The sequence below is a fragment of the Schistocerca gregaria genome, chromosome 1 (assembly GCF_023897955.1).
Source record: "Schistocerca gregaria isolate iqSchGreg1 chromosome 1, iqSchGreg1.2, whole genome shotgun sequence".
Lineage (NCBI taxonomy): Eukaryota > Metazoa > Arthropoda > Insecta > Orthoptera > Acrididae > Schistocerca > Schistocerca gregaria.
Window position 1 is genome coordinate 864,113,294 of NC_064920.1, and position 121,896 is coordinate 864,235,189.

The 121,896-nt window shown below is 39.9% G+C and overlaps 1 protein-coding gene across 3 annotated transcripts; it reads right to left on the reverse strand.

Moving 5' to 3' along the window:
- Window positions 1–13,645: 13,645 nt before the first annotated feature.
- LOC126307472 (WD repeat-containing protein 73-like) lies at window positions 13,646–120,689 on the reverse strand. 3 transcript variants are annotated; one of them, XM_049992072.1, is made up of 5 exons: window positions 120,466–120,689; window positions 56,531–56,753; window positions 50,553–50,643; window positions 49,121–49,414; window positions 13,646–14,188 (listed from the first exon to the last, which is right to left on the reverse strand). In XM_049992072.1, exons 1-5 carry the CDS (start codon window positions 120,552–120,554, stop codon window positions 13,746–13,748), a joined length of 1,140 nt encoding a protein of 379 aa, XP_049848029.1. In that variant the 5' UTR covers window positions 120,555–120,689; the 3' UTR covers window positions 13,646–13,745. The 3 variants fall into 3 exon arrangements, with proteins under 3 accessions (XP_049848029.1, XP_049848040.1, XP_049848031.1); XM_049992083.1 differs by lacking the exon at window positions 120,466–120,689 and adding an exon at window positions 73,527–73,655; XM_049992074.1 differs by lacking the exon at window positions 120,466–120,689 and adding an exon at window positions 63,503–63,695.
- Between the last annotated feature and the right edge of the window lie 1,207 nt (window positions 120,690–121,896).

Below are 121,896 nucleotides of genomic sequence, written 5' to 3' on the forward strand. Positions count from 1 at the left end.
GATGGTGTGTTAAGGGATCCTGCTGAATACGTCTTCGAATATTATGATAAGCATTTTTGGAATGAAGTTGCAGAACTGACAAATCTATATCATGTGCAAAGTAATAGTAAGAATTTGAAAACAAATGTAAATGAAATTCTTTCCTTTGTTGGGATCGAAATTCTAATGGGTACGCTCAAGCTACCACAAGTCAAGATGTATTGGAGTAGGCTACTTGATCTGCCTCTCATCAGTGATACTCTCACTCGGGACAGATACTTCAAGTTACGCAATCATTTACATTTTGTGAATAATTTACATGACCAAGATAGGAGTGACAAACTTTGGAAAGTGAGGCCAGTGATTAATGTTTTCAGGAATAAGTGTCTCGCTTTGCCACAATCTAAGCACCTATCAACTGATGAGCAGATGATTCCATGTGCAATGAAACCTTATGTTCCATCAAAACCCAATCCTCTTGGGTTGAAAAACTTTATTTTGGCATCTTCAGATGGTTTAGTTCTTGACTTCATAATATATACTGGCAAAGGAACATTGCCCGACACTGAATTAAAAGAAATAGGTTTACTGCAAGTGTAATTAAGCTGTTGACTGTGACAGTTCCAAACAATGGGCAGCATGTGATATATAGTGACAGATTTTTTACAGGCATTAAGTCAATTAAGCTTTTCTTAAGCAACAACATATATCAAAGAGGTACTGTAATGAAAAACAGAATTTCTGATGTGGCTTCAAAATTCAAAACTGATTGTGATTTAAACAGAGGTGAATGGGCTGAATATGTGAGGGAAGACAAAAAGGTGTGTGCACTTAAATGGGAAGATAACAAGGCTGTCATTTTGGTATCATCTTTTGTTGGGAGTGAGCCGCAAATTACTTGTAAGCAATGGTCAAAGGCACAGAACAGAAGTATTAATGTACCACAACCAACTACTGTGAAGAGCTACAATTTTAACGTGGGTGGTATTGACCTATGTGACAGATTCATGGTCTACTACAGGTCAAATACCAGAACAAGAAAATGGACAATCAGGCTATTTAACCATTTTATTGATTTAGCTATTATTAATTATGTACAAAAGAACCTGTGCGAAAGAAGTAGTACCAAAGTGTAACAGACTGTCCCTAATAAACTTCAGACTGAATGTGGCCAATGCACTGATAAAGGGTTCTTATGTCAGAGGGTCGTCACAACTCTCCAAAGAAATAACCTTTGATGAACAGGAGATCACTGACAGCTCACGAGAAGGTGAAGACAATAAACCCAAAAGAAGAAAAGTTGTTTCCATGCCAAGGAAGCCAACTCGATATGACCGGATTGATCATCTTCCCCAATACGTAGAGGCAAAGAATGCTTCTAAATGTCGTTTTGAAGATTGCAAATCCCGCACAAGAACCTTGTGCAAGAAGTACAATGTTTATTCATGTGTGACTAAAAACAATTGTTTTGTAAAATTCCATCAACAAAAACTTTAATCTGTTTTTCTATGTATTATTTATTTACCAGTTAAGACCTGAAGTCCACATATGTGTACCTAAAATATTTTGGACTGTACAAAAAATAAAAGTACAAATAATGTAATCCTTAATGTAATTATGTGTAAGACTAATAAAAATAACACTGAAAACAATTTTCCTCACTTATTTTATCTTCGGGACTCAAGAGATTATATTAGATGTATATGATCATGTGAACAATTTTACTTTTTTTGAAAATGCAAAATGTTTTCTGTAAATATCATTGTTCATGGGTGCTACAAAATAAATACTATAATGTTGTTCCTGTAGCTGAAAAAATTGTTGCATTTTACAGTATTTCATGTGAAATGTTGTAAAACAATTAATTTTTGCTACAAAGCATGGAACAATTCCACATTTTACAGTCAAATCCTCTGAAGGCAATGCTTGTATCTTCCCTTTTGATTCACACTCTGGTCAGTGACCAAAACGGTTATAGTGTAGTACATCATTCACTGGGACATTTGTGTAATAACTCACCTTCAAGACCTTCTCTTTCCTTTTGTAAGGCATTTTCATTGTACAAAAAAGCCATGTTGCTTGCAAGCACCATTACCATTCCAAGGATGATACTTGCAACATGTTGCAGAAAATAGTTCACAATTTTAACGCCGCTCAAGAGCGACATTGCCAGATAAAGAGTTAAGGATGAGATACCCTAGAACTTTATACCATATGACATTATTGAATGAAAATATGCAATATATATCAACTTACTCATTTGTCTCTCCCCAAAATTCACGACGACTTGAAGTACAAGTATGGACGAATTAAGTTGTTTTAGGAGTTCCAAAGTTGCTTTTTTTCTGTTTAAATTCTCATCAATATGGATACCTAAAATTTTGAAGTTTCACCCTACTCATTATTTCCACCCCAGGTGTCACACTTATTGGTAGTGTAGTCCCTCTGTATGTATAGAAATGACTTTTTTGTGTCTTTTAGAAATTAAGAGTGAGATTATTCACAGAGCACTACTTGATAACACTCTTAAAAATAATTACCATTTCCTCTATTGTTATATGATTGATTACAAAACTAATATCATCCACAAAAAGGATTAATATGTCTTCTTGTTGTATGTCAGACTGAAAATCGTTGATATATATATGAGAAACTGTAGGAGACCTGAGATTAACCATTGTGAAACTCTAAAAGTGATTTCTCATGTCAGAAGAATCTCCCCTGCTGCTTGCATTGTTAAGTACAACTTTCTGCATTCTTTTGGTTAGAAATGACATTATCCATTGGTTGCCTATACCTTCATTTCCACAAAGCCTCAGTTTATCTAAGAGAATATTTTGATTTGTACAGTCAGATACCTTAGATATGCCACAGAAAATACCAACTGGAAGTATTTTATTATGTAGTGCTTGTAACATTTTGTGACTGGACATGTAATGGCATTCACTGTTGTGAACAACTCTTCTGAATTTCAAACAGTGATTCACTGAAGGTATTATTGTTGCTTGGGTGTGATACTGTTCTAGAATAAATGACCTAAAATTTTTGGAATATAATATCAGCAGTGAAACAAGTCAATATCTATTGAGATTTCTCCTATCCTTTTCCTTATAGAGGGATTTAACAATGGAATATTTCAGTATTTTTGGAAAACTGTGGTGAGTTAGTGATGCATTATATATTTCACAAAAACAGATGTGCCGTGATCATCAGGTACTTCTATCTGCCAACCCCCTACATGCTATTGCCTCACTGTTGAGGTGCAGAGTCATGTGACGATGGGAAGAAGAATGGCTGGAAGTGACAGACAATAAGCTGTGTTTACTAAAGTTCACAACAAGGTGGTGTACCTCCTTCCAGCAGTGTATGTGGGATGAGGTCCTCCTTACTCTGCTTTGCATCGGCCACAGCCCTATGATGCATGACTTCCTGCACTGGGATGAGGACCCTCCAATGGGTGGTGCTTGTGGTGTACACATCATAGTGTGCCACATTTTACTAGACTGTTTTATTTTCCAACCAAAGGAGAATATCTCATCTGCTGACAGAACTGCCTTCTATTTTAACTGGCAATCAAACAAATGTGATATGACTTTAAAAATTTTGCAAACTGTTCAATTTTAGGGCAATGTTTTTAATATATGATCAGGATGGTTTGCTCAGCCATGTTTTTAAAGTGACCAGCCAGCCACATATTTCTGTGCACCTGTTTTAGGTTTCCCTTGTCCTACTTACATTTATTTAACAGTTTGACAACATCTGAACAATTTTAGTGCTGTCTTCCATTATGTGAGCTATTGTGACTGCACATGTGATCATGGGTGAGTTCGGGGGGAGGGGGGAGGCAAGTGGATGCAATTCCCCCTCCCCCCCCCCCCCCCTCTCCCAAGATTGCTTCCCATCTCTTTTCTCACATTTTCCCCACATTATTCATTTCTACTAATTTTGTATGGGTGCTGACAAACTTGTCACTGGGTGCTCCTAACCCACAAACATACACAGAAGCAATACTTATTATAAGGGAACATGTCTTTAGTCCTCAGTTGGAAACACTGTCAAATCCTGATAAGCTTTTATTTTTGAGAGAATATATAATTTTCTTAATTTGATGGGAAACGTAGGTGTGACATCCACATGTTTGAATTTTATGAAGGCTGCTTGTTCAACATAATCCTCTGATTTTTGTCCTGAACTGTTCATTTCTACGTTTTCTACTACATTTAAGAAATGATTTTTAAATACATTAGCTAGCTGGGACTGGTCATTTATATCCCATCGATTTAAATCAATGGTGATGTTATTCTGTTCTGTGGCCTGTTGTCCAGTCTCTTATTTTACTACATTCCGTATAGCCTTACATATGTTGTTATAGGTACTAATTTTTTATATAGTGTGCATGTTCCTCGACTTACTTTTCTTAGTGAGTTTGAGTAGTTTTTGTAGTATACATATACTGTATGATCTTTACTTGATCTTGTCAACAGATACATTTCCCTTTCCAGCAACAAGGCATTTTAAACCCTCTAATGATCCAAACATGGCTGTTTGATGTCCTTTCAGATTACATTATGCAGAAAGCTATTTTCAAATAATGATATGAATTTATCAAGGAACAATTAAATTTTATGGTAGCAATTGGTTTCTTATAAATTTCATCCCACATTATTTCTTGTAATCTATTCTTGAAAAGTTTGTCATGGAATCATGAATTATTCTAACCAGTTTCCTTGAGTACCTACACTGTAAGGCACTATATTATTTATCGTAACTAACTGTACATCATGATCAGGGAGATCATTTTTTACTGGGTGCCCAGTTATTTTCTTGCTTTGTGCTTCATCAAAAAGAGCATTAGCAATTGGTTTCCTCCTGTTTTTATCCACTCACGCTGAAAAGTTAATTACTGAGATCAAACCATAGCATCCAAATAAGGGTTCTAGACCATTTTTCACATCAGGATCCTTTAGAAAATCAATATTAAATTGCAGACTATTAACTGCTTGCTGCTGTTTGACAGTTAATATAGTAACAACAAAAATAATCAATACTGACAATATAATGTAAATGGATAGATAAGAAGTCTACCCATCAAGCAGTGACATGGGAACATACACACAAAAAGGTCACCTTTTACAAGCTTTTGGTACCAGTGGCTCCTCCTTCTGGCAGAAGAGTTGAAGGGGGAGGAAGAGAGTGAAGGAAAAGGACTGGAGAGGTTTAGAAAAAGGGGTGCAGTTCAGAAAAGTCACCCAGAACCCTGGGCTCGGGGAGAGTTTCCAGACAGGATGAGGAGCATAGACTTTCCTTCTCATCCCATCCGGTAAGTCTCCCTTGGCAGGTTTTGGGTAACTTTTCTGAATAGTACCCCTTTCCCTAAACCTCTCCTGTCTTTTTCCTTCAGCCTTCTTCCTTCCCCTTCAACTCTTCTGCCAGGAGGAGAAGCCACTAGCTTTGAAAGCTTGTTAAAGTTAACCTTTTTGGTTCATAAACTGTTAAGAATACCCCAGTTGCGATCTGTATGTAGTTACAATTAAATGTGAACTATTTTTAATTATCAATGCATAAGCATACTTCTATATCTTGAGCAATACAGAATCTATTTGTTTAATGGTTTCGAAATTTTGTTTGGTAATAATGTATGTAACAACTCCTTTTCCGATATTAGTTCTACACACATAAGTCACTAACTTCATCTTTTATACTTAACTTCTCTAGCCCTGTGGTTATATGGTGCTCAGATAGACCCAGGATGCCTATTTTTTCAGAGCACTCTAAATTTTTGAAACAGATACGAAGCTCATAATGCAGGAGTAATGCAGGGGTAATGCAGGAGTAGGTTTAATAATGAATAGGAAAATAGGAATGCGGGTAAGCTACTACAAACAGCATAGTGAACACATTATCGTGGCCAACGAAGCCCACACCTACTACAGTAATACAAGTTTATATGCCAACTAGCTCTGCAGATGACGAAGAAATTGAAGAAATGTATGATCAAATAAAAGAAATTATTCAGATAGTGAAAGGAGACGAAAATTTAATAGTCATGGGTGACTGGAATTTGGTAGTAGGAAAAGGGAGAGAAGGAAACGTAGTAGGTGAGTATGGACTGGGGCAAAGAAATGAAAGAGGAAGTCGCCTGGTAGAATTTTGCACAGAGCACAACTTAATCATAGGTAACATTTGGTTTTAGAATCATGAAAGAAGGTTGTATACATGGAAGAATCCTGGAGATACTAAAAGGTATCAGATAGATTATATAATGGTAAGACAGAGATTTAGGAACCTTGTTTTAAATTGTAAGACATTTCCAAGGGCAGATGTGGACTCTGACCACAATCTATTGGTTATGACCTGTAGATTAAAACTGAAGAAACTGCAAAAAGGTGGGAATTTAAGGAGATGGGACCTGGATAAACTGAAAGAACCAGAGGTTGCACAGAGTTTCAGGGAGAGCATAAGGCAGCAATTGACAGGAATGGGGGAAAGAAATACAGTAGAAGAAGAATGGGTGGCTTTGAGGGATGAAGTAGTGAAGGCAGCTGAGGATCAAGTAGGTAAAAAGACGAGGGCTAGTAGAAATCCTTGGGTGACAGAAGAAATATTGAATTTAATTGATGAAAGGAGAAAATATAAAAATGCAGTAAATGAAGCAGGCAAAAAGGAATACAGATGTCTCAAAAATGAGGTCGAGAGGAAGTGCAAAATGTAAGGATGTAGAGGCTTATCTCACTAGGGGTAAGATAGATACTGCCTACAGGAAAATTCAAGAGACCTTTGGAGATAAGAGAACCACTTGTATGAACATCAAGAGCTCAGATGCAAACCCAGTTCTAAGCAAAGAAGGGAAAGCAGAAAGGTGGAAGGAGTATATAGAGGGTCTAAACAAGGGCGATGTACTTGAGGACAATATTATGGAAATGGAAGAGGATGTAGATGAAGATGAAGTGGGAGATACGATACTGCGTGAAGAGTTTGACAGAGCACTGAAAGACCTGAGTCGAAACAAGGCCCCCGGAGTAGACAACATTCCATTGGAACTACTGACAGCCTTGGGAGAGCCAGTCCTGACAAAACTACCATCTGGTGAGCAAGATGTATGAGACAGGCGAAATACAGTTTAATAAGTCACAGCTGCAAAATACTAATGAGAATTCTTTACAGACGCATGGAAAAACTAGTAGAATCTTACCTCGGGGAAGATCAGTTTGGATTCCGTAGAAATGTTGGAACACGTGAGGCAATACTGACCCCACAACTTATCTTAGAAGATAGATTAAGGAAGGGCAAACGTACATTTCTAGCATTTGTGGACTTAGAGAAAGCTTTTGAAAATGTTGACTGGAATACTCTCTTTCAAATTCTGAAGGTAGCAGGGGTAAAATACAGGGAGTGAAAGGCTATTTACAATTTGTACAGAAACCAGATGGCAGTTATAAGAGTCGAGGGACATGAAAGGGAAGCAGTGGTTGGGAAGGGAGTGAGACAGGGTTGTAGCCTCTCCCCGATGTTATTCAATCTGTATATTGGGCAAACTGTAAAGGAAACAAAAGAAAAATTTGGAGTAGGAATTAAAATGCATGGAGAAGAAATAAAAACTTTCAGGTTTTCTGATGACATTGTAATTCTGTCAGAGACAGCAAAGGACTTGGAAGAGCAGTTGAACGGAATGGATAGTGTCTTGAAAAGAGGATATAAGATGAACATCAACAAAAGAAAAACGAGGATAATGGAACGTAGTCGAATTAAGTCGGGTGATGCTGAGGGAATTAGATTAGGAAATGAGCCACTTAAAGTAGTAAAGGAGTTTTGCTATTTGGGGAGCAAAATAACTGATGATGGTCGAAGTAGAGAGGATATAATATGTAGACTGGCAATGGCAAGGAAAGCGTTTCTGAAGAAGAGAAATTTGTTAACATCAAGTATAGATTTAAGTGTCAGGAAGATATTTCTGAAAGTGTTTTATGGACTGTAGACATGTATGGAAGTGAAACATGGACGATAAATAGTTTGGACAAGAAGAGAACAGAATCTTTCGAAATGTGGTGCTACAGAAGAATGCTGAAGATTAGTTGGGTAGATCACGTAACTAATGAGGAAGTATTGAATAGGATTTGGGAGAAGAGAAGTTTGTGGCACAACTTCACCAGAAGAAGGGATCGGTTGGTAGGACATGTTCTGAGGCATCAAGGGATCACCAATTTAGTATTGGGGGGCAGCGTGGAGGGTAAAAATCGTAGAGGTAGACCAAGAAATGACTACACTACGCAGGTTCAGAAGGATGTAGGTTGCAGTGGGTACTGGGAGATGAAGAGGCTTGCACAGGATAGAGTAGCATGGAGAGCTGCATCAAACCAGTCTCAGGACTGAAGACCACAACAACAACAACAATGAAGCTCATCTAGATTATTACTCAGTCCTTCTAATTTCTGATGAAATAAGCTTTTTCTGTGCATTCTTAAGCATTTTGTGAACATTTTCTTTTGTTGTGACTTGCCTCACAGGATGCCTCAATCTTAATCCTAAACTAAAAAGGGGCCCCTTTGACACCATTAACAGCAGAAATCTTGCTTTGTGTGACAATAGCCCGCATATATTTTCTAAAACAAGCTCACCCAACCTGTCTTCCCCATTTTATTAGCAAGCCATATGATCCAAGCATCAAGTGAGAACCATTGGTATTCATATTGTGGGGAACACAAGTATAATCACAAAACCTGATGCCTTGTTTTCTTAACATTAAGAGTGATATAACATTTGCAGAAAACCAATCAATAGTCACTATAAACAGATTATTTACAATATCCTCTGTTCTTTCTCATTTTCTCAGTGTGACTGATTAATAATGTGCTCCCACATGTTCTGCTGAGTGCATAAACTGTAACTTGATGGACCACCCAGAAGCACACCATTAACATACATTCTGTTGCTATTTTTCTTTTGTAATTTATTATAATACTTGTGTCATCTGCAGAAAAGACATAATTCTGCTTGATGCGTGTCAGATGGAAGACTATTAACATGTATGGGGGGAAAAGAAGACTCAATATTGGAACTTGTAGAATTACATTAATGATTTCCTTCCAATCAGAAAAAATATCCTGTCTGCAGTAGTTGAATTAAGACATGCAGCTTTATACATTCTTCTTGTTAAGTCTGATGTAAGTCATGTCTTAGTAACATCATTACCTGCATGAAAACTTAATTTTTGTAAAAAAAAAATTACACAGTCAAATGTCTTCAATAAATCACAAAAAATACCAGCTGATTGCTGCAGAATCTAATGAGCACCACAAGTTTCACAGCCATTCTGGAATCCAAATTTTGATTTACTAAGCATATTATTACTAAGATGGGTTATCATTCAGAACACACCACTTTCCAAATACTAGAAACACATATTGGCAGTGGAACAGGCTAATAGTTACTGATCTCACTCTTATCACTGAGAAGCACTGCCCAAATAACCTACTCCACAAGCCCTACTACACTGCTAATACTCCATCCCACATCCACCAACAAAGCCCAAAAGGAGTAAATGCTTCACCCTCCCAAACATACCAGCCATGGACATTAATAACTGAATCATAGCAAACCCGTGGTGGATCTCTTTCTTTGTTCTATGAAATCAGAAACAGCCCTCATACGGCCCAACAGAAGTTCTTGATTACATAGGGGATACCTAATAGGAGTAGCTTTAATAATGAATAGTAAAATAGGAATGCGGGTAAGCTACTACAAACAGCATAGTGAACGCATTATCGTGGCCAAGATAGATACGAAGCCTACACCTACTACAGTAGTATAAGTTTATATGCCAACTAGCTATGCAGATGACGAAGAAATTGAAGAAATGTATGAACAAATAAAAGAAATTATTCAGATAGTGAAGGGAGATGAAAATTTAATAGTCATGGGTGACTGGAATTCGGTAGTAGGGAAAGGGAGAGAAGGAAACGTAGTAGGTGAGTATGGACTGGGGGAAAGAAATGAAAGAGGAAGCCGCCTGGTAGAATTTTGCACAGAGCACAACTTAATTATAGGTAACACTTGGTTCAAGAATCATAAAAGAAGGCTGTATACATGGAAGAACCCTGGAGATACTAAAAGGTATCAGATAGATTATATAATGGTAAGACAGAGAGTTAGGAACCTTGTTTTAAATTGTAAGACATTTCCAGGGGCAGATGTGGACTCTGACCACAATCTATTGGTTTTGACCTGTAGATTAAAACTGAAGAAACTGCAAAAAGGTGGGAATTTAAGGAGATAGGAAATGGATAAACTGAAAGAACCAGAGGTTGTACAGTGTTTCAGGGAGAGCATAAGGGAGCAATTGACAGGAATGGGGGAATGGGTAGCTTTGAGGGATGAAGTAGTGAAGGCAGCAGAGGATCAAGTAGGTAAAAAGACGAGGGCTAGTAGAAATCCTTGGGTGACAGAAGAAATATTGAATTTAATTGATGAAAGGAGAAAATATAAAAATGCAGTAAATGAAGCAGGCAAATAGGAATACAGACGTCTCAAAAATGAGATCGACAGGGAGTGCAAAATGTCTAAGCAGGGATGGCTAGAGGACAAATGTAAGGATGTAGAGGCTTATCTCACTACGGGTAAGATAGATACTGCCTACAGGAAAATTCAAGAGACCTTTGGAGATAAGAGAACCACTTGTATGAACATCAAGAGCTCAGATGGAAACCCAGTTCTAAGCAAAGAAGATAAGGCAGAAAGGTGGAAGGAGTATATAGAGGGTCTATACAAGGGCGATGTACTTGAGGACAATATTATGGAATTGGAACAGGATGTAGATGAAGATGAAATGGGAGATACAATGCTGCGTGTAGAGTTTGACGGAGCACTGAAAGACCTGAGTTGAAACAAGGCCCCCGGAGTAGACAACATTCCATTGGAACTACGGACAGCCTTGGGAGAGCCAGTCCTTACAAAACTCTACCATCAAGATGTATGAGACAGGCGAAATACCCTCAGACTTTAAGAAGAATATAATAATTCCAATTCCAAAGAAAGCAGGTGATGACAGATGTGAAAATTACCGAACTATCAGTTTAATAAGTCACAGCTGCAAAATACTAACACAAATTCTTTACAGACGAATAGAAAAACTAGTAGAAGCCGACCTCGGGGAAGATCAGTTTGGCTTCCGTAGAAATGTTGGAACACGTGAGGCAATACTGACCCTACGACTTATCTTAGAAGAAAGATTAAGGAAAGGCAAACCTTCGTTTCTAGCATTTGTAGACTTAGAGAAAGCTTTTGACAATGTTGACTGGAATACTATCCTTCAAATTCTGAAGGTGGCAGGGGTAAAATACAGGGAGCGAAAGGCTATTTACAATTTGTACAGAAACCAGATGGCAGTTATAAGAGTCGAGGGGCATGAAAGGGAAGCAGTGGTTGGGAAGGGAGTGAGACAGGGTTGTAGTCTCTCCCCGATGTTATTCAATCTGTATATTGAGCAAACAGTAAAGGAAACAAAAGAAAAATTTGGAGTAGGTATTAAAATCCATGGAGAAGAAATGAAATCTTTGAGGTTCGCCGATGACATCGTTAATTCTGTCAGAGACGGCAAAGGACTTGGAAGAGCAGTTGAACGGAATGGATAGTGTCTTGAAAAGAGGATATAAGATGAACATCAACAAAAGAAAAACGAGGATAATGGAATGTAGTCGAATTAAGTCGGGTGATGTTGAGGGTATTAGATTAGGAAATGAGACACTTAAAGCAGTAAAGGATTTTTGCTATTTGGGGAGCAAAAAACTGATGATGGTCGAAGTAGAGAGGATATAAAATGTAGACTGGCAATGGCAAGGAAAGCATTTCTGAAAAAGAGAACTTTGTTAACATCGAGTATAGATTTAAGTGTCAGGAGGTCATTTCTGAAAGTGTTTGTATGGAGTGTAGCCATGTATGGAAGTGAAACATGGACGATAAATAGTTTGGACAAGAAGAGAATAGAAGCTTTCGAAATGTGGTGCTATAGAAGAATGCTAAAGATTAAATGGGTAGATCACATAACTAATGAGGAAGTATTGAATAGGATTGGGGAGAAGAGAAGTTTGTGGCACAACTTGACCAGAAGAAGGGATCAGTTGGTAGGACATGTTCTGAGGCATCAAGGGATCACCAATTTAGTATTGGAGGGCAGCGTGGAGGGTAAAAATCGTAGAGGGAGACCAAGAGATGACTACAGTAAGGAGATTCAGAAGGACGTAGGTTGCAGTAGGTACTGGGAGATGTGAAGCTTGCACAGGATAGAGTAGCATGGAGAGCTGCATCAAACCAGTCTCAGGACTGAAAACCACAACAACAACCTAATAGGAGCAGTATGTGCAGTGACAGAAATATACATATGTAATTTATTAATAAAAAATAGCTCTAGGATTTTTATCATCTGCAGAAACATGCACATTGGGATCTGCAGATGCACAGTATTGTGGATGAGATGTTTAACAATTTCTATGTAATTACAAATTCTGTTATGACAGATGGCAATTGAAACACTTGGATTACTCAGGGTATAAGAAAATCATCTCCAACAATCAAGAATGCTGAATAGGCTATCAAGGGAAAATATTCAGTTAAAATCATATGCTAACTGTACAACAAAGTTATAAGAACAGCAAAAAATATTATGCAGTGATATGTATATTGTGAGAAGTATTAACAAAACATCTGAAAAGCAATAATTAGTGAAAATATATTAAAAACAAAGATTCCAAGACTTACCAAGCGGGAAAGTGCCGGTAGACAGGCACAATAAAACAACACACAAACACACACGCACAAAATTTCGAGCTTTCGCAACCGGCGGCTGCTTCGTCAGGAAAGAGGGAAGGAAAGGGAAAGATGAAAGGATGTGGGTTTTAAGGGAGAGGGTAAGGAGTCATTCCAATCCCGGGAGCGGAAAGACTTACCTTAGGGGGAAAAAAGGATAGGTATATACACGCGCGCACACACACACACACACACACACACACACACACACACTAAGGTAAGTCTTTCCGCTCCCGGGATTGGAATGACTCCTTACCCTCTCCCTTAAAACTCGCATCCTTTCATCTTTCCTTTTCCTTCCCTCCTGCCTGACGAAGCAGCCACCGGTTGCGAAAGCTCGAAATTTTGTGTGTGTGTTTGTGTGTTGTTTTATTGTGCCTGTCTACCGGTGCTTTCCTGCTTGGTAAGTCTTGGAATCTTTGTTTTTAATATATTTTTCCCATGTGGAAGTTTCTTTCTATTTTATTTACAGCAATAATTTGTGATATTGACAATGACATAGTAATTTACAACTGCAAGGAAATTTCTTGAGAATGCACAGCAGATTGTTAAATATTTTATGAACACTGTAAAAGTGTAGCACAAAACTTTATTAAAAGCAACAGTAATTCATACTCTGATGTAACAGATCCTATAAATTAAAAAACTATGCTCTTGTATCAGAAGTAAAAAGATACAAGTTGCAAGCTGAAAAACAAAATGTCACATCACACTGATGGTATGCATAACAAAGCAATCAGTGCTGTTGTAATAACTTGAAGAAATAAAAATTCAGTTAAAGATTTACTTGTATATTTCTAAATTGCTTGGTTTATTCTTTAAACAAAGGGTGATGGATTTGTGGGTAACAATGATGGATAAAATAACAAAATAACTGAAGTAAGACTATTAACTTTGAATAACTCTTATTTATTAAAACAAGTTGTATAAAAATGTTCAAGAACATAAAAGCTACTTTCATGAAGTAGTCACGAGAACTGCCAACAATGTAAAGATTTGTCTTCTGAAGCAGATAAAATGATTTTCCCATACCACAGATGATCTGTGGTGTTGTAGCGTTTTCTAACACTAGTCTTCCTGTGCCCATCATGCATAAAGCGAAGACTGAGTCCACCTGTCTTTAGCAGTTCATATACATAAATATTATCATCAAAGCCTGACACAGATATGCTATTCACACTTATAGTTGAAAAACGCAAATGAATTTGCGAATTGCAAACACTTGTCCTAATTTTTCTATTGTTAAAAACATTGTCATTGCACAAAGCTGCTCTATTATTGCGAATATCAAAAATAGTTATATTTCCAGTATTCGAAAGTAGTCCAACATATTCTTGATTTTCACTTTCACTGCCTCTTTCACAGTTGTAATTTGAGGATAACACCCACTGGTCACCAGCTGTTTTATGATCTGCAACAAAAATTATTTGATAATAAAATTATATTAACAACAGAACCACCAAAACTCCATTTTATCTCTCACACTGCTAATGATATTGATACAGAAATAACTAATATTTATTATTTGACTGTTCTGTTACTTCAGAGGAATATTCAAATTATCTCGTAATTCTTGCTGGTTAATTTGCATGATACTGGATCATTGGCTGTGTCAAGCATATTCCACAAACATGGATGCTGTTGGTTCCTTTTTTTCTAAAAGAAGGCAGTTAGACTCAACTTTGTCATTACATAATCTGAAAAATATTCCCTGGCACCAATATGTGGGGGTCATCAAAATGTTTCGTGACTCACTCTGTAACACACCAAGAGATGACAGTGCAAAGGAGTACCAATGACTTTGGAATGGAGAGCAAGTTAGAACAACAGTGAACATTAAGTTCTTTGTGAAACAGGGAAAAGCCACTATAGAGATGCTTGACATGATTTGGCAAGTATATGGCCATGTTGCAATGAGTTGTGCAAGGTGTGTGGAGAGGCATGTGTGAGTCAAGAGAGAGGACATCACTGGAAGACAGTGAGAGATCAGGATTACGTCCCTCGAGTAAAATGCCTGTAAGTGTTGAAAACACTTGGGCATGAGGATCACTGAAGAATAATCCACAACATTGCTGCCATTGTCAGTGTGTTGTACGGAACAGTGCAGGAAATCCTCACTGGAGGAAAAAAATGAGCATTAGTAACCAGTATTAAAGCTGTCGACACTCAGAAACAAGTTCAGTACACAGCAACTAATGTTTTTGATCACTGCCAGTAACAAAAAAACGTCTCAAAGGTAGTAAAGCAAGTTTTAAGTCTAACTTACATTGTTTTTATGGAAAACTGCTCTGATTCTGTGGACAAATTTTTATTTCAAAACTGGCAGCCTCTGTTTAGGAAAAGTAGTTTTCAGTTAAATGTAGTTGGACTAGTCCGACAAAAAATATGCTCATTAATGTTAACACTAATCATCTATAAATGTTCCACAAACTAATTTGTTCCACATCATTTCGATAAAAGAGCCATTCAAATGATGTATAGAACATGTACCTAACATGATTTCAAAATGCAGCATGTTGCTGACAAGTTTGTTCCCAAGGTCCCAGGTTGCTGATCCAGGAGCAGAAGGAACCCCATGCCGAGTCTGATAAGAACTCGGAAGGTGTGCTGTGGATGACCTGTCCACGTCTAGCATCATTACGAAATGTGGCTTATGGGTAAGACCGTGAGATAAACCAATAGTCTTTAAAGTGGAACTGCCCATCATCTACATGATAGAAAAACGTGAGGAACATCTGTATTGCGAAATTGTACATCATGAATTTTGTATTGCATTGGTATTTTCAAGGCATTAGTGTGTAAATGGACATATGCAAATAAAGTACTTTCTTGCAAAGAGATCTAGCCTTGAATTTGTTTTATACCCTCATGTATCCTAAGTAATAATTTCCACAGTGTGTCGTGAAACACCCTCAACACATGAGCAAAAGCAGAGTGCCTTTAGTCATCTGAGAATCTTATAGGTGAAAGGACAATTACAAATAATGGTTGGAAATGAGTTCGGCATAGACTATTCTCTGTGCCTTTTTCTCTTTCTCTTTGGGTTCCATAAAACCATGTAAGCCAAAGGAACTCAGTCATGAATGAGTCAGGTATGACATCACAGCAAAAGGCTCAATAAAATTTCAAGAAATCCCTGTACAAAATAAAAGGAGTGTGCTGTAGTAAGACTTTCAACTTATGTTTCAAAAATTTCAGGCCCATAACATGTTTTTCAGTTTTGCTATTAATATACTGAAAACTTAGCCTGCAGAATAGTCCACAACTTTCTATATAATGGTTTAGGGTGTTATCCAAGTGTAACTAAATTTTTCATCCAGATAGCACACAGTGAACTGTGTAGTTTCTTTTCAAGGAGTCTACATAATTGAACAACAGACATCATAAACAATGTAGGTACAGGTATGACAGAAGTTATATTCTCATATACTTCAATTATGATATGCACAAGATTTTCTCAGACCAACACCATTCTGAATGCCCTTTCCAAGGCCAAGAATATGTATGTATGTATTGTAGCCATAGATAAAATACACAGTATCAGGTAAAATTGAATTACATGCACTGATAACTACATTGCTTAAAGGATGGAAGGAAGATTAGTGTTTAACGACCAGTCAGCAGTGAGGTCATTAGAGATGGAGCACAAGCTCTGATTGGGGCAATGATGGGGGAGGAAATTGGCCATGCCCTTTCACAGGAACCAATCTGGAATTTGCCTGGAGCAAAACCTAAGTTTTCAGACATGGATTCGGATCATATTCCTTCAGTATACACTGTTTACGACGTGACATTTAGTAAATTATAATTCTGTGCAATGGCATTTTAGGTGTATTTCATTTCAAATTATGAGTCCGTCTACATCATTTATGCTATATTTACTTGGATATGTAAGTTAAATATCTTTTTGTTACAGTAATTGCATTACAACTGTCGAACTGTAATGCACATAAAATAATTTATACTATTGTAATGGTTTTCTACTGAAAAAAGTTTTGAGGGAGTCAAAAATATTTATGTTTCTCTCTCTTAAGTCTGAAGGGAGTTTAACAGGGCTGCATGTGACAACTGTTTTTTATTTCATGTGTACAGGCTTATTGAAGTTCTGCTTCCTTGCATCATGATAGTGCTGTCTCTTGTTATCTTGAGTACTGGGAGAATATCCGAGTTTTGATCAGCATACGAGTTCATATAGATATATGCTGGATCATGTTAGTATCTTAAGAGCTTTACTGCTGGCCTACAATCTTTTCTCTGTTTAAGGTTTGCTATGTGTTGCTCTTTGCTATTCTTCTTGCTCTTTTTTTGTAATTTGCTATGCACTCATCTATTCAAATGTAGATACCTTGACACTGTTTTCGTTTTCTAGTTTAAAATTTATGCAAAATATTTTAGTAACATAGGCAAATTTAATAAGTGAATCTTTGGATAGCACATTATTTACTTCTACACTGTATTTTATTTCTAGATTATGTGCGTCTATCCTTGAACAGTAGAATTGTATCAGCTGCATAAGTAATTACATTACAATAATAATTAATGTTTGTGATGTAATTTGTGCATGAAATAAAAAGCAACGGGCAAGGATGTATTCCTTGAACAGTAGAATTGTATCAGCTGCATAAGTAATTACATTACAATAATAATTAATGTTTGTGATGTAATTTGTGCATGAAATAAAAAGCAACGGGCAAGGATGTATTCCTGTGGGACTAACGTGAGTAGAATGCTCAATTCAGACCTCACTTCTTCATTGTTTTTGAAATTTCTGCATACTGAATCCTATTTGTCAGGTATGAAAGGATCCAGTCCCCTGTGTTTCCTCTTACACCATATACTACCAATATTTCTACTAAAGTTTTGTGGCCTACATTATCAAATGTCTTTGTTAGAGTTCTCATTTCCTTGTGGCTGTGACAATGGGATTTAATTTTATAATTGAGATTACATATGATTCTGAATGAGATGCTTCCAAGAACACATTTCACTCAACTGCATCCTTATATTGTAAAGTGCCAAACTTCATTGATTATCCTGTGCTAATAAAATTACACTTTTAAGAGAATTCCAAGTAAGGAACTGTAAGTGCTGTGTGGTATATTATTTAATTAAATGTAATCCATGAGATGATGTTACCCACTACCCACTGTGAAAATCATTTACATTCCATTGTATTCCGTGTCTTTCAAAACAGCACTTCTCATCTACAAAAATAATTCTTATAATCAACTTTTATATTACTGATAGACTGTTGATATATGTAAATGCAATGAATTTAGAACATGACTTTGTGGCACCTCCCCCCAAATTTACTGTACCACACTCAGATATCAATGTTTACACTCAAGAATACCATCTGCTTCCTGTTTTTTAATTAGAAAAGGAATCATTGGTGAGCTGTATTTTCTAATTCCATAATGCTTTAACTTATGCTAAAGTATAGCATGGACCGCACAATCGAAGGAATTCAACAAAGAATCTCATATTTCTGACAGACCTTGTGGCGGCAACTTCCAGCACTGCTCCACATTACACATTAACAGCATTTGTGTAGTGACTTGCTGTGTTTGTGTGTTGAGTGAAAGCCGATGGCCAATTTGGAAATACCATAGGGGCAATTTTCAATGGGCTATAGGAATGTAGTGCACATACATGCAATCAAGGCAATAAAAAAAACTTCATTGTATTGTATTGTATTGTATTTATTGGTTCTGTTGTCGACAAAGGAACTTACGCATAAGACTTTGGACAAGCAAAGTCATAAGTATACAGCTGAAAGTCATATCTAAGCGTACTTACAGGGGGTAGATAAAGTCCGGGAACACTTTCAATTATTTATTGCACAAGAACCAAACATCGTGCAGATATCATACATATGTCATTTTGAAGAGAAAATACGAAAAGTCCCCCCCCCCCCCCCCCCCCCACTACTAATACCACAGCTTTGGTAATTTGCCAATAGTCAGCACTAGTCGCAAACATGGCGAGTTCAGGTGCGGAGCGAGCTTTTTGTGTATTGGAGTTTGACAAAAACAAGTGCGCTACAGCAGTTCAACAGATGTTTAGAACCAAGTATGGTAAGAAACCACCAACAAGGAAGGCTATCTACTGCTGGCACAACAAATTCTTTACAACAAGTTGCTTGTGCCCGGCAAACAGAAGCGGACATCCCAGTGTGGATGAGGTGAAAGTGGAGCACGTAGAAAGAGACATTCATAAGGAATCCAAAGAAATTGGTGCATTGTGCATCTCGATAACTCAAAATTGCTCAACTGCCACTATGGAAAGTCCTGTAACAGAAGCTGTCTATGAAACCATTCAAATTGGAGCTAGTGCAGAAACTCAATGATGATGACAAACACAAGCACTTTGAGTTTTGTTTGCACTTGCAACAACTGAATAAGGATGGGGATGGCATTGTTGATCTCTTAATTTTTAGCAATGAAGCGAACTGTCGAATCTGGGGTGCAAAGCATCCACACAAACGCATTGAATTTGAGCGTGATTCCCCAACAGTAAATGTTTTGTGCCTTGTCATGTTGAAAACTATATGGGCCATTTTTCTTCGCCGAGAGTATTGTCACTGGATATTCCTACTTGGACATGTTGCAGCAATAGGTGATGCCCCAGATGCAATTGGACTCTCCATTTACCTTTCAGCAGGATGGTGCTCCACCCCATTTTCATTCTTAAGTTCCCGGGTATCTGAACACGGAGCTGTCACATCAATAGATTGGCCGTGCTACAGAAGGGGACAGTTGTTCCATGAATTGGCCTCCCTGATCACCAGATCTCACTCCATGTGACTCTTTTTGTGGGGACACATTAAAGATCTGGCGTATGTACCACCTCTACCACATGATGTAGCAGAGCTCCAGGAGAGAATACAGGAAGCAACTGCCACAACTGACGATGCCATGCTGGGACAGGTATGGCAAGAATTCGATTTCCGTATTGACGTCAGCCGGGTCACTCATGGTTCGCATATCGAATGTTTGTAAAAAAAAAAAAAACTTTCAGAGTTTCTCTTCAAAATGCAATATTTATGACATCTGTACAATGTTTAGTTCATGTGCAGTGAATAATTGACAGTGTTCCCCGGTTTTATGTACACTCTGTATTTAAGGTTGCAATAATACACTTCATGCATAGGTGTTTACATAACACACTTCACAAATTTAAATATTCCTCAATGGAGTAAAAGCAGTGATGCAGTAAATATGATTTTAGAGATTTTTCCAGAGGTATTGACCTCAGTATATCCTCTCTTCTTGATATCCGCCAGGCCTCAACCTCCGCTAATTTCAAGTTGCCGCCGCTCATACCTCACCTCACCTGTCTTTCAACAACTTCTTTACCTCTGTACTTCCGCCTCGACTGACATCTCTGCCCGAACTCTTTGCCTTTACAAACGTCTGCTTGTGTGTGTGTGTGTGTGTGTGTGTGTATACATCTGTCCTTTTTCCCCCCTAAGGGAAGTCTTTCCGCTCCCGGGATTGGAATGACTCCTTACCCTCTCCCTTAAAACCCACATCCTTTCGTCTTTCCCTCTCCTTCCCTCTTTCCTGAAGAAGCAACCGTCGGTTGCGAAAGCTAGAAATTCTGTGTGTGTGTTTTATTTATTGTGCCTGTCTACCGGCGCTTTCCCGCTTGGTAAGTCTTGAAATCTTTGTTTTTAATATATTTTTCCCATGTGGAAGTTTCTTTCTATATATATGGTTTTCAGAGAATCTTTGATGCAGCACCCCTCTAATATTCTCATTAAGTAGCATGTAGTGCTTAATTTCTTACAAACTTTTTCAACATGCAACCCCCATTTAAGATTATCTTGGAGCCATACTCCTAAGAAATTAGTGTTGTCTACATTCTGAAGGTCTGTCAGACATCTGAATTTGAACAGTTTGCTCACCTTTTTCCACACTGTCGAAATTTAGTGCCACTGTCTTATTTGCATTTAGTACCAATTCGTTGTGACTAAACGAGTTTTCAATATTATTCAGTGTCTCTGTTGTAGACTTCTGAAGCATTTCCATTTCTTTCCCACTCACTAGCACACTAGTGTTCTCAGCAAACTGGATGTCGTTCCCGCAGAATTTGTTTAGGTCATTCACATGTAACAAATATAAGAGGTCCCAGAACTGAACCTTGCGACACTCCATATTTAATGGTTTCATAGTTTTGAAGTGTGTTGAGCAATTTTGACGTTTCACTTTAACCACTTGTTTTTGACTGCTTAGGTGAGTCTTTAACCAGTTGTTATGTGTTCCTCTAATCCCCATGTTGTCAAGCTTAGGCAATAGTTTTGTGTGATCTATGATATCAGAAGCCTTAGAGAGATCCAGACATATTCCAGTGACATTTTCACCATTATATGGTCTCTGAAGTATTTCACTTAATAGTTCAAAAATTTCTGCATTAATTATCAGCCTTTCCTGAAACCATGTTGTGGTGTGGATAGTATTTTGTGCTCTTCCAGAAAATCTACTACCCTTCTTTGAATTTTTTTTTCTATGATTTTTGAGAATACAGATAGTAGAGCAATGGACTTGTAGTTAGCCACTTCATCCTCTTTACCTTTTTTGAATAGTGGTTTGAGCTTAGCTGTTTTTAGGCATGATGGGAAAATTCTGGTTTGAAAGGGAGCTATTATAAAGGTGAGCTAATGAGATCTCCACATTTTTAATAAGGCTGTCTGGGGTGCCATTTATTCCAGATTCATGATTCACTTTTAAAGTTCTGATAACTGACAGGACTTCTTTCTAGGTTGTTGGAAAGAGAAACGGTGAAGTAGGATTTATGTTGGTATTTACAGATGATACTGGGCAGTTTATATTTCAAGGTTTGATTTCAGCAATTAACTGCTCACTTATATTGCTAAAGTAAGTATTGAATGCATTTTCTATTTCTTTAGGATCATTAATTTCTTTGCCATTACAATTCAATTTAATATTGGAATTTCGAGGAGAAACATGGTCAGCTTGCTGTTTCACTATACTCTACAAAGCTTTCATTTTGTTATTGGCATTATTTATATAGCAGTCATTTGCCATTACTTTAGCTTCTTTGATCACTTTTTTAAGTATCATTATATAATTCTTGATATACGCAAGGTATTCATTGGATACTATGGAGGACTTGGAGATCTCATATAACCTTCATTTTTCAGCACATGACTTTTTTATACCTGTTGTCAACCAGCAATTTTTTCTGTTAAGCCTACAACACTTAATTTTCTGATTTTTAGCTGGAAATGACATGTTAAAATAATGTGTAAATATATCTATAAATATGTTGAACTTCTCATATGTGTTTTCGTATTGGTACATTTCAGTCCATGTTTCCTTCTTTAATAAATTCCTAAAGTATTCAATATTTTGATGGCTGAAGGTTCTTCCTATTTTTATTGTTTAATTAAATTCAGCATTGAAGATATTTCAAGAAGTTATGCATAGTGGTCACTGAAGCCTGTGTTGAAGTTTCTAGCTACATATTCATGGCTATCCTTGTTTATCAATAGTGGTGCTGGATACACTTTTAACTCTGACAGGGGAATGTATAATTGGGAGCAGGTTGTATGTTGCACAAATAGCCATAAGATCATCTCTATCTTTTGAAACTTTGTTGAAGTCAATGTTAAAATCTCCACATATTATAACTGTTTTATTTAGGTGCCTGATACTGTCAAGACTACACTAAAGTTGGTTAAAGAATATTTTTATGTTTGTGTTTGGACTTCTGTACAGGCAAATGATGATCATTTTTATTGAGGTTAGTTCTACAGCAGAGATTTCAAAATCACCTTGTTTTCCTAAATTTTCGAGAGATTTTAGGCAGCAATATCTGATACTGTCTTTCAGAAATATACTTGTTCCTACATGTGTAAATATTTTTCAACGGAAACGAGATGTCATAACATAAACCTGTACACTTGTGACTGCTGGCATCTCATCATCAGTCAGCTAATGTTCACTAAAATACATTGCAGATACTTCTTTTAATTGATCTGACAGTAATACCTCTAGCTCATTAATTTTGTTTCACAATGACTGCACATTTTGATGGATAATTATAAACTGTGTTTATGTATTATTCTGTGCTTTTAGTGACTGTGACAAATGAAGAAATGGCGTTAGACTTTCAAGTAATTCATGTATTGGACTTGCCAGAAGCAAGACATGGTCACAAATTATGTGGTCGTTAAACCAACACTATTGTAAATGTGTTTTTATCGAGTCTAATGCAAGACAAATCAGTCGACTTGCAAACATTCAAATATTTATGCGAGGATATTCTGTGAGTATCCACTTATTTCATGAGGGGGAGAGGGAGGGAGGGAGGGGAGACATATATATATATATATATATATATATATATATATATATATATATATATATTCTGTCAATTGGACGTCGACGTCACCGGCAATCCAGAGAAGCAGCTTGGCAGTGCTTACCAAGTAACTCAACTGATGTGAGAGAGTTGTGAATTTTGCAATCCAACTTCAGATCGATTCTTGTCATCTAAAGTGTTAAAAAGTTTTGTTCCCTGTTTCAGGATTCAGCTTCTGAGCTTTGTTGTTGAGTCACCATAAGCTTGTGTAGTTGTATAGCTACATCTGTGCCGACAGTGGCCGTTTGTGGAATTGTCATGCCTCGTGCAGACACGAAAGTGTCAACATAGGACATACTTATGCATGTGAAACCGCCCTCCTGCCCCATCCACCATAATAGCATTCAATTGTGGAAACCATGTGCCCACCAGTTTTGCAATGCCAGCAGAAGCCATTGCATCTCTAGGAGCAGCAACAAAAGCTGTAGCAGGAGTAAATTATGGAACTACTCAAACAGGTGTGGAACTGCACCGTACTCACTCTGTGCTGATAGAGAGCCATGAGCTGAGAAGGATCTTTACCCCCCCCAAACGCCAACTTCAAAGAGTCTGGGGAAATGTGAGGAACTTACCTGCGACAGTTCTTGCTGCACTGCTAGGTAAAGTGTATTATTGAGCCAGGTGGTAAGGCTGTCTTGTTATTGTCCATCAGTGTGGGATTTTATGATATCATGCACAATTTGATGCCGTCTACTGACCATGAGATACTTATCTTTGATGAACTTTGTCATTTGATCACAAAGTATTTTGGGCATCAAACCCATGTTACAGGAGCATCGTTACTGTTTAATTGGCAGCACAAGGGCCGTGGGTAGTTGTATGCACCATGGATTGTTGACCTGCAAGGTTTCTCATGCAAGTGTTAGTTTGAGTGTCCCCAAACGTGCTGTCTCATATGCAGACTCCCTCATTAGTCACCTGATTGTTGAGTTAAAATACCTGATCCGGAAGTCAAGACAAGGAAATTGGCTGTGCCTGGCCTTTCTTTAGTCGAAGTTGTTAATACTGCAGGATCACATGAACGTATGGTAGTGGCAAAGGATGTACTTGTGATAACTTACAGATCATAAATTTACATGTGCACGGGAAATGGTCCCGTGGCTGATAGCCAGATAGCTGAGCCAGATGATAATGTCATCTACTGAGCTGTTCTGTGTTAATGCCATTTATGTTTCGAGTGTAGTGACATCATGGCACTGTCCATTGTTAGCCACATCTGTCTTGGTAGTGTATGTCAATTTTAGCATTACAATCACCACTCGTGATGTTTTTCAATTTCTCTATGCAGCTCGCCTTCCGTGTCTGTTTCCAGTTGAGGGGCAAGATGGTAATCCTGCCTCTATTGTCATTTGGTACATGTTCAACTGGACTGCCGCATGTGGAGGCCTTGTGTGAGGTATGCTGCAAGATAGACCATTTGCCAATAGTTTGTGACAATTGGAAATCTGTGGGATGGTCGTCAGGAGCCCCAGTGTTCTCTCTGGACTCAGAGATTGTCTCCAATGCCCCATAAGCATTGCTCCAGCGTTTTCTGCTAACAGTTTCTTGTAGACATGGGACAGAAGGTCAGTCTAATTAAGTTAGATAGGTATTGCTTCTTGGACTGCTCTGCACTGCAGTGGCCACTATACCAAGTTGTCTTGTAGTAAGCAGTGAGTTCCTCAGAGGAGAGACAATTCTCCAGTTTTGTGCATCATAAAAATGTGGAATGGCTACTTACATTTTTAGTGGTAAATTTACTGTTGGAGCAAAATATTTTGGATTTAGACACCTCTGTTGTAGGTCGCCACACAAGTATGTTTAGTGTCTCAGTCAGTCTCTTTTCAAGATTTGGGAGTCCTTACTGAGGTCATCCAAACAGGTGTTTTAGAATATCTTGGCTCGGGCATAAAATTTCAAGGGATACATCCCCCTTAAGACATTGGCAATACCTAAATTTTGTCATTCCCACCCTATTCCTTTCCCCATGCATGGCAAGGTCAAGGCTGAGCTATGTTTGCGGGACCTTGGTGTTGTTCCTCCTATTTTGTTTTGTCATTGGGCCACCCATTTCGTAGTGATTCAGAAACCAGATGACACCAAGCACCTTTAAGGCAATTACTAACAGACACTAAACGTGCAGTGTGTCATGGATAGTATCTGATTCCATAGCTGGAGGAGTAGTTGACATTGTCATCTGTGAGACAGTATTTTTCACACATGGATTTTCAAATCCATGTCTGCAGTTGCTGTTGGATGCAGCTTCTTGGAATTTCTTTGTGTTCAACACCCCTTTCAGGCCTTACTGGTTTAATCTTCTCCCCTTTTTGAGTTTTGTCTACACCAGGAATTTATCAACAATATTTGGAATAGTAGTGTCAAGACATTCTCTGTTGCATATGCTGACTCAATGACATCTGGGTAATGAGCTCTACATGAGAGGAGATTTTGTGACATCTGTAATCAGTCTTCCAACATTTTCTGGAGACTGGCATTTGTTACAAAGTGGAAAATGCTGTGTTTTTCTCCCCAAAGGTGCACTGTTTGGGGCATCGGTTTAGCAAACGTGGCATCATCCCTACAGACAAGAATGCCTATGCCACTGGTCCTTTCTAGCATGCAGCATACAAATACAGAGCACTATTGCAGTTGCTCACCGGCTCCAATCTGTAGTTCAAGTGACAGGAGGCTCTAGTTTTGGACAATGCCTCAGAGAAAACATTGCAGGATTTTCCTTTGACAGTAGGGGACACTGTGCCTGCCACGGCTGTAGACCCACTTCTCCAGAACTTCGTTTCAGCAATACAGAGGGATGACTCGATAATGCCCCTTTGGGAGCAGCTTCAGGGTGTCATATGGTCTTTTTAGTTTTTGCTGTGGGATTGGCTCAACATTATCCAGGAAGGTCCTCATGCTTGTCACACAAGAGCAAAGCTGTCAAATGGTCATTCCTCTGGGGTTGTGTCTGTGAATACTTCAGTTGTTGCATGCATGCACGTTCTGCATGAAGGCTTTGGTGCAGTGTCACATCTACTAGCCGGCAGTTGATCATGATATTCAACACTTTGTGACGGCTTGGGTGGTCTGCACACAGAATTAGGTTGCACTGCCCCAGATCAGTTTTCCCTTGGCCAGTTTCCGAGCAATCTTGATACAATGTGCATATCGACTTTGTGGGCTCCTTTTTGCATATCATGTGACTGTGGGTGGTCAATGTGCAGCTAGATTTTCCATATGTTGCCAAATGTCAACAGCCACTATCAGCACAATGTCAGTAATTTGTCTATCGAGGGCTCTCCTCGGATCCTTGTCTCTGACAACGGTTGACAATTTCTGCCACGGGAGTTTTCATATTTCTGCATCCACACTGGTACCCAGCATCTTCTTACCACATCTTACCCAGCTTCTAACTCAGAGATGTCGTGGTTCCTGTGAATAAAAGTGATCAAATGAAAAAGGTTGTGTCTGCATTTTCCCATGACAATACACTGTCTAGTTTTCTTGCCATATACCAGGTGACATCGGTTAATGGGTGCTGTCCCGCATCTACATGGGCACCAGCCAAGGAGGTATTTTAGATCTGTTGTACTCTGTGTCCCATGCTTCAGACCGTCATGGCCCACCCTGTTTCTCGAACTGGACTGGTGTTTGGGTCCAACCTTTTTGCCAACAGCAAGGGTTGCTGCCGTGTGTAGAGGCAAGTCAAAGAGGTGAGCATTTGTTTGCAGTGAATGTTAGCTGGAACAGCCAACCTACCATTTTAGTCACTTGCGCCCAGGACCTATGGGACCCCACACCACCATCTCCAAGTTGGTCGGGTGACAGGGTTATTCACAGCATTGTTCCTGTGAGTGGGCTCCCAATTATGGCAGCACACACACCGCCAGCCATTCCTTCTGGCATCCTACCTTCAATTGCAGATTTGGGTGCCCATAGGGATAGTTACCACAACTGCCGATTAGAGTCCGTGGAATTTGTCCTGGCGCCATGCTCTCCTCATCCATAGATGACTGAGATCTTTACCCCAACCCTCGGAATCTTCTGTCCCACAGGTAGAGATAGCTTTATCAGCATTGTCTTCTTTTTATGCAGGAGGGATTTAGTATCCCCGCCAGTGGACACAGAGACTTGTGCGGATGAGCAAGCATGGATATTGCATTGGAACAGTACAGAATACTGTCATGGAGCGCACACTCAAAGCATTGCGTCAGCAGAGCCACTGACTCATGTGTTCACTTTTCAACTGTGACAGGCTTGGCCCAGCAGTTCTTACACTGATTTCAACTACCTTGGAAATAGCCTTCACCTCACGGCATGCCGTGAGCCAAGCTCTGTTTGCACGTACTTGTATCAGTTGTTTGCGCTGATCATGATAGTATTTACCTCTGTGCTGATTTGCATGCTGTGGTCAGACACTCTACTCTCCAGTAGATTGACAGGCATGATGAATTTAATTCTCTGTCCCAGATTTCAGCTCAATGGCTTTGTTACTGAGCCACTGTTGGCTCGTATAGTTACATTTGCACCAATAGTAATGGTTTGCGACACTGTCATGCCTTGTGTAGATATAAAACAGATAATGTGTACTCATTTTCATTTAACTCCATGTGTGCTGAAGAAAATATCTGCTTTGGGTAGGAAAGTGCAAAGTAACACTTTAGGGGAAGCTTTCTTAGAAACCAAATAAAATCATAATGTAAGTTAAATGTTTTACAAACTAGGTAGAAATGAAGGGACTGAAAATTAAACATTGCTTTGTTTTGTGTTTTCATGCCACAAAAAACAACTTTTGTTGTGTGCTCTTGAGAAAGAGACACTTAACCACAGATAATGTGAGTGCCATAATGTAGCTGTAAGTGATAAAAACTTGAAAAGAATCAGTGGCAGTTCTAACTATGTGGCATTATGACATTATTCAAAAAACTGCAATGTTCTTTGATTTAGATTATAGCAATGTTAACTTTTTATTTTATGTGCTTTTTCTTAGAGGGTGTGTGTGTGTGTGTGGAGGGGGAGGGGTGGGGAGGAGAGAGAGAGAGAGAGAGAGAGAGAGAGAGAGAGAGAGAGAGAGAGAGATAAATTGTGGATAGGTACTGATAAAAAGTTTTGAGATAGTACAAAGGGTATTGTAAATTGTTCTAGACCCCAATATAGGTTGTAATTCAAAGGAGTTTTTTTTTTTTTTATTATCGACATAGTAGCCTGCTACCTTTTGCAAATAATTTCAGTTGCAGCTGTTAAGGATAAAATAATTTCTGGAGTTAGCAATCGATAAAATGATTTCTGAAGTTAGCAATCGATAAAATGATTTCTGAAGTTAGCTGCCACTGTGACAGCACAGTAAGTAATTTTGAATTGGGAGAATCACATTGCACTTAGGTGGGCCAATGCCAACCTTCTTCACAGAAAGCAGTGTTGCTTGTCGTCATCTCTTTACGTAATTTAAGATGAAATAAACTTCAGAAGATTTGATTGTATACTAACTACTATTGTGGCAGTGGTGGTATAGTATTCTTATGGAACTGAGCAAGCAGCAAAGGAAACAAAAGAAAGTTCAGAGTAGGTATTAAAATCCATGGAGAAGAAATAAAAACTGTGAGGTTTGCCGATGACATTGTAATTCTGTAGAGACAGCAAAGGACTTGGAATAGCTTTTGACCAGAATGGACAGTGTCTTGAAAGGAGGATATAAGATGAACATCAACAAAAGCAAAACAAAGATAATGGAATGTGGTCCAGTAAAGTCGGGTGATGCTGAGGGTATTATATTAGGAAATGAGACACTTAAAGTAGTAAAGGGGTTTTGCTATTTGGGGAGCAAAATAACTGATGATGGTCGAAGTAGAGAGGATATAAAATGTAGACTGGCAATGGCAAGGAAAGCATTTCTGAAGAAGAGAAATTTGTTAACATCGAGTATTGATTTAAGTGTCAGGAAGTCGTTTCTGAAAGTATTTGTATGGAGTGTAGCCATGTATGGAAGTGAAACATGGACGATAAATAGTTTGGACAAGAAGAGAACAGAAGCTTTCAAAATGTGGTGCTACAGAAGAATGCTGAAGATTAGATGGATATATCACATATCTAATGAGGAGTTGTTGAATATAATTGGGGAGAAGAGGAGTTCGTGGGACAACTTGACAAGACGAAGGGACCGGTTGGTAGGACATGTTCTGAGGCATCAGGGGATCACAAATTTAGCATTGGAGGACCATGTGGAGGGTAAAAATCATAGGGGGAGACCAAGAGATGAATACAGTAAGCAGATTCAGAAGGATGTAGGTTGCAGTAAGTACTGGGAGATGAAGAAGCTTGTACAGCATAGAGTAGCATGGAGAGCTGCATCATATCAGTCTCAGGACTGAAGACACAACAACAACAACAACAACAACAACATGGAATTGTTGAACTGATACTCTTATGTATATGGTAATGATTGCTTTGTAGTATGTGATGTGCGAGATGCAATAACATTTTAAAACTTGGATACATATTTCTCTCCTCTCCTCCCCCCCCCCTTCCCCCCCCCCCCCCCCTCTCTCTCTCTCTCTCTCTCTCAATTTGTTGAATGCTGATTGTTGTTGCTCTCTAAAGCCGCTTCCTGAATATTAGAAAAATAAAAGATATTTTGCAAGAAATGCTGCCAACTGTAAAATATGCCAGCTTCACTGATTGTTAACTCTCTAACAGGAAACACGTCTTATCTTTGCATACAGATCTATTGGCCTTTAATATCCTGCTCCCTAAATTTTTCCACATAGTTTACTTAAAATGTGCTTTGTTTGCTTGAGTGATTTAAACTGATACCACTGTACTGTTACTACTTGCAGATGTAGTTGCCCTTTACAAGCAAATTACCGAATGGGAAAAGAATGAGAAACCAAGAACAGAGTAACATCCTGTTTTAAATGTGATAGGGAAATCACAAAACCCGAAAAGATAAGTGCAAATGCTCAAAATAGATGTAGTAGTGGTCTTTGGAGTGATAAGATTTAAAGATACAAAGTGATCAAGAAATATAGGATAATAAACAATAAAATCAGTGACTGACTATGAAATATTCAGAACTGAAACCAAAAAAATAAAGGGTAAAGTTACAGAAAAATATGGGTTTTGCAATAGGAATTGGCAAGGAGAAAGATTCCATGAGTTCTATAATAACATCTTTGCAAACTACCTTACAGTGTGAGGCACAGGATACTTCGTGTACTGTCACTTCCCGCTTTCCTTTTCCATTTGTGAATGGTTTGCAGGAAGTACGATTGCTGGTAAGCCTCTGGGTGAGATCAAACCTCTCTAATTTTACATTCATGGTCTTTTTGCAATTTATTTAGTGGAACCTCCAACAGCGAGCATAATTTATTCCCGAATCTTATTCATCGTGCAAAACACTCATTAAGCGAAACAATTTACCCCATATAAATTAATGTTAAATACGATAATGCATTCCATGCAGAAAACATACTGAAAGTTTTATCTTATTCATGCCAGTTATTCAAAGAAAGTTATACATACAGTATTACATACTTTATTATTCATGATACAATAGTAATTCTTTTTTTTACTAGAAAGCTAGCTATTGCCACCTGTTTCTGCCAATGCTCAACACTTGGCAAAAATGCAACACAGCAATTGTCAAATAAATTTGTAGCATGCATAGCCACTGCTTTATCGGGGTGATGATTTTCATTATATGATGCAACAAATTCCCCTGCTTTCAGCAATTCTCTTACTGTACAAAAAGATCTCCGCTTTGCTGTTACAGCCTTCTCCTCCTCCCTTGAAGAACTCCACACCACAACTTCCTGCTGTGAAACACACTGCAACTCCGCAAGCTCTTTGATGGTCATTTCGTGGCTGTGACCTTCCACAAGCTCATCGATATCACTGTTATCCACTTATAGTCGCTTGCTCTTGGCCAAAGACACAATCTCATTGACTACAGGCTGCATAGGTACTGACTGGAATGCCTCAAAGTCAATTTTGACAACGCACTCTGGCCAAAGGTTCTTCCAAGCAGAAGCAAGAGTTCTTTTGATAACCCCTTACCATGCCTTTTCGATCATCTTGATGCAAGCAATGGTGCTGAAGTGATATTTATGAAACTCTCTGAGAGTAAGATTGATAACTTCAGTCAACTCAAAGCAGTGCTCAAAAAGTACTTTAGTTTAGAGCTTCTTAAAGTTAGAAATAATCTGCTGGTCCACAGGCTGGAGTAATGGAGTGGTGTTGGGAGGCAGAAATTGGATCTTGATGAACTGAAATTCTTCAAGAAGGTGGTCTTGTAGACCTAGAGAACAAGCACAAGCTTGTCCATAACAAGCAAGACTTGGAGTAGCAGATTCATTTCCAGGAAATATTTTTTTCATCAGAAGACCAGACACTTCATTGATCCAATCACGAAAAAGATCACATGTTACCCAAGCCTTGTTGTTGGACCTCCACATCACATTTAACCTGCTCTCCTGGACTTTTATACTTCTTGAAGGCTCATGGAGTTTCTGAATGGTTATCAAGCAGCTGTTTAATTTTCAAATCACCGCTTGCATTGGCACAGAATAGCAGTGTGAGATGGTCTTTCACTGGCTTCTGACCAGGCAATGCATTCCCCTCTGCTGTTATAAAGGTATGCTTCGGCATCTCTTTCCAGAAATAGACCTGTCTCATTATAAACTGTTGCAACAGATAACCCTCATAATCTACAAGCATCTTGAACTTGCTGATGAGGTCCTCTGCTGCCTCTGCATCAGAGTTGGCTGTTTCTCCATGCCTCACAATGCAGTGGATGCCGGTTCTTCTCTTAAACTTCTCAAACCAGCCACAGCTTCCCTTAAACACTTCTTTGGTTGCTGAAGATCCTGGCGCTTTCTTAATGATGTCAGTTAAAATCATTCTCCACTTCTCACAAATGACATTCTCATTAATAGTGTTGGCTTGCAATTGCTTTCCATTTATCCATATAAGAAGCGACCTTTTGACATTGTCCAAAATACGAAACAATTGTTTAGATACTGTGGTCATTCCCCTTGAAGCATCTGTCTCCTTAATCTTGTCCTTGTTCTTGAGGATGGTGCCAACAGCTGATGTACACCGATTGTACATGCACGGTAAATTAGCAACGGTCACAACAGGATCATGTTCCAAGATTTTACATTTCATTTCTAAGGTCATTCTCTTTCTCTTACGGTTGTCGTCTTGCAACTTTATCTTTGAGGACATTCCTATGAAGGTTATTAAAATTTTCACAAAAAGAGAAACTATGTCAACAAAAGTTTAGAAAAATGTGTGATCACAAGCTGCACTAAGATGGAAGCACAAAGAGAGCTAAATGCAGACTGCAGTACATACTAGAGACATTGTTCATATGCCGCTGCCGACAATGAAAGGTGTTCATACTGTTAAACATCATCCCGCTGTATGTGAATGGATGGTGACCTCACAATAAATTACTGGCAATCATTGTGTGAAACATTGATTGTCAAGTGAGTTTTTTTTTTCTAATTCGTTTCGCTCGTTACACAAATTACGTGTCGTGGAAGGTGCTCCTTAAGTGGGGTTCAATTGTACATAGGAGGAAGCAATACACTGGTTGACTTCTGCAGGAATGTGTACACTCAGAATTTTAACAGTAAACCATACTGTGAGGCAGTATGCCTCTATTGCAGTGTGCCACTGGAGTTGGCTGACATTTCTATACTTACCAAACGAACTTATAATGAAACACCCTAACCTTCTTTTGGTCTTCTCTATTTCCTGTATCAATCCTCTATGGTACAGATACCAAACTGATAAGCAATATTCAGTTATTGTTGGACCATGGTTTTGTAAGTTGCCTCCTTTATGGATGGACTACACTTCCTAAGGATTGTTCTAGTGACTCTCAGTTTGGGATCAGCCTCTCCTGTTATTAGTTTTATAGGGTCCTTCCACTGTAAATCACCCTCAATATTAAATGGATGTGACTGCTTCCAGTGATTGTTCTTCTATTGTGTAATTAAACAATAATGTATATTTCTCTCTATATACATGCAATACATTACATCTGTTTATGTTGAGTGTCAAATACCAATCCCTACACCAAGCATTGATCCTCTGCTAGTCTCCCTGCATTTCAGTATAATTTGTGACTTCTGTGTGTACAAGAGAATCATCTTCAAAAAGTCTCATGGAACTTCTGACATTATCCACTATGTTGTTTATATAAATATGGTTAAAAGTCATGGGCTTATTACACTTCCTTGGGGTACACCAAAGTTACTTTCATGTCTGAAAATTGATCATTGATGAGAAGGACATGCTGTGTACCGTTTGTTAGAAATTCTTCAATGCAATAGCACAGGTTGGCTCATATCAGTCCAGAAGTCAAGGAACACAACAATCACTGGCTGTGTGTGTGTGTGTGTGTGTGTGTGTGTGTGTGTGAGAGAGAGAGAGAGAGAGAGAGAGAGAGAGAGAGAGAGAGAGAGAGAGCTGGGTTCCACACAATCACTGTTATCAGAACCCAAGTTTAGTCCTGCAGAGAAGATTTCTGGTTTCCAGAAATGTCATAATATGTGAGCATGAAACATGTTTCAAAACTCAACAACAGACTGACATCACAGTATAGGCTCATAAATTTGTGCATTTGTTCAATGGGACTTTTAAATGGGAATTGTCTGTGCTTTTTTCCAATCACTACGACAACTTCGCTCCTCCAGCACACTCTTGTACACTGCTGCTAGAAGCAGAGCAAGTTTGCATACACTACATAGTATCTCACTGGTATCCCTGCAGTTCCAGTGCCCTTTTCTCTATTGAGTAATATCAACTGCTTTTCTATCTCATAACCACTTATTTTGATATCTGTCATCTTGTTGTTTGTACAATGATTTCAAGGAAAAATCACAGTACCATCTTCCTCAGTGAAATAGTTTCGGAAAAAGGGATCACTGATGGTCACAGATTGTCGAGACTGATGGTTTCAAGCTGTTTACTGATTTAACATAAGATCAATACCTCTTAGGATAATGTGTCAAGTCAGTAGGTAGAAACTTAATTTCAAATTTGTGGAACACTCCATGCATGGCTATCCTTATGCTAGCTAGGTTTTTTCTTTTTTTTTTTTTTTTTTTAAAAAAAAGGTATTAGCTACATTCAAATTTGCAGTGAAGCTCTCTCTCCTGTGTTGCACCAGGTTTCTAACACATTTGTCAAATCATGGTAGGTCTTTTCCATCCCTCACAACTTTGCTTGGCGCATACCTGTCCAAGGCATCAAGGCATACACTACAATACTTGAATTTTGTCTGTTGGCGCTCAACATTTTTGGTCCTTGAGACGATATCTGACCACTCATGTAATCTGATTATTTTTTTTTTTTTTTTTTTGCTCTTGATAAGTATACATATCTTCTTATCCTTTTTTACACACCATTTACAGCTATACTTTTCAGTGATGATGTAACTGCCTTATTATCACAGATTCCTTGTTCTACACTAACAGAATCAAAAAGTTTAAACCTATTGATTATGTCCATGAGTTGATTCTCTGATCAGCTGCTGAAGGTAACTTTTTGGATAAGGCATTCAAAACTATATCATATGATTCTCTATCCCGGTTAATAATCTTAAACACCAGAATCTCTCAGTCAATAGCTGGTAAGTGGAAAACTCAAGCTAACACTAGAACATGACCAGGAAATTCTCAAATGTTCTGCCACTATTGCTGCTGAGGCAGTTGGTTCATACAAGTGTCTAACCCCCCCCCCCCCCCCCCCCCCCGAGTCTGATGCACCTCTAAAACTTATCTTCATCGAAATTATTTTGCATTTTCAATCCGTACTAACCTCACTAGACATTACTGTACTTTTTTACAACAATTACCTGCCTTGCCACTGATGCTCAACCTGGCTTTGTGATATACATTTAAGTTTGAGTTTAGAATTTCATTGAGTTTAACATATGGTTTCAGTCAGCTTTCTATCCATAGTATTATGTGGGTATTTTTATCATTTGTAAGCAAGACTAGTTCAAGGGGCTTTCTGTAGATGGTCCCCTGAAGGTAATATTATACGAACATTTTCTGTTTTCAAATGCCACAAAATATGATCCACTCTTTAATTAATGGGGTTAGTATTCTTCCCCGTCTGAAATCAGAATGTAATCTTATTGGGCCTATGAAGGGATGTGCATACCACCACCTCTAATCCACTAATGAAGTAGGCACTTCCTGCATGTACTCCATGACTGATCTATTAAAGAGGGGCCAGAAATTCTCCACTAGATAGTGGAGGTTGAGAAATTTGCATCCAAGATTGTCACAGAATCATCTGAGTCTCAAGGCCTACTACGAGGCTAGCAATTGGTTCTGGTAATGGATATACTATTCAAAAACCACAAGAGGAAGAGGTATATATGCACTTGGCCACGAGAACAAAGTATAAATTCTGAAAACATTGTTCACGCAAAGCCCAAGGATCAAGACAGTCTAGTAGATGCAGACTTCCTGATTTCCAAAAAGCATTTAACTCAGAACCAAGCCAAAACTTATTAACAAATGTGCAATCACATAGGATATACAATGAAATTTTTGACCTTACTGATAATTATTGAAATGATGGATGCAGCACGTTATCTTGGATGTTCAGTTACCACTGGACGTAGAATTTAATGCATTCCCTATAGAATGCCTCTTGCTGTTGATCTTGCATATTAGGGACCTGGCACACACTATCAATAGTAACCTCATCCTTTTAGAAGATGATCCAGTTATCATTAATGAAGTACTTTTTCAAAAAGCTGTACAAATATTCAGTCAGATCATGATAAAATTTCAAATGGTGCAAAGACATGACACTTGCTTAAAATATACAGAAATGTAAAACTGTGGATTTCACAAAACACAAAAATATAGTATTCCATAACTACAACATCAATAAATCACAACTGGAATTGCTCAACTTATACAAATACCTAGGTGTAACAATTTGTACATACATGAAATGTCAGTCACAGGTAAAGCACTTCGGTTAGTTGACAGGATTGTAGGAAAATGCAATTAATCTACGAAGGAGACTGCTTATGAAATACTTGTATGACTCAAGGTACAATGTTTTTCAAGTGTGTGGGACACATGCCAAATATTGGAGATATTGAATGTATACACAGAAGGGCAGTAGGTTTGTCAGAGCAATGGGAGAGTGTCACAGACATGATGAAAAACCTGAATTAGCAGGCAATTCAAGACAGACACCAACTACTCTGCGAAATACTTACAAAAGTTCCAAACACCAATATCAGTTAAGGAATCTATGAATACAGTACAGTCTGCTATACAGGGTGAGTCACTAACTATTCGCACCTCGAATAACTCCGAAAGTATGACAGGAGCTGAAAAGTTTGTGGGACAAAAGTTGCATGGGACAATGGGAGCCATAATATGACATTGCATGTTTTGTTGCTAGGTGGGGTCACATCAGAGATATGAAGGTGAACTTTGCTTTTTTTAAATGGGATGCTATAGTTTGGTACTTATTTTCTGATAGTGGATATCAAGACGAATCCAATGTTGTGTAATAGTAAGGTCTTTGAAGGTCAAAAAGGTGGCATGAATGTCCATTTACAGAAGGTGTTCGAAGTGATGACCATTGGTATCAGTGCACTGCTGCAATATCCTCATCATGGGTTGAGTGGTATTCCTTATCACTTCGGCACTTATCTAAGCACAGCCTCTGACAATTCTCTCTTGTATATCATGCAAATAATAAATATTCATCAAATACGGCATATCCATCTGATTTGCCATTGACATGTAAACACCATTCAATGGTTTCACAATACAACACTAATAGGAACGGTAGGACTAGTATTGTCCAATCACGCGAATGTGAATGATGTTAGCCTCTGAAGAACAAGTCAATATGTTTCTCATTTATGGAGGATGCCAACAAAATTCAGTGAGAGCTAGAGTCTTATATGCTCAAAGATATCCAACAACGCACTCACCCTACACGTCGTACACTTAAATATGTGTATGATAAATTGAGAACAAATGGATCTTTAATGCATCAAAAACATATCCGGCAAAAGAAAGTTACTGACGAGGAAACGGAAATTGGTACTCTTGCCACTATGGTTCGAGACCCTTGTGTTAGTTCGCATCAAATGGCAAGGGAATCTGGCATGAGCCAGAGTAGTGTTGTTTGTGTTCTGCATCGCCATGGATATCATCCTCACCATATCAGTCTCTACTAAGAATTAACTGGTACGGATTATGTGTCGCATTTAATTCTGCCGATGGACTCAAATTCAGATTCAGAAGGATTACACATTTATTTATTTGATTTTATTTACTGACGAGGAACTATGGAAATGTTAATTTGCATAACACGCATTATTGGGCAACTGAAAATCCATGTTGGCTGCGGCAAGTTGCACACCAAAAACCATAGTCTGTGAATATATGGTGTGGGATTCTGGAAGACAAAATTATAGGGCCCTATTTCATCAAAGGAAATCTTAATGGTAGGAAATACACCACATTCCTGCAAGTAACATTAGATCTGTTATTGGAAGAAATAACATCAAGAACAAGGAATAGAATGTGGTATTAACATGATGGGCACCCGACGCATTTTTCGCTGTTGGCTAGAAATGAGTCGCCGGAGAATTCCCAAATTGTTGGATTGGATATGGAGGAGAGGTGTTGTGGTCGACTCGTTCACCAGACTTGATGCCTCTGGACTACTACTTGTAAAAGACATTGTTTATGAAGATGTTCAAACTACACCTGAAGATATGCAAGACAGAATTGTCAGAGCATGTGCTTTGGTAAGTGCTGATGTAATAAGGAACAGCACTCAACCCATGATAAGAAAGTTGCAGCACTGCATTGATACCAACGGTCATCACTTTGAACACCTTCTGTACATGGACGTACATGCCACCTTTGTGACCTTCACTTACCTTCAAAGACCTTACTGTTACACGTCATTGGATTCATCTTGATAGTCGCTATCAGAAAATAAGTACCAAACTATGGCATCCCATTAAAAAAGTTGACTTTCATATCTCTGAAGCAACCCCACCTAGCAACAAAAAACCAATGTCATATTATGGTCCCCGTTGTGCTATGCGATTTTTTTCCAGCGAACTTTTCAGCTCCTATCATACTTTTGGAGTAATTCTACGTGGCAACAGTTAGTGACTCAAACTGTACACTGCAAGAGCAAAACTTGATTAATTATAGTGTGGGAAGAGACTCTTCCTGTGCTTCATAGGTGACTAGAATGGGAAGAAACACAATATGTGGTGTACAGGGAAGTAGCCTCTACAAAGCACATCATCGCAGTCTGAGAGTGTATATGTATGGAAGTAATAGCAGTTTACATCATTTTGAGACAGAAATTTCTAAATCAGAAATTATACTTTAAGTCAGACCCAGGAGCAGATATAGAGTTGGATCATACTTTAGTAATGATAAAGTATGAGCTGAAGTTAGAGAGAATCATCAGGAAAAAATCAGTGTTCAAATAAGTCAGATTGGGGTACAGTGAAAAGATGATGTAGGTTTGAAGTTCTCCAAGGCTGAAGATAGGGCAATAATAAAAAATAATGCAGTTAGAAGTTCAGTTGAGGAGGTATACGATAGGTAACTGTAGATAAATTGTGGTTAACAGGAGAAATATTTCAATGGATCAATGAGGGAAAGAATCATAAAGTTCATAAGAAGAAAGCAACAGAAGAAGGAAGGATAATTAGGGTTTAACATTCCATCAACGACAAGGTCTTCATAGATAAAGCACAACCCCAGACTAGGGAAGCCAGGCCATGTCCTATCAAAGGAGTCATTCTGGCATTCACCTTAAAGGGTCCTTCCGGATGCCATGAAGGTTACAGGGTGCACCCATCTGCAGGTGGTCGCTCATGTCGGCACCAATGATGTGTGTCGCTATGGATCAGAGGAAATCCTCTCTGGCTTCCGGCGGCTATCTGATTTGGTGAAGACTGCCAGTCTCGCTAGCGGGATGAAAGCAGAGCTCACCACCTGCAGCATCGTCAACAGGACTGACTGCGGACCTTTGGTACAGAGCCAAGTGGAGAGTCTGAATCAGAGGCTGAGACGGTTCTGCGACTGTGTGGCCTGTAGATTCCTCGACTTGTACCATAGGGTGGTGGGATTTTGGGTTCCGCTGGATAGATCAGGAGTCCACTACACGCAGCAAGTGGCTACACGGGTAGCAGGGGTTGTGTGGCGTGGACTGGGCGGTTTTTTAGGTTAGATGGCCTTGGGCAAGTAAAGAAAGGGTAACAGCCTCAAAGGGTGCAGGGCCAAGTCAGGACACGCGGGGGCCAAGCAGCAATCGGTATTGTAATTGTAAACTGTCAAAGCTGCATTGGTAAAGTACCGGAACTTCAAGCACTAATAGAAAGCACCGAAGCTGAAATCGTTATAGGTACAGAAAGCTGGCTCAAGCCAGAGGTAAAATCAGCCGAAATTTTTACAAAGGTACAAACGGTGTTTAGAAAGGATCGATTGCATGCAACCGGTGGTGGCGTGTTTGTCGCTGTTAGTAGAGAAGTTGCAGCATTAGAAAATTGTAGCTAAATGCAGGAAGATCTGCAGCGGATAGGCACTTGGTGCAAGGAGTGGCAAATGACCCTTAACATAAACAAATGTAATGTATTGTGAATACGTAGAAAGAAGGATCCTTTATTGTATGATTATATGATAGCAGAACAAACACTGGTAGCAGTTAATTCTGTAAAATATCTGGGAGTATGCTTGCGGAACGATTTGAAGTGGAATGATCATATAAAATTAATTGTTGGTAAGGCGGGTACCAGGTTGAGATTCATTGGGATGTAGTCCATCAACAAAGGAGGTGGCTTGCAAAACACTCGTTCGACCTATACTTGAGTATTGCTCATCAGTGTGGGATCTGTACCAGATCGGGTTGACAGAGGAGATAGAGAAGATCCAAAGAAGAGCGGCGCGTTTCGTCACAGGGTTATTTGGTAACTGTGATAGCGTTACGGAGATGTTTAGCAAACTCAAGTGGCAGACTCTGCAAGAGAGGCGCTCTGCATCGCGGTGTAGCTTGCTTGCCAGGTTTCGAGAGAGTGCGTTTCTGGATGAGGTATCGAATATACTGCTTCCTCCTACAAATGTAAAATTAGAGAGATTCGAGTGCGCACGGAGGCTTTCAGACAGTCGTTCTTCCCATGAACCATATGCAACAGGCACAGAAGAGGGAGGTAATGACAGTGGCACATAAAGTGCCCTCCGCCACACACCGTTGGGTGGCTTGCGGAGTATAAATGTAAATGTAGATGTAGAATTGATTTATGGAAATCGGGGAAAATCGGAACCTACATGGCTGGATGAGATTTGAACTACCACCCCCTGAATATGAATCCAGCACCTTATCACTGCATCAACTCACAAAATGAAAGGAAAGGAATACAATAATATGAATCACTTAGAAATTAAATCAGTAGGAAGTAATAGGAAATTGAAGCAAAACAGCTGCAAGAAAAATGGAGAAAAACTGTAAAAGAAATTGTCTGACCGGCACACTTGGCATACAGGAAAGTAAAAATACCTTTTGGAGAAGTTAAAGATCAAGGCCTCAACACAGAATGTGAAAGGAATTCCACTGTTAAATACAGAGGAGATATATGGAAAGAGTACATTAAGGGCCTCTACAACGGGGGAGGAACTATCTGCTTACATGATAGAAGAAGAAATTAATTTCAATCAAGAAGACGTAGGGGATCCTGTATTAGAGTAAGGAGTTTGACAGAGAATCTTAAGACTTGTGATCAAACAAATCAAAAGGGGTAAATAACATTTTTTTTAGAATTTTTGAAATCAATGGTGAAAGTGGCAACCCCATGTTATTCAAGTTTATATGAAGAATGTATAAGACTGGAGATATACCATCTAACTTTTCAAAAAACATTATCCATACAACCCCAAAGACAGTAAGGGCAGATAAGTGTGAGGATTATAATACAATCACCTTGACAGCTCATGTTCCTAAATTACTGAGCAGTATAACTTGCTTAAGACTGGAAAAGAAAACTGAGAACCTGTTAGAACACAGATTAGGTTGGCTACAAGAAAGGTAAAGGCATCGGAGGGGTGGTTTTGATGTTACACTTGATAATGAAATCAGAACTTAGGGAACAAGGTACATTCAGTGGATTTGATGAAGTAGAATAAGTGTGGGACTATATTGTGCAATGTATTTGAAACCCATAGAAAAATAGGTATATGCTATAGGGAAAGATGAATAATACACAATATGTACAGGAAATGAAGAGGTAACAACAACAATGGGTTACCACAACAGAAGGGCTCAGGTTACATAGGGAAAGCATTGAAGGAAATAAAATAATGGTTTAAAAGGGGTATTAAAATTCAGAGTGAATGCCTACCAATGATGAGGTTCTCTGATGATACTGCTACCCCCTATTGCTACAGTAAAGTGAAGAAGAATGGAATGAGCTGCTGAATGGAATAAACACTCAGCTGAGAACATAATATGGATTGAGAGCAAACCAAGGAAAGACAAAACTGTTAACAAGCAGTAGAAAAGAAATTATTGTCAGACTGTAAGTACATCAACACTGGGGAAAATGTAATAGACAAAGTGAAGGAACTCTGCTATCTAAGAAAGCAAAAGAACATGTGACAGACAATGCAATAATTACATAATAAAAGCAAGGAAGGGAGATTAGAGTTTCATTTCCCTTCAACATTGAAGTCATTACAGAGGGAGCACAAGCTCTGATTGTTTCAAGAATGGGGAAGGAAATTGGCTACACCCTTTCAGAGGAACCATTGTGGCATTTGGCGGCAGAGATTTAGGGAAATCTCAGAAAATCCAAATCAGGATTGTCGGACACAGACTTGAACAGTTGTCCTCCCAAATGTGAGACAGTGTGCTAACTAGACATAAAAAGACTAGCAGCGGCAAAGAGAGCATTCTTGTCGAAAGATGTCTGCTACTATCAAACATAATTCTTAATCTGAGAAAAACTTCTGAGAATGTATGCCTGGAATGCAGCATTGTTTAGAAGTGAATCACTGACTGTGGAAAAACTAGAAAAGATGAGAATAAAAGCATTTGATATGTGGTTTTACAGAAGAATGCTTGAAATGCAACAAATAATGTGTTAAGTGAATATTTCACTTTGTTCTAAAGAGGAAATTGTGGTTAGCCATATGAAACCTGTCAGAAAACAGATTTATTTAATTTTTTTGTTTTGGTGTGGCAGTGCGGGCAGATATTTTAGGCATCTGGGGCTACATTATGACATGAAACTTAACTATTGCATAAAATGAATAAGATTATCTGACACATCAAAACTAACACTGAAATTGATCTTTAGCATTTTTCTAAAATCTGTTTGGCATCCAAATGGTATGCATGAAAAGCAGTGTAATATTATGTGTTTCTGGTTTAACACAAAAGCACATTCTTGGTAAAGGGTATGACATGCATTAGAGTAATGATATTCATCTGGTTATTTTTTTTTTCATCAGCTAAGTATACAGGAATAAAGTGCCACAGCCAATAATTTGTGCTAGTAAATTGGCGCACTACACAGGAATAGCCAGTCAGAATATTGGTGCTGGTAGAAATTGCTGAGTAACGAGGCCAAACCTGTGTTATTTCATAGAATGAAGACATTTGAAGCTACTGCTGATGGTCTGTCCAGAAGATGGAGGCTTAAAATTCAGAATCTTCCTTTATTCTATTCAGGGTAGTGTGAGGGAACAAATATTCACCCTCCCTGTGCCTCCTCCACCACCTCTATACATTCATGTCACAGTCAGCTGTCCAAAATAGTTATGTTAATTCACAACATCCACAGCCCATAAAAGGAAGGTGGGCAATGAGATGTACGCAACAAAAACCTTTTGATGGTTAAATACCCGGTGGACTTCAAAATCTGTACTGTGTGATTTTACTTTCATAGACATTTATTCTAAAATATGACTTAATTCTGAGCTGGTGGCCAACAAAGTCTAAGGATCTATATTGTCATGTCATAATTACACTCGGGTCCATTCCAAAACACATGGTTCTTAATGAAGTACAACACATAGCACTGCAAGTACACTTATTACAGAAACCAATGTATAGACAGAACAGAACGAACTCCTGGATGAAGAGTGCTGCTATTTAGACAAACATAAAATACTAACTCCACTTTGAGATGTTACCTACAGTTAAACAGTTATACAGAAATGCCAGGGAATGTATTACTCCAATCTTCTATTAGTCCACATCCTCCTCCCCCTTCTCTCTGTCCACCTCCTCAACCCCATCTCTCTGCCTCCTCCTCCCCTCCACCCAGCCCTCTCTCTGTTGATCTCTTCCTCCCGCCTCTTCCTGTCCATCTCCTCCTCCCTCCTCACTCTGTCCATCTCTTCCTCTTTCCTTTCCATGCCCACCTCTTCCTTCCCCCCTTCTCTCACCACATTATCACTACCATTCCAAAGAGAGCCTGCTGGTTCTTTCCAGATCACACCTGATGTGTCCACCGCCTTTGGTTTTGGGAGTTTAGGATTATCTTTCTACCTGTGGCTTTGACCAAGTACCCATATTTCAAATATATTTCATATATATGTAACATATTTCACATATATTTGTACACAGATATCAACTGTATATCTAGCGAATTTTGCCTTATAGTTCCATTTTCACAAAGCTCAATGTTTATGACATTAGACTTCATTGGCCACCAGCTCAGAATTAAGTCGTATGTTAGAATACATGTCTATAAAAGTAGAAACACAGTACAAATTGTGAAGACCACTAGGTATTTACCCATCAAAGGTTTTTTTGCGTACATCTCATTGCCCACCTTCGTTTTATGGGCTGTGAAGAAGTTTACCTACTTTGCACAGGTGACTGACGTGCATGTATTTCCCTCACGCTCCCCTGAATAGAACAGTCATATAGTGATATAATTTTGCAGGTACATCCAGTAGTATATGTGGCTACTGTTTGTAGAATGTGCTGTGAATAGGATTAGTAGCAAAAATTAATACATTGTAGTGTCATGCATAACATGGCAGTTTTTCACACAACTTCTTATTTGATTCCATATCTCCTTAACTGAGTGCCATACAATGCTATATTTTTGAAGGTACATTCAGTGACATATATAGACATCATGTGCAAAATGTGTTGCAAATAGCAAGGAAGTAATAAATTTAAATGACACACATGATGCATCAGTTTTTTATGCATCTCAATGTTTATGATGTCATGTCTCCTGAACTCCGTGTCATACAATAACATGTATCAAGTCTCCGGGCTGTATCTCAATTCCTGCTGGAACATTCAGTGGTATATGTGAACAATGTCTGCAAAATGTGTCACGAATACACTTTATGATAACGAAGTGCCCTCATTCTCAAATAGTTGATGAAAGAAGTAAGGGTGCTCACATGTCATGAGCTAGTATATGTAATGTAGCCTATGTTTTAATTCATGGTATAAGCCATCTCTGTTCCAAAATTCATCCAAATCAGTCCACCTGTTTCACCTTGAAGGAGTAACAAATATTCTCTCTCTCTCTCTCTCTCTCTCTCTCTCTCTCTCTCTCTCTCTCTCTCTCTCAAAGAAAAAAAAGACACATTGTTTTACACGTTCTCATACGAGCTGACTACAGCACTCTGGATCTACATCTTGTCAGGGGTCCCAGGTATGGCAACATTGGAGGATCCTGTCCTATGTATGGTAGCACTGGAGACACCTCATGTTACAGTCATGTTGTTACATACTCATCATTAATAAGAACATTGAAGGAAGCCTCACCTATCCAAATTTTGCAGTTATCAGCAATCTTCAGTTTCCTTCAACAGAAAGCCCCCATTAGCAATGTGCACATCAAGACTGTAGTACAGCTTCATATGGAGGACAAGGACAACATCTACGCTTATGTCTTCTTTATGATAGGTCATAACCCTAAACTTTGCATGTGGCGTCTAACAAATGAAGAGGGATATGGTACAGCTCAAGGTGGCACTTTAGAAACTTTTCCGATAGTTCACTTTTCACAGTGGTGTAAAAATAGATACCAAGTTTCCAGCGCTGTACCTCACTGCCTGGCACTTGGCATTACAGTGCTCTCGGTGCTTCTCCTTGATATTCAGGGTCCATATGCGAGCCAGCTGTCCTGTTTCTTCAGTCCTAGTGGTAAGCTGTTTCACATGGTCGTCCTGAGTATTGTCTACTTGAAAAGGAAAAATGTATCATTGTTGCTAAGATCTCGTGACCATGGAGCAGAAAGAATAATGTGAGCCAGTATTCTCTTGCTTCACTGTGTTGTATGCAAATGTAATGACAGGCAATATTGTACCCCAATCTCTATGTCCAACATCAGCACACATCAAGAGCATATTTGCCTAAAGCATTCTGTCACACAAGTCATCTGTGGGTGGTGCCAGCTGCCATCTTGGTGGTAATGCTGCCACGTGAAATTACCTCTGGTACTGCCCTCGACTGGAAAAGTTTCCCAACAATTAGATCATCACAAGGGATGCTCTGTGCTTCAAAATGTCTTCTACAATGAACCTTGCAGTTTCTGGAAATTCAGCAGTTGTCTTCGTTTTGGAGACAGTGCAGCAGGTAAGATAGTCCATACTGACTATAATTCATTGATTCCCATTTTTCAATTTCAGTAATCTCCCCCAAGTGGTTAATTCCAATCTTGTGGAATAGTATTGTTGCAGGTGGAATTGCTACTAGAGGTGCTGGAAGCCAGTGTGGCAATACTTCCATTGCTGGCATGCCTTATAGCAGCTCACTTAGTGCCTAATGGGTTGACAGAGATCTGGCCAGTGATACCCGCATCTGATTCTGTCTACAGTCTTCACAAATCCTACGTGACTGGATGTTGGTGTGTCATTGAAGCATCTCAAGATAGCTAGTCATAGATGAGCTGGGATGACAAGCAAACATTTCTGCTCCAGTGGATCATAATTCCTATTATCCAATGTTCTCTTCTGCTTAGTTCCTCCTCCTTCATGGCATCTACAGTTTTCAGCAATGTTAGATCAGAAAAGTCATTTAATGGAGTGATGACTGAGACTTCATCCACTGTGTTCTGCCAAAGGATTCTTTGAATGGACGTCAGTATCCTTGTGTATGTGTGTGTTTTTGTATACCATTGTAACATTCTGCTCTGCAAGTCTCAGTACCCATCTTGCCAGCTGACCTGACAGATCCTACAAGCTACTCAGCCTATGTATACAATGGTGGCCCATCTCAATGCCTAATGGTCTGTGAAATAAATATGGCCAGAATCAGTTGATGGTCCAACAAGTGTGAAGCACTCATTTTATGAATTTGTAGTAGAACTGTGCCTAGCCCATACCCAGCAGCATCAGTGTGAAATTCTGTCTCAACATCCTCTTCAGACAAAGCTAGGACTGGAAAAGATTTTAGCATCTCTTAAGGGTAAGCAAAGCTCTTCCTTGCACCTTGTTCCAAGAAAATTTTCTGCATCCCTACAGTAGTTATTGTAAGGGATGCGCTTTGATACAGAAGTCCTTTATTAATCGCTAGTAGTATAACACATTTCAAAGAAACTTCGCGCATCACAAATGTGATTAGTCAGAAAATTGGTGAGATATCTTTATTTTCACTGGATAGGGACAGACCCCATTGCCATTAACTAGGTGCCTCCAGATTTTCATTTGTTGAACAGCAAAGAGGCACTTTTCTGGATTCAGGTGGAGGCCTTCCATCTGAACATGCTTCAACAGGATTGGTAGGCAGGTCATCCAGATAGCAAAGACAGGTCATCCACTTAAGGTGTCAAAGCAGTGTTCATCACATGCTTGAAGGTGGCTGGAACATTACACAGGCCACATGGAATAACTTTGAACTCATAGAGGCTGTCAGGAATTATGAAGGCAGTCTTCTTGGTCAGCCTTGTCATGTCACAATTTGTCTCTAGCCTGTCTGGATCTCCATAGCTGAGAAATGCTTAGCTGCTTTCAAACCGTTTAGTGTGTCATCAATATGCAGTAATGAGTACACATTTTTTTCTGTGATTTTATTAAGCCATTTGTAGTCAAGGAAGAAATGGCATCATCTTCTTCAAAGGAATCACTGAAGGTTCTATGATATCATCCTGGAGGACCTTCTCCACTTCCTCTTGAATTACATCTCAGTAAGGCAGCAACACAATATACAAAAGCTGACTGGTACATGATCTCCCATATTGATGTGGTGTTTTACCATGGTTTGCTTGGTTTGTCTTATCCAGTTCGATAGTAGGTTCCTCCATTGTGTTGTCCATACTGGTGGCAGAGCATAATTCTTTCTTGATGGCAATGAGAGCTGTCCATCCTGACTGGTTCAGCTGTTCCTACGCACATACCTTCTGGGATGATTCCCAGAATGAGATTTACACTCTGCAGCGGAGTGTGCGCTGATATGAAACTTCCTGGCAGATTAAAACTGTGTGCCCGACCGAGACTCGAACTCGGGACCTTTGCTTTTTGCGGGCAAGTGCTCTACCAGTGCTTCGGTAGCTCAGATGGTAGAGCACTTGCCCGGAAAACGCAAAGGTCCCGAGTTCGAGTCTCGGTCGAGCACACAGTTTTAATCTGCCAGGAAGCTTCTGGGATGAGTTGTGGCTGCTTGTGACAATTAATGACCCAAAATTCTCCTTCATCTCCTATAATATTTATGATCATTGCTGGCATACAGATTTATTTTGTGAGCCTGAGTAGCTTTCTGCAATTGACAAAAGCTTCACAGTTTAAATGAGCATCTACATTGATGACTTGAACTCATTTAGTTGATGACAGAAGGAGAACAGTGTGTTCAGTGGCAAACAGCTGCCCAGAGCAATCCTTGTTATGTGTGCTTGTTGGAGTAGTTTTGTTAATCTGGAGCTCTAATCGACTACAGTCTATGACTACCTGTGATACCTTTCATGAGCCCCATCCAAAAATAACATCATGACTACGTTCTTCTAAAATGACAAGGTCAAAAGGCTGTGTTCTGTCCTTGATAGATATTCTTGCAACAGATGAACATATTTTCCACAAGCAAACTTCAGCACAACTGCTTTGGTATCACGGAACATAGTCTTTGTTACCTTGTGACAATAAGCATTAAATGTCACCCAAAAAGGAAGTGCCTGAGATGACTAGCACCTGGGCAGGTTATCCATCAATGAGATTTCCTGATATTATAGTAACTGTCCATGGAGGATTTTCATGTGTGGTTGCCTCACCTACATAGATATTCACCTTGCTTACTTTTCCAACAATTTGGTAGCAGGCGAGCAGCTGGTATCACTCAAAGGTGAGGTTATCAGCACCCCTACCACAATGGGGAGTGACCTCTTCCATGGTATGGCAGTAGACTTTGTCCCACAGATCAACTACGTGTATTTTCCTAAATATGCTTAAATTGTTCTACCATAAGGGGACTCTTCAGCATGGTATTTGTATCAGCCATTGAGCTGCTTTTCATTGTTCTCTTATCACTGCTGGGCTACCCTGTCCAAGTAAAAGCACACATCTGAAAAATACATTAGGTCATTCCACCAATGCTAACTGCTGTTCCACATTTGCACCACAGCTCATAACAGTTTGCATATAGCTAAATAGTATCATCATAATGTGAAACTTGTGTTTCTCCCAGCATATAAAATATTCAAGAAACTTATGGGAATTCATCCTGGTGATGCATTCAAAAGTCACTGGCATTTCGAAAGGTGAACACATCAATTCAAGGTAACAAACCCATTAATGCCTTGAAAATTACAGGCTGTTCACCTGTCAAAATATTGGCAGTTATTGAAGATGACATTCAGCTGCATTCGTGTAAATTGCAATCTCAGCTGCTCCATCATCAGTGTTCATTGTGTTACAGATTTTTGTTATATGAGATTCTTATTTGATTACTATAATTAATAATAACAAGGAAAAACATCATAGAAAGTTTCACTCACCACAAGTTAGGTGACCATCTGTGGAACCAGTTCGTGTGTCATACAGACTTGCTGAACCTTCATTTTCTGAACAAACTGCAATTATGTTTCGTGACACAAATTCTGCTTTCACTGCACTTTCTTCTCCAGTGCATGGACTTAAACCTGTTGTACCAACTGATTTTCCCACAGTTAGATCGATCCAAGTTATACCTTTTCTGTTTGTTGTAACTAGGGCAAGTTTATCTTCATTATTTATTGCCATAAAAGGTTCGAACTGACTGCATTTAATTGTCTGCAGTATTGAAATGTAATCTGTGTAAAAAATAATGATAAAAATTTTTAACACTGTATGTATTATTTGTATTTTTAATTACATATCTAACAGTAGCCTTAAATTTCCATGTTTTCATTCACTTCTTTCCTGCAATGAAACAATCAATATGTATCACGTTACAACTGATTTCAGTTATTCAAACAGTTCAAAAATGGAAAAAAAGCTACAGGCAAAGTATGATGATTTTTCAACTACCGGGTCAAACTAAACAATCAGAAAGTATTAGATATAAGTAGACAACTTAATAGGCCAAAAAACATAGACAAGTATGAGTAAATATAAATGACTCAGCCAGTAAAAAGAATCCCATTATCGTTCAGGGACTTCACAATCTCTCAAAACTATGTTTGTGTATAGTTTAGGATTTCTGAACTTAGAACTGATGTTAGTTTATACACATTAAGAACAGTTATAATTTACATTATGAATGCAGGGAACAACAAACCATGGATCATCTCCTCATCTGCAAACTGCACTTAACTACAGGCTCCCCAAAAGAACTGATGGCAGCTAATCATGAACCCTATGATGTGGCTAAATATTGATTACACAGTATTTCAAATATTTGTTTGTAGAAAGTTGGTAATGTTTACAGTACCAGAATGAAATTATGTATGTACTGTTTTGGCTACACAATGTATGTTTTCTGACATGATTAAAAAAATAAAACGAACTAAGTTCATTTTGGAATATTCAGATTTACGGAATCTATTGTACTTTTACACTAATATTTTTTGTGCAGCTTGTTTGAATTTGCTTGGAACTCTTCAAGCTTCAAAGAAAAGTTACGCGAAGCATTGCACAATGAGGATATAAAAAGCTTATCAGGAAAAAGGTGGAGAGAAAATAAAGAGGCTGCAGCGAATAGTGTTTCAACTTAGAAAAAAATAGGAAATATATGAAACTGAGATGGGCAAGTACTAAGGAAACTGGTACAATGAAGACAGAAGTGCATATCAAGAAAGTGAAGTTTAGTTTGATTTGAGACAATGGAGAAAGAATAAATTAAAGTAAGGAAGATCCAATGTGCAGTTCTTAGGTGATCAGTGACAAGAAACGTCTTTTAAACTCTGCCATTGTGCTACAAAATATGCAAACAAAATAATGAGCAATTACCAGATTTTTCAGAGCCCATTTGGTACATGACTATCCCATTTAGAGCTTTTTGGGAGGCAACAAACTTTTTCTTTCCATACAGAACTCTCATCTGGAAACAAAAAATGAAATAAGCTACAAATTCTTCCCTAGATATTTATTTAAAAGGAATACATAACTAAAATGGTGTGCCAAATATTTCGATAATACAAAGTTACAATGGATATATAAAGGTAAAGACAAAAGATTAAGACAAAAATTGAAGACAAAAACTGAAGACAAAAGATTAAGAAAACAGTTACCTGAGGAGAAATCATATTAAACAGCAGGAATGGAAAACACTTCCCAGAGGTATCATATCCTATTAAAAATATGCCTACAGCAATAGCATTCATCATTTCCCTTTGCTATGTTTATAAGTTGTTAATGACTTTTCACAATTTACTGTTTCTTCTTCAACACACTTGTCATGGTCAAACTGACATTTTGTCACCTTGTAAATATGTCACGATTAAACTGGAATTTACTACAGAATTATAGTCTATCTTGATCAGATAAAATGATATGTGATAAAAAAGACACTATTATACTATAATAAGTGTTGCCAGTTTTAAAAATTACTACACTTAAATTAATTAATAAACTTTCAATATTTTTTGAAATGCCTTATAATCTCATATAAAATGCAAAAAATGGAATCTACCAACAGCAAATCAGATCATTGTTTCTATGGAACATAATTTTTTATTTCTGATTATTAAGTTTGTGTACATCCTAAACCTGCCTTTATCAGATATATCAAGAAATCTAAAACAACATCCAAAAATTAAAATGCACAAATATTTTTTGCATTAATTTATGTTTTTGCTGTTACTTGTGCTTCAGTGCATGACACTGCAGACATTAGTGCCATATATTGAACTGAAACTGAAATTTGTGTTTGATCACAATCAACTAACAGAGGCAGTAAACAAGTGTGACATGAAATTCCTATGTACTAATTTCACATGTTATTTACAAACTCCATATGGGGAAAAAACCTACCAGTGTGCAAGCTCCATGTGATTCTTATTTGCGAGATTCTAGAAAAGCTCATCAAAAAAGAACAAAATCAGAAGACTCCTGCCTGGGAGAGGATGCCCCCATGCAACAATGAGGATGTTTTTCTAGCAATTTTGAATTGTTTCAGAAAGAGAGTTGTTGTGTGATAAGGTGCATTGTCCATAGCAAGAAAAACAAGCTGAAGCCATCATGGCACTATTTTAAACAAGGTATGTGAAAGTATGTATTATTTCTTGTTTTGAACTGTACTAGCCCAAAAGAACTGAGGAAAAGTAACATTTTCCTTCACTGTAATGTTTTTGTAATGTCAATACACAAACAAACAGACAGACAAACCAGCATGATAATTTTACTTCATGCACACTGTGCTGCGAGACAGAAATTGGCAGCACAGCCACTACTGGCAAGAGATGTGATACACTGCACAGAGCAGGCATGTAGTTGGTGCACACAGAGCACCAAGATGGTTGATGTGATACTGAAAAGTCATGGATGGAATATAAATAATGCACGGAGTAAAGGTAATCTCTCACCATACAGTTTAGATGTTGAGCAGTTGACACGCACATACACAAAATTGAAAACATAGTAAAACATAGCGGAGTTTCCAACCAATGCCCTTCCTAGGAGCCAACAGGTACAAAACACACATACATTATCCCAAGCACTGCAGCTCAAGTGAGGTTTGAGCTTCGGATGAGAAACATGGTGCGAAAGGGAAGGATGTGATGGAGAGAAGGGCAGCTATGGCTAGGATGGAAATGTCCCAAGGAAGTGGGACATATCATGGCACAGTGGTTCAACCTTGCGAATGCAGGCGGAATTTTATGTGGTTCATGACTGAGCAAATGACTGGATTGAAAAAAGAGGCATGGAGGGTGATTGGTGGGAGAAGGATGACAGGACAGAGGAAGAGGGTGACTGAAGAGAGGAAAGTGTAGCTGCATGATGAAGAGGGAGGCAGAGGAATAGAGGGGAAGATAAGTGTGTGATGAGGGTTAGCAGGAAGTGCAGCCTTGAATATTGTAGGATCGAAGGATGTTTTGCAGCAACAGATCCCAGCTATGTAACTTACAAAAGTTGGTATTGGAATATGGGTGGCAGAGGGTAGGAGAGGATCCTGATCACTTGGGTTGTGAAGTAGCCACTGAAGTCAAGGACATTGTTCTCAGCAGCAGGTTCTGCACTGTACAGTCAAATTTGCTCTTGGCTGCAGTTTAGTTACAGCCATTCATTACGAGAACAGTTGGTTGGTGGCCATTTCCACATAAAAGGCTGTGCAAAAATTATAGCAGAGCTGGTATATGACATGTCTGCTTTCACATGTGGTCCAGTCTCTGCTAGTGCAGGAAATGCCACTGATGGAACTGGAATGGGATGTGCTGGGTAGGTGCATAGGGCAGGTCTTCAACAGGAATCTGACTTGTGTGGCATGGGACTGGAAACAGGTTCATTAACTAGTGTTAGAATCTGTTGCTGAGTACAACATGCTTGACTTCATTGCTTCATCTATAGACTGAGTGCTCACTTTTATTCCTTTCTTTGTTCTGACTGCATTGGGCTCAAGGTGAAAGCATGAAAATAAGTCAGCACCACCATATACAAGTTAAAACAATGTATGAGGTGCGTTCAAAAAGTATGGTGACTTTATATTTTTATGAAAAAATATTTATTTATTCATCAATATTCATGTTGTCCCCTTCGAAGTAATCCCCCTAGGGTACAATGCATTTGGGCCAATGCTTCTTCCAATACTCGAAGCACTTCTCATAAGCATTTTTTTGGTACAGCCTTGAGTACTTCCAGTGATGCAGTTTTCATTTCCTCAATTGTTGAAAATCTGTGTCATTTCATAGGTCTCTTCAGTTTTGGGAACAGGAAAAAATCACAGGGACCAAATCCATTTAACATGGTGGCTGAGGCATGATTGCCATGTTGTTTGTGGCCAAAAAAAATCTCACAAGCAACAATGAATGAGCAGGTGCACTGCCATGACCCAAAAGTCATGAATTGTTCTTCCACAATTCGGGACTTTTCTGCATTGCTTCTCGCAAATGGCACATAATGTCAAGGTAATATTCATTATTGACTGCACGACCTTGAGGCAAAAATTCATGATGCAGTACACCACTGTAATTGGGAAAAAAAAGTGAGCAAAACTTTCAAATTTGATCAAACTTGATGAGCTTCTTTCGGTCTTGGCTCTCCGGGATGCTCCCATTGGGAAAACTGGGTTTTGGTTTCTACGTCATAATCACAAACCCATGTTTTGGCACCAGTTATGACCCTTTTGAGCAAATCAGCATCATCATTGATGTCATTCAAGAGCTCCTGAGCAATGCTCATGTGATGGTTCTTCTGACCAATTGAGAAGTTTTGGAACAAACTTCGCTGACAAGTCTCTTGCCCAAAACAAACAAAAAAAATTGCATGACACGAGCCAACTGATATGCCAACATCCTCACCAACTTCTCTTATGGTAATTTGACAATTTTACAAAACAATTTTCTTCACAGCTTTGGCATTATCATCTGTTGTTGTTGTACTGGGGGTCCAGAGTGAGACTCGTCACTGGCATCTTCTTGGAAGAGCTTGTACCACTTGTAAACATTTGAAAATAGCCAATAACATTAAAACATGTCTAACCTTTCCAACTCTCAAAACCATATTAAGTATGCTGTACACTTGAAACTGTGAACATATGCTCGGGACATATCTACCAACACAAAAAAGATCAATAATTAAATTTACGTTGCCCACCCAATTTGAAAAGTCACCTTACTTTTTGAACAGCCCTCGTAAGATCCTTCTAACTTCTAAACACAACAAACTGAACTTGAATTGGTTGTATATGTAGTGACTCCAATTCAGTTTTTTATGCAGCTGGAGCCCAAGAAATATTACAGTCTCACTTAGATTGTACAATTTATTTCTGGTATCAGCAGATTACTTTTATTTGTTTGAAATTGTAACATATGAGTCTTAGTAAGGCAGAGTATGATATAGATAAATGCTAGGCCTGTTCATTCATTATCTAGGGTGTGCCTGATAATGGTTAGTTTGGGACTTGGCTGTAAAAAGATGTCAATTTTCAAATAAACCTTCTTGTCGTTTTACTGTGAAAAATTTGCTCTAACAAGCAATTTATGTTTCATTATTATTGTTTGCAGACACTTTTTAGCAAATTCGACAGATGGATTCATTATTCGACAACTCTTCTGTAGTAGTTGGTTCTCTTCACAAGTAAACTCATCTTGTTTCGAGTTAAAGCAGATGAGTTTCATGGTTCCACCTTCAGCCCAAACAATTATGTGAATAAACATCAATATGTACACAAGCCTATAACCAGGGTGTTGCAGGTCTCCCAAATGTCAGCTCCTAATGACTGTCTCATCACAACAATCACTCCACTAGAATGTACCTGAGTTTGTGATTATGCCTGTTTCCTACTTATTCATTTATTTTCACGAAAGATTTATTGCTTCCTTTAATCTAGACATTTAAGAAAAGACATACCATGCTCTACCATCATATCTATTAGGTGGCTGTTGACGCACATGTGGAGTTTGTGGTACTACACACCCAAGGCTGACCAAGTTCCCCTGTTTTCCGAGTTCTAAAAACCTAACCGAATAACGACATGTGAAAATATTTATTGAAAGTTACAGAAAATGAAGAAATGCCATTATTGTGTTTAAGAAAGTAAAATTACATCAATTATCTTTTTTAAAAGTTTTTATACTATGTACAAACACCAACATGCAAACTAATGACAAGACATGCATTCCCAAGAAGCATAATGCATTCATAAACACCTCCAAAAACATGTTTAAACATAGGTGTTAAAACTATTAAAATATAAAACTGTATGGAAAGTCCAGTAGTCCGCTGTAGCTGTATTTATTTCAGTCAATTAGAGACCCACACAACCAGTTTTGCAACTATTAAGTTGCATCTTCTGGTGTATATCTGTACTGATTTTTTTTTTAATTAATGCTTTAACAGTAGTGGAGAATTGAAGTTATTTGAGATATCTTAAAGTACTGAATGAATAGAATTAAACATGCTAGAAAATATTGTGCATCTAGTTAGGAAAATAGGTGTGGATCACACACACCCCACAAAGAACAGGTCTATGTGTCTCTAATAAATAATATTTGTAATTTCATATCAAAAGAAGGTTATTTACAAATAAAGTGTCTTATGGTGCAGCAAGTAGTCACAGAATGTCAAAGAATAATGGTTGGCATGGCTAGGCAAAGTTACAGCCCTTCTCAATTGATAACATCATCATCAACGATGAATGTCATTTCTAAAAAATGAAAGAATAGAATTAGGCATCAGAAACTGATCCTTGACTTAAAAACAGTAAATTAGTAACTCAAATGAAAAAGAGTTGGGGACCGTCCCAATGCAATATAGAAGAACAGCCAAAAACAGGACTGACTTGTGTTAAAATCATGAACTGTTGGCAATTTATCAATTAAAATATGTTCCTGGTGGTCTCTGTCAAGCAATAGACAATGCTCCTCATAAATGTTGTCAAGAACAGTCCTGTAGTCATCAAAGAATGAAATAAAGTTAGTGATGAAAATTAATGAAACTAATGTATTGAAATCTACTGGAGATGTTATTTTAGCAGCTTTGAGGGCTATCAAATGTCAATCAGTAATGTATAACTATTTTAGCTGTGGTTGCCCCAGTTTTAAAACTGCCCGCAAAAAAAAGGAGGAGAGAGAGAGAATATTAAATAATATGAATGCAATTTACAATCTCAGAATCTTTATCTTCATAAAATCACACAGAAACTTAGGAAATGAGATCCATAAATAATAAACCAACACAGAATCTGCCTTATACAACATATTACAATATGGTTCGACAAGCTGTAAAACAAGCACAAATTTCAATATTCCATTTAACAAAAGAAAACTTACATCTACTAATGGTGCAGAAGTAAAACCACCACTTATTTGTTTCAAATCATTTTTCTCTAATCTTGCCTGATCAGGCAATTCAGTCAGTGACTTTGGCAGCATTAGCTCCATGACTTCATCATTTCCTCTTCTATCTTTTCCAAATACACATATGCTTTTTTCACCAGATAAAAACAGACGATATTTGGGCGTTTCAAATTTGAACATCTGAAGCACACTGTACCTGTAAAATAGAAAATTTGGAAAATTATACACCATATACACTGCAACTAAGTCTTCTTACAAAGTGTTGCAATGTTGTGTGTATCAAAGACTATCTATGAAGTAAGAAACATCTTCTGTAGACTCCTACATACTTTCAAGAATTTAGAGTTGATCACCTTTAACCATGCCCTCAACAAATGTTGATTATTTAGGGTAAAAATCAAAATTTTACATGAGTTACTTTTGCTCTCAAATGTTATTTGTTTTTTCTTTCCATAGATTGCTTTGTTTACATGGTCCTCTATTGTCAACTTCAACTTATTGCTGTAATCCTACATTACTTTGCATCTGACTGTTTATTCTGTAACTGTAAGCAAAAACTGCAGTGAATTAAATTAAAATGTGCAATCTGTAGGTCACTTTGAATAAATGAACTCCCCCACCAGTTTTACTGAGAGCCTAGAAGTTAACATTGAACCTGAGCTTATTTTTTCATTACCTGGTGTTGCTGCTTCATTCACACAATGAAGTATCACATTCCTGTGCAATGGTTTGGACCATTGAGTATTAATAGTTATTTTTCTGGTCAGAGTTACACAAATTGGAATGTGTAGTAGTAAAATGCAAAGAAGGAGAGAAAAATAAAATAAAATGATATACAATAAAGGCTGTAATTGTACTCCTTTCAAAACACGTAAGTATGGGGAAAAAACTGCTTACATAATAAGATTTTTAGGCAATTTTTACACCCGGTAATCAGAAACACAATGGAAGAAAGTTAATGAAAATATCTACAGGATTTTCTGCAATGAGGGGACAGACTTTCAGAAGAAGAATAAACATACAAAACTGAGTCTGTGAACTTCAGGCTGGATACACTACAATTGAAAGCTACAACACAATGTAGCTGGTATCACAACTAAACATGAAACACCTTCAGAACTTATTGCATGATTCACTGTCTGCAGGATGCCTCATCACCATAGGCGGTCCAATCATTAGATACGTCATACAGAGCCATTTGCCTATTAGATTTACAAATAACCCCCACCTTCATTTCTTTAAGGAATCAAACTCTTACATATAAAACACCTTCAAACATTCAATTACTTTACAAATGCATTAATGACTTAAATACTGGATGTTAAGCATGTAAACCCTTCATCACCAAAGACACAAAACCCTAATTATGTTGCTTTTATTAGCTTTACATAATTCACTTTTAGACTAATGAAAAAGTAAAAATAAAAAATGGGTAAACTGTATAAGCAATATTCCCTTTATATGTACAGGTATTCTGTGGAGGTTGTCAATGAGAAAAAGTTTTCAAAAATTTGTTGTTGCGGTCTTCAGTCCAGAAACTAGTTTGATGCAGTTCTCCACGCTACTCTATTCTGTGCAAGCCTCTTCATCTCCGAATAACTACTCCAAGCTGCATCCTTCTTGATCTGCTTAGTGTATTCATCTCTTGGTATCCCTCTACGATTTTTACCCTCCGTGATTCCTTCCAATACTAAACTGGTGATCCCTTGACGCCTCTGCATGTGCCCTACCAACCGATACCTTCTTCTAGTCAGGTTGTGCCACAAATTTCTCTTCTCCCCAATTCTATTCAGTACCTCCTCATTAGTTACATGATCTACCCATCTGATCTTCATTCTTCTTTAGCACCACTTTTTGAAAGCTTATATTCTCTTCTGAAATAACCTATTTATCATCCACGTTTCATTTCTGTACACGGTTACACTCCATACAAATCAATGCTAACAAATTTCCCTTCTTCAGAAATGCTTTTCTTGCCATTGCCAGTCTACATTTTATATCCTCTCTACTTTGACTATCATCACTTATATTGCTCCCCAAATAGCAAAACTCATCTACTACTTTAAGTGTCTCATTTCATAACCTAGCTCCCTCAGCATCACATGATTTAATTTGACTACATTCCATTATCCTTTATTTTCCTTTTGTTGATGTTCATCTCGTATCCTTCTTTCAAGACATGGTCCATTCCATTCTACAACCCTGTCTCACTCCCTTCTCAACCACTGCTTCCCTTTCGTGCCCCTCAATTCTTACAATTACCATCTGGTTCCTGTAGAAACTGTAAATAGCCTTTTGCTCCCTGTATTTTATCCCTACCACCTTCAGAACTGTAAAGAGCATAGCCCAGTCAACACTGCCAAAAGCTCTTTCTGAGTACACAAATGCTAGAACCCATCTTCTAAGATAAGTCATAGGGATAGTGTTGGTCGCGCGTTCCAACATTTCTACGAAATTCAAACTGATCTTCACTGAGGTCAGCTTCTACAAGTTTTTCTATTTGTCAGTAAAGGATTTGTGTTACTATATTAAAACTGAGACTTATTAAACTGATAGTTCGCTAATTTTTACACCTGTCAACATCTGCTTTCTTTGGGATTGGAATTGTCATAAAGTGTGAGGGTATGTTGTCTGTCTCATACATCTTGCTCGCCAGATGGAAGAGTTTTGTCATGGTTGGCTCTAACGCAATGTTGTCTACACCCAGGGCCTTGTTTCGACTTAAGTCTTTCAGTGTTTTGTCAAATTCTTCACACAGTATAATATCTCCCATTTCATCTACATCTACGTCCTCTTCCATTTCCATAATGTTGTTGTTGTCTTCAGTCCAGGGACTGGTTTGATGCAGCTCTCCATACTACTCTACCCTGTGCAAGCTGCTTCATCTCCCAGTACCTACTGCAACCTACATCCTTCTGAATCTGTTTAGTGTATTCATCCCTTGGTCACCCTCTATGATTTTTACCCTCCGTGGTGCACTCCAATACTAAATGTGTGATCCCTTTATGCCTCAGAATATGTCCTACCTAATTTTCCATAATATTGCCCTCAAGTACATCGCCCTTGTATAGACCCTCTATATTCCCCTTCCACATTTCTGCTTTCCCTTTTTTTGGTTAGAGCTGGTTTCCTTCTGTGCTCTTGATATTCATACAGGTGTTTCTCTTTCTCCAAAAATCTCTCTACTTTTCCTGTAGGCAGTATCTATCCTACCCCTAGTGATATAGGCTTCTACATCCTTACATTTGTCCTCTAGCCATCCCTGCTTAGCCATTTTGCACTTCCTGATGCCTTTTTGCCTGCTTCATGTACTGCATTTTTATATTTTCTTTTTTCATCCGTTAAATTCAATACCTCTTCTGTTACCCAAGGATTTCTACTAGCCCTCGTCCTTATCTATTTGATCCTGCCTTCACTGTTTCATCTCTCAAAGCTACCCATTCTTGTTCTACTGTATTTCTTTCCCCTTTCTTGCCAACCATTTCCTAATGCTCTCTCTGAAACACTCTAGAACTCTGGTTCTTTCAGCCAAGACCCATCGCCTTAAATTCCTACCTTCTTGCACTTCCTTCAGTTTTGACCTACAGTTCATAACCAATAACTTGTGGTGACAGTCCACATCTGCCACTGGAAATATCTTACTATTTAGAACCTGGCTCTAAATCTCTGCCTTACCATTATATAATATATCTGAAACCTTCCAGTGTCTCCAGACTTCTTCCACATATAAAACCTTCTTTAACGATTCTTGAACCAAGTGTTAGCACTGTGCAAAGTTCTACCAGGTGGCTTCCTCTTTCATTCCTTACTCCCAGTCCATATTCACCTGCTACTTTTCCTACCAACAAATTCCAGTCCCCCATGACAATTAAATTTTCATCTCCCTTAAGTATCTGAAAAATTTCTCTTTCTGCATCATACATTTCTCCAATCTATTCATCATATGTGGAGCTAGTTGGCATATAAACTTATACTACTATTGTAGGTGTAAGCTTCATGTTTATCTTGGCTACAATAATGTGTTCACTATGCAGTTTATAGCAGCTTATCCACATTACTATTTTTTGTTAATTATTAAGCCTATTCTTACATTGCATTTGAGTTTGTGTTTATAACTCTATATTCAACTGAACAGAAGTCTTGTTCCTCCTGCCACTGAACTTCACTAATTCCCACTATATCTAACTTTAACCTATCCATTTCCCTTTTTAAATTTTCTAACGTACCTGCCAGATTAAGTGACCTGACATTCCACACTCTGATTCGTAGAACGACAGTTTTGTTTCTCCTGATAACAACGTCCTCCTGAGTAGTCCCCACCTGAAGATCTGAAGGGGGTCTATTTTACCTCCAGAATATTTTAGCTAAGAGGATGTCATCTTCATTGATCCATACAGTAGAGCTGCATGCACTTGAGAAAAATTACGGCTGTAGTTTCCCCTTGCTTTTGACAGTTTGCAGTACCAGCACAGCAAGGCTGCTTTGCTTGATGTTACAAGGGCAGATCAATCAATCATCCAGACTGTTGCCACTGCAACTACTGAAGAGGCTGCTTCCCCTCTTCACGAACCAAACATTTTCTGGCCTCTCAACAGACACCCCTCCATTGTGGTTGCACCTACGGTACAGCTATCTGTATCACTGAGGCACACAAGCCTCCCCACCAACAGCAAGGACCATGGTTCATTGGGGAGGGTGGGGGGTCTCCATTCATATATTATCCTAATCTACGCTCTATTAACTAATGACCTTACCAATGACAGGATTTTAAGTGGCTAAGCACAATACAGTCTTTTTCAGGTTTAGAAAATGGTTATTATGCTGAATATTTACTTATTTAAGCTACGTCCAATGTTCAAAAATGCAATTGTACCAACTTACTGGAGAAGGAGAGAAAGAGAGAGTGTTTACTGGACTACTCCATCCAAAGGATGTATCTGATTACTCTGAGGAGTATTTAAACTAGTTCTCTGAAACGAGTTTATTTCTGCCCTGTACAGCATATGTAACAGTTAATAAAAAGTAGTGTGCGTGCAAAACAAAAACTGCCAAAGAGACCTTTTGAACTTTCTTGAGTATGTTTCCCACATATTAATGAGGAACACTAAAACTAAGTGCTCAACTACAGCAGGCAGGTGTTCTACCTGCCATCGTTTGTCCAACTCAATGAAGCCAGATACAACTGAGTCATACATTCACCAGTTTCACTAGTATTTTGTGGTGCTGAAGGCTACAAATCCCACTGGCAATGGGCTTTCTTTTGTCCTCTATAGATTTACAAATATTCCATTTGCTTTAGAAATTGTTGCCACTTGCGAACTGGTTAACATTATCATTCATAAGATCTGTAATTTCCTGGAAAGGCAGGAATGTCATTTAGCTCTAGCAACATTGAAAATTACAAACCGTGTCTAGCCTGCCACAGATGGCTTCTCTTTGCGGCCCTATAAAAAATAGAATGAGTCTTTTTGCAAGCTACATATGAGAGACTTGTTTGTGTGAATGGTTACAAGCTGGCTATTTGGTTGGTCGATTTTGGGGGGAGGGGGGGGGGGGGGGGGGAGGTGACCAAACAGCAAGCTCATCAATCCCATCTGATTACAGAAGGATGGGGAAGGAAGTCAGCTGTGCCCTTTCAAAGGAACCATCCCGGCATTTGCCTTTTGTAATTTTAGGGAAATCACAGAAAACCTGAATCAGGATGGCTGGACCTGGATTTGAATCATCGCCCCGTGAATGTGAGCTCGCTATTTACATATTACTGTCACAGTGACTTACATTTTATGAAAATAAACATATTTGGCATTATGCATATTAATAGTGACAGATTTAATTTAATGAATGGGGCAAATATTTTTGTCTTCTATATCACACATACTACTAGTTTTTAACTAAATTTGTCTACTAAACAGAAGGAGTCGCCCAAAAGAAAGGACCTTAGATTGAATTTAAAGAAGGACCTAAGATTAAATTTAATGTTCACTTTGTTACCTTTCAGAGGATTTCTGTTATTGAGTATATGAGCAAAGATTTTTGTGGCTATGTACTAAACATATTTCTGAGTAATGGAGCTAATATTTTTCTATGATGATGTAACTGAGCATTACTTATCCTCTCAAATGGTGTTGCATTATTACTGACAGATTTAATTAACAATGATGCATTCATTGTATAAGTGCAGTTCAAACGAAAAATTCCTTGAATATACAAGTGCAAGATGACAGTGAAGATCACACATTTTTGTGAAAGCTTGCTTCTGTAGAGTCAATACTTTCTCCAGAAATGGTAAATTGCCACATAAAAGTATGCCATAAGACAGTCATGAGTGTAAAATATATTACGCCCTTAATTAATTTATTTCAGAAACCAGTAATTATCCAACAAGAAAAAAATACTGAACTTAAGATTGAGAAGTTGAAGTATACATTTCTTTCGATTAAAATTTTTGGTCAATAATGTACTTCAATATAAGTACTCTAACTCATTCACTGAATCATTTTCATGTGCTGCATTAACTGTTGGCAGTATTCTGTTTATTGTACTGAGCTAAATATGCCTTTTTTTTTAGACAGATTTCATTTGCAGAATACCACTATACAAAACTCCAAAGTGGCACCTGTATTTTCTTGTCACGATCTCTCTAACAGAATAAATATAGCACTCACTTCATCTGAAAAAAGCACAAACTTTTTTTAAGCAAGAACTTAGTGTGCAAGTAATTCCTGCAGATTCCTACATTCAAGACATAAAAATGAGGTTCACCACCAACAAGGAGACTTACAAGGAAACATTAAGGCTCTTTGGCTAAATTGGAGGTGTTCTTGCAACAGTTCAAGATTTAAAAACAACACAATCAGCACTCCTATAACTGCTGTCAATCCTTGGTAGTCTCATATTTAGATATCATCATAGTATTGGTTATGATCACCAGAGGCATGTACTTACCTTGACTGTGCATTATCAGCTCTTGAAATTGCTCAGTCTTGCAGTGTTATGTGACATGTTTCCAAAAGCATGATAAATCTGACAGTCTCTAAGAAGTTTGGCTTGTCACATTCGGGCTGATTATAGAAAAATTCTACTGCCACTAATGTTCATATCACATAAAGTTTGTGAAAACATGGGTAAGAGACATTGTGGCTCTTACAGAGGCATATAGACAGTTCTTTTTCCCTCATTCCATTGCAAGTAGAATGGTACAGCATATTCCACCCATGCACTCTATGATGACCTGCAGAGTATGTATACAGATGTAGATTAAATGTAGATTCCTCATCATGTCAAGAGCAAAGCAAACAGGGTCAATCCATTTCAAATCTCCCAGGTGATGTTGCTCAACATTTTTGATTTTCTTGATTTTTTTATCATGACACTTCCCTATAGACAGGCATTCACAAAACACTGTTTTAAAATTTTTTTTAAGTCATAGGTTTTTTCTGGCAGCCGTTTGTACAATGGCGGCTGGTCAAATTTTAGTGGAAATTGACGTTTGCGGAAAGTTTAATTGCCAAGTTATTTTAAAAGATATCAGAATAATTCAAAAACCAGTGTGCTCAGCATGAAATGAACTTCAGGCACAATTTTTTTTAAAAATTTTTCTATCATGCAAGAGAGTCACTCAAACTCTTTCTGTAAAGACTCTGAAAAAATTTATCAATCTTCACTTTTTAAGGCCTTCAATTTTTATGAAGGAAGAGAGACTCACTAATAATATGTTATCTCAGTGTTGTGTACTTACATAACTACCTGCAGTAAAAGTTGCAGTCCTGAGAATGCACTCCTGTTTTTTCTAGAGCTTTTCAAAAATGGCCAAAACCCGTCTAATGTCAATTTTTGCAGGTCAATATCTAAAAAGGGACTGAATGAAAACAAGTGAAAATTTTACAGATTGTTCTTTATTCTCATGGGAATACCTCACAAAAAAAATTATGACTGAGTCTCAACTACATTGAGAGTAATGGAGCAACAAATTTCAGTAAAAACACTACCCCTCTACATGCTCGTGCCGTGCCAAGTTAGCAAACAAGGGCTTGAAATTATTACAGCTGACATCGGTCAAATTATGTTTAAATCATTACATACAATAAATGATCAAATATTTCTACTTTTAAATAACAATGGGCAGAAATAACAATTGGTAAGAGTTCTAATTCTTAAAATTAACGGTACATTTGTTGTACTACACTTGCATACAGTATACACATAATAATGTTTCTCCATGTATACAGATTTAAAACTTCAGTTGTAACTACTTGCCAGCTGCAATTTTCATTAGGGAGTTAAACAAACACGATATCTCATTGCATAGTTTATCAGTTATGTTGTGTGTTCTACCAGACACTTTGTGAATTCCATTGAAGTTACTTTTCATATTACTTTCTTTGCAGGACCCAAGACAATAAACAAGTGAATAAGAGTTTCGTAAGTGCAGATCTGAAGTCTCCCATCTTCAACTGATTTCAAGAATAGTAGATTTTTCCAGTATTGAAATGAATTGTATTGTGGGTGAACTAATAAGTAAACAGTGCCATAAACAACACTACAAGAAGAAAGTGCATCAAGAATTAATAAGAGTGAGTGACTTGCCAGCTGAAGAACAATGTTTGTTAAAATTAAGAATTTTGAAAGAACTTTAATATTTGTTATTTCCACAAAGATAAATATTTAGACAAATACAACCATATTTTTGGTAAAAAGTGTTGTGACCCATTTGGTACTCACAAAAAGCCAGTTAAAAATGGTTTGCGTAAAATACTAGTTGAACACCTAAACAAAAAAATGTGGATATTAACCTAATTCCTGGACAAGCTCTATGCCCAACTTCCGCATCAAGAATATTTGTAAATAAACCAGCTGAAAAAGTAGCAAATAGTGTTGAGAATGATCCTGAATTTCTTCGTGGGCCTTTTGAATTGGTTGAGGACGATCCTTTGCATCAAGTAGAATCAATATGTGAAACTTTGGAATTATCTCCTTTACGTAAAACAACAAAGCTCAACAAAGACCAGCGACTATCAGCTTTAAAAGGAAAACTGATAAAATTACAAGTGCTGTCAAGCGAAAATTGGAAGAATCTTCCATAATGACTTAGATGCTCAGAATGGAAATAGTACAGAAAATGTACAAAGTGAGTATGATGTACTTATTACCAAAATGAAAGAAAAATTCAAAGTTTCCAGTAAAGATGACAAAATTAAGATAATTAGCCTCTCGCCAAGATCATGGTCAAAGAAAAAAATAATCGAGGAGTTTGGTGCATCTGAATACATGGTGAAGTTAACTAGGCAGCTAGTTGTGGATCAAGGTATCTTACCACATCTTTTGAAAAGACAAGATGCCAACAAAATAAAACAAAGTTGTTATTAAGAGTGTTAAAGAATTTTACGAGGATGATAATAGTTGCATGTGTCCTGGTAAAAAGGAATGTGTTTCAACTGTGATTGACAATGTTAAGGTGCACAAGCAGAAAAGGTTAATTCTTCTCTCGCTGAATGAGCTCTACAGCCTCTATAAACAAAAATACCCAGATAACAAAATTGGCCACTATATGTTTTGTGTTCTACGACCAAAGTGGTGATTTCTTCTGGGTTCATCAGGAACTCATACTGTATGCATTTGCAAGCATCATCAAAACACAAAGCTTATGATGCAAGGAGCAAAGCTTAATGCAAATTATAAAGACCCGATAGCTTTCATGGTATGTGATGTTGATAATGAAAAATGTATGCTTGACATATGTGCAGCATGTGCTGGACCAGATACCCTACTTGATATCTTAAAAAATGAACTTGACATCTTGCCTGATGAAGTAGTTTTCAAACAATGGGTACAAACTGATAGAGTTGAGCTTATTACAGAGGTAATGCCCAGTGAGGAATTTTTACAGTCTCTTGTCGATATGCTGGTGCTTTTAAAATCCCACCACTTTATGTCAAAAGCTCAAGCTCAATATTTTAAGGAAACGAAAGAAAACCTGGAAGAAACCCACTGTTTAGTGATTGGTGATTTTGCAGAAAACTATATATTTACAGTACAGGATGAAATTCAAAGTTTTCACTGGACTAATGAATAAGCGACACTGCATCTGTTTGTCATCTACTTTAAAAAAGAAGACAACGTGTGTTGCAAATCTGTTTGTGTAATTAGTGACCACCTAGAACATAATACTACGACTGTGTATGCATTTCAACATCACCTTATTAGAGAAATTAAGAATATTATATGTAATGTTGAAAACATAATATACTTTAGTGATTGTGCAAGCAGCTAGTACAAAAAAAATAAGAAAAACTTCATTAATATCTGCCAACACAAAAATGATTTTGGTTTACCAGCAGAGTGGAATTTCTTTGCCTCATCACACGTAAAGAATTCTTGGGATGGGATAGGTGGAACAACAAAAAGAGAAGTTACACGAGCTTCCCTTCAAAGACCTTACACAGAACAGATCCTGACTCCACACGATCTGTTCAAATACTGTCAACAGAATATTACTGGAATTAGATATATATTTGTTTCTTCAACTGAAATTGAACAAATCAAAACAAAGCTGACAAAGAGATATTATTTTTGTTTACCATTGAAAGGAACAAGAAGTTATCACAGATATCTTCCCATAAGTGACAATCAAATAAGATGTTTTGTTACTTCCAAAGGCTCCAACTTTGATGATCATCAAACTTCAATACTTTTTACAAATGTATCATCTTCTACAAATAACGATTTTGTTGTTTGTATGTATGATGAGAAGTGGTGGCTTGGAAAAATTGAAGAGAAAAGTGAAGATAACAATGATGTTTTAGTGTATTTCTTTCACCCTCTTGGTCCAAGAACTGCCTTTCAACTTTCCAAAAATGACACTGCTTGGGTGCCTGCAAATAAAATAGTACGAAAGCTAACTCCATTGGAACCCACAACAGTGTCTGGTAGAGCACACAACATAGTTGATAAACTATGCAATGAAATATCATGTTTGTTTAACTCCCTAATGAAAATTGCAGCTGGCAAGTAGTTACAAATTAAGTTTTAAATCTGTATACAAGGAGGAACATTATTATATGTATACTGTACGCAAGTGTAGTACAACAAATGTACCATTAATTTGAAGAATTAGAGCTCTTACCAATTGTTATCTCTGCCCATTGTTATTTAAAAGTAGAAATATTTGATCATTTATTGTACGTAATGATTTAAACATCATTTGACCAATGTCAACTGTAATAACTTCAAGACCTTGTTTGCTAACTTGGCACTGCACGAGCATGTAGAGGGGTAGTGTTTTTACTGAAATTTGCTGCTCTATTAACCTCAATGTAGTTTAGTCTCAGTCACAAATTTTTTGTGAGATATTCCCATGAGAATAAAGAACATTCTGTAAAATTTTCACTTTTTTTCATTCAGTCCCTTTTTAGATATTGACCTGCAAAAATTGATGTTAGAAGGGTTTTGGCCATTTTTGAAAAGCTCTAGAAAAAACAGGAGTGCATTCTCAGGACTGCAACTTTTACTGCAGCTAGTTATGTAAGTACTCAACATAGAGATAACATATTATTAGAGAGTCTCTCTTCCTTCATGAAAATTGAAGGCCTTAAAAAGTGAAGATTGATATATTTTTTCAGAGTCTTTACAGAAAGAGTTTGAGTGACTCTCTTGCATGATAGAAAATTAAAAAATTGTGCCTGAAGTTCATTTCATGCTGAACACACTGGTTTTTGAATTATTCTGATATATTTTAAAATAACTTGGCAATTAAACTTTCCACAAATGTCGATTTCCACTAAAGTTTGCCCAGCCACCATTGTAAAAATTGCTCCCAGGAAAAACCTATGACTTATAAAAGTTTTTAAAACAGTGTTCTGTAATGCCTGCCTATAGGGAACTCATGATAAAAAAAAGAAAACAAGAAAATAAAAAATGTTCACCAACAAATTTTATTCATATTAGGGGATTTTAAACGGATTGACCCAAGATCAGCAGATGAATGCTTGGAAATAAACAGTTATGAGACAGTCGAGTGCATATGGGTTTGTCTGGCAGGATCCCTGCATTATACTCAGCATTTCAAGCCTTCAAGTTCAGTTTCAAATGGAACCATGGGCACCTGCAACTTTAATTAACCTTTGTAATACATTTACCATTGCCTACAGTGGCAGTGTTTGGTTTCCACACTGCATTGTCTAATAGGATACGGGTATCAACATATTCCAGTTTATGGGGTATCAACATATTCCAGTTTATGGTACAATCAGCATTGAAGCAACACAACAAAGCATTTGTTGTGCATTCTGGTAGTGAAAAAGCAAGCAGCAGAAAATATATCTGGCTTAATGCTTTCACAGCATTCAAATTTTATATCGAAGACACCGCCAACTTAATATTAGATAACAGTTCCTCCTTTCAGGCTTCAAGTGGCCTGTGGCATTTAGTTAACCACTAACTTCTTAGTCCAATAACTAGGGTGTGCAAGTAATTTCACAGAACACATCATAATGAAACTAATAACTGACCTCTATTTTTCCTAACCAAATTCCATCCACATTAAGGCATGACAAAAACCTTATTAGGCAGTTTACAATTTCAGGGAAAGATTGAGCTAATTCTCTAAAGAAGTATTAAGAAATAAACTCTACTTAGGGGCTGATTGTAAATATACAGTTCACTGTTGGTCATACTAACTATTGAAGCAGGAGTGGTGGACCTCAATGGCAGGTATAATAAAATGGAACACATGCAGCCATCCTTTGGATGTTGTGATACAGCTACCAGTTTTTGCAACTGACACTGAGGGGGTGAACCCCCATCATATACACTCCTGGAAATGGAAAAAGGAACACATTGACACCGGTGTGTCAGACCCACCATACTTGCTCCGGACACTGCGAGAGGGCTGTACAAGCAATGATCACACGCACGGTACAGCGGACACACCAGGAACCGCAGTGTTGGCCGTCGAATGGCGCTAGCTGCGCAGCATCTGTGCACCGCCGCCGTCAGTGTCAGCCAGTTTGCCGTGGCATACGGAGCTCCATCGCAGTCGTTAACACTGGTAGCATGCCGCGAAAGCGTGGACGTGAACCGTATGTGCAGTTGACGGACTTTGAGCGAGGGCATATAGTGGGCATGCGGGAGGCCGGGTGGACGTACCGCCGAATTGCTCAACACGTGGGGCGTGAGGTCTCCACAGTACATCGATGTTGTCGCCAGTGGACGGCGGAAGGTGCACGTGCCCGTCGACCTGGGACCGGACTGCAGCAACGCACGGATGCACGCCAAGACCGTAGGATCCTACGCAGTGCCGTAGGGGATCGCACCGCTACTTCCCAGCAAATTAGGACACTTGCTCATGGGGTATCGGCGAGGACCATTCGCAATCGTCTCCATGAAGCTGGGCTACGGTCCCGCACACCGTTAGGCCGTCTTCCGCTCACGCCCCAACATCGTGCAGCCCGCCTCCAGTGGTGTCACGACAGGCGTGAATGGAGGGACGAATGGAAACGTGTCGTCTTCAGCGATGAGAGTCGCTTCTGCCTTGGTGCCAATGATGGTCGTATGCGTATTTGGCGCCGTGCAGGTGAGAGCCACAATCAGGACTGCATACGACCGAGGCACACAGGGCCAACACCCGGCATCATGGTGTGGGGAGCGATCTCCTACACTGGCCGTACACCTCTGGTGATCGTCGAGGGGACACTGAATAGTGCACGGTACATACAAACCGTCATCGAACCCATCGTTCTACCATTCCTAGACCGGCAAGGGAACTTGCTGTTCCAACAGGACAATGCACGTCCGCATGTATCCCGTGCCACCCAACGTGCTCTAGAAGGTGTAAGTCAACTACCCTGGCCAGCAAGATCTCCGGATCTGTCCCCCATTGAGCATGTTTGGGACTGGATGAAGCGTCGTCTCACGTGGTCTGCACGTCCAGCACGAACGCTGGTCCAACTGAGGCGCCAGGTGGAAATGGCATGGCAAGCCGTTCCACAGGACTACATCCAGCATCTCTACGATCGTCTCCATGGGAGAATAGCAGCCTGCATTGCTGCGAAAGGTGGATATACACTGCACTAGTGCCGACATTGTGCATGCTCTGTTGCCTGTGTATGTGCCTGTGGTTCTGTCAGTGTGATCATGTGATGTATCTGACCCCAGTAATGTGTCAATAAAGTTTCCCCTTCCTGGGACAATGAATTCACGGTGTTCTTATTTCAATTTCCAGGAGTGTACATGACACTATCAGCGGCCAATATCTATGAGCTGGTTTCTGTAGACTGTAACAACAATGTTGTCTCTGCAACAATCAAGTTGGTATTGACATCGCTGTTACAGTCTACAGAAACCAGTTAATACATGTTGGCCACTGATGGCATTGTGTGTGCAATGGGAATTCACCCCCTCAGCATCAGTTAAGACCTAAAGATGGTGTATTGAGTACTGAAAGGATGTTTGCAGGTGCTCCATTTCATAATGTAAGTGAATGGCCTAAGTCCCTCAAATCTTCAATCAGAATGATGGACATACAGAACTCTATGGTAGGTGGTGCAGCTAGGCTGGAAGATGTCAGGAAGCCAGTAATCCACCATTCTGGGTGGGGTACCAGAGTGTCCTGGTCAGTGGGTGATGACAGCAACGACTCTGGAAGAATCGCTGACCATAGCTGTGTGTGGCAGCTCGCAGTGCAGACTAGAGACTACGCGACAGCACAGGACAGTGTGCACTGCAGCATGCACAATCATGCCACGGACATAGCACTGATAAGATAACTCTTGACAGTAGCAGTGTCTGCCCATAAGGGCAATGGTGACCACATGCCCAAACTGTAGAGCTCCAATGTAGAGGCCCATCGGTTGGAGGATGCTAAGTCTACAGCATTGGACTCAGTGGTACTAGTAGGGCTGCAGCTAACTGCAACACAGTTTGGTGGTGAAGACTGGCTGATCCAGATGAGGCCCAGATGAAATGCACTGACCAAGTGAGGAAATTATTCTTCTACATATGATGTCACCATCTAAGCTTGAGGTCGTAGTAGTGCAGACGCTACTGTTATTGTGAAAGCTTATATCGTGTGTGCGCACATGCAGCTAAGTTGTGCCTTGTTGACATCTTGGATATTCGGGATTCCCAAATATCCAAGATGTCAACAGATCGCCGGGAAAGCATGAAGAATTACAAGTTGTGCCTTGTTTATTCATATGCTATAAGACAAAAATGCCTGGTTTTGTGGTCCCAGGTTGTTTGTCTTACGATGGGAAGATGAAGGAACTGGACTTACCTACCATCAATTCCTCTGAGATGTACAGCTTCTACGAGTACTGACCACAAAATGTTATTGGAAAGGCCATATTAATGTGATAAATACCTTACCTCACAGCATTTTAAATCAGATAGTTATTCCAGGACTTCCGAGTGAAGATTTTAAATATATCGATCAGAAAGGTTCTGAGACCTGCTGTACCATGTGTGAACCTTCCCGTTGGTAAATGCGTTCGCACAGTTGTTGAAAGACAAAAGAAAGCAAGGCAGGCAGATTTGGGTGAGAACAGGTCTGAAAGAGGAGCTGGAAACATTTTAAAACTTTACATCCAAGAAAGAAAGCTGATCAGTCCACATTAACTGATTTACTGTAGGCAGAAAATGAAGAACTGTCTCGGCTCCAGAATCGAGCGACAGAATTAAGAGCATAGGAAAAAATTTCTCTAACTTATGTGCAGTGTTCTCAAAGTAAAAGAGAGAGTTTTGAGAGAGTACCTGAAGGCCTTTCGTCACAGACAAAAGGAGTCAATTGGCTACAAATAATCTAGCTCCTAATAATGTGAAGGATGTTTTGAAGAAAATTTTCTCTGAAACTCAAATCAAATGTTCGCTCTCCGGGAAGAAGCAAACCAAGTGGAAATGAGAGGACATATTCAAAGCAGTGAAATTCACACTCTCTCTACAAAGTGTTACAAAGTCTTGTGTTCCACTATCTGGTCAGCATTGAAGAGACTGTTTTCAAGATAGTTCCAGTGTCACCATGGAGATTTGAGTGATGCGTTTCGATGAAAGCTGAGGCACAGTCATTGTCTGACATCGAGCTCATATGTGCGCTCTCTCTTTCGATGGGTGGATGGGGACGGTTCTTTTGACGAAATGAACGTCAATGGGAGGTGACATTTGATGAAGTGTACGATTGTATTGTACGTCCACGTAGTAACATGCTTGTGGATTTTCAGGAGGGAAACAGTTGATATTTTACGACTCTGATATTCAGATTGTGACCATTCCGCGAGGCCTTGCTCCTACTACTTACGTAGTGTACCCCTTTTGATCCAAACGGTTGCCACTTCAGTTCCGCCAGAGACCGGGCAATGTACTGCCATTGAGCATGGCTAAGAGGTGGTGATACACTTCGCTCTATAGCTCAACAACTGAACATGATAATGTTTAAATGAAAACCTTATACTAGCAGTGAGACACGCAGTGAATTATAAAAGATGAACTGAGGTTGGATCTGTAGGCTGAAATCCTGAAGGGTAACAATACTACTCAAAACATACTCTTATAAATCCCTTTCACTTTTCAGAAAAAAATGGTTCGAATGGCTCTGAGCACTATGGGACTTAACATCTATGGTCATCAGTCCCCTAGAACTTAGAACTACTTAAACCTAACTAACCTAAGGACATCACACAACACCCAGCCATCACGAGGCAGAGAAAACCCCTGACCCCACTGGGAATCGAACCCGGGAACCCGGGCATAGGAAGCGAGAACGCTACCGCACGACCATGAGAAGCGGGCTCACTTTTCAGAAATGCATAATGTATGCTAATGGTGACCACATGCAAATATCTCATTAAATAACTGCTCAGTATCAAACAGCAGTCCAAAATTTGGAATTACTTTGTGTAGGTATTGCATTTACACTCAGCAGCATGCGCTAAATAATTAACTACATCAGTGCAATAAACTCTGAAAAATCTGAACTCACTCTCAACGTTCGCTAGCATGAGCTTAATCATTCCCTGCGAATCTGAAATTTTATAGCCATAAACGCTATTAATTGCAACTAAAACAGTTCAAGTCCATCACAACATAAATCCGTTTAACGACGAGTCTTTACAAGACCACAACTGCTGTGACACACAACAGAATCTAAGTTGCTCGTGCGAGATCTCGTTTCTAACTGAAATGCCTCGGAAGATTCAAATCAGAGTCGCGACACGCACAAATTATCACACGCGCCTATGATATTAAGCACCGTTACAAGAAAGTAACGCTCGCGGCTTACGTCCGCCGATAACTTTACAGAATCCAGACGAAACCAAGGATGAAATACCTCACCGAATACTCCGGCCACAGGATGTCAGACGAAAGAGTAAGACCTTTGCCCTGCACGCTTCTTTAAAGGTTCGGTCACATGACGACTCCACGATTCAGTGCAGTACTTTCAGCTTGGCCACCACTCTCAATTTTCACAATAACTTCATAGAAATACTAATGATAAAACATATGGAAAATCTTTTTGGCCTGACCTCTTAATAAAATTATTTATGCACTATTTCAGCAATTTTAAACAAATCTATCGTCACATCCTAATATTCGAAACACTAACTTGACCTATTTTACAAATCACAATTATAATTAAATAAACATCGAATGTTACGGAACATTAAAGAAGGAAGCACACGCTGGTAAGTTCATTTGTGTATATGTGGAGGATTCCATACTATTTATGTAAATAAAGTACATAAATTGTTTGTAAGATTATGGTATATTTGTTTAATTAGAAAAGTATCCGGTCATTATATTGATGGTATTATCCTCTCTCATCTGGTGCATAGTAAGTGTGACTTTCGTGATGGGTTCAACTGTTACAATTTGTTATAAGCAATAACGGTAATAATGTTAATAACTAATTAACTATTAAAGCTTCAAACATAGATTTATGTTCAATGTGCTTGTTTCACTGACGCGAATCTAAAACTGCCATTGGTTTCTTTCTAGCATGCTTCTAGGCGGAATTTGAAGATATTTTCATTAAAATTATACTACTAACGATATTCCATATTCTAAGTCACAGGCCCCTCCATCTTAGCTCGTCCCGCTACCATGCCGCGGAAACACACCCCTCTTTTCTGCCCACGAGTGTCTAGCGCCTATTGGCGGTCTCGATTTGGTGACGTTTCGGACGGAAATTGACACCACGTGGCCATATCCACAAGGTTTCAGAGAACACCTGGTTACACATATTCAACCATTCTGAATGTAGCTATTAACACGTGTGCTACACATTTGCCTTTCCCCATATCGCTTGCTTAGCCTTACTTCGCTTGCGTTCTTTGTTATTTTTTGTTTGTTGTTTATTTGCTGCTGGGATTTACTTGCTTTTTTTCTAATATATAGTTTATGCTATTAAAGAGATGATTACAGTAGGCACATTAAAAATGGTGTAGGTTGGAGCAGTTATTCGGAGATGAAGAGGTTTGCAGGGCACTAGTATGGAGAGCTGTATCATATGTCTTCGGAATGAAGATGATTACAACAACGACATTGTTAAGATGGTTTTTGTCACTACTTAAAAGATCTGCTTGCCCATTATGTTTGTTTTTAAAAAAGAGAGTCTGCCTAATGTAAACACACAGAACAGATAGAATATCTAAACTCGAAAACAATGGCTTACAGGAGTTTCTTGGTTTACATCTTTTGCAAGTCTAATGGACTCTTATTTTTTATCTGAAAATTCTCTTTGCTGACGCTATTTACAGTTTCCATCACAAATTTGATAACGGAATTCATAAGTGTTCTCTGTCAGACGGCTAGTTATGCACCTAGATCTCAAATTAACATGGTAGGCACACATTCAGCACGTATATAGAAAGATTAAAGTGGTTCCATCCCTCATAAATTAGGTGGTGGTGGTGGTGGTGGGTAGTGTTTAACTTCCCGTTTGCAACGAGGTCATTAGAGACGGAGCGCAAGCTCGGGTTAGGGAAGGATTGGGAAGGAAATCGGCCGTGCCCTTTCAAAGGAACTATCCCGTCATTTGCCTGAAACGATTTAGGGAAATCACGGGAAACCTAAATCAGGATGGCCGGAGACGGGATTGAACCGTCTTCCTCCCGAATGCGAGTCCAGTGTGCTAACCACTGCGCCAACTCGCTCGGTCATAAATTAGGAACCACTGTAAATGAAAAACAGTAGCTTACACGTTATACTTTTTTCTGTCAAAAGTTTCTTCTTTGTATTAGTCTCTGTGGGAACTATACTGTATAGAGTACACTAATAGGCTAGTATTCCGGTGGGGGGGGGGGGGGGGGGGGAATCAGTAATCAACGGAATATTGAATACGCGATTGAATCACACAGGGCCCCCCTTCTCAGTGATTTACAGCGTTAATTGTGTTACAACACAGATTTCTGAGTCAGCAGTTTACTGTCGTTGGCCAGGCGTGTGCAGCAACCAGTAATGTGATGGCAGTGTCGGTTACAAAACGTCAACGCAACCCGATGTTTTACTGGCGCGAGACACTCCCTCTTTCTGCGGAAAACGCCGATGACCGCCGGGCCTCGCTTTTACCTGTGCGCAAGCCGGCCTGCGTTGAGGCCCCGGCAGACGGATGGTGCTTTTGAAAGCCAATGATGAGCGTGCCGAGTTCAAAGTGCTGCTGAGCACTCAGAAACGATGCGACTTGTGCATCTGGCCCTTAAATCACACTGTTCACGAAATGGACGGGCGTAAAATTCCTGTATTAGTTCCGTTAGAACGTACAGTGAAATCCCTTGTCCATGTGCAAGTCAGTTCATTCTGCGTGTAGTACACATGAATAAAAACTTCGATTTCCATGAACAAGTTAAGTCAAAAAGAGAAGTACCATGTTCAGTCAATAAAAACATCGGCTTATAAAAGTTTCATCACTAATAGTGCGATACCACTTTACAATAGTTCTTCACGAGAAGGAAAAATTATTTCATCGTTTTCACTTTTTAGTAAAACTCAGTAGCAGAAACTTTACAACATATGAAACACAAAATTTAAAAGGTGAAAGGGGGAAGATACCTTACTGCAACTAGTGCAAACTGTCATGTAGATTAAAGCCAATCGAACAAACTCACTCCTCAAACAGAGTGCACATATATTTACATAAGATCGATATATTTCAGCGTAGTCTTAGAAAGATCAGCTAATAAAATATTTGTGGACATTAATCACTGGTTCCTAGCCAATTCTTTGTCACTAAACTTTGAAAAAACACACTACATGCAGTTCAGAACTAGTAAGGGGTGTCCCACCAGTATATGTCTAACATACGATGACAAGAAGTGGACAGTGTTAAATTCTTGGGATTACAGCTTGATAATAAATTCAACTGGGAGGAGCACACCACAGAACTGCTGAAGCGTCTTAACATATCTCTGTTTGCAATGCGAATTTTGTCAGACATAGGGGATATAAAAATGAAAAAGCTGGCATACTATGCTTACTTTCATTCCATAACGTCATATGGGATTATTTTTTGGGGTAATTTATCAAGCCAAGCTAAAGTTTTCCGGGCACAAAAACGTGCAGTAAGAGTTACATGTGGTGTGAACTCAAGAACATCCTGTAGAAGCCTGTTCTGGGAACTAGGGATACTAACTACTACTGCTTCCCAATATATTTATTCCTTAATGAAATTTGTCATTAAAAATATCTCACTTTTTCAAACCAACAGCTCAATTCATGGAACCAATACTAGAAATAAGAATAATCTTCACAAGGACTTAAAGTCACTTAGTCTTGTACAAGAAGGTGTGCAGTAATGTGTTCATTGTAAATGTGTGTGTGTGTGTGTGTGTGTGTGTGTGTGTGTGTGTGTGTGTGTGTAAGTACAATCCAACTTTTGCACCATTTCAGTGCAGTTATGTGTTCATTGGAAATAAGTATTATAGTAGTTATATTACATGTTTATTACCTTATAAATAAATAAATAAACTTTTTTATTTTAAATTCAGTGCATTAGTATTTGTAAAATGACTTTCATATAGTGTTCATTAAAAAATGGCGATCATTCCACTTCGGACCTGTGGAATGGTGTGTTGTTGTTGTGGTCTTCAGTCCTGAGACTGGTTTGATGCAGCTCTCCATGCTACTCTATCCTGTGCAAGCTTCTTCATCTTCCAGTACCTAGTGCAACCTACATCCTTCTGAATCTGCTTAGTGTATTCATCTCTTGGTCTCCCTCTACGATTTTTACCCTCCACACTGCTCTCCAATACTACATTGGTGATCCCTTGACGCCTCAGAACATGTCCTATCAACCGATCCCTTCTTCTGGTCAAGTTGTGCCACAAACTTCTCTTCTCCCCAATCCTATTCAATACTTCCTCATTAGTTACGTGATCTACCCATCTAATCTTCAGCATTCTTCTGTAGCACCACATTTCGAAAGCTTCTATTCTCTTCTTGTCCAAACTATTTATCGCCCATGTTTCACTTCCATACATGGCTACACTCCATACAAATACTTTCAGAAATGACTTCCTGACACTTAAATCTATACTCGATGTTAACAAATTTCTCTTCTTCAGAAACGCTTCCCTTGCCATTGCCAGTCTACATTTTATATCCTCTCTACTTCGACCATCATCAGTTATTTTGCTCCCCAAATAGCAAAACTCCTTTACTACTTTAAGTGTCTTCATTTCCTAATCTAATTCCCTCAGCAGCACCCGACTTAATTCGACTACATTCCATTATCCTCGTTTTGCTTTTGTTGATGTTCATCTTATATCCTCCTTTCAAGACACTATCCATTCCATTCAACTGCTCTTCCAAGTCCTTTGCTGTCTCTGGCAGAATTACGATGTTATCGGCGAACCTCAAAGTTTTTATTTCTTCTCCATGGATTTTAATACCTACACCGAATTTTTCTTTTGTTTCCTTTACTGCTTGCTCTATATAGAGATTGAATAACATCGGGGAGAGGCTACAACCCTGTCTTACTCCCTTCCCAAAAACTGCTTCCCTTTCATGTCCCTCGACTCTTATAACTGCCATCTGATTTCTGTACAAATTGTAAATAGCCTTTCGCTCACTGTATTTTACCCCTGCCACCTTTAGAATTTGAAAGAGAGTATTCCAGTCAACATTGTCAAAAGCTTTCCCTAAGTCTGCGAATGCTAGAAACGTAGGTTTGCCTTTCCTTAATCTTTCTTCTAAGATAAGTCGTAAGGTCAGTATTGCCTCACGCGTTCCAACATTTCGGCTTCTACTAGTTTTTCCATTCGTCTGTAAAGAATTCGTGTTAGTATTTTGCAGCTGTGACTTATTAAACTAATTGTTCGGTAATTTTCACATCTGTCAACACCTGCTTTCTTTGGGATAGGAATTATTATATTCTTCTTGAAGTCTGCGGGTATTTCGCCTGTTTCATACATCTTGTTCACCAGATGGTAGAGTTTTGTCAGGACTGGCTCTCCCAAGGCCGTCAGTAGTCCCAATGGAATGTTGTGTACTCCGGGGGCCTTGTTTCGGCTCAGGTCTTTCAGTGCTCTGTCAAACTCTTCACGCAGTATCGTATTTCCCACTTCATCTTCATCCACATCCTCTTCCATTTCCATAATATTGTTCTCAAGTACATCGCCCTTGTATAGACCCTCTATATACTACTTCCACCTTTCTGCTTTCCCTTCTTTGCTTAGAACTGGGTTTCCATCTGAGCTCTTGATGTTCATACAAGTGGTTCTCTTAATTTTCCTGTAGGCAGTATCTATCTTACCCCTAGTGAGATGAGCCTCTACATCCTTACATTTGTCCTCTAGCCATACCTGCTTAGCCATTTTGCACTTCCTGTCGATCTCATTTTCGAGACGTCTGTATTCCTTTTTGCCTGCTTCATTTACTGCGTTTTTATATTTTCTCCTTTCATCAATTAAATTCAACATTTCTTCTGTTACGGAATGGTACATTAGCTTAATTGTTTTAGATGTAAGTATTTGTCATGTATTGTTGTTTTTCTGACATATTCCACATCCTGGAGGACCACCTCACTAAGGATCAATTGGAATGAAAGTAAATCTAATCTAATCTAATCAGCCAAAGAAGAAGACGCAGCCAAGAACAACAACAAATGAAGATACCTAAATAAGTGTTTTAGCTGCCGCCGGGGCTAATCCGCACATCAGCAACAAATTGAGTGGTAATCGGGAATTTCAAAGACGTCGGTTTTGAGAATTCTACCTCATCATACATTTCATCCTTACCATATTTCTACGTACCAGGAATTGCAAGCGGAACAGGGGTCGAAGAAGCCAGCTTAAGGATATAATAGCAATCAAATCACATTGCTGTGTACTTTATTATTTTAGTTACACTTAAGTGCATATACCATAAATGACATAATGAATGTACAATTTGCACTGTATCTTACAAAATGAGGTGAAACTGACGGCTATCAACCTCAATGCAAGTAAGACATCAGCGAACAAGAGTCTGACGCACCTTGACAAACATCCTTTGTGCGCTTCGAATCACATCACGGGCAGCTACAATTCTGGCAACTAATTCCATCTCCGTATCAACTGGGGCCTCATACACAAGTGACTTTAGATATACCCATAGGAAATAATCTTGGGGGATTCACTCAGATTACTTCGCAGGCCATGGCGTAGGACTTCCCCTTACAGCGACCAGGAAATACAGCACTGACGGCACTGAAGTGGGGCGGTGCACTGTCATGTTGAATCCACACACTCTCACGAACAGCCAAGGATACGTTCTCCAACAACTCAGGTAGAACTCTTTGCACTAATCTCAAGTATATATGGTCATTCAGACGGCCAGCTAGAAGATATAGTCCAGTGAGATTGTTACCTACAATGCTGGCCTAGATATTCACAGCAAAAGTACTTAATAGTGTGACTCCACTACAGCGTGAGGCTTTTCCTCATCCCATATATGGCTATTCCTGCCATTCGGAACATCACGAGCAAATGAGCATCTCGTCTTCAAAATCGAATGTACTAGAGGTCCTCATGTTGCTAGATCCCTCGTTCCTCCATTCCAATGAAACTGTCTCCTGCATTCGTCGATCGAGAGAAATAAGCGTTCATCGTGATGGATGATGCCTGTTACGAAATCGTTCCCTGCACAGCCTTTCAGCAGCGAGAGCGTTTCAACATACTGCCCCATACACAGTTCTGCGACACTGTACCAGTACTGCTCCGTCGTATTGTACTGTACGTCTCTGGATAACACTGAGTAATGAATGGATCTGTCGTTGATTCATAGCACGTTGTGTCATGGGACAATGTAAATACAATACAACAGAACCACTTAATGGAAATGTAAAGTCAACAAAACCTGCATCATGACTTCCTAGTAATCAGGCTTGTCTTCCTTGCTTTCTTGCAGGAAATAAAGAATTTACATGTAAATAAACTGCATAGTTCGCGTAAGCTTATACGCATGATAGTTATAAATAAGGTGGAAAACAGTAATGCTAGACAAACCGGTAGACCAGTTTACTTTCATATCTCTTTAAGTTGGCTTCTCCGACCCCAGGTTCCCTATCTCAAGTTGTTCAGCGGAGCATTCTTATGACCTTTTCCATTTTTGCACACTCTTACGGAAAAACTCTGTATTCTTACATTAAACTTATAAGAAAGTGTCAGAACCTATTAAAAACGGGAATGGTAGTAAAAAAAGTTGTTGAATGTAGTGGGACATGAGCCACCAACACGTTAACATTTTACCTTACGAATGTGTGTCCCTATTCACAGCACTTTTTTAAAAAAAATCTCGCTTTATTCCTTACTGTTCCGAGCGTTTTTGTTTAGGATGAACGCTCCATAACACCCGTTCACGTTCATCGTCGATCCATTCACTCAGTTTTTAATTACAGAGGGCGGCTATCTTTCTGACCGAACACGCTGAACTACCTGAACTACCGTTCCGGCTGTACTAAGCCGACCACGATTACTTGAGCACTATACCTCGCATGTTAACATCTCCTGAAAGCTTTAATCGTAGCTTTGTTACTAACTGAAATTTAATCATGACAAACTGTACCAAGAACAGTGCGCTTTGTATGGATCCTCTCTATGTTCCGTTGACAGCTGCAATCACGCCGTACCACAATCAACCTGTCATATGTAGGTTCTTATGTTGTCGCAGCATTTTTTCATCAAGGGCTGAAAAGTCGTTGTGTCTGGAACGACGAACTACATATTGAACATGTCAATTCATGTTTCCCGCATCCACAAGACCCAGCAAAAAAGCGTAGATGTTTATGGATGTCCCTCACATGTACAAATTACATGGAACCACTTTCTTGTGGATGGCATACAGCTTTCTGATGGGAAAGTAATTACGAAAGCGCCAATCGAGAAACTGCAATTATTAAGGGCATACCCGTGGGTACGGAGGGGGTAGGGGCGAGAGAGGTTACGGTGTTCAAACCCCTCCCGAAATGTTGACGACATTATAAAATGGAGAGGGGGAACTGATGTTAAAATCGACTGCAAGGTAATCAACACGCGGCTATATGCCAAATGCAGTGAAGTAGTGCGCGAGGGGAATATGGCAATGATGACAATATTGGCGCCAATGTGTGAGCTGAGATTCAACGGAATGTGGGTTGTCTGGAGCCATGGCATGGAAAGTCCAGACAGCGTTGTCCCTGCGCGAGACTGGGTGCAATGAGACGACATTCTTTCACGCGGCAGCAGCTTGTAATAACAATATTACTGTCGCCTTCGTATACCTGGAAACTGCAGAAACAGTTATTATCGTCTTGGCAGTTTTTAAATGTTTATTTGAACCAGTGTTATGTGTGCACAATATGAATCTCTGTTTCTTACATCTACTTTTCTACATTTATATGATACGTGCAATATCTGAGAATAGACCAATTTGACACCAAGTTATGGAAGAGAAAAGTTGTTGAGCATCAAAGTGGATTTTCAAGAAACATAAGAAAGTAACGAAAAATATCGCCCTTTATCATTTTAACAGAAATCGCGTGCATCAAAATAATAGCTTTGGAAACAATGAAATTAACAGAACAGCTTTAAATAAAGGTCAAAACGTTTGCTTACATTGATACTGGTTATTTTTATTTTCAATAGTCGTCAGTATGGACGTCCATATTGTTGAACAAAACTGGATAAAAGAACTGTCTCAACAGATCTCTACTGAATTTGGCGTACTGGCGTACTGCATAGTTCAAAATGTCTGGTAACATTATAGGCTTAATTCAAAAGCTGACAGTACATCTAAAATATCTCTTCATCTTTATATTCCACCTTCGCAAGATCTTACAAACAGAATGTGAAATGCAGTTGATTATTGTCTTCAGCTCTGAACTGTCTCCTTTCTTTTTTGGACAAATGATAATTCGAAGAAGTAATTTCAGTGACTCTGAAAGTCACTTTCAACTTAATCCAAGAACACGTTTGAAGGGCGATATGTCTGCACTTCATAAACTCGTGATCTGATGTCCTCTAGATTACAGCAGCAGTTTCAACAGTTCAGGTGAGTTCGTTTTGTTGCTTCTGACCTTATATCACATTTAAACAACCTTATTATTATTCTCGTACACATGTAAGATAAGATGCAATAGCTTGTGTTTCGATATCATATCATTTTCTTGTGTTGATTTAGTTTTCCAACGGACAATAAATCTTAATAGAACAGCCATTTTTGTATCGTCGCGATCTTTGGGAAGTATCTATTACAATTCTTCAGAACGTGTTAAGAGTGTGAACTATTATTCATCTTCATTTTCTTCCAAATGCTGACAAATTAAATTGACCCAGGCAAATACTTCATTATCTTTTGGCCAGTCAACATAATTGTGAAGTGCAACATTAGATTTGAAAAAAACTTTTCGCTCAATTAACACTGTACTACCTTCACAAGAATATCTTGAATGTGCCCCACTCGAGATTTTAACTGAGTTTCTCAATCAGGATTCCGTTTCATCACAATTTCCATGATCTATTCTCAAAATGTCCTTGTAACGTCACGAAAAATAGTTCTTCTGTTTCTCCCTTTGATTTGTGGTAAAATATCTGAACCGAAGATCGATAAATGTTGGGATTCTTTTTTTCTTTTTCAATGTACCTGTTCCAGTGCAGTGACGTTCCTAATAAGATTTTCTGCCTGATGGCTCCTCCACTGCCATATTTGGCTGTGGTAAATAAAAGATTGTTGAAAACACATGTTTTCGACAGCGGAGCAAATAAATCCAGAGAATGATTGTATTAATGAATAAATGAAACAACAAGAGTGAATATTGGAAAACCCAATGTAAAGTAAAAATTTGACGGTCATTTACCACGCGATTTCCATAAAAATGATAAATGGCGATATTCACAAACCAAGCAAGTTTTTGACACTTTCTGTGACTTTTTGGAAACACATTGTAATGCACTACAACTTTTCTCCCAGAATTTTTTTTCATCAAATTGGCCGGTTCTCCGACAGTGGACGTTCTGTCGCGAAGAAACAAGTGTCGGTGGAAAGGTGGAAAACTAACGTTTTCTGATGTAGCGTGGAAGTAACTACGTTTCGCGAATGCGCATTACAGCTACGTTGACGTTCAAATGTGGTGCTTAATTGTAGTAACTAGGGTGAAATTAAATTAATTATTCAGCTGATTCCTAAAGTTGTCATGGACCTCAAACAGAACAAAAACGGCACGACTTCCGACTTCTATTGACAACCGTCGTTCAGAAATTGGGGGCAAAGTGCACAAAATAAAGGAACTTTTACAAGCTATATTTGAAATTCGTATATCTTTGAGTTAGCAAAACTCGGTAAACTTCGCGCAGTAACCTGCCATTACCAACCTCAGCGATATAACACGGTTACGTTTAATTTTATTTCATATTCATAATTATTAATAAGTGCCGCATGCGTCCTTATCCTGGCTTTGACAAAACGTCGTTTCTACCTTAGCACTGGACGGGATGGCATAGTGCTCAATGCAACAGAACCGCATTCGGGAGACCCGTGTTCAGCCCCACACCCAGACATCTAGAGTTGGGTTTCCCAAGTTTTCAAAGGTCAATCTACGTCAGGGGTCTCCAAAATACGGTCCGTGGGCCAACAGCAGCCCGTGAACACCTTCAATCCGGCCCGTGGGAACGGGTCAGACATGCGTGGTGTATCCGGCCCGCTGTGCTTATTTATCCACTTATGTTTTATTACAGTCAAACCTTGCTTATCGAGCACCTTGCATGACGAGTGATTCGCACAACGAGTTGTAGAAAATTCAAGAAACTGACTTGTTTAGCAAACGATGTCCCGCGTAACGAGTCTGTTTAGTATTACTATTTCCAGTCTTTGACAACCATTTCAAAAACCACCTTCGAGTCTGGATCGGTCCCTTCGGCCACTATAAATGAACATTAACTCACGTGTTCTATAACAACACCGCTCTGTAGAATAGAAGCTCCTACAATTCTGTTTTCAGTAGGCTGTACTGATCGCAACGCGCCTCGCGCCGCAATTGTCACCCATACCACTGCCCCGGCTTCCGCGACGATGTTGCAAATTCTTTTCTTCCCTGGCGCCATGGTAACCCTTTCCGTTTCAATATCTGTTTATGAATTCAAGTTCTGATTTGTCGTCGTTAATCAACACGAATTCACCAAAGACGCCCATAAGGCAATAGATTAACGATAATGCTACTTCTTTGTCGACAAATTTTGAAGCATAGGCAGACACGAATATCTTTGGACAACTTTCTTGTAAAATAGGGCGTACTGCACCGTAAAAAAATTACAATACTGTATTATAAATTATTTTGAGAACTTATTTTTTCGAAATAGAACGCATTGGCATATTTCTACGGGAAAAAGTGTTTCACTTAACGAGGGTCAATTTCGAGTAAGATTCAGGATCGAAAATGCCCATTATGCGAAGTTAAACTTCACAATGTGAAATTTACATTGCAATTAAATCATACAAAATACGTTCAACAATCTTTTTTTTTTAATTTTTGACCAATGAAGATACAGATTAACTAACATATATAATGTAGCTTAACATTTTCACTGTAATTAATTACATGAGATTTCCTGAAAATACACCGTACCAAAATGACATAATATGCAATTCACACAACGAAATCAAGCACTAATTATTATTACTGAGATTTATGTACTGTAACTTCCCAATTACAATTGTTTGCAGTTGTGGATCAGGCTTACTAGTGGTAATTATCAGCAGCGACTTTAAACGCTTTTCAGACCAGTAAGTATTCTTTGTATACAGTATTTAATTTTGGAGTATATTTTTTCAGTGAGATAAGTAATGCCCAAAAGCAGAAAAAAGCCACGAGAAATCTTATGCAATCGATCAAACTGTGTGGGTGTAAGCCTCTTACAAAATTCCATCAATGATGAAGTTAAATATTTACCTTTATAAAACTCACCACATTGGTTGGTTGGTTGGTTGGTTGGTTGCTTGCTTGCTTGGTTGATGGTTAAAGGGACCAAGCTACTAGGTTATCAATCCTTTTGTCCTCGAACCGACGGGTCTATATGACTGTAGATCAGAGATAGCCTGCTGTGGAAAACCCATGGGAAGAAAATTCAAAGGCTACCAATGCCAGCAAAACTGAGGTAAGGGACAAAAAGAAGAATGGGAGACAGAGGAAGAAAGGCAAGCAAGATACCCCATCTAGGGAGCAGCTGGAAGCCCCTGGAAGTGCAGAGGAATGAGCGGACATACATCTCCCACACCCTACCACTTATCAGAATACTCTACTCCGAGACTACCTTGGAAAGACTAACAACATGGACAAGCAAAAGAAGCACAGAGAGACAGAAAATGAACAAGTTCCACAGACCACACAAGACGGGAGGTAACGGGGGGGGGGGGGGGGGGGGGGCGGAGGGGGGGGGGGTAGGAAGAGTAAAAGAGCAGGTAGGGTGAGGACTGGGCTGTACCATGAAGCCCAGATAGCTGCAGCACAGTCTGGGCAGAGGAGGGCAACACAGTGTTCAGCCGACCTCTCAATGGGCTGAGAAGTATAAGTGGCCCTCCCTTAAAGAGAGTGATTAAAGCCTGCTTCATGAATAAAATGTAAAACTAAGTCAGCCACAGGTGCATCCTCTCCTAACATCAGGGGTATTGAGTCAGGGAGATTTAAGAGTTCATCGCCGGGTGGCTAGGTTGGGACAACCCAGCAAAAGGTAAACCACCATCAAACAGAGCCACACTTACGCTATGGAGGAGATGACCATGAGCCAGCCAAGTACGGCCGGGCAGAGCCATCAAAGGTTGGCAGAGTCCTTGTGAGAGGCCTGCATGGAGTATCTCCACAGATTCAGTCTCCTTTATACCCATAGTTTGCTTGGTGAAGTCAAGGTGAGCAATTCTGCATTCCAGGCACCAGAAACTTGATGGTGTAATACCAATCAGAGGTGTGTTTTTGGCATAACAGTCTCAAGAGCTTACTGGTAGCCCTTTTGGCCAGACTATCACTGAGTTAATTCCCTGGGATCCCGATGTAGCCCGGGGTCCAGGCGAAGGTCACTGAGCATTCACACTGTTCAAAGGCATACAGCGAATCCTGTATGTCGTTTTTGGAAACCCAGAATCTACTCTGTAGGAATCAACATGGATTCCGGAAACAGCGATCGTGTGAGACCCAACTCACTTTATTTGTTCATGAGACCCAGAAAATATTAGATACAGGCTCTCAGGTAGATGCTATTTTTCTTGACTTCCGGAAGGCGTTCGATACAGTTCCACACTGTCGCCTGATAAACAAAGTAAGAGCCTATGGAATATCAGACCAGCTGTGTGGCTGGATTGAAGAGTTTTTAGCAAACAGAACACAGCATGTTGCTATCAATGGAGAGACGTCGAGAGACGTCGAGAGACGTCTACAGACGTTAAAGTAACCTCTAGTGTGCCCCAGGGGAGTGTTACGGGACCATTGCTTTTCACAATCTATATAAATGACCTAGTAGATAGTGTCGGAAGTTCAATGCGGCTTTTCGTGGATGATGCTGTAGTATACAGAGAAGTTGCAGCATTAGAAAATTGTAGCTAAATGCAGGAAGATCTGCAGTGGATAGGCACTTGGTGCAGGGAGTGGCAAATGACCCTTAACATAGACAAATGTAATGTATTGCGTATACATAGAAAGAAGGATCCTTTATTGTATGATTATATGATAGCGGAACAAACACTGGTAGCAGTTACTTCTGTAAAATATCTGGGAGTATGCGTGCGGAACGATTTGAAGTGGAATGATCATATAAAATTAATTGTTGGTAAGACGGGTACCAGGTTGAGATTCATTGGGAGAGTCCTTAGAAAACGTAGTCCATCAACACAGGAGGTGGCTTACAAAACACTCGTTCGACCTATACTTGAGTATTGCTCATCAGTGTGGGATCCGTACCAGATCGGGTTGACAGAGGAGGTAGAGAAGATCCAAAGAAGAGCGGCACATTTCGTCACAGGGTTATTTGGTAACTGTGATAGCGTTACAGAGATGTTTAACAAACTCAAGTGGCACACTCTGCAAGAGAGGCGCTCTGCATTGCTCGCCAGGTTTCAAGAGGGTGCGTTTCTGGATGAGGTATCGAATACATTGCTTCCCCCTACTTATACCTCCTGAGGAGATCACGAATGTAAAATTAGAGAGATTAGAGCGCGCACGGAGACTTTCAGACAGTCGTTCTTCCCGCGAACCATACGCGACTGGAACAGGAAAGGGAGGTAATGACAGTGGCACGTAAAGTGCCCTCCACCACACACCGTAGATGTAGATGTAGAACGCAAGTGAGGATAGCACTGGTCAAGGTCTTGCAAACTGCTCAAGGAGCCGCTGCAGATGACAAAGGACCCACGAGTACAGAAATGGATATGCTCAAGAGCAAGAAATGGCTACCAATTCTGCAGTGAAAACAGTACAGCCATTCTACCAAGCAGAGCAGTTCAGTATGTTCCAGACAACCAGCAACCATTGAACCGTCAGTGCAGACTACCTTTGAAACCTCGGATGAGTCAAGTACTCAGAAAAATTGGCAGAAGAAGGCTTCAGGATTAATCAAGTTTTTCAGACCTTGTGAGAAACAACTAAGTTCAAAGAGGAAAGGCAGAATACAGATTGCAATAGGAATGCCTGATTGGGGCGGATAACTCAGTGCGCCTGTGCAAAATACGTGATAAAAAGTGTTTGTGTTGTTGCAAAAAAGAAGACAAGCCAGGAAAAAACAAGGAGAGGAGAATGCCTGCTGCAGCATCCAAACTGCTGGCGAGATTGTACTACTGTAGTAACTGAAGATCCATGTAATTTGCCAGCTGAGGATGGGTGCAAACCCGAAATGCATATTGGCGTAAATAAAAAACGCATTAAAAAGTGGCTGGTTGCCGTATTTTTTCAGTGAAATATCCCACTCACTGAATGGAGCATTATATGGCTCCAGGTGGCATGAAGTAAATTGCTTTTCACTCCCACTGTTGTGTTTTAGGACATGGAAGGCAGGTTGATAATTCTCAGACAAAGAGCACAGCAAAATGTTCGGCAACAGCGGCTGTGTCAGTGCACACAGTGCCATCCAAGGTAAGACCAGGCACACCTGCAGGTGTCTGGTATCCATAGAGACATCTGATCTTAGCCCAAACCTGTGAATGAGAGATAAGTGGCCTGATGATTGAAACATACTGTTCCCAGAATTCGCACTTTTGTCTTTTTATTAGGTGGCAGCTCCGGGCACGGAGCCACTTAAAGCCAATGAGGTGCTCCATTAACGGGTGCCGCTTATGGCATTGGACAGCACGCCTATAATCTCAAATGGCATCTACAATTTCTGAGGACCACCAAAGTACTGTCTTCCATCGGGGGGAGCCCGAGAAACAAGGGGTCATTAAATCAGTTGCTGAATGCGTGGCTGTAGTTGTATTCTGGACTGCCTCATCAATATCTCCATGTGGCGGGCAGCCAAGGTCGACAGCAGAGGTGAAAGCATCCCAGTCAGCACTGTCGAGAGTCCACCTGGGCAGGCACCCACAGTAATGAGACTGAGGGAAGGACAGTAAGATTGAGAAGGTTCCAGCTCTTGGCTGTGATACGAGTGCATCTACAGAGCAACAAGTTAAGTGTTTATCCTGTTCTTTGTTTTCCTCTTAGTATATTTATTAAATTTTGTGTGTGTTTCTCTGATTAAGAGCGTTAATCTCATGTTTTTATAAGTGTAAATTCATTCATTCTGTAGAACAGTACTTGCTCATATGCTTAATGTTGAAAGCAACTGTCTGTTCATTTAGTGAGCCAGTCAGTTAGGCTCCAGATCTTGACTGTGATATGAGTTCATCTACAGAGAGACAAGTTAAGTGTGTCCTTTTCTGTGCTTTCGATGTAGTATATTTATTAAATTCCGTGCATGTTTCTCTGTTTAAGAAGGTTAATCTCGTGTTTTTGTAAGTGTAAATTCATTCAGTTATTTGCGCAATTGTTGCTCACTGAACAGCCAGCTATGTAGCTCTTTAACACACCAGCATCCATTGGTGACACATCAGTAGGGTTGCAAGTCACATATATAGGATTGTCTGCTTTTATAGTTCACTTCTTCAGTTAGTCTTGCTAGGATGGATAGGTTCTGCTTCCGAGGCACCTCCTAGTGCACCCAATGCAATGGATCCGCCCTCACAGTAGGGTGAGTGGCTGGTGGTAGCATGTTTGCATTACTCATGGTGAAGGGCCAATGTGGAGACCAGCCACCTGGTCTCACCCATTCACCCTATGAGTGGGCAGGTGGCCACTCGTTCGAATGGTCTGAGCAGGCTAATTGAGGAGGGATTTACTAGTTATTGGGACCTCGAACATTAGGCATGTCACGGAGCCCCTTAGGCTGATAGCATTTGCAGCTGGAAAGAAAACCAATGTGCCTTTGGTACGTCTGTGGGGGGGTGGGGGGGGGATGTTCCCCCTTGGCTATTGAGCATGCAGGGTGGAGTCATCTGCAAGTCATGGCACACGTTGGCACTAATGATGCCTGTCGCTTGGGTTCTGAGGCGAACATCAGTTTGTACATGTGGCTGGTGGAGGTGGTGAAGACAGCTGGGGAGTACAACCAGAGCTTGCTGTTTGCAGCATCATTCCCAGAGTTCATCAGGGCCCTTTGGCTTTGAGCCCGAGAGGAGGGTCTCAACCAAACACTTCGTTGACTCTGTGATGATCCTGGCTGCAGGTTTTTATACCTGCATATGGGGAATTGTATGACTCACCCTGACAGGTGAGGGATAAACTACACAAAGGAAGCAGCTGTGATCAGCAGCCTGTAGCTCCTTCAGCCACTGGCTGGTGTCCAGTTATAGACTGGTAGAAACCTTGGAAGAAAGTGTCTTGAGAATCCGGAAGAAGGTGATTTGTCTCCAGCTGAGAGGTGGGGACATATGTCCCTAGTGGGTGGGAAGCCACTGATCCCAAAGTAGGTGTGGGGAAAGCAGCAAGAGGGGAGGGGAGCCCCCAACAATTGCTGGGAAGGCATGGTTGAGCAGCCCTGTGGACCCACTTAGGAGATGTAACAGGTGGGAACACCATTGCTGAAGGAGGCGACATCATCATAGCTGTCATACGACATTGTTTGACATGTCGAGTGCCATTGTTCATAGTTCTTCTTGGACTCTTGGTAACTTAATTTGTCCAGAGTTTTGTATTCTTGTATTTTCTTTTCTCTTTGGAAATGAGTGGTCTGGTAAGCAAGAAATTGAGAGAGATTGGGGCAGGTGCATAAGGAGAGTTTGCATGCAGCACTCCTCCACAATCTATACAGCATGAAGCCACGTGCCCAAATTTCAGGCACTTAATGCACTGCACAGGGGAGGGGGGGCAAGAACATATGATTTCACATCACATTGGTATACCATATCCTGACCTTTTCAGGTAATGAATTATCCTCAAAGGTCACAATGAAGGCACCAACAGCAACCCTGTTGTACTTTGGCCCCCTATGTACATGAAAGACAAAGTGTACTCCCGACTGCTCCTAGTTGGTGTGTAGCTCACTATCAGATCATAAGAGTAGGTCTCTGTGGAAAATGATGCCCCAAACTAAATTTAGACTGCTATGGGGAGTGAAAGTCTCCAGTATGTTGCCCAGCTTGTTACAAGTTAGCAATGCCCATGACTGGCAGGGGAAGCCATATTGATCAAAATTGACCCACTTTTTATTTTAGAGATGGATGCCACTTTCACAGACTTGTCTTCAAAGTTCTCCATATAGAATAATAGCTTTGTGACCCAGAATAAATCACCATCAGTCCTTGCACAAACCAAGTATTGCGGGGAGTATTTCTCTGCTTGCTGCTTAGCTCTATGTTCCTCACATGGCGTAGTCAGGGAAGGGAACTGTAGTCTCTCTTCATTGAAAGAGGACCGTCATTTCATAGAGATTGCTGGTGCCAAATGGCCAACAGCAGGAGATAACTCCACCTGATCCAATTCATTTGTGCCATTTTGCCACCCACTCTGAACAGGGGTTCTGCCCGTGGGCACCACCCAGCCTGAGCAATGGCAACATGGCCCGTAATCCATTTCTCAAAGACCCCATGCCCCAGTCAAGATGGGTACATAGTACTTGTCATACAGGGGGAGTTTCCAGCTCAGGCACCAACAGCGTGATTCCTGCATGGTCAGGTGCCTATCAGTGTGCAGGTTCTTGCCGACCCCTAAACCCTAACCCCCCCCCCCCCCCTTCCATAACATGATGGCTACCATGCTGAGTTTTGAGTGTATTGCCATACTAAAGGGAAGGGTGCACAAATGAAAAGGCACAAAGGTCAAGCACACACCACATTGGGCGACCTTCGCTGCATGATTCACACTTCTGGAGGATTTTGAAAATTTGTGGCAGGTCAAACTCAACTTTATTCAATGGAAAGTTAAACAATACACCAGAAGTGGAAATTGAAAGCCCAATCACAAACCAGGTTCGAGCTGGGTCAGTGCCAAGAAAACCATCAGATGGATTGGCAGAGGGGGGAAAGGTACTGTATAGTGGAAGTATAACACTGCAGCACTGAAAAGAGGTAATGCTGCAAAGGTTGGGACCCTGTGGTAGCCAAGCACATACTCACAAAAGAGTTGTCAGCCCCTTGGAAGGAAACTAACACAGCAAAGCAATCACTTCCATTTGAAGTTCTGGAGAAAAGTCTCAATATCAGCACTCAAGAATTTTGAAAAATCTCGATATTGTTTGCAGTTGTGAAAAAGGGACTGAAAATTTGTTTTTACAGCACTCAAAGTTTCAATTGCAGAATCTACTGGAAACAGACCTCTGACCGCTGACATGTCCAGCATGTGTTAAAATGCATGAAACCTTTTTCGTTCAATTGAGACCAAACAATTTTTTGTCGAAAGGATTTAACAGATTGTACAATCAGGCAGTACCTAATTTTCTCCTTGTAATTTTAAATTATGGTCATCCGTATATCTAGATAAATCTTTATAAAATGGTGACTTCTATAACGACTTATTCTTTTGTAACTTAGCCAAAGGACAGTTCCTTTAATTCGAGAAATTTGTGATTGTTGTTTGGAGCTCAGAAATTGCATCAGAGTTTTTCCAGAGCTATGCCAACATACTGATGTATAATATGGCAAGTTATTTGTTTCAGTCTCTTCAAGAAAGAGCATATGATCTTCTGTTATTAACAGCTGACCTGACTGGCTTTAAAACCTCTGACATATCCAAATACTTTCTGCACAAAGACTGTTGATGAATGATGCAATGCACAGTTAATGGTTTTGATCCATTGTTATTTTCTACCACCTTTGATACAAGGTCAATTACATCTTCATTTTTTCCATATGTTTTTGGTGCCATCAGTTTTCCACCGAAGATTTGTTTTCTGAACAGCATTTTCTATTCCTTCAAAAAAAATTCTCCCACGGCTGTGCTGTTAATTAAACGTAATTGCATTTGGAATAACTATGAAAATGTTTAGTTCTCGTATGAAGTTTTATGTTGTATTATCTGAGAACTGATATTGCTTCATTGTAAATTATACAAATTGCCTTATTACTCAACTCAATCATGAAATATTGACGTCCCAACCGCTTTTTAAAATTACTACACTCACTATCTACCTTCCATTTCTTTTCCATATTCACACAAACCCAAGCAAAAGGGATGTAACTGGAAATCAAAATGATGTCAATTAATAGTATTAAGAGCAAGGATTCTGACTAAAGAATTGCACTAGATTTATCTTTAACTGAATTAGAATTTAATTAAATACTCACTGTTAAACACGCTGTATCTTCACTAAGAAACTCTAGTCAGAAAACACACTAGTCCAGCTATATATTGCTTTTCAGAATGCATATGTTACCATTACCCACAAGATGGCTTTGTGCTACTGCAATTAACTTCTCTAACTCTCCAGAAGACATTACTACTATACATTTAACATTGTTGGAAGTAGTCATGAGAATATGTAAAGCACAGCACGCTCATAGGTTATCGTTGTGGCAATGAAATGACCTGGACAATCACCCATAAGTGCCAACAGATATTGCAGAGTGGAGTCCACCATGGTTCACTGTGGCATAGATGATATTTCAATCACTGTTTAGTTCTGAAATGAAAATTTTCACATAATTCAAAAAACACTACAGCTCAAGGTCAAACAATAATTAGTTCAGAGCATAATAACTACTGTGGTGCCACACAGTGTCAGCTTGTAAAGACTGGGAGTAGTGGTAAGCACCAACTTTGAATTGCACTGAGGAATTCTTGGCAGTTCTACAGTACCAGGCTTCAAGAAAATTTAGAAAAACTTAGACAGACTATAGCTATTCTTGATGGGACTAAGTGGAAGAGCCAGTTTGGCCCCTGGGGTAAAAAGTTCCATCTCTAATGACCTTAGCTATCAACAAGATACAAAACAATAAACTAAGTTTCTTTCTCCTACCATAGTAGATTATCAATGAGCCTCCAAGTGGAATCCATGCGTGTATTGTCAGCACTGAGCAAGTTGGAAATTCTTTTCCATGTACTCCTCTCTTTGTGACGGTCATCATGCTGCTTCCTCTGCTCAGTAACTCATTGTATATATAAAGGCAGAGACTGCCAACATGTATATCTAACCTGCACCTTTTTTTATATATAACAACAACTCACACAATTGTTATTTTTTGCCAGAACAACAGGAATCAGCAGACTTCTTTCAGCTTGTTAATGGCTCAGTTGACCTTTCGAAGTGTCATCAAAAAAACAGTAGCGAGTACTTTTGGAACTAACAAGCACCTCCCAAAAACTATCCTTGACAACATTTTTTTCTGCTGAGAAATAATACACATTGGCAACAGAAAACAACTACTGCTGTTCTGGAAAGTACTGTTAACATCCCTTAATTCTTTGTTTGGCTTTTATTCTGACCTTCTGTCGCCTTGGATGAGGCGTATTTTAACAGGATGGCTGTACCAGGATTGACTCTAAAATTTGTTTTTGTAGAATACAGGTATCACTTTTTACCAACATCCTCCTCTGAAAGAAGTAAGACATCACCTGCATTTGTTACTACTGGAAAAGAATGATCATGACATTCCGCTCTCGAATATTTCATCAGTGTGACTGGAAGATGATCAACTATTCCTGTCATCCAGTTTATTTTATGGAATTCTGCCTGATATGTCTGAAGCACTGAAAAATTGTAAAAGGTAGTTCCAAAACATGGAAATTACAGTAGGTGATGACATCCTGTTATCCCTACATTTCAGTGTTGATCAGGTCATCTTTGCTGAGAAAGAAGATGTCATGTCTTATATATTAAGAAAACTTAAGGAAGCATATAAGCAGTGGGGCATGAAAATTAACTTTACCAAGACTGAATATTTAGTTGTCAGAGGTATAGGAAGGGACCCTGTTATGGATGATGGATCTATAGTAAAATGTAGTTGATCAAATAAATATTTAGCGACAACCATTTCTGATAAAGGTCCAGGAATAAAACTACATCAAAAAAGTTGAAGAGAAGGATATATGAAATTTTAGTTGAGAGCATCGCTCTGTATGGTGCTGAACTATGGGAAGTTTCCAGAAATTAAAGGCAATGGAAATGAGTTTTAGAGACAAAGTTGTGAAGTAATTGGAAAAGACACAGTAAGGAATGAAGTAGTATGAGAACAGAAAGGAGTTTCAAAAGATATTGTAGACACAACTAAAAATAAACAGCTAAAGTGGTATGGACATCTAGAAGAATGCCAGAGGAAACATGGGCTTATAAAATATGGGACTGGAGACCTCTGCAACACAGAAAAAGAGGAAGACTACTGGTGTATTGGAATGATGGAGAGAGGCATGTGATGCAGGACAGGGTCATGTGAGAAGAGGACTGGCAAGATAGAATGAGTGGAGACTTTGATGTGAGATATACTGCATGGTGTAGAAATCTCGCAGAAAGAACAAAATGTCTGAAGCAATGGCCATGTCCGATGGGAAAGCAGAGATATAGGACATAAGTTTCAGTGTGAGGCTGCTGCCCATCTGCTCTGACAAAAGATGTTGAATGATCAGCAGAAGGATTCAGATATCTGGTAGGTTACATCGTACATTGTGCAGCAAAATATGATAACAGACTGGGGTCATCACCAAATGAGACACTTTATCTTCTTCCAATGCCCCTCTCAGAATATGGTTGGTTAGAATTTCTATCATGAAATTCATTAGTGTCATCTCTCTCTCTCTCTCTCTCTCTTCAAAAGATGACAGCATGTTTCTATCATATACCACCTTGTGTGACAAGAGCACAACACAGTCATGCATTTTAAATTGTGTGCAGCTATGACATAGGATAGGTACATGGCCTAGTCATTGTGATAGTTGTCCACATAATATCTACAAATTTTACTGATCTAATGATGAGTGCTTTCCATTCTTCTTTTTATTGAGGGTGGAAGGTACTAGTTCTTAGCTTACTGTTTTGCAATAAATGGCATAGTTGATCAGTTAGCTCGGATGTGAAGTTGGTGCTATGATCTGAAATTACTGTGTTGGAAACACCAAACTCCAGCTACCAGTTGTTTACCATTGCCTGTGCCATTGTATATACTTGCTGATTCAGGACTGCAACCATCCCATCTTAATGTGAAAAGTGGTCTATGATGGTAAACATGTAGTGGTTACCCTCCAATGATAGGTTGAATTCATCCAAAATGTCCATTCCCACCATTTCAAATGGCCTGGATACCTCTGATAATATTTACAGCACTATTCATTGATAACTGAGATGGGCATGTTGTGAACATGGTCTAACCTCTTCACAAACTGGTTAACATCCAGTCTCCTTGTCCTCTATCAGGAACTGCTCAGCTATTCCGACAACTGGTTGTCATTTGTCCTCTATAAATTTCTAGTACATGATTGTGTGCTTCCTTCAACACTTTGTCTCTCAGAACTGTGGACACCACAATGTGTAGCTCACTCCTCTACATCTTTAGAAATAGCTATATCACCATCTAAATAGACCATACACTGACGCAGTCTTAGTCCCCTTAGTACCCCATCTAATAACTTCCGGAATGTAGCAGGTGGATTCTGAAACCCAAATGGCATCTGCTGATATTAGTAGTATCCCCATATAATGGTAAACACAATATTCTGGAACCACTACCAACTGGTGACACACTTTAAATTCATGTTGGAGGAGTATTTACATTGACCCAGGTTGTTCAAAATTTCTTTTATTTTTGGTATAGGATATGCGTCCATCACTTTTCTTGCATACAGATATTGGTAAACACAAGAAAACATATAATTCCTCATCCCCTCTGATGATTTCTTTGGCATAATTACGATGGGTCCCCCACGGACTATCACTCTCCTCAATAATATCATCTTCATCTGCTGAGTAATGAATTCCTCCAGTATCAGTTGCAAGAGCTGAAATATTCTGTATAGCTTCTTGTAGGCTGGAGAGTTATCACTCATCAGGATTTTATATTGTGTTACAGGTGTTGTTGTTAACAGTCCACTAGGATTGAACAAATCCATGAATCATACACTCCTGGAAATTGAAATAAGAACACCGTGAATTCATTGTCCCAGGAAGGGGAAACTTTATTGACACATTCCTGGGGTCAGATACATCACATGATCACACTGACAGAACCACAGGCACATAGACACAGACAACAGAGCATGCACAATTTCGGCACTAGTACAGTGGATATCCACCTTTCGCAGCAATGCAGGCTGCTATTCTCCCATGGAGATGATCGTACAGATGCTGGATGTAGTCCTGTGGAACGGCTTGCCATGCCATTTCCACCTGTCGCCTCAGTTGGACCAGCGTTCGTGCTGGACGTGCAGACCGCGTGAGACGACGCTTCATCCAGTCCCAAACATGCTCAATGGGGGACAGATCCGGAGATCTTGCTGGCCAGGGTAGTTGACTTACACCTTCTAGAGCACGTTGGGTGGCACGGGATACATGCGAACGTGCATTGTCCTGTTGGAACAGCAAGTTCCCTTGCCGGTCTAGGAATGGTAGAACGATGGGTTCGATGACGGTTTGTATGTACCGTGCACTATTCAGTGTCCCCTCGACGATCACCAGAGGTGTCGGCCAGTGTTGGAGATCGCTCCCCACACCATGATGCCGGGTGTTGGCCCTGTGTGCCTCGGTCGTATGCAGTCCTGATTGTGGCGCTCACCTGCACGGCGCCAAACACGCATACGACCATCATTGGCACCAAGGCAGAAGCGACTCTCATCACTGAAGACGACAGGTCTCCATTCGTCCCTCCATTCACGCCTGTCGCGACACCGCTGGAGGCGGGCTGCACGATGTTGGGGCGTGAGCGGAAGACGGCCTAACGGTGTGCGGGACCGTAGCCCAGCTTCATGGAGGCGGCTGCGAATGGTCCTCGCCGATACCCCAGGAGCAACAGTGTCCCTAATTTGCTGGGAAGTGGCGGTGCGGTCCGCTATGGCACTGCGTAGGATCCTACGGTCTTGGCGTGCATCCGTGCGTCGCTGCGGTCCGGTCCCAGGTCGACGGGCACGTGCACCTTCCGCCGACCACTGGCGACAACATCGATGTACTGTGGAGACCTCACGCCCCACGTGTTGATCAACTCGGCGGTACGACCACCCGGCCTCCCGCATGCCCACTATACGCCCTCGCTCAAAGTCCGTCAACTGCACATACGGTTCACGTCCACGCTGTCGCGGCATGCTACCAGTGTTAAAGACTGCGATAGAGCTCCGTATGCCACGGCAAACTGGCTGACACTGACGGCGGCGGTGCACAAATGCTGCGCAGCTAGCGCCATTCGACGGCCAACACTGCGGTTCTTGGTGTGTCCACTGTGCCGTGCGTGTGATCATTGCTTGTACAGCCCTCTCGCAGTGTCCGGAGCAAGTATGGTGGGTCTGACACACCGGTGTCAATGTGTTCTTTTTTCCATTTCCAGGAGTGTATTAACAGAGTTTCCATCATTATTCTATCTTTCCCTTTTAAATACTGTGCTTTTTCCTATAATACAGGTAGTTCGCTTGCAGCAAAGGTCTTCACTCAACCTACATAAATTGTCCTCATCCTAGACATCCAAACTGGCAATCAATATCCTTTTTGGAATAACCACTTCATTAGAGCCAAAATTAGACTCACTCATTGAAACCATGTAAAATCCATATACTTCATGCATGCATGCCATCTCTACATACAAAACAACGCAAAGTATCCAATTCATTATTGTGTACCAGCAGCTCTATAACGCGACATATTGTTTAGTGTGTCAGTACACCCACTCACCCAGAGTAGCTTTCCTGTAACTCTTGGTACTTTATGATGAGAACTGAGCTTAACTGAATGTGTACACAGTTTATTTGGCTCCACCTTTGAACCTTGTGACAAAGTATTATTTGCAGTGGTCATTCGCAGCCAAAACAATGTTCCACAGACCAATTTTTGCATGTGACATTTGTCCAGAAAATCTGGTCCTAGCAGTGTGCAGAACTCCTCACTGACTTGGGGCAATACTTTCATACATTCCCTAATATTCCTTGCTCCAATACAGAAAGTGAGCAATGTCGACCCCAATGATGCCCCATCATTTTCCCCTAGTCCACGTAATCTATATCGTGGACAATTCAGTCTCTTCCTGTCCAAGAGGTTGAGACTAGTCAGAAACACGAGTCCCAGTGTCCAATAAAAACTTATGTTCCATTCCATCCACCATGCCCACCAAGCAACACTAAGCCTCTGCACCTGCCTTTCATGCATTATGCTTCACAAGGAATGCTGCCAAGCAGTTGAGGAATTACCATTGGCACTTCATGAAGCTTTACCTTGACATAATCCACTTTGCTTCCTATTCTGACAAGTCCGTGCCCAATGCTTCACCAACTCACACTTGTAACAGAGGTTTGTGGCATTGTTTTCCAAGTGTAGCACACATGTCGACACCTATAGCACTTCACTTCTGAGGAATAAAAAATATGGTCAAATGGCTCTGAGCACTATGGGACTTCACATTTGAGGTCATCAGTCCCCTAGAACTTAGAGGCTATGAGGAATAAAAATTCTATTTATTTGTACCCAAGTTGCTATGTCTACTACCTGCAAATGTACAGCAACCTTAATTGCAGCAGCCAAAATCCTTTGCATTCTCCATTCATACCCTCCTTGACATACAGAGTTCAAATCTAGCACCCTGTGTTTTGTCTCTGAAATAATAATTTTATCTGCTTCATCATTCTGTGTTAACTCACATGTTTTCACATTAATTTTCACAATTCAAGCTAAGAATGTTTCATTACTGAAATATTCCATTAAGTTGTTTCCTGAAGGATCTGACACAATTCTGTTTGCGGTAACACTGGTATGAGTCCCTTCTTGAGTTGTTCAAATGTGCGTCATGACACACGTCTGCTTCACCCGCTGATCATTACTTGGTCATGTGCAAACACAATTCATCCAACCAATTTTGCAGACTACACGCAGCTTCCAGATTGTCAATAAGTTCTAACAAATTCTTAATCCCATAAAAGGAACCACTAGACTAGCCACAATGAGAAGGAACAGTCAAATAATGGAAAATCGAGGATAGAATGTAAGAGAAGGAACAGGTACACTGCAAGAAGCTTTTGCTTCTACCATCCCAACTAGGTCACCATATCCATGGGCATCTCATGCTGTTAAAGTGCCCATCTGCCCTTGTAATGCAGAATTCTTCTCTGATAGTTCAGCCATCTGGTATATTAAATTTTTAACCATTTCCTGCAATCATCATTCCTCAAGTTTCTGGGATTTGTACAACCTCTGTCTACAGACAATACAATACATCTAAAGTACATCAAACATTAACAAATCGAGGACAGACATCACAAACAATTGGGCATAAGCAAAAAAATGAAGAAGAAGAAGAAGACATCATTCATTACAACAGACCGTAGCCCATCAAGATTCTAACCACTGATGTGCCTCATGCCAATAATGTCAGCAAGTACTACACATAACTGGTACTGCCTGCATACACGAAAATTTGTGACCTAGTAAATCACAATACTGGCACCTCACTGGCGTAAACAGTGCTCTCTACAGTTTCCTCTAAACTGCAAAAGTCCACTAGTCCCTCTGGTTTCACAAATCATAACTTCATTTACCTAGGCATATCACTTCTATATACCATGGTCATGTACAGAACAAAATAAGAAGGTCAAAAAAGTAGAAACTCACTCATGAAAACCATACCGCCAAACTCCAGATTGTAGCTGGAGACGTGGTCCTGCACCCAGCTGCAGACATCAGTGACCACTTCTGATAACACTTACTGAGATTGGGATGGGAAGCTTCTATGGTGGATAATGGAACCAGGCTGGTAGACAACAGGAGAAACCATAATAGGACCATGGCTCAGACAAGAAGGAATCGGATTGCCTATGGCATAATGGCTCTGCTTTTTTTGATGCATCAATGGTATTTTCTGGTCCCTCTGCTGTGCTGGGCTGCCTGGTAACTATTCAGTGCCTTGGGAAAAGTACTTGTCATATCAGCAAGTAGCCCCTGACGTAACTTTGCCTGGAAGGCCCAAACTGTCCTGCTTATATAGCCTCTTGCATTAGCTGTGGTAGGTGTCTAAATTTTACTCTGATATGCCCAGTAAATTATTTGTGATGCAATATAATAAACACCTTTCAATCCTCACACATACAAGTACTTAGAATTACCACTGGGAGTAGTGAGAACCCTATTTATTTTCTAACATCAATTGATGGTACAACCACTTGATACGTTCTGAGGTGACAACTCTGTACATTCATCCATTGCTGCAGCTGAAGGTGCAGGTTGCAGATAAGCCACATCTGGTGCATTTTCAGGACATACCCATCTGAATGTACAAATTTGGTCCCCATCCCAAGTGGGCCTTATATACAGAGTGAGATGGCTTCAGAAGCAGATGCAGCACTGCCAACCAGATGAGCCACAAGACAGCTTCCCATTCTGAAGACGTTGGCTTTGCAACTGACATACAGATGCCTCTTACCCTTTCTGTAATGTTCACTGACACACCTCCCTCCTGCACCTTCCATAAACCATCAAGTTATAGGAAACCTACTACACATGTGTGTGATCTGAATGAAAAGAGTAAACATGAGACAATTACAGAACTAGTTAGCACCCACCTATCAGGTGATCACATGTGCACCTACCTATTCCACACTCCTAACAGAAAATTCCAACGATGTGAATACCTATTTAGACACTCCTTGGCTACTACCAACTATGCCAATATTAGTCACAGCAAATTGCAAAATTCACAGATTCTGATGATATATTGAAGAGGACTTGAACGTAAAAAGAGTCTTCTCTGTGGTCACAGGGGCAGTAGCAGCAGCACGTTCTCCTGCAACCTGCCTCTGCTGCACACTGCTTTAAATCAGTTGACCAACCATTTTTTGTGAAGAGGCAGCAGTTGTGTCAGCATTATTATTTTTGTAAACACTATTTTAAGTTTTTGGTGATTTTGTAGACACAGATATGGCCAAACAATGTGCTACCAACAAATTATTTTTCCTGTTAGGGGAAATTAACAGTGGAAATTGTTACCATGCTCAGAAATCAGAGTCTAATGCTCTAATAGGGTGCAGTAACTTCTCTAGTGATATTAATGCTTATATTTTAATAATACAAGTGCCCAATACCACAGAGTACAGTGTCGCACAAAATGTGGTGGCAGTCATAATGTCTCATCCCACAAAAGTACTATCCCAAAATGTGTTTACTGTCCCATAAATCACTCATCAACTGACAGAAACTGTCCTGAATTAAAAACCTCACTGGATATTAAATGCATTGTGGTTACTAATGATATTACATTGCAAGCAGCTATTAATATGTATAAGAATTGCAGATATTCTCAAGCTGTGCAAAACTCTGGATCCAATTTGAGAAATGAATAATATTTTCCCTCAGTTTCTGGAGCAGCTGCTTCACCTCTGACATGACAGTTTAATATAACAGTAATGAACTGCATTTCAGCAAGAGGAAATAAGAGCAAGAGGAAATATGAGCATTCCATTGCATTTCACTCCACAGGAACTAATTACACAACAGCAGCACGAAGCACTTGTGCCCCACCTTTGCCTCAAAATGCTCCAGAGGACAGTGGCTGTTACACAGGGACACAAATGCCTGAGATTTCCATTTACAGCCCAGGAAATGTTTGTACCACCTCTCCTACCAGTGACAATAATACATCAAAAGCCTTACGTGCAACAAGTACGTGCAATTCTGGAGCCGCTCAATATGAATTGAGTACCTTTGACTGCAAGAAATATTTGGCCTTGACATTTGCAGACACTTTGAGACAACCATGCAATTATAAAAATGTGGCTTTTATACTGTATGCAAGAGGGCAAGAAAATTACTGTTCTTTGTTTTTGTGATGAATATTGCCCCAGCACATGTATTTTATCAGTTGTGACATAATGAAAGTATCTTGTTTTTTAATCTGAACTTCTCATCTGTGCCTTACAATCCCTTCCTGGGAATTTATTTGCAAATCAAAATTACCCTTTGCCTTTCCTTTTCTTGCCTTTTATAGAAAGTTTCATATGTGCAGTACATTGTGCATTATTTCAGCTTATTTGCCATGTTAATAACACAAAAACTCAAAATAGTTACCACAGAGGGTGTCAACCCCACGCCACTAGATTACTATTCTGTACTCATTCCACCATGCCAAACGCTGCCTGGAAACTATGTTAACATAAATATTCATGCTTCGTCTGACCCATGACAAAAATGTTATTTATTTTCTAAATTCTTGCCCATTTGGAGTTAGCTCCCACTTCTGTCACTTTCATCTTTGGCTGAGCGCTGCACAAACCATACATCTGAATGGAATCGATGACAACTAGAATGTGTGGTACCCTTTTGAGTCTCAATTACAACAGTTTATATGTTTTATCCAGGTTGGATAAAATGCATTTTAGAGCAATTAGATTGTGTCTCAGAGCAATGAGACACAATGAACTAATGCTATGCTGGTGGAAGCCAAAGAAATAGCTCTTAACATCGAACAGAAATTATTGACAACATTCCTGCAATTATTAATCTTCCTGTGCTCATAATAATTAGAAAACTGGTGAATGTAGTAGATCAAAGAAGCAGAGTAGCAGCCATTTGGGAGCCCCTATTTAATCAGATGCCTTATTGATTTACATTACACTGCTTGGTTTAAAATATCATAACTACCAGATTTTCTTTATGATGACAAAGTCAGTTTCAAGAAACCTCAAGTATATCATTAAGAGATTATATTCAGTAATACCTCCAACAGTATGCTCATGAATTTCATACAGTCTAGATGATTTGACCATGTCAAAGTTTATACTAATGGCTCTAGGGCCCAAAATGGAGCAAGATATGTCTGCTACTGCTCATTTATTGAAACATAGAAAATGTATGCTACTACTCAGCAAGCCTCCATATACATAGCTGATGTCTTTGTAATTAGGGCAACTTTAAATATGGAAAATCAAAATTTTCAAAATTCTTTGTGCTAACAGACTGTAGAAGTGTGTATAAAAACCAGAATATTGCAATAACAGGAGTCAAGCAAATAAATATGCCTTCTCCAGGGGACAATGCCTTATCATAGCACCGACCATGCGGGAGGATGGGTTTGCATGTTTGCGTGACACTAAAGACTGTACTGGTGGTAGGATAGCTACTGTCAGGGTCTCCAAGCTGGACAGGTCTCAGCGGATGAACCTGATGAAAGAATGTTCTACAATGCCTCATCTCTTCACATTTCCATTTTCATAGTCCTTCCCCTACTCCCTGGGTACCCAACCAAAGGTGTGATGTGATCAATTCCTTGGGGTTTGAGGCACATGGGAAGATGAGTTGTAAACAGAGCCTCAGGGATACCAGGGAGTAATTTGGCTTACATTAGCACAAGGTGCCAGTGAAGTCAACCTGATATATCCCAAAATGGAGAACATGGAAAAAAATTACAATATTGAGAGACCTGTTGATATCTCAAAAACACAAAAACCAACCTTTGAATTGGTGGCATCTATTTCTGCAACAGGACTGACTAACAGACCAGTCCAGGAAGCAGAAAACGTCACTGAGAAGCTATACCAGATCAAGATCAAATCCTTGTCTGGGGCTCTAAATTAGAAACTTCTCAAATAACAAAAAGAAAAAAAGGCAAATAATGATATATGGAGGGAAGTAAAAGGTCTGGTTGATTTTTATGCTAACACCCACAAACTGCTTTGGAGAAGCAGTAAGGCCAACAGCAGAGTTGAATAGCTACTGGAATATCTATTGGAGAGTAAGTTAGAGATCTTGAAGAGTGAAAAGGAAATTACCTTAGGAATAGATGGAGGGAAGAAGTGACAGACATAGCTTTTGGGTCAATCTTAATTGGTAGTTATGTCAAACAATGGCATGGAGTGATGGAGCCATCATTATTTGATCGTGTTTGGGGCTGAAAAGGGGGTTAAACATATCCTGTCTTATAGTAATCCTAGGAAAACAAACTGGGACTCGCACATAAAAAATCTAGCTCCTGCTTATTAGAAATTAAAACTTCCACAAGAAATCCAGTAGATCTTGAAATTATGGGTTGATACTCACTTCCTTCCCCAACCGCCTGCATGATGAACGCCTGTACATCCTGCTTCAAAGTTCCTCCACCATTACTGCACTTTACTGTCACTCATAAAGGTTTTACCATACACATTACTCATTTATCGATGAATTTCAGCTGAAATGCATCGCTCAGCATAAATAAATCGAATGACAGCATGCACTTCACAGTTGGGGAGAGCCACCATTGTTCTTGTCATGTTTACATCCTCACTGAGTGCTCAGAGCTGATAAGTGCTATGTGATGTGATCACTGGGCCTACTATAGACACTGAAAAAAGCTATGTTGGGCTATCACTGTGGTTTTAATTTTGCAACTGATTAGGTCCTTAGAATAAAAAAAAAGGCCCTCATACTTTGCAAGTTTGAAAGTACTGTTACAACTATGGTAACATGCGCTATAAAACTGGGCAAAACTAGTGTAGGAAACAGTATCTAATGGTCAATCCCAGAAAAACATTTGCAGTACCGGTCACAAGAAAGCGTATCCAAAATACATACTTGAATCTTAAGCTCTTCAACAAGGCAGAAGGTGTCCTCATACACTCGGCTTGTGGTAAAAATTGGTGTGCAAGCCCCAGGAGCGTGTTGTGGATATACACCTCTCAAATGAGACCTATGATATTTCTGTGGCTTGATGCACGTACAACCAATGCCAATTTTTCATGGATTTGTGTAACTAGTTAAGAAATTTACCTAGTTTTATAACTAAGAGTAAGCAAAGTCTAGCTTTAATGGAAACAACAGAACATAGTTTTTGGAAAACAAGTATCATATAACAAACACAGAAGCACTTCATGCAACAATAACCAATGCATAGATTGGTGAAGAATCTTCCATGTTTTTCATGGCTAGAACAGCCAATGTCATTGAGGTCAGTATGTTAAGTGACTTACGCAATGGACAGAACGGGAATTTTAATTTTACAGTTATGCTCATGAATACACTTCATAAAGAAGGGCACTGTAGTAGTAAATTGTAGGCTATTAATCCCAAGTTCCTTGAACTTGGTGACATCCACATGGAAGCTGAGACCATTCATGCAGCTGTTGAAAAACAAAAAAATAATACAACAGCAGAAACTGAAACATCTAGGGACTGGGATAATCTGATCAAATAAGTTGCTAGGAAACCTCCGATAAATGTAATCAAACTCGAGCAACCATTATTTTTTTTTTTTTTTTTTTCCTTCAGCGAACTTTTAAGTCAATGTTATGTTCGTAGAAAATTAAACATTTTGAGAGAGTCAGAACCTTGAACCATGGACCTTGCCATTGGTGGGGAGGCTTGCGTGCCTCAGCAACACAGATGGCCATACCGTAGGTGCAACCACAACGGAGGGGTATCTGTTGAGTGGCCAGACAAACATGTGGTTCCTGAAGAGGGGCAGCAGCCTTTTCAGTAGTTGCAGGGGCAACAGTCTGGATGATTGACTGATCTGGCCTTGCAACATTAACCAAAACGGCCTTGCTGTGCTGGTACTGCGAACGGCTGAAAGCAAGGGGAAACTACAGCCGTAATTTTTCCCGAGGACATGCAGCTGTACTGTATGATTAAATGATGATGGCGTCCTCTTGGGTAAAATATTCCGGAGGTAAAATAGTCCCCCATTCGGATCTCCGGGCGGGTACTACTCAGGAGGGCTTCGTTATCAGGAGAAAGAAAACTGGCGTTCTACGGATCGGAGTGTGGAATGTCAGATCCCTTAATCGGGCAGGTAGGTTAGAAAATTTAAAAAGGGAAATGGATAGGTTAAAGTTAGATATAGTGCGATTAGTGAAGTTCGGTGGTAGGACGAACAAGACTTCTGGTCTGGTGAATACAGGGTTATAAATACAAAATCAAATAGGGGTAATGCAGGAGTAGGTTTAATAATGAATAAAAAAATAGGAGTGCGGGTAAGCTACTACAAACAGCATAGTGAACGCGTTATTGTGGCCAAGATAGACACAAAGTCCATACCTACTACCGTAGTACAAGTTCATATGCCAACTAGCTCTGCAGATGATGAAGAAATTGATGAAATGTATGATGAGATAAAAGAAATTATTCAGGTAGTGAAGGGAGATGAAAATTTAATAGTCATGGGTGACTGGAATTCGTCATTAGGAAAAGGGAGAGAAGGAAACATAGTAGGTGATTATAGATTGGGGCTAAGAAATGAAAGAGGAAGCCGTCTGGTAGAATTTTGCACAGAGCATAACTTAATCATAGCTAACACTTGGTTCAAGAATCACAAAAGAAAGTTGTATACATGGAAGAATCCTGGAGATACTAAAAGGTATCAGATAAATTATATAATGGTAAGACAGATTTAGGAATCAGGTTTTAAATTGTAGGACATTTTCAGGGGCAGATGTGGACTCTGACCACAATCTATTGGTAATGACCTGTAGGTTAAAACTGAAGAAAATGCAATGGCTAGAGGACAAATGTAAGGATGTAGAAGCTTATCTCACTAGGGGTAAGATAGATACTGCCTACAGGAAAATTAAAGAGACCTTTGGAGAGAAGAGAACCACGTGTATGAATATCAAGAGCTCAGATGGCAACCCAGTTCTAAGCAAAGAAGGGAAGGCATAAAGGTGGAAGGAGTATATAGAAGGTTTATACAAGGGTGATGTACTTGAGGACAATATTATGGAAATGGAAGAGGATGTAGATGAAGACAAAATGGGAGATAAGATACTGCGTGAAGAGTTTGACAGAGCACTGAAAGACTTGAGTGGAAACAAGGCCCCTGGAGTAGACAACATTCCATTAGAACTACTGACGGCCTTGGGAGAGCTGGTCATGACAAAACTCTACCAGCTGGTGAGCAAGATGTATGATACAGGTGAAATACCCTCAGACTTCAAGAAGTATATAATAATTCCAATCCCAAAGAAAGCAGGTGCTGACAAATGTGAAAATTACCAAACTATCAGTTTAATAAGTCACAGCTGCAAAATACTAACACGAATTCTTTACAGACGAATGGAAAAACTGGTAAATGCGGACCTCGGGGAGGATCAGTTTGGATTCCGTAGAAATGTTGGAACACGTGAGGCAATACTGACCTTACGACTTATCTTAGAAGAAAGATTAAGAAAAGGCAAACCTACGTTTCTAGCATTTGTAGACTTAGAGAAAGCTTGGGACAATGTTGACTGGAATACTCTCCTTCAAATTCTGAAGGTGGCAGGGGTAAAATACAGTGAGCGAAAGGCTATTTACAATTTGTACAGAAACCAGATGGCAGTTATTAAAGTCGAGGGGCATGAAAGGGAAGCAGTGGTTGGGAAAGGAGTGAGACAGGGTTGTAGCCTCTCCCCGATGTTATTCAATCTGTATATTGAGCAAGCAGTAAAGGAAACAAAAGAAAAATTTGGAGTAGGTATTAAAATTCATGGAGAAGAAATAAAAACTTTGAGGTTCGCCGATGACATTGTAATTCTGTCAGAGACGGCAAAGGACTTCGAAGAGCAGTCGAACGGAATGGACAGTGTCTTGAAAGGAGGATACATCAACAAAAGCAAAACGAGGATAATGTAATGTAGTCAAATTAAATTGGGTGATGCTGAGGGAATTAGATTAGGAAATGAGACACTTAAAGAAGTAAAGGAGTTTTGCTATTTAGGAAGTAAAATAACTGATGATGGTCGAAGTATAGAGGAGATAAAATGTAGACTGGCAATGGCAAGGAAAGCGTTTCTGAAGAAGACAAATTTGTTAGCATCGAATATAGATTTATGTATCAGGAAGTCGTTTCTGAAAGTATTTGTTTGGAGTGAAGCAATGTATGGAAGTGAAACATGGACAATAACTAGTTTGGATAAGAAGAGAATAGAAGCTTTCGAAATGTGGTGCTACAGAAGTATGCTGAAGATAAGGTGGATAGATCACGTAACTAATGAAGAGGTACTGAATAGGATTGGGGAGAAGAGAAGTTTGTGGCACAACTTGACTAGAAGAAGGGATCGGTTGGTAGGACATGTTTTGAGGCATCAAGGGATCACAAATTTAGCATTGGAGGGCAGCGTGGAGGGTAAAAATCATAGAGGGAGACCAAGGGATGAATACACTAAGCAGATTCAGAAGGAGGTAGGTTGCAGTAGGTACTGGGAGATGAAGAAGCTTGCACAGGATGGAGTAGCATGGAGAGCTGCATCAAACCAGTCTCAGGACTGAAGACAACAACAACAACAGGACCTTGGCTAGCAATAAAATGTGTCACACCATATGGGATGCAGCATAAGCAAAAATGCATCAGGAAAGATTGGTTGGTAGGTAAAAAGAGGGGGGAAAAGACCCAACTATGAGATCATCGGTCCCTTGTTCCTAATAAAACAATGCCACAAGTGTGAGAATAAAACGGATGGGACTTAGAACACAAAACGGAAAGAAAGGGAAAACCACAAGAACAAAGGAAAGGCAACGAAACCTAAAAGGAACAAAAGAATACTAGAAAACAACAGAGACACTAGAAACAGAAGAGAGTAAAACAAGAAAGCATGTTACAGTGACTGGCTGACCACGATAATGAAGGGGAGAGGCCAGCTACTCTGCAACACATTAAAACTTCCACCCTAAAAGCACTAGGGTGTATGACACAGAGGGACACAGGACGTGCGCTAAAACCTACATAGAAGTATAAAACCCACTCTCACAGATAAAACTTAAAACTAAAGCTGCTGCTGAGGCATCGTCGCCCAACGTCGAAGGTAGGGAGCTAGAAAAGTTAAAACTCTGTCGAAGAGCAGCTAAAAGTGGGCAGTCCAGCAAGAGGTGGAGGACTGTCATTTGAGAGTCATAGCGACACTGAGGTGGGTACTCACTATGGAGTAGGTAACCATGTGTTTTTATGGCCAATGTGGAGCCAGCAGAGAACAACTGTTTTCTGTGAGAGGACCGAAGAAGACTGCCATACATTTATTGTCTCCTTAATTATATGCAGGTGCGTACTGTTATGCCATTCTGTCTCCCAAAGCCTGAAAACCACGCAGTGTTAGACAGAACGCAGGTCAGCTTAAGAGATACCCATCTCCACAAACGGTTTCCGCGTCGCCTGTTTGGACAGCCTATCAGCAAGTTTGTTGCCTGGGATTCCAACATGTCCAGGGGTCCACACAAACACCACTGAACGACGGGACCGTTCCAGGGCATAGATGGACTCCTGGATGGACACTACTAGAGGATGGCGAGGGTAGCACTGGTTGATAGCTTGCAGGCTGCTCAATGAGTCAGTACACAGCAGAATTGACGTGCCAGGGCATGAGTGGAAGTGCTCAAGAGCACGAGATATGGTGGCCAGATCTGCAGTGTAAACACTGCAGCCATCTGGCAAGCAGTGCTGTTCAATATGTTCTCGATGAACATATGCGAAACCTATGTGACCATCCGCCATCGAACTGCCGGTGTAAACCACTTCTGAGCCCCAAACACATCAAGAATCGAGAGGAAGTGACAGTGGAGAGCTGCAGGGTTAACGGAGTCCTTAGGGCCACGTGAAAGGTGGTTGAGGCGTACACCATGGAGGTGTACGTGAATGGACTGCAAGTAGTAGTGCTAAAGGGAAGGACTCCAGTTTGGAGAGAAGGGACAGCACACAAACCGCAATCGTTAGCCCCAACCTGGTCAGCTGAAGCAGGAGATGGACTGCTGCGGGCAGGAAAAGGATATGGTAATTTGGATGCTCAGGACAACTACAAATGTGTGCAACATAACTGGTGAGCAGTTGTGCACGTCTGATTTGCAAGGGAGGGACCCCGGACTCCACCAGTATGCTGGTCACCGGACTCGTCCTAAAAGCTCCTGTCACTAGTTGAACCCCACAGTGGTGCACAGGGTTGAGTAAATGCGATGCAGAGGGTGCTGCTGAACCATAAACCACACTCCCATAGCCAATTTGGGATTGGACAAGGGCTCTGCAGAGCCACAGCAGCCTAGAGCGATCTGCATCCAAACTGGTGTTGATCAGGCAACAGACAGCATTTGAGGTGCTGCCAGCACTTCTGCTTAAGCTGATAAAGATGAGGAAGCCCAAGTCAATCAAGCATTAAAACCAGTCCTAAGAATCAATATGTCTCCACTACAGTGAGTGGGTCATCATGAAGGTCAAGTTCTGGGATTAACGGTATGATGCCGACAAAAGTGCATGACACATGACTTTGCGGCTGAAAACTGGAAGTCATAGGCTGGAGCGCATGACTGTGCCTTGTGAATGGCTCCCTGTAGGTGACACTCAGCAACACCAGTACTGAGCAGCAGTACAAAATGCAGAAGTTGTCTGCATACAGAGAAGGTGAGACAGAGGGCCCGACAGCTGCTGCTAGGCCGTTAATGGCCAGTAAACATAGAGAGACACTCAATACAGAGCCCTGCGGGACTCCATTCTCCTGGATATGGATGGAACTATGGGATGCACTAACTTGGACATGTGAAGTATGGAGTGACAGGAAGTTTTGGATAAAAATTGAGAGCGGGCCCCGGAGACCCCACTCATACAATGTGGCAAGGATATAATGTTGCCAGGTTGTGTAGTATGCTTTACGTAAGTCAAAAAAGACAGCAACCAGGTGTTGCCATCTGGAAAAAGCTGTCCGGATGGTAGACTTGAGGGACACAAGACTATCAGTGGCAGAGCGACCCCAGCAGAAGTCGCCCTGACATGGAGCCAGCAGGCCACGTGACTCCAGGACCCAACCCAATCGCCGACATACCATACATTCCAGCAGCTTACGCTTACAAAGAACGTTGATGAGGCTGATGGGCTGATAGTGATCCACATCAAGCAGGTTTTTACCAGGATTGAGCACCGGAATGATGGTGCTCTCCCGCCATTGCGATAGAAAGATGCCATCGCACCAGATACGGTTGAAGACAACGAGATGTCACTTTTAGTCAGATGACAGATGTTTAATAATCTGGCTGTGGATCCGATCACACCCAGGAGCTGTGTCGGGGCAATGTGCAAGGACACCGAGGAGCTCCCACTCTGTAAATGGGGTGTTATAGGATTCACTGTGGCATGAAGCGAATGAGAGGACATTCCCTTCCAGTCCCCATTTGAGAGTGCGAAAAGCTGGGAGGCAGTTCTCCAACGCAGAGACTTGTGCAAAGTGCTCAGCAATTGTGTTTGCGTCAGTAGATAACACGCAATTTATGGTAACACCAGGAACACCTGTTGGAGTCTGGTACCCGAAAGACGTTTGATCTTTGCCCAGACTTGGGAAGGTGACGTATAACACCCAATAATTGATACGTATCTCTCCCAACACTACTGCTTTTGTCATTTGATAAGTTGGCGAATGCAGGCACAGACCCATTTAAAGGCTCTGAGATGCTCCACAGAAGGATGCCGCTTATGCTGCTGTAGCATAGTCATTTAATTGCTTAAGTGACTTCCGGCAACCACCAAGGGACTGTCTTACGCCTCAGGCACCCTAAAAAGTGAGGGATCATGTTTTCTGCCGCAGAAGAAATTGTTGTAGCCACCTGCTCAACCATCACATCAATGTTACCGTGTGTGGGGGAGATTCAACGGTGACAGCAGAGGTGAAAGTTTCCCAGTCCATCTTATTTAAAGCCCATCTGGGTAGGTGTCTGTGGGCCATGCTGAGGCAGTGACAGGAAGATGGGGAAGTGGTCACTACCACACAGGTTGTCATGTGCTCTCCGGTGGATAGATGGGAGAAGTCCTGGGCTGCAAATTGATAAATCAATGGCTGACTAACTACCATGAGCCACACTGAAATGCGTGGTGGCCCCAGTATTTAAGAGGCAGAGGTTGAACTGAGGCAGTAAAGTTTTGACATCTCTGCCTCACCCAATAAGCACAGTGCCACACAACAAGGGGTTATGGGCGTTAAAATCTCCCAAAAGTAGGAAAGGTTTAGGGAGTTGATCAATCAGTGCAGCTACTACATTCAAGGGTACTGCATCATCTGGAGGAAGATATACATTGCAGACAGTTATTTCCTGTGTTGTCCTTATTCTGACAACCACTGCTTCAAGAGGGGTTTGAAGGGGCACAGGTTCACTACAGACTACGTTTAGGACATAAACGCAAACTACACCTGACACTCAATTATAGTCACTACGGTTCCCACAATATCCCTTATAGCTGCAGACGGCAGGGGTCCGCATTGCTGGGAACCAGGTTTCCTGGAGAGCAATACAGATATCAGGTGTAAAGCTTAACAGTTACCATAGCTCAGCCAGGTGACGGAAAAAACCACCGCAATTCTACGAGAAGATGATGTCATTGTGAGACTGGGAAGGTATTGAATATTCAATGAGGTAGTTTATGCCTCAGAGTCACCTGCTGCCACCGAATTATTGCCTGAGCAGTCTATATCCATTGTGTCTGAGGGTCTGCTGAGATCTATGTCCTCAGAGGATGCCAAAATCTCCACCCCATCCTCAGACGCAGAGCTTCTAGGTAGTGGTAGTGTGGATGTCACCGCAATTCCCTTGGTCTTAGGTGTTTTCTTTTTCGATTTCTCTCACTGCTTCTTGGGTTTCCCTGGCTGGGAGGACTTTACTGGCTCAGTCTCCGGGACTAAGGACGAGCGTGAAGCCCTATGACCAGCTGCTTTTGGGCTCTTCAGCCTTTGGTGGGTGTCATTTTCCCCACTAGCAGAAACCTGGGAAGGCAGTGACCCAACGGATCCCTTCCTCATGAGAGAAGCTGAAGAAGACTTACGCTTCTCAGGCTTAGAAGTGGTGACACATGTCCTCGATGGTTGGGGGGAGGGGGTGTTGCTCCCGAAGTAGGTGGTGCAGGAGTAACAGGGAGGGAAATGCCCCCTACCATTAAGGGGGCAGGAGTAGTCTTCCGGCTCTGAGAGGTTATGGGGGTTGGCGGAGCCGATAGTGCCAGAACTGTAGTAGTGGCGGTGTAACACGATGTCATATGCACAGGATTCAAGTGTTCAAATTTTCTCTTAGCCTCAGTGTAGGTCAGTTGGTCCAGGATCTTGTACTCTATGACTTTCCTTTCTTTCTGGAGAATCCTGCAGTCTGGCAAGCAAGGCTAATGGTGCTCTCTGCAGTTGACACAGATGGGAGGTGGAGCACATGGAGTATTGGGACATGATGGGCATCCACAATTTCTACATGTGATGCTGGAAGTACAGCGGGGAGACATATGGCCGAACTTCCAGCACTTAAAGCACCACATCAGGGAAGGGGTATTGGGCTTTAGATCAGAGCAGTAGACCATCACCTTGACCTTCTCGGGCAATGTATCACCCTCGAAGGCCAAGATGAAGGCACCGGTGGCAACCTGATTATCCCTCGGACCCTGGTGGACACGCCAGACGAAAAGTATACCTTGCTGCTCTAAATTGGCATGCAGCTCATTGTCAGACTGTAAAAGGAGGTCCCTGTGAAATATGATACCCTGGACAATATTTAAGCTCTTATGGGGCGTGATTGTTACAGAAACATCTCTCAGCTTGTCATAAGCAAGTAACGTCCTTAACTGGGCAGAGGATGCTGTTTTGATCAAGACTGACTCAGATCTCATTTTGGACAAGCCCTCCAGTTCCCAAACATGTCCTCTAAATGCTCAACAAAAAACTGAGGCTTTGTTGTCATGAAAGATTCCCCAACAGCTCTCGAACAAACAAGGTACGAGGGCGAATAAGATCCGCTGCCATCCTTAGCCTGACGCCCCTCCCATGGTGAAGCCAGGGAGGGGAACGATTTGAGGTCATACTTCTGTGCATTGAATTGAGCTTGTGAATGGTTAGAGACTGCTGGTGATGGCCATTGCTGGGAGTCGTGATGCCCCAGGAGGACGGGCATCCGCCTCTTGGCATACATGGGGAGTTAATGGTGCAGGTATCAGCACAGCATCCCTGTGTGGTCAGGGGGCTACAACCAACAGGGTACATGGCGGCCCCACCACAACGGACTGGCTACTGTACCCTATATCATGTGCAAAGAAGTCCATGGTCATTGTCGACACAGAAAGTGATACTGCATAGTGCTTGGTGGAAAATGCAAACAGGAAAGTGTCCTCGCCCAAGAGATAGAGAATGGGCGGGACTGCAATGCGACGATGAGAAAGTGGGCTAAAGATCTCAATGCACGATGGACACAATGCACCATGTAAGGTGCCTTTCCCCAATTGGCTCGCTCTTTGGGAAAATTTTGAAGAATGGAGGTCAAACCCTACAAGGGACCATCACATAAGGCCGAAACGTGTGAGACAGGTGGGAATACCTCAGGCCTATTCTAATCCCCAGGGGGGAGGGGCAATCTGGAAAGCTCTAACGTGAAATCAGAGAAGGTATCATGTAGAATATGCAAGCAACAAGCAACACTAGGACTCGATGCCTGGGCCCTGCCACTGACCGCGACATTGCTTCTGGGTGCATATGATTGGTGCACCTATTTGTGCCTTGGCAGAAGAATTGTGGTCCAGTGGCTATATGGGAACAAACTGGCTATGAACCTGACACTTCACCTGAAGTTGGTGAGTAGGAAATATTGTAGAACAATAAAATTACTTTCTGCTCATTTATGATGAATTTTCAGGAAAACGAAAACCACTTCTGAACAAATCAATATAACTTCTCCAAGCACTGGCCAGATAAAACCCAGATTTCTCAGTTCATTCATGAGATCCATATGGTAGGACAGAGTAGCAAAGGTAAATCCAACTTTTCTTGAAATCCTTCAAAACAATTCCACAGTACCTTGTTACAAAAACATATGCATATAAAATATTTAAACTGATATGCAAGTGGAATGCAGACTTACTAACAAACATCATTCATAATATTGTTAACAGAGGAGTATTATAAAAATCGGAAGTAAAGGATAGTGTAATTCGTGGCAATGTGACAGAATCACTACTGGACACAATATAAAGGGTGTGCATAATAACTGAAGATATCTCAAAAAGTACACACTGGATCGAAAAAGTTATAATTCCAATTTGTTTGTCTTGAAGGGGACCTCCAACAATACCACACTAGGTCTGCCATTCCACCCTGTGCATGGGTGGAATGGCAATGGAAACCCCATTTTTTACTGCGGGTTATGACTCTATGGCAAACTCTTCATACATTTTGTCTGAAGCATTTTCTTCATTTCACCACAGAAGATGCTGTAATTGGAGGAATAAAAATGGGTACCACAATTGTAATTTACAACATGGTACTCAATAGACCTTGAATATTCAATGGCTCATGAGACCTCACTTCCATGCTGTGGGGGTAGGACAGGCCAGTATTTCACAACTTATAATTAGAAATCTCATTTCCAACATTTTATCCATACAACATATTGAACAGGGGACTACTCAATGCACCACTGGTGCCATGTAGTGAACTATGATGTATTATAACAGGCAGTACACTGTGACCAGGGCTCGCATATCATGGGGACATAAAACAGGTAGCAGTTCTAAATCTTATAATACTTGCACAGTATTTATTACCTGCACAGCTGCCTATGATTTTGAGAACAGATGTACAAGTAGACGATCACTGTTTCAATCACAAAAGAAAAAACTGAAGTGATCCTGATCTATGGAGAATGTAGGAGGAATGTTGAAATGCTGTATTTTGTATGCCAATCATTTTCCAGAGAAAGCTCACTGTTGTTCGTTCTTTTACAAGGTTGTAATCACTTTTATGTCTGATGGCAGTATAAAACCAGCAACAGGAAATGAAGCCAAATTTGTTAAACGAGAAGCTAATGAAATAGCTGTTCTAGCAGCAGTGCACCACAACCCATGGATAAGGATCCAGCAATTACAATGCAATCTGTTATGTCCAGTATTGTCACAATACTGCATTGTCATAAGTATCATTCATACCACATGTGACTGCATCAAGAACTTGTTGGCATCGATTTTCATAATCAGGTAGTGTTTTGTGAATGAGTGTGTCAACAAATGCAAATGACCCCTGCATTCTTGGCCGAGGTATGTTTTTCCGATGAGTCAACATTCACAAACCATGGCAGTGTTAACTGGTATAACAAGCATTACTGGAGTGTAAACGATTCCCTCTGGTTGACCATCAATGCCCTTCGTTAATTGATGTATGGCCTGACATCATGGGGAACAAACTCATTGTCTATATTTTACCGATGGCACATTGAATGGACAAAAATACTAAAACTTTTTGTTACGGGAACTACTGGTCCTACAGCAGGATGTTGCCCTGGACTTGCAACAGCGTATGTAATTTCAGCACGACAGTTGCCCAGCCCATTACACAACTGAAGCATGGGAGTTTTTAAACAGTGTTTACCATAGTAACTGGCCTACGAATAAGGTTTCCAATTAGGAGTTATGAAGTACTGCAGCATGGAGGTGGGGTCCCATGTGCTATTGTATATACAAAAGCCATTGAGTGGAATGTTATAAATTATGACTTCGTAACCATTTCTAGTCCTCTGATTACAGTGCCTTCTGTGGTGAAATGAAGAAAATAATTCAAACAAAATGAATGTAGATTTTGCAGTAGATTCATAATCTGCAATAAAAAACGGGTTCCCATGGAAGATTTCGATGTTGTCCCTCACCAATCATGCATCGAGTGGAGTGGTGTGTTGGGTATGGTACCACTGGATGACCCCCTCTGAGGCAAACAAATTGGAATTATAACTTTTTTTGACCTAATGTGTTGTTTTGCGACATTTCAATGTCTCCAGTTACAATGACCACCTGGTATATAAATGATGGCAGTTAAGTGTCTGCAGCTCTCTGACGCTGTCACAGATCATGCAATTGTGTACAGGGAAGTTAGGAAATTGTTATGACAAGCAGAGAGACTCACAGCTGATCAGTGTAGGATGCAAAGACTGGCAGCTGTCCCTCGACATAAAACAAACTGCAAAGTAAACTGGGAAAATAGATGAAAATATCTGATATCATTTGACTAGATGACCAGTCACTGATAAGTGTGCATCACTGCCACTTTTATATCAAGGACAGGCTAAATTTATTCAATGTTCTTTTTCATATCTGCATCTTTAATGAACTTCTTCATCACTAAAAAAAAAAAAAAAAAAAAGGTATGCTTCAGAAACTACTGTTACAAAAGTGTTCATTAACATCTCATGACAGTACACCACCCAGTATCACCTCTGTCTTCCTCTGGTAGTCTGTAAATGAATGTTTATGATCTTCATAAACTTTTATTTGTAATGCCAAGCTACACCCATTGGTAAAGGCTCGTATTATTCACAAGTTGTTACTGGTCAGTAATTGACAGAAAAACAGAAAGTTTCTTCTATGAAGGCACATTCTATATGACACAAATGATGCATATGTTTTTCCCCGTGACCGTAGCCACCTTCCAACTCAAAACCAAATTCTCAATTATTTGTGCAAGTAAGGGAATGCTGGAATATTGTAGAAACAAACTCACTGGGGTTTGACAGCCGTTGGAAGAAAGTAAGCTAGGGTTTAATGTCTCATCAGTGTAACGAGACACACATGACTTCTTGTAACAGTTTGTTGTTTTCAGTGGATGTCATAAATGTAGATTCGTTTGTGTATGAAGTTCAGTCACTCAGGTGATATTCACAGCTCTTCTGCACTGTTGTCAAGTCTGAGAGCATAAGAAAAAAGTTAGCGCATTTGAGGTATGTTCTAGACAGATCATTATGAAGATGAGCTGCTATCCATAGTAGCCATTGTTTTCAATGTACACATAAGCTAGATGATTTAAAAGTGAGTTCATTTGGTGTGTTGTAGGCTTTCATGTTTTTTCTGTCTGCAGCGAAACAGTATAGGTTTCACATGTCAAATACCACTGCAGCTGAGTTGGTCCCTCCCAAAAATTTCTTGCCAGAAACATCAACATCTATCCTCATATGCAACAGAAGATGAGACTCATCATAAGACATCTATCCCTTACCAATCAACTATGGCCCATTACTGATACTTCTTAGCAAAATCAAATCTTTTTCATTGACATACGCATAGCAGGATGATTATACACAGCAGCCATCACAGCTCATTACTCAGCTTGATTTGCTCAAACACTGTATAGACATTTATTGGTTTACTGGAAGTGTGATTCCACCTGTCTGCTTTGACCCATGATGTAATGGTGTTGTGATGCGTGACGTCACTATGACATGGTGTTTTGGAGTTGGTTCAGGTTTGTAGATGCTGTGATGTTGTATTTGATGATGCCTTCTGGTGTGGATGTTGACTTGTGGAGTTTAATGTATGGTACTATCTGCATGTGAATCTTGGTTACTGCTGAGGCAATGTAGGTCTATTTGATTCTGGGTAGTCAGTGCTGTAACATGGATTTAGAAATGTTTGCTTCATTTTTATTGAGTTATTATGTTTTCTTCCTTTTGCTTATATGTTTAGCTTTTTTATTGGATTTGATTATTTTGGTATTTGCCGTGCATATGAAAATAATTTTTTTTTTATTCCAGCTTTAAACATGGCTGTTTCTCAGCAACCGTATATAATTTTCAAGTAAGTAACACGCGGCCACCCAGCTGGAAATAACTTATGGTAACACAGACATAGGTTTCGACAGCTCTAAGGATGAATGAAATTTTGAGAAACCCTAAAATTACATTGTGAGAAGGCATTCGTCAGAGCTTGGAGCAGATAAGCTCAAGGCAAAAATAAAATGAAACACGGTATGTGCTTTGGCTCGTATACCTAGCAAGGAACAACATCAGACGACATGTGTCTCTTGATCTAACGATAGAACGCTAGTAAGAACATTGGCGTGTTCAAAAAAATAATTTCCTTCAACATTCCTAAGCAATGTGCCATTAAATGAAAAAGAAATCCATAATTTCCCTCCACATAATAATAAAAAATACCTCTTTATTGAGTCATAAAACCAGTCGTCGTCATCTTCCTCTTCTGATATTACAAGTTCTTCCTCTCGTAATTCACGTGCAGCATCCATGCTGAAACTTTTTTATCTCCTGTCTTTAAATGAGAAACACGAGACAATAATCATCACTACACGGAAATGTTTATATTTACATCAGAGATGTGTCAAGTTGAATTCTGCCGTAATCTCTGTGACTAGTCAGAGATTTTACTAACAAATACAAGAGCACCCGAAACGCTATTGTGTAATCTGGGTATTTTTACAAGGTCTTTTATTTAGGGCCCCCTTCAAGTACAAGAGGCTGTAGTCCGATATAAAATGCACCTACACCTAAATCCTGTAAATATGGAGTCAATGGTAGCGAATATTTCTAATAAGTGCAATATTAGTTAAGATATTTGTTGAATTAGTAAAGAACTCCCTTGTAAGGAAAAACCAAAATGCAGGAAATATTTTAAAGCCAATTCGTACTGGCCGTCACGTTACGTCACGTCACCCTACGTCAAGGTTTCTTGGGAACAAAGTTTTGACAGCTGACGTTATCGTACATCACAGGACGTGCCTTAGATATATAAATATTTAGAGGCACGTAAGTCAAAGTCTTTGAAAGTAGCGCAGCCACAGTAGCTCTCGTAAGGTCCTTTGTAGATCACGGGACGTTACGAGAGCTACTGTGACTGCGATAGTTTCAAACATATACTTTGACTGAAGTATCTTGCTGAAGCCGTATTGAATTTCGTCAATCTCGTATTTGGTGTGTTTTATATTATAGCCACATTATAAATTACATCCTATAAATAAATGTTGTCCCAATACACTAGCACATTGTAGATCTCTCGAAAAGGTACAGTATAATAATACTGAGTTATCGGCATATAAAGGTTTCAGGAGGCATATGACACAGGACTAGGTCCAAAGCGAGTGCAACATGTTGTTAGGTAGTGGAAAACTTTTCCTAAAATGAACTGTAAATGCTGTAACTTTTGTTCATTGGCAAAAATCTTATCATTCAACTTAACATTGCTCAGAGTTTCTAGGACTTAATTTACAAATTAAGCATGAAACACGCAAATCAAGTGAATATTCAAAACATTGTTTATCTGGTAAAATCTATCACTGATTGTCAAAAACTTAAAAAGAACAGGCACTTGTGAAAAAGAATTAAAAGGTGATCTAGTCTCACTTCAGCCTCTTATAAAGTATAAAAGAAAATTGAAACGCTATTTATTTTAGTAGATTTCTTTTCCAAACAAGAACGTAATGAATAAAGCAAATATGCAGACGAATCTGGTACTGGTACAGGCATATTCCTGTTGACATTTTTCCTTGTTGTTTCAGTTACTTTCACAAGCGAAGGAAGTATTTACTTTCCTGGCAGAGAACTACAATTTTTCGCATAAATTAGAACCTACTT

What these genes read in the sequence shown, in the direction of transcription:
- LOC126307472 (XM_049992072.1), bottom strand. Translation starts at nt 120,554, where the DNA reads ATGGATGCTGCACGTGAATTACGAGAGGAAGAACTTGTAATATCAGAA. An exon ending in TTTTATGACTCAATAAAGAG is followed by an intron (nt 56,754 to 120,465) that starts GTATTTTTTATT and finishes TCTATTTTACAG; the next exon opens with GTACAGTGTGCTTCAGATGT. An exon ending in AGATGGTCACCTAACTTGTG is followed by an intron (nt 14,189 to 49,120) that starts GTGAGTGAAACT and finishes TTTTTGTTGCAG; the next exon opens with ATCATAAAACAGCTGGTGAC.